The sequence below is a fragment of the Bos indicus genome, chromosome 1 (genome assembly GCF_029378745.1).
Source record: "Bos indicus isolate NIAB-ARS_2022 breed Sahiwal x Tharparkar chromosome 1, NIAB-ARS_B.indTharparkar_mat_pri_1.0, whole genome shotgun sequence".
Lineage (NCBI taxonomy): Eukaryota > Metazoa > Chordata > Mammalia > Artiodactyla > Bovidae > Bos > Bos indicus.
This window is the reverse complement of record NC_091760.1, coordinates 30,296,912-30,441,090: the sequence shown is the minus strand read 5'-3', so window position 1 is coordinate 30,441,090 and position 144,179 is coordinate 30,296,912. Positions and strand designations below refer to the sequence as shown.

Below are 144,179 nucleotides of genomic sequence, written 5' to 3'. Positions count from 1 at the left end.
CCCTAAGTCTTTCTGCAGTATTGGCTAAACTACCATCATAAAGTATTACTTCGACCATAACAAGCCTCCCAGAAAAGGCCTATTTGTTACAGTAAAAATGTTCATTTATAAAACATAAATAAAATCAATTTCTTCCAAGTATAGGTTTGCTACTGCTGCTAAGTCTCTTCAGTCGTGTCCGACTCTGTGCGACCCCATAGACGGCAGCCCACCAGGCTCCCCATCTCTGGGACTCTCCAGGCAAGAACACTGGAGTGGGTTGCCATTTCCTTCTCCAATGCATGAAAGTGAAAAGGGAAAGTGAAGTCACTCAGTCGTGTCCGCCTCTTTGCGACACCATGGACTGCAGCCCACCAGGCTCCTCTGTCCATGGGATTTTCCAGGCAAGAGTACTGGAGTCGGGTGCCATTGCCTTCTCTGAGTATATGTTTACTTAAATTTTTTTTTAAACTTCACAAGAGACATTCCACATACTTAAAAGGATCGTGACACTGCATTTATGAACAGAATGAAAGCATAATGTAGGAATTTGATTAGGTTTCATTTTTGAATTAACATCCTAATTTCTGCCAGGAGTGGCTAACTAAACTTGGCACTGTGGACACTTTCCTTACTATTCAGAATTTTCCACTGTATTTAAAACAGATCACATCCACCTCCTCTGAATCAACATACTAACTAGTCAATGGAAATCAAAATACAATCAAAATAGACACTTTATACTGCTGCCAAGAGAAGAGGTTTCAGAGCAAAAGGTTTAATTAAAAACTATGACTAAGCAGACAGTGTCACATGGAGAAACTTCTCACAAAATAGAGGGGAAAATGGAAAAAGGAAGTAAGTGCCCCCAAAACATGATATTACCATCTCTGCCTGAATCACTTGAGCTCTAGAATCTCAGCTTTCTGGTATAGGACCCAGTTGCTATAGAAACTTACAACTGGGAGCTAAATAAAGTAATTTCTATGCTAGTGTTGGTGTCTATAACTTCAGCACCTGATGCTAACCAAATTGTGCTCAATAAACAAATTTAAACTTTAAAAGCCTGCAATGCGATCACAATGCTTTCTATACAACTGATTAATCTCAATTGATCTTGGCTCAGAGCACAAGAACATACAAAATCTCAGAAACAGAGAAAGACTACTTAAGGCCAATATGCTTGCATCCTTTGTTTTTCTTATCTGATTTCCTACTTTATCCCCATACCTCTATCCTGTCTTAGTTTTAAAATAAAAAGTCAGCTAGCTCACTCTTGAACTCATCGATAATCCTGCTTTCACTGATCCCTTTTAGACAATTTATTCTATATTAAACCACTCCCTCTTGGCCTCCCCCTTTTCATTTATCCTACTCTAAACCTGAAGAACAAAGAGATCAGGCAGTCCAATAGATACTTAGTCCTTAATCCTCCTGGCTGGGTCTGTTATTGCTGCACATTTGATTATAAGATTATTCACTATCTGGCAAGAAATCAAAACCCTGAAGCAGCCCCTTGATGCCCCTGTTTGTGTGGGCATGTCAACCCCCTACTTATGTCACAAAGCAGTGTGGTTGGCTTTGGTAATGCTCTTTTATTAAGAGAAATGAGACCGCAGGGTCTCAATATATCCCTTTGCATCTTTCTCCAGCATCACTTTAGAAAGAAACAATGTTGGCAGAGACTGCATAAGCCCTTTGTTCTCCTCCAGTGGGCCCACACATTCAGGTCAATGTCACTGTGAGGATTTAAAGCATGAAAAAATTCATCTGAAAGTATGACCTTATTATAGGATATGAATGTCTTGCTATGTAGTATTTGCAACATATATTGCTACATGTATTTGTAAATTTGTTTATTCTGATCAGAGATATGTAGTGATAAGCATTTGAGGGTACACTTTTATCTGTAAATTATTGCATTTGTTTCACATTTTATAAAGGTCTTGGCTTCAGTCCCAGTGTACACTTTGGAGGCTTAAATGAGTATATGGATTTAAGATCTCAAAGCCAAGTTCAGCCCAGGGCAGAGGATTTGATACTGATAGGAAAGATATGTTGTCTAATTATGAAGAAAATAGGTCAGATGGCACAATATTCTAGAACTAATTATTTATATTTCTACCAATAATCATTATTACATGAAGAAAGAAAGGAAGGAAGGAAGGATAAAAAGAAAGAAAGAAAAAAAGTTCATCCAACTTCCCTACAATTAAGTATTTTTTAGTTCTTTAGTTTGAAATGAAGATGCAAGTTTTAGGAGGTGATATTTTCTTCTAATTATCAAGATACTCACAAACACCAGGAGAAAATTTGAAACACCAAAATAGGAACTGATAATATGCTCTCACCATGCCTTCATAAACCTCTCCCCCTGGGTTTCTCTGGATTCTAACTGCTACTTTGGCTTTTCTTCAATGAGCTTTTAAAAGCAAAGAGGAAATGCAGGGGGGTTAAAACTTCAGGATTGACCTGCTACTACAACTCAGTGTTTTGACCAAAATTCTCATTAGGAAACAACATGGAATCATCTTTAGCTGCAAAAAGTCACCCAAGAGAATAACAGAAATATATTAGGCTAACTGTCGGAAGCGCTGTGCTGCCTGTAACCAAAACAAAAACATCCTGAGAGAGATATGAGCTATGTCAGAAACAGAATCAGCTAACAACTGTCAGCTGGGATTGTTGAATAGCATTTAAATGCACCAAGCAGCATTTGGGAGCAGGTGACTTCCAAGAAGGATGGGGAGATGAAATTTTGTTAGCTGCAGGAATGAAATTTGGTAACACTTTTTTTCCTTTTTTTTTTTTATGTTTGAGAGACTTTATTTCACTTTTCCCTGCATGTGAAACCTCAGTTCTCACATATTTGCATAGATACAAATAGCAGGCTCTATCCTCACACAATAGGAAACACTTAATAGGCAATTTATGAATTTTTGTTTTACACAGAAAGGAAAGGAAGAAGGAAGCACATGAGGGAAGAAGAAAGGAATCAACCCTGAATTAACTCTCACTGGGAAAAAGAACTGGGAGCAGAAGTGAATTCAGAGGAGGCTGAGGTTAGGCATCAGAATGCTTATATATTAGCCTCAAGCTGTAAGTGGCAGCTGGCTGCATGGCCCTGGCCAGGTGGCCAGTCAGCACTGCTAGTAGAATTTGGCATTCAAGACAGGCAGCTGCAAAGCGGAAACAGCCCAGCAGCTTTGTAGAAACAGAGGTATAGCCCTTTTATGGTTCCAGGCTCTCAGCCAATCACCATAGGCAAGGGCTGGGACACCTGCCGTGCCTGTAATGGGAAGAGCAGAGCTGATAACCAGTACAGACCACCCAGCAGAAAAGATCACATTCTAGGGTTTCAACAAGTATCCCAGGTTAAAGAGAGGGGGAAAAAATCATCTGGTAAACCTGGCATGCTTTTGAGAAAAGATCAACAAGAGTGAACAGGACTTTAGAGGCAATCCTCCACCCACTGCTCCCCCAATAGTTTCATATGATGATTCACACAGTAAACTCATTACAAAGCAGGAACTGAATGATAGATCTGCTGATTCTTAGCGCAAAGTTCTTCTATAACCACTGGATAAAGACAAATAATTCTCATTTTACCACACTTTTTGTACCAGTTTTGTACCAAAACTGTCAAAATAATCTTTAATTTTCTCTCCCACTGAAATAATCTGAAGTGCTTTTCCTAAATAAACATTGAAAAATAGAAATTGCCTTGCTGTAATGACAATCTTTCCATTTTAGCATTCAAAATGTTATAACTACCGGGAACAATTCAGAAAGAATTATAACAAACTTTGTCTCTGCCTTCTGGATTAGTTTCTAAAATGAGAGATGACAATTATGGTTATGATACTGAAATGTGCTCCAAAAATTTAACCCTATAATTTCATTTGCCACCAATTTATTTCCAGTCTTTAAACACTTATTATACTTTATTTAACTATATCTAGAAGTTTGGGACAAGGATTATCCAATATGTCTTGGTAAGTCTTTTAAATTCTCATTTGGATTGCAAGTGTTCAAGGAGACTGATACACAGCATCAACAGAATGTAAACTAACAAAGGGACTAAATGAGAAGTCAAATGAATGAGCCAGGGTAAGGATTAAAAAGTAAAATCTTTATTCTCTCTTTCTTTAATTGAGATACAATTGATATACATAATATTAGTTTCAGGTGTGTGACCCAATAATTCAATATACTTACATATTGTGAAATGATCAACAGAATAGGTCTATTTAACATCCATCACCACACAGTTGCATTTTTTCTTTCTTGTGATAAGAACTTTTAAGATCCACTCTCTTAGCAAATTTTCAAATATGCACTACAGTAATATAAACTATTTGGAGAAGGAAATGACAACCCACTCCAGTGTTCCTGCCTGGAGAATCCCAGGGACGGGGGAGCCTGGTGGGCTGCCGTCTATGGGGTCGCACAGAGTCGGACACAACTAAAGTGACTTAGCATAGCATAGCATAGTATAAACTATAGTCACCATGCTGTACATTGAAGTGAAGTCACTCAGTTGTGTCCGACTCTTTGCGACCCCATGGACTCTAGCATACTACGCTCCTCCATCCATGGGATTTTCCAGGCAAGAGTACTGGAGTGGGTTGCCATTTCCTTCTCCAGAGGATCTTCCTGACCCAGGGATCGAACCCAGGTCTCCCACACTGTAGGCAGACACTTTACCATCTGAGCCACCAGGGAAGTCCATGCTGTACATTAAATCCCCGCAATTTATTTAATAACTAGAAGTTTTTACCTTTTGACCACCTTCACCCATTTTACCCACTGACCCCCACCTCTGGCAACCACCAGCCTGTTCTCTGTATCTATAAGTTCAATTTGTGTTTTGTGCCTTCATTTTAAGATTCCATATATAAGCAAGGTCAGGGCATTTGTCTTTTTCTGCCTCACTTATTTCACTAAGCATAACGCCCTCAAGGTCCATCCATGTTTTCTCAAGTGACAAGATTTTATTCTTTTTAATGACTGGATAATATTCGACTTACTCATTCATGCATCAGTGAACACTTAGGCTGTTTCCATATCTTTTGTTGTTGTTCTTGTTCAGTTGCTAAATTGTGTTCGGTTCTTTGTGACCTCATGGACTGCAGCATGCTAGACCTCCTGTCCTTCACTTTCTCCCAGAGTTTGCTCAAACTCATCTTCATTGAGTCTGTGATGCTATCTAACCACCTCATCCTCTTTTACCCCCTTCTCCTTTTGCCTTCAATCTTTCCCAGTATCAAGGTCTTTTCCAATGAGTTGGCTCATCACATCATGTGGCCAAAGTATTGGAGCTTCAGCTTCAGCATCAGTCCATCCAATGAATATTTAGGATTGATTTCCTTTAGAATTGGCTGGTTTGATCTTGCAGTTCAAGGGACTTTCAAGAGTCTTCTCTGGCACTACAATTTGAAAGCATCAGTTCTTTACCTCTCATCCTTCTTTATGGTTCATCTCTCACATCCATACATGACTACTGGAAAAGTAATAGCTTTGACTATATGGACCTTTGATTTCAAAGTGATGTCTCTGCTTTTTAATACACTATCTAGGTTTTTCATAGCTTTCCGTCCATATCTTGACTTTTGTAAATAATGCTGCAATGAACACAGAAGTACAGATATCTTTTCAGGTTAGTGGTTTCATTTCCTTTAAATGAATATCTGAAGTAGAAGTGCTGGCCTATATGGTAGTTCTATTTTTATATTTTTGATAAGCCTCCATATTTTTCCATAGTAACTGTACCGATTTGCATTCCTACCAACAGTGCAGTGTACAAAGGTTCTCTTTCCTCTGCATCCCCACCAAAACTTGTTATTGCTTGTTTTTTTGATAATAGCCATTCTAACAGATGTGAAGTGATATCTCATTGTGGTTTTAATTTGCATTTCCCTGATGATTAGTGATGTTGAGCATCTTTTGATATACCCGTTGGCCATCTGTATGTCTTCTTTGAAAAATGTTTAAAGATTCAAAAAATACCCAGTTCCTCTGTCCAATTTGTTTGGCTTTGTTCTATTGAGTTGCATAATTTCTTTATATATCTTGGATAAACTTTTGAATATGCATTTGTATATATTGTTTATCATATTCAGTCCTCCACTCTCTTCAGTGTTTTAACAAAGATTTCCACTTATTTGTGGAAGTAAACACAATTTTGAACATCATTCATGTCTGTTATAGCATGGTGAATAGGGCACTGAATTTATTATAGGTTGATTATTTTCTTATCCTTTTTTCCTCATGCATAATGAGGAATGTATATAATGAATCTGTTTGGTTTAAAACAACAATAAAATTTTACTCCTAGGGATCCACCATACAGTCTAAGAAACAGAATTTTATCAAGCTTCTTGGGTATCTTCTCCCCAATCCTTCTCTCTCTACTACAGAGGAACTTTTTAATCCATCAACTTTTTGTTTTCCTTTGCAGTTTTCTAACATATATTTGTGTTCCTAAATAATACATCTTTTTCATTTTGCCTATTTTGAATTCCATATTAAACAGAATCATATTTTTATATTTTTGGAAATTTTCATCCAACATCATGTTTTTGAGGGTTATCCATGTTGATAGCTATAGATGTATTTTATTTATATTTATTGCTTTATGGTTTTCCATTGGTTATACATATCAAAATCAGTTTATTTAAACTTCTTGCGCTTGTGTTGTTTTTCTTTATTCAAAATAATGCTACCATCTGTATTCATCCTTTTATTTCCTAGGACAAATTAAGTTTAGTTTCTTCTTGTATTAACTGAGGATAATAAGAGCTTCATTTCATTCCAGGGTTCTTCCTAATAATTCCAATATTGAGTTTCTCAATCTATAGAACAAACAATTGTCATTCTTAGCATAAGTGAGCATATGTATAAGTACATAGAACAAGGACTAGTTCATAGTAGGTGTTCTGAAAATCCTTTTTCACTCTCCACTGAGGATTAAGATATGATTTTAATCATAGATAGAAATGCTTTATAGAGAATGCCATGTGAGCTGTAGGTGCAAAAGCTTCTGATTCAATACTCAGGATGACTATTTGGCCTCTGACAAGTGCAGATAGGCATGGTTTAGTTATTACTACATGTCAAATAGACAAAGAGACTTTTAGGAGAGGTGGTGATATCACATAGCACACGGTGAGAGAGGAGCAGTTGCTTTCTGCTTTCCTGGGATTTGTCAGCATCATCTTCCTGGATAGAGTCTAGCTGATTCAAGTTGTCTGAGGCAAAGGCAAAGTGCATTCTTCTGACACAGAAAAAGCCTCCAGGTACGGAAAAGTGCAGCACTGTCTTTTGTGGGTCACCTCGAATTCATGTGCTGGCTGTATGACCCAGTTTTCTTCCTTCCAGAAATGCAACAGCTCTTTGGGCCAGAAGAAAATACTACACGTTATTTACATCATTATTGCACTGATGCTGCACACCTTAACATCCTCCCTGTAAGTAAGAAACAAGAAAGACGTGGCAGAGAAAATGGTGATTGCATACTTTCTTAAAAGTTTGAACAAAGTAATGGGAAGTAGTTCTTTCTTTTCAATCAGTCTTCTTCATTACAGATTTTACTAAGTGAAACATCTGGTCTCCAGAATTTCACCTCCTACCTGTTTTCTTTGCTAACTCACTACTCTTCTAAACTTATCTGTAAAACAGTATCTAGCATTGTATAAACTTAAGATTGATTACCAACAATTAAGCATTACATTTCCTTAGAGAAGGAGAAGAATAGGGATTTTCTGTAGGTGAAATGACTAAAAAAAATACATCAAAATTCTAAGTTTATATTTTCTATTACTAAAAGACTTCCCACCCTATTTTCAATGCTTTCTTCCCTTTATTTGCCATTCAGTCATATGTGATGGCAGGTGTAAAAGTCGGATTCCCTGAAATGTAGCTCATGAAGGGAGAAAAGAAAGCAAGAAAATAAACTGTAGGTATAGATACATTTTTTTGTATTCAGAAATCCACTTTGAAAGCATCATGAGTGTTGCACTCAGTTCAATTCCAATTCACTTTGGTTGTTTGCTTTCTTGGCCTTTCCAAAGAATTCGTGGGTAAGCATTAGAAATAGGATACAACAAATATTTCTCTTCAGAGGCTGCTTCCAAGTGTTTTATACTTGAAAAATAAATGGCAAAAGTGAATAAATATTTGATATGGATAATCTTTCAAGCTGGTGATGATTGGAAGAAATTTTCTTGTGATACACAAATCACCTCTTATCTAGTTATTTGGGGGTACTAAAAACAAAAACATGAAAATACTTCATCTCCAAATACTATAGTCAATACCAAATTCCACCATGGTGTGTGGAGGACCCTGCTTCAGTGACAATATGCAGAACAATATATATGAAAACATATATATCTTCATATATAACTTCATATATAACATCAACAATGTAAATATGAAGAAATAATGAAACAGAAGAGCCAATTAACCTCAGGGCTGGCTTGACCCAGGGAATGAAATTTGAGATTTTTGTAAAACAGCACAGTGAATGCTCATAGAAAGTTCAGACATTGCCTGTTAGCTGTTTTCTCAGCACTAATAACAGATTTTATTACACAGTAGTGTGTTATAAGTTATTAATGACCAGTGGAATTCTGTGAGGAAAGGAGGCACAAGGGAACTACACTAGAACTGGCCATGGGCACCCCTTACTTAAAACTAATAGGTCTAATGTGAAAGCCTTACATCAACCCCACTGAAGGGAAGTTTTGCCAACCTGAAGTCAGATAATGAAAACTCGAGTGAGAGGCAGGCTGACATTAACACTGTTCAGTCTCATCAAGTGGCTGATGAGGATGAGGATGCTACATTGTTCCCTGAGGATAGAAATGAACCAAATAATGACAGCATGTGGGAGAGAAATGATTGGAAGAATGCAGAGAGCATGACAATTAGATCTGTGTCTGATGAGGGGAATAGTGCAAACGAACCACTTAATATGAATAAGCCAACAGACATCAAAGTGTATTACGTACAGTGTAAGGTGGTGCTAGTGGTAGAGAACCTGCCTGACAATGCAGGAGACATAAGAGATGTGGATTCATCACTGGGTTGGGGAGATCTGGAGGAGGGCATGATCCAAGATCCCCTGAAGTGGGAAATGGCAACTCACTTCAGTATTCTTGCCTGGAGAATCCCAGAGACAGAGGAGCCTGGTGGGCTACAGTCCATGGGGTCACAAAGAGTCAAACACAACCGAAATGACTTAGCACACAGATGCCTGGTGATCAGAGTCTGGGGCCAGGGAAATCTTCCATGGCTATATATAGAATCAGCATTTACATAGCAAGCTATGAGCTAAGGTTGTTGTAGTTTAGTCACTAAGTCTGACTCTTGTGATCCCATGGACTGTAGCCTGCCAGGCTCCTCTATCCATGAGATTCTTCAGGCAAGAACACTGGAATGGGTTGCCATTTTCCTTTCCAGGGGATCTTCCTGATCCAGGGTACAAACTCATATCTCCTGAATTACCAGGTAATTAAGAATAATGGTAATTACCACTCCAGTATTCTTGCCTGGAGAATCCCAGGGACAGAGGATCCTGGTGGGCTACAGTCCACAGGGTCACAAAGAGTCGGACACTACTGAGCGACTTCACTTCACTTCACTTCTTTACCACTGAGCCACCTGGGAAGCCCATGAGCTAGGGAAAGAAGGCAAAAACGCAAGCCAAAAGACTTAGTCTTTAGGGTGTTTGACATTTAAATTTGGTACCATATCACCAGAGCACAGCCAGCAAATGGAAAACACACTAGTTAGTTCAACAGAGGGGACCTAATATAGAAATTATTTAGATCATTGGAAGAATGAACAATCAAAATGGGAACACTGAACTAACACAGAAATAGTAAGAAAAGAAAACATCAATCACCCTTAGAATGTGAGGAACAAAGGAAGAAATTGAGATTATCGAGTCCATCAAGAGGAGGTTTTGAGAAGCTGTGACTTAGATCCCCCAGAAGTGAGAAATTTGAAACACAACTGGCATCCTCAAAACTCTAAGAAAGTGCCTTGCTGATCTGGATGAGAAGGTGTCACCAGATAGTTTCTAGTTTCTGCAAAGAAATACCATGAGGCTGGATCTAAGAACAAGGAGGAAAGTAAGAAATTGGAACCCATAGGCACTTCAGAATTTAGAAGCTACTCTTGAGATGAGGCTGATGGGAGAAGTAGATACCGCAGAAGAAGCAACTGTTTTCTCCCTTCACTGCCTTTCAGCTACTTCAGTGTCTTCCATTAGCATAACTAACAGGAAAATAGCTGGCAAGGAAGAAATGTAGTTTGTAGAGCCTCCAGCATCACAGAACTGAAATACAATAGTTAATAACTGTCACCACAAACTTATAACCTTGAACCTGAGGGCCAGAGTATATCAAAAGGATTTATTAGAAGAGGCTAACAGTGCTATAATTTCAGTTTGTAGTATAATGAAAAGAGAACACTTTTTATATCCTCCTTATATGTTTATGCATCTGAAAGAACATCATAATAAGTCTAAATTTACCTATAAAATGCAATAAACTCAGCTGTTTGTCTTAATAAGGTAGAGAGTAAGATGGAGTATGCAGAGTTTAGTTAATTCAGAAGTTTCATCCTTTCCTGAAGTCTCAATTATCTCTTTCACCACACTTTTTACCAAAGATGTTAATAAAAAGCAAAATGAATCGTTAATGGACTGAGAAATATTTAAATGTAGGGAGAAGAGAGGAAATAAAAACAATGTGAATAGTCTAGAACAGGATAATTGGGCTCAGAATAATTAAGTCAATTCTATGGAAGCATTTTCCCTAGGAATCCCTATTTTTATGGCAATACATCGAGATGATAATGAAGTCACAAAGGAATCAAGTACAAAACAGATATAATTGCTTCAGTGGTTGTAAAAAATCCTAATGAAAAGAGCATTATTTTCAAGAAAAACAGAAAGAAAATATATGATGGATGTCTCTTATTCCAGTTTGTACTGTAAAAGGAGTTATAATAGTTTACTAACAGATTTTATTTTCTTGGGCTCCAAAATCACTGTGGATGGTGACTGCACCCATGAAATTAAAAGACTCACTCCTTTGAAGGAAAGCTATGACAAACTTAGAGTATTAAAAAGCAGAAACATCACTCTGCTGACAAAAGTCTGCTTATCTTCCCATTTGACCTATATATTTGACATAATCCAATTGAAATGTTAAAAGATACTAACAACATGTTAATCCTAAGATTGAGAGTTGTAAGAATTGGACCTTAAAGAAGGCTGAGCACCAAAGAATTGATGTCTTTGCACTGTGGTGTTGCAGAAGACTCTTGAGAGTCCCTTGGACAGAAAGGAGACCAAATTAGTCAATAAAGGAAATCAACCCTTTTTATTCACTGGAAGAACTGATGTTGAAGTGCCAATACTTTGGCCACCTGATGTGAAGAGCTGACTCATAGGAAATGACCCGAGTCACTGGAAAAGATCCTAATGCTGGGAAAGATTTGAGGGCAGGAGGAGAAGGGGGCAATAGAGGATGAGCTGGTTGGATAGTATCACCAACTCAATGGACATAAATTTGAGCAAACTCTGGGAGATAGTGAAGGACAGGGAAGCCTGGCACACTGCAGTCCATTGGGTCACAAAGAGTCAGATACGACTTAGCAACTGAACAATAACAACATGTCTTGCTGCTGCTGCTGCTAAGTCGCTTCAGTCATGTCTGACTCTTTGCAACCCCATGGACTGTAGCCTACCAGGCTCCTCCGTCCATGGGATTTTCCAGGCACGAGTACTGGAGTGGGTTGCCATTGCCTTCTCTGAACATGTCATGAATCAGACCAAAAATGCACACATAGGAATCATGTTAAGAAAATTGATGCAGACACACATAGATAAAATTAAGCAAAGTAGTGTAAAGCACATTAAAATGTCTTGCCTTCGTATTGGGTGTCACGCATGGTATATATACATTTTATGGACTGTGTATATGTGTTGTTTTAAGGTGGTCACAAAAGAAATAGAGTTAGTTTTGGTTTCAGGTAGCAATTGTTCAAAAATACTGCCTAAAAACTGGATATAAAATTCAGGGGCTCAAAATAAAACTGATGATTCATATGAATCTGCAGGTTGGTTAATTGAGGGTAGGCATGGTTGGTGGATCTTCTGTCCCCCGTGGCTGCTGGGGTTCATCTGTTTCCAATGGCATTTCTTTGGCTCAACTGTAATGGCTCTCTTCTACAGGCCTTCCATCCCCTCTAGCAGCAGGCTGTCTGAGCCTTGTTTTCTTTGTGCCAATGTCGAGGTGCAAAAGGATAAGTGGAAAATGCATGAGGCTTTTTATAATAGAACACAGTATAGAACACTCCCATCAATGGGCCACTGGCCAAAGCACATCCCAACTCTGAGTCCCAAGTCAAAGGTCAGGAAAATACTCTGCCTATGAAGAAACCAAGATGAAAATGTGGGTGCCAGGAGGGGTGAAAAATGGTGACCCATCTTTCCTTCTTCAGCAAGTTTGATCTCTATTTCCAAAAGAAAAGAAAAAGGCCTTATGTTCTATATGCAAGAGGAATCCTCATTCATTGAGTATTTCATCTGACAGAATTCTACAATGAAGGTTACCAGTGGACTGTGTCTTTCCTGAAGACAGAAACAAAACTTTGAAAAAAGAATCTGAAAATTGTTTTCAAAGGAAAAATACATGCTAAATGGAGGGCAAATCATCAGGATAAATAAGAAAAACCTCTGGTGCAGAAAATCAGGCCAAGTCAAAGATTATAAGAAATTATGAGTAGATATAAAGGCTATAGCTGGCCCACACTGGGTTTCTGAGTGAATTAGGAAAAGGCTTTTCCTCTGGATTAGGATAAGTCATGCATTCAGGATTTGGTGAATGGAGGCACAGATTGGATTTCAGCTCCCAGCTAACTCTTAGCCAGGTTGCATTGTTTAAGGGAAAATGCAACTCCGATGGAAGAAAAGAAAGCAAAAAGTTACTCAAGGATTTTATTAATTTTGATGCTGTGCCTCACTGTGTTGCTAATCATATATTTCTTATGGATTCACCTTAATAATTCTTTAAAATGGTAGCCATTCTTTTCTTCCTTCCTTTTGGCCTTCCTGCCTTTCTTCCATAAATATGTACTGAATGTGTCCTGTGTGTATAAAGTTCCTGGCAGGTAAGATAGAGCAGGAAAAAAAATAAACAAAATCCCTGCACTCATAAGCTTTATAATGTAGTAGGAAAGGCAGACAATGAACAGTAAACATGACAAACTAGTGAATTATACAATGATAGAGAATGATAAGAGCTGTAGAGAAAAGAGGAAAGGAGAGGTGAGGGGAGAGGAGGGGAGAGATGGAGAGGAGGAGAAGGGAGGAGAGAAGGAAGGGAAGGAGGAGGAGAGGAGGAGAAGGGAGGTGCGGAAGGAGAAGGGGAGGTGGGGATGTGGGGAGGGGAGAAAACAGGGAGGAGTGGAAGCAAAAGGAAGGAGGATAAGGGAACAGGACAAGAGCAAGATTGTTTCAAGTTGTAATAAACAGAAAAAATAGTCTTTGAAGTAATAGGTTTTTGCTACTTTTTTTTTGTATGGAATAAGATATTATTATCATACCTGTTTGAACACACTTTTACCACTGTATATCCATGGTTGATGGTACATAGAGAAAAATGACCATTACCTAATTTACTCACATCTCATTTCTGATTGTTAAAACTATTCTTCCTAAGATTTGTAAGACTAAACCTAAGAAAAAATCAAGTCAGAAGATGAATTCTGATAAAATATAAAATAAATTTATGCTCTTATATTTGGTTTATCTAGGTTCACTTTTTTAATATAATAACAACTATGGCTAAAGAAAGTGAAAAATTGGCAGAATTTTGCAGGAGATTGTTAAAACAAATGTACCTGTAATGTAAACTATATCATAGCTTATGTAGTTCATGTAATATTTTGTCATTTAAAAAATTTTATATGTTATGCTCATTGAGTAAAATAAAAGATAAATTTATTTATAACATTTTGTGTTTGCCATAGTGCTTAATAAATAGCCTTAAAGTCTAGAAAACCTATCCCTTGGCTATGAATTAATCTATTGAGCATTCAAACTGATTGAATGTGCAAGTTGGGAAAATAAGCACATTTATTACAGTAATAATCCTCTAACGAATTATGGTCTTAAGTTGTTTTTGCAAGTTTTTTATTTAAAAATGACCCTGATCAGTGGTCCAGCTTTCTGACTAAAAAAGGATTATTGAAACAAAACTTAACTACAGGTAATTACTTAATCTTTGTGTCTCTCCAAAATTAGGATAACTACATTGAAAAGTCTGGATTATAATTATGCTCCTACAATACTTATTCTTGGCTTTTTGAACTGTGAAACTTCTAAACTTTTGTTAGAAGTTCAGAGGCACTCTCAGTGTGCTAATTGTGAAATACATAGCACTATCTTCATGAGAATTCTTTGAAAAATTATTTGGAATCTGCATAATTTTAGAATCATGGAATTATAATATTGTTCTGCTTTCCCTTGATTTGGTACATAGCATGACAGCATATACAATAAGAGAATTTCCCTCCCTTAATCTTCCTTGATTGCTCTAAGTCGGTTGATAAATGAATTCTGAGAAGAGTAAAATATATATCTCACTTTAAATACCTTAGGTTGGCTTATGTGCAAATGCAATGGCCAGCTGACTATGTGTAATTGAAATGGAATGAAATGGAATTGAATCCATCTCTAGTGAGTTAATACTTCTCTCCTGTGTTGGCTTGTTGGCAACTTTCTAGGTTGCTGAAAATCCATCAATAAAAGATTGGGAGATGAGAAACTTTTGATAAGATGTATCCTTAATCTTGAATTTTAATCTCTGTATTCCAGACTTTTTAAACACTCTGCCTCATTACCTAATACAAGTTCAATAAATGTTACTTGCATGACCTCATATATATTCATGTATGCAAATCATTATATATTTTATTGTAATAAATGAGGACTAGGTTTTCTGCTTGTATCTTATAGAACAGAAGTCAGCACTTTTTTTCTTTTTAAAGTTCAGATAATAAATATTCTAGGCTTATAAGCCATACAGTCTCTATCAAAAGTAATCAACTCTGCTGCTGCTAAGTCGCTTCAGTCGTGTCTGACTCTGTGTGACCCCATAGACGGCAGCCCACCAGGCTCCGCCGTCCCTAGGATTCTCCAGGCAAGAACACTGGAGTGGGTTGCCATTTCCTTCTCCAATGCATGAAAGTGAAAAGTGAAAGTGCAGTTGCTCAGTCGTGTCCAACCCTCAGCAACCCCATTGACTGCAGCCTACCAGGCTCCTCCACCCATGGGATTTTCCAGGCAAGAGTACTGGAGTGGGTTGCCACAATACATAAAGAAAGCCTCTGTTCTACTGAAACTTTATTTACGAAAGGTGGTAGGCAGGATTTAACGCATGGGCTATAGTTCACCCTTGATACAGAGCATTTAAAATTCCACATGCAGGCTGAACTATAAATGTTCCACAAAATATAAACTCAAGGAAATTGTGTTGAATATATCATTCAAAAAGCACACCTATAGACTTTCTGAAAATCTATGAGTTATTTTTTATTCATTTAAAGAAAGTAATTGGCCAAATTTTTATATATCCAATATTTAAATAATGTAGTATTTAAAATATAAAATAAGGGAATCTTGTTTCACATTGTCCGTTTGATCCAAAACACATGAATACAACTAGACATGGAAATTTACTACTACGACTGGCAAGCAAGTTCACAAATGGAACTGATTTGAAGCTAAATCCTTGTCTCTATTTACAACTGATGTATTCATTTCATCAAGTTATTAACTGTACTAATCAGTAAAATGAGAAAGCTATCAGCTTCATTTCATTAATCTGTAAAATGGGAAGAATAAACTGGCACAAAAACCTTCAATGAAGGGAAAATATCTTTTTAAAAAATTGGTTTGGATCTCTCAAGTTAAAATTTTTAGTGTGATCTGATTGAATATTTTGATGCTTCTGTCTTAAAGGCAAGTTGATGTCAGCAAGATCTCCAACATATCAAACTATATTCAGCCTAAATGTCTGAGAAAACAGTATCAACAGAATTTACGGTGCTTCTATTGAAAGCAAATAAATGAATGAATCAAATTCTATGAATCAAAGAAAAAATTATAAAGCATTTATAAGCAAGTGAAAGTGAAGTCGCTCAGTCGTGTCCGACTCTTGGCGACCCCGTGGACTGTAGCCCACCAGCCTTCTCCGTCCATGGGATTCTCCAGGCAAGAATACTGGAGTGGGGTGCCATTTCCTTCTCCAATTTATAAGCAAAGTGCTCTCTAAATACTTAATAATATTTATGCTCATGGCTTTCCTCTCCTAGAGGTCTACCTATCATTCTATTTCTTTCCTGTATCACCAGTGTATTTTAGCTCTTCCTAGTCTCCCTCAGATGTCATTCAGTGAGTAAGAATCATTTGGCAGGCAGCCATATACTACCTATAACAAAGAGTAGTAATTTTACTTAAGTTCTATATCTTAAAGAGAATTGTCATCTCTGTGTCAGACAAAATGGTTCTGCAAAGTTTACCAGTGTAACTCTCTTAATGGATATGTTTATTTCTCATAACATGAATAATGGAGCCAACTAAATCTATGAACACAACCATGGACCGCTTCTAATAACACCATGCCCCAAACAGGTGTCTTATCTTGCTTATGCTTAATAAATCTTTGAATAGCTAATTTATGACTCATCAGTTCTATGTCCATGTTTTATTGCCTCTGGTTAAAGCCGAAAGCTTCTTTTTTCAGATGGTTAAAATGAAAAATAGACTTGCAAAAGCAAGACACACTTGGGAGTGCAAGCCAAAGTCAGATCATGGAAGAATCTCTTTGATCCTAATTCCCTGAATCACATACAGGTGTCGGACCTTCTTAAACTCTACTGATATTAACTAGGCAAGACAAGAGGTGACTTGTATGCCCAGCTTCTGCTGTTCCAGACTCTTTCCTACAGCAGTTCTTCAACCTGTCACAGTGTATAAAAAGGCTCTGAGAGCAGTAGCATAAGCACTTCTTGTGCTTAACGCACAACAGAGACAACTAGAAATGATGAGTTTATTTTACAAATTTAATTTAGGAAGTCTTTACACTGTGTGCACACATCTTTCTCTGAAAGTCACAAGCCAAGTATTAGATTTCTTTCAGTCCCAACTAAATACAGATTTTGCTGAAACCCAGTTAAGAAATGCAGATGTGTAAGAATCGAACCACAGTAAAGAGAATGCCAAAAATGAGTTCATAGTGTGTGACAATGAACTTGTGTAGAATTTAGACTTGTGTAGAATTATATGCATGAATAAAACTTTTCCAACTCCTGGGGTCTATCTTTAATGATGTTTTCTCCTGCACATAAATAGTGTTGCCAGGACATAACAAGCAAAAAAAGCCTACTTTAATGTAACATAATAGTTACAATCATCGGAATTAAAAAATATGATCTAGATTTAAACTTCTGTTCTACCACTTACTTTGTGTTCTTGATAAGCTACTTAATTATGAATGAGTTAATGTACCTTTTTTTACAGAATTATTATGGGGACTAGATAAAATATTTATATAAAACTGGTACTCCAGATCCTAGAGTCTTTGGATTAGAGCAGGAGAAATGAGTTTGTTAAAAATCATCCCCTGACCACCCATCTGGCCCAATCAAATTGTTCCCTCAGCAACTCCAAGCATTTTATTAGATAATGAAAGAAGAGATGTCTGTCCATTTGGAGCAGAATGACTACTAGTCCCCAGCTCCTAAGGTTGTTCAACAGAAGTTCTTTTCAATCTCTTATTACATATTTTGATCTAAGACCCAGTCAGAGATGGGAAGGGATGAAGTTGAGGATGGAGAAGGGTACCCATTGTTGATTCAACTTTTTTTTTTTAATTTTTTATGACTGTGTGGAATTAAAACATGACCATTTCTGTTCAAGTGGGAAAAATAAAGTATTCCAAATGCTAAATCAAAACATAGAGGATAAATTTTACTTATCCTTCTTACAGAAATAAGAAAAGGATTTTTTAAAATTCTGTAAAGTATCTCCCAGACTCACACTGATGCCTGATCTTCCTTTAAAAAATCACTTTTGTAATGCTCAATAGATATTAGAGGTTATCCACCATTAACATTTGCCTATCCTTGTAAATTTTACCAGATAATATGATACTGAGAAATTCAACTGGCCTCTTAAGTAAAGATATTAAGCTTTGCTTTGAAGGATTCATTTTATACCAACAATAGTATAGATTGAACATTTGCTTTTACTACCTTGCTTTGAGTTTGCATGAATTACAAAACTACTTTTCACTGTTACTGAAGTCTCAAAAATATGCCTATGAATCATAATTAATTTTTTAAAAATACTTATGGTTTTAGAATTACTTCTGTCTTTTTAGCTCTGTAATTTTCTCACTCAGTACTATAAGAGCAACACACTAGTGTTATTCTTAAAGAGACATGAAAAAGAGAAATAAACCAGCAATAACACAAAAAGTTTGATAACTACTTGTTAAAGAAAAAAATATTCAGTGACACTTGTTAAAACACAGTAAGGAAGAATTTATTTGAGAGGGGCCTTAGAGAAATGTGTAAGGACTCCCCTAACAATAGAATCTTACAGCGAGGGAGAGAGATTAGGCTCAACTTCAAATACAGAATGAACAAAAGGGAATTTATAATCAAGGGGCAGGATGGGGATCAGTGGATAAAAAGCACTAAAAGGAGACATCAATAGAAAGGGAATTCTGGCTAAACCAATCTGACAAGACATCACCTGGCAGATGGTGGAAGATAAGGAACCTGATTAGATAAGGAGGGTGACTTCCCTCCTAAGTTGCTCAGTTGTAACCAACTCTTAGCCACCCTGTGGACTGGACCGTAGCCTGACAGGCTACTCTATGCATGGGATTCTCCAGGCAAGAATACTGGAGTGAAAAAAAAAAAAAAAAAGAATACTGGAGTGGATTGCCATTGCAGGGTTCTTACTGAAATTGGACAGTGCAAAGACCAACATGGGAGTCCAAAAGTCAGGCTGAGTTGAGAAAAGGACTCAGTGGAACTGGAGTAGAATTTGGTTAATGAGAGACTCTTTGTCATCCAGAAGTAATTTAATATTCCCCGAGAAGCTATTATCTCAGCCTGTAAGAACAATTCTATTTCACCCAAATATTTTAGAGTTATCTTTATAAACTTTCCATTCCTTCCTCCACCTACTATATACAGAGGGCTACTATGCAGGACACTGAGATGGACTTGCCTACAGTGCATGTACTATGACTCAGTCAGAGCCACTGTCGATGGCTTAGAATACTCTCCTCTTCCTAGCTAATTCCCATTTAAAAGCAAGATTCAAGTTAGATTTAATCTTTCCCTTAAAGATATGTTAATACCTCACATCTCTCTGCTCCCCTCTAATAATCTATGCAAACCTGTAGCATAACATTTATGAAAGATTAATTATCAACTGGTCCTTGACTAGTGTCCCCAAAGAACAAAGCTTCCTGGAGAACTGAACGGAGTGGTATTCATCTTTTTATCCCTGGCCCCATGCACAATTTCTGGCACCCAACAGACACTCAAAGTTTATGAATAGTTGAATTAATAAATGAGCTAAGGATCTTCAGCCACAAACGAGATATACCAATGTGGCATAAATATAACAGAAACCAACATTCATGGGCATCACCACTTTCTTTTAGTAGCTTCTCATCTTTTCACAATTTTATTTTAAAAAGTTGCCCTAGGGCAGAAACTTTGAGCATTTTTCCACCTCATGATAATTGTAAAATCAATAACCAATATTTTCAGAAGATCCATAAAAATGAGGTTTACAAAAGAGAAAAAAAAAAAAATCACCAGTCAGAAAAGAGAAACTGGAAGAAAATGAGTTCTGCTCTGCTCGAGTTGATGGTAATATATGTCTCCTATCAATTTCTCTTTCCTCCCAAGCCAAGGCTCTCCTTTTGTCATCATGATTACTTACGCACAACAGACTGCTGGTTAACTGATGGGCCTGACACAGCAGGCACACCAGCATTGTAAATCCTTTACCCTTAAGGCCTTTACTTGTCCATGTACACAGTATACAGTTAAGTTTGGTCTCCTGGGAATACTTCTTAATTCCTTTATTTCACATTCATATTCTAAGTTAGGAGAAGCTTTTAATCCTACTGGGCATGTGTGTGCATGTGTGTGTTAGTCATTCAGTCATGCCCAACTCTTTGGGACACCATAGACTACAGCCTGCCAGGCTCCTCTGTCCTCCGTCCATTCTCCAGGCAAGAATACTGGAGTGGGTTGCCATTCCCTCTCCAGGGGATCTTCTTGAACCAGGGATTGAATCCAGGTCTCCCTCATTGCAGGCAGATTCTTTACCATCGAACCAGCAAGGAAGCCCTCCTGTTGGGCATACCCAACATGTTTCCTGTTTGTTGCTACATCTCCATTAGAAATAATACTAAATACAGATGTCCTTGACTTAGGATGGTTCAACATAAGATTTTTCAGTTTTACAAAAATTTGATCTTTTTCCACCTAGTGATATGCAGCAAGATACTCTCTCATAATGCTGGGAAACAGCAACTGAGCCACAGCTCCCAATTAGCCACATGATCATGAGGATGAACAACTGATACACTTTACAACCATTCTGTACCCATACGACCTTTCTGCTTTTCACTTTCAGTATCTTATTCAATACATTGTGTGTGCTGGCCTTAGTTGCTCAGTTGCACACAGCTCTTTGTGACCCTTTAGACTGTAGCCCACCAGTTTCCTCTGTCCATGGAATTCTCAAGCAAGAATACTGGAGAGGGCTGCTATTTTCTTCTGAAGGGGATCTTTCTGGCCCAGGTATCAAACCTGATTCTCCTACATTGCAGGCAGATTCTTTACTGTCCGAATGACCAGGGAAGCCCATGATATTCAAAGTAGGGTAGGTGTATTTTCAACTTATGATATTTTCAATTTATGATGAGTTTATCTGGACATGTCCTTTTCATTAAGTCGAGGAAGATTTTTATGAAAAACAAAATTTAAGAATCTACAGTCTTATGATTCTTGATAAAATGAATTTTCAAAAATCAAATAATGTCTCTAAAAAGTTCACCAAGCTACCTGAATGAATGTAACTATATAGATGTTATGAAAGAAAGTGAAAAGACTTCTTCCTTTCTAGCCTAAAGAACTTGCAATCTTATTTTATTGTATTCCTGTGAGTTGTGAAGTTGTAAATCAGCTGCTTTTCTGATGTCAACCCAAACTGGTTTTCAACCACCATTATAGTCTAGATAAGAACTAATGAAAGGTAGATTTTTTTTATGGAGTAACCACCTTTTCTTCATCTTGTTTTACTATCTTGTCTAATGGCTCTTGACCCACCTTGCAATTTCTGTGACAGTGCGGGCCTCCTGACCTGTGCACCTGCTCTCCAAGTGCTTCACCACATTCCCTGTTCCAGTGTGAGACATTGATAAATTCTCTCTGAGATACAAGGAACGATAGGTGATTTGAAATGTATGTATTTTCCTCTGTTCCCACTTGTTTCTGAGAAGTCTTTCATTCTGTTTCTGAGTTGAGCTGATTGATTCTGAACTAGTTGAAACTCAAGGTCCAGAGCAACAAGCTGAGAAAAAAATGATAGAAATATGTTTTAAAAGTGCCTTGGTTTTATCTTCTGATTCATTCAATAGAAAAGCTCTTTTATGGATAAAAGTCTCTTTTTATAAGCTGTAGTACTCTCAGTTACTACTGGAGTGAAGCATTACAAAAGAGGACAAAATGGTGAAATGTTGAAATTTAATACACACTAAACGTAAAAGTGAATGTTGAACAAGAAAGACTCAGGCTTAGTGATATTTCTGTTGTATTTCCTCTCTCTCTCCCTCTCTCTCTTGCTCTCTTTCTTCCTCCCTCCTCCCCTTGTTGCTTAATTAGTTTTATAAGTGAAGGATAAAGCCTTAACTGTGAGCAGTGAGTGCATAATAGATAAATATACAGAAATCTAAAAACAAATTCAACCTTGAATAAAGTTAATAAAAAGATGAATTTCTCTTCCTGTTCATGTAATCAGAGTACTTCAGTGCTACTTTTAAGTGAAATGACTACCTGGTAAAATCTTAAGAATCTCTTCAAAAGATCTCTTTATCTGACTGATGCCTTGAACCTCATCAAGAACCCCATCAAGAAACTTCCCACCTTCCCTTTGAGGCTTTAATCTTCAAATAAATAAAAATCTCCCCTATGAGGGGTAAAACGTTGAGACTTTCCAATTCAACATTCACATTTCTGAAGAGGAACTCAGGCCATGGAATGCCTTTGAGAATGGAGACTCTAATTGGAAGACAAAGATTGTCAACACATCAAATACTTATACCGCAGACTATCACATTTGCAGAAAACATGTGGTGGGAAGTTCTAGTAGTCTTCTGGCTCTTTGATACTTCTAGTTTGTATACAAAAATGATTTATTATATGTTTTTTCAAAAACACATTTTTTAGCAATAAAAGATTGACTTTTTAAGATTTAATCATTCCATAACTAATTTATTGCTACCTAACACAATGGAAAATGCCTTGATTTATGAATTTGAAGAATAGATCTATATTTTTCTCCTCCTTCTGATCACCTACACTGATATCAGATGTCATGGAACTCAAGAGCTTATAGTACAACAACTATTATTTAGGTCACCTATTGTACCTGTATATGTATTATTGTTGTTCAGTTGCGAAGTCACGTCTGACTCCTTGAGATACCATGGACTGCAGCATGTCAGGCTTCCCTGTCCTTCACTATCTATCAGAGTTTGCTCAAACTCATGATCGTTGAGTCGGAGATGCGATCCAACCATTTTGTCCTCTGTTGCCCCCTTCTCTTCTTGCCCTCAATCTTTCCCAGTATCAGGATCTTTTCCAGTGAGTCAGCCCTTCACATCAGGTAACCAAAATATTGGAGGTTCATCTTCAGCATCAGTCCTTCCAATGAATAGTCAGGGTGGATTTCCTTTGGATTGCCTGGTTTAATCTCCTTGCAGTCCAAGGGACTCTCAAGAGTCTTCTCCAGCACCATGTTTCCAAAGCATCAATTCTTCAGCGTTCAGCCTTCTTTATGGATCAACTGTCACATTCCTACATGACTACTGGAAAAAACATAGCTTTGACTATACTGACCTTTGTAGGCAAAGTAATGTCTCTGCTTTTTAATACTCTGTCTAGATTCATCATGGAGAAGGCAATGGCACCCCACTCCAGTACTCTTGCCTGGAGAATCCCATGGACAGAGGAGCCTGGTAGGCTGCAGTCCATGGAGTCGCTAAGAGTCGGACACGACTGAGCGACTTCACTTTCACTTTTCACTTTCATGCATTGGATAAGGAAATGGCAACCCACTCCAGTGTTCTTGCCTGGAGAATCCCAGGGATGGGGGAGCCTGGTGAGCTGCCATCTATGGGGTTGCACAGAGTCGGACATGACTGAAGCGACTTAGCAGCCGCAGCAGCTAGATTCATCAGAGCTTTTCTTCCAAGGAGGAAGCATCTTTTAATTTCGTGGCTGTAGTCACTATCAGCAGTGATTTTGGAGCCAAGAAAAAATAAACTCAGCCACTGTTTCCACTGTTTCCCCATCTATTTGCGAGGAAGTAAAGGGACCAGATGCTATGATCTTAGTTTGGTGGATATAGAGTTTTAAGTCAGCTTTTTCTTTCTTCTTTCACATTTATCAAGAGACTCTTTAGTTCCTTTTCACTTTCTGCCATTAGAGTAGTATCATCTGCATATCTGAGGTTGTTGATATTTCTCTCAGCAATCTTGATTCCAGCTGGTGTTTCATCCAGCCCAGCATTTCGCATGATGTATATTTTGCATAGAACTTAAATAAACAGGGTAACAGTATACAGCCTTGACGTACTCCTTTCCCAGTTTTGAACCAGTTCATTGTTTCATGTACAATTTTAACTGTTGTTTCTTGTCCTGCATACAGGTTTCTCAGTAGGTAGGTAAGGTGGTCTGGCATTCCCGTCTCTTGAAGAATTTTCCACAGTTTGTTGAGATCCACACAGTCGAAGGCTTTAGGATAGACAAAGAAGCAGATTTTTTTTTTTTTTAATTCCCTTGCTATCCAGCAAATGCTGGAAATTTGCTCTCTGGTTCCTCTGCCTTTTCTAAATCCAGCTTGTAAGTCTGGAATTTCTTAGTTCACATACTGTTGAAGACTAGCTTGAAGGATTTTGAACATAATCTGCTAGCATGTGAAATGAGTGCAATTGTGCTATAGCTTGAACAATTTTTGGCATTGCCTTTCTTTGGGATTGGGACAAAAACTGACCTTTTACAGTCCTGTGGCCAATGACGAGTTTTCCACATTTGCTGGCATATTGAGTACAGAAATTTAACAGCATCATCTTTTAGGATTTGAAATAGCTCAGCTGAAATTCCATCACATCCACTAGCTTTCTTCATAGTAATGCTTTCTAAGGCCCTCTTGACTTTGCACTCCAGGATGTCTGGCTCTAGGTGACTGATCACACCATTGTGGTTATCTGGGTCATTAAGACCTTTTTTGTATATATGTATATAGATGCGTAACTTAACCTTTTGATGTCAGTGAATCCCTGTGATTAAGATAGATTCCTACTTAACCCTTCACTTTATACACCACCCATCACTGCCAGCCCCAAATAATTCCTTCTCCTAAGACTGAAATTTCTTGCCTCTTAAAATCCATAGCAGTCAGTTTACAACAATGATTCTTGGAGATTATATAGAAAATATTGTTTCATTCATTCAACAAATAATTTTTGTTTCTACTATTTACACTGGCATTACTAAGGAGATTTTAAGAAATATTACCTGTCACAAAAAGCTTCCTACGTGGCACTAGTGGTAAAGAACCCAACTGGTGGTAAAGCCTCCCAACGCAGGAGACAAAAGAGACTTGGATTCGATCCCTGAGTCTGGAAAATTCTCTGGAGGATGGCACAGCAACCGACTCCAGTATTGTTGCCTGAAGAATCCCATGGACAGAGCAGCCTTGCAGGCTACAGTCCATTGGGTTGCAAAGAGTTGGACATGACCAAAGCAACTTAGCATGTATGCATGCATCTAACACATATTCTAATACTATACATTCTTTCCATCTAAACTGCATCATCTCCCCATTAAATCTCTATTCCCTTATTCTGTGTTATTTTTGCTCCACTGTATGTATCACCACTCAAAATTATATCATGTTTTATTCTTGCATTGTCTGTCTCCCTTCTCTAGAATATGACCTCCATGGGGATGGTGAATTTGTATCGTTCACTCCTTAATTCCCAATACCTGGAACCATGTTTAAGCCATTGTAGATACTCAGTACTTGTCAAATGACTGGCCCAATCAGTCAATTAATTAGTCTCAGTTGCAGATACTGCTCAGTTCTTCACCACACCATGTAGGGAGGCTATGTTACAAATGGAATCTTGCCGTTAGTCTTAGGTCTATTGGAAATGAATGACACTTCAGAAGCAGTGGTAGAGACCAACAGTCACCAAACACAATGGAATATTTATTTAAACTCTTCTTGGCAGTCATTAAGCTCTTGCTTCACAGAGATACAATTACTTTATTGATAATAATCCATTACTCTTTTTTTGAAAAAATTGGGGCATAGTTAAGTCACTTGCTCAGTCGTGTCCGACTCTTTGCGACCCTGTGGACTGTAGCCCACCAGGCTCCTCCAGTCATGGGATTCTCCAGGCAAGAATACTGGAGTGGGTTGCCATTTCCTTCTCCAGGGGATCTTCCAGACCCAGGGATCGAACCCAGGCCTCCCGCATTGCGGGAAGAGGCTTTAACCTCTGAGCCACCAGGGAAACCCAAATCCATTACTCTTTTTTTGAAAAAATTGGGTCTTAGGTGCTTCATAATCTTGTTAGTTTCTGCTGTACAACAAAGTGAGTCAGTTATATGTACACATACATCCTCTCCCTCTTGGACCTCTATCCCGCCCTATCCCATCCCCCGCATCTAGGTCACCACAGAGCACCAAGATGAGCTCCCTGCTCTGTAGGCAGGTTTCCACTAGCTATTTATTTTACTCTTAATTGTCACTAAGGTGTAGATGTGAAGATCTGACTCATTGGAAAAGACCCTGATGCTGGGAAAGGTTGAAGGCAGGAGGAGAAGAGGATGACAGAGGATGAGATGGTTAGATGGCATCACAGACTCAATGGACATGAGTTTGAGCAAGCTCCAGGAGATGGTGAAGGACAGCAAAGCTTGGCGTGCTGCAGTCCATGGGGTCGCAAAGAGTCAGATGTGACTTAGAGACTGAACAAAGGTGTAGCTAATAACTTAAAATAACTTGAAGGAAATTTTTCATTGCTTATTATCAAGCAACTTAGCATATTTGTATCTCTACGTGTTGACACCTAAAAACATGAGTTTTATTATAAATGATAGTTATAACTCTCAGTTCAGTTCAGTTCAGTCGCTCAGTCCTGTCCGACTCTTTACGACCCCATGAATTGCAGCACGCCAGGCCTCCCTGTCCATCACCAACTCCTGGAGTTCACTCAGACTCATGTCCATCGAGTCAGTGATGCCATCCAGCCATCTCATCCTCTGTCATCCCCTTCTCCTCTTGCCCCCAATCCCTCCCAGCATCAGAGTCTTTTTTTTTTTTTGAATTGCTGGTCACATTCCACACACAATTTATTAAAGAAGTGTGAATTTACACTAATCTCTGAGTTACATAAACAGATAAATCACCTTAAAATAGCATGTTATCCGTTTACTTCTTATATGAAAACTCAGTCTGGGTATAATAATTGCAAGGTTGTCCAAATATAAACTCAAAAATGCAAGAAAGCAAAACAAGCCTAATTAAATACTATTTTCAAGTTACATTTCCCCATTATTCAGTATTTCCTCATTTAAAAGAATTTTTTTTCCTTTTTTTTAAAATTTTATTTTATTTTTTTATTTATTTTATTTTTAAGTCAACTCTTCGCATGAGGTGGCCAAAGTACTGGAGTTTCAGCTTTAGCATCATTCCTTCCAAAGAACGCCCAGGACCGATCTCCTTCAGGATGGACTGGTTGGATCTCCTTGCAGTCCAAAGGACTCTCAAGAGTCTTCTCCAACACCACAGTTCAGAAGCATCAATTCTTCGGCGCTCAGCTTTCTTCACAGTTGAACTCCCACATTCATACATGACCACTGGAAAAACCGAAAAACCGTAGCCTAAACTAGACAGACCTTTGTTGGCAAAGTAATGTCTCTGCTTTTGAATATGCTATCTAGGTTGGTCATAACTCTCCTTCCAAGGAGTAAGCGTCTTTTAATTTCATGGCTGCAATCAACATCTGCAGTGATTTTGGAGCCCAAAAAATAAAGTCTGACACAGTTTCCACTCTTTCCCCATCTATTTCCCATGAAGTGATGGGACCAGATGCCATGATCTTAGTTTTATGAATGTTGAGCTTTAAGCCAACTTTTTCACTCTCCTCTTTCACTTTCATCAAGAGGCTTTTTAGTTCCTCTTCACTTTCTGCCATAAGGGTGGTGTCATCTGCATATCTGAGGTTATTGATATTTCTCCTGGCAATCTTGATTCCAGCTTGTGCTTCTTCCAGCCCAGTGTTTCTCATGATGTACTCTGCATAGAAGTTAAATAAGCAGGGTGACAATATACAGCCTTGACATACTCCTTTTCCTATTTGGAACCAGTCTGTTGTTCCATGTCCAGTTCTAACTGTTGCTTCCTGACTTTAGAGTCTTAAAGCAAACATCATTAAAAATATAAAGCCACACAAAGTTTTTTAGTCATCTAAAATGAAAAAATGTGTGTATATGAAGTCCTAACAAATCTGTCTCTAGAAGGATGTGCAACCAAAACTGTGGCGACAAAGACTGAAATGCTTTGGAGCATTCTTAGAATATCTCCCCGCCCTGCTCTCTGTAACAGTCCACAGCGCACAAGGAGAAAGCCGGACCACAGTAGTCAGGGGGAGGGGCTGTCCTTAAGAATCAATGGAGGGCATTATCTGCATAATTGGCAAATGTTTTCAAGGCAGCAAATGTTTAAAATGGTTCATTTTGATTATTACTGTCAGTTTTGTTGAATTTTATATGTTTTTAAAGACATGAAATAGGGATTTAAACTACAGGGGAGCAAACCACCCCCCCAACCCTTTCCCAGTTTTTCCCTGGTCTAATAATTGACAAAGTACAGGTTAACAGGAGAAAAAAATTTTCACACATATGGGAGCTCATAGAAGAGCTCAAAAAGTGACCAAAGTAGACAGCTTGTGTACCTATTAGACAAAGAAACAATAAATTTGTGAAGCATTGTTCAAGACAAAGAAATTTTGGTTTAGGGTAGTAAATTAGTGAAGTAAAAAGCCTTTTTTGTAGCAGCCCTGAATTCAGCCCTGAATTCCCTGTCTATGGTGATAAGCATGACTTCTATCCTCCTGGTACAGGGAAAGTTACCTTTCACATAGGAGATTTATTTCCTGCTTTCAAAGGGACAAATGAGGGTCAAAGTGTCCTTCTTGCATCGGCTGTTTCTTAAGTAATTTTAGTTCAAAATAATCAATGTACCAAAATGGCATATTTGGGGCTGGCCTATTCTGCTCTTCTAAAGCAAAAGATGGTTTTGTTTAAAATGCAGTAAATCTTAGAAATGTGCTTGAAAAATTGTTGTGAAAAACATGAAATCACGAAAGGACTATCATAACACATATCCTAATCCAAGTGAGTAATTATGATCACAGAGAGCTATATGAGCATCTCGAAACCTCCTCCTCATTTTTATTTCACTCACTTCCTGCCAAAACCTAACTACCAAGGGACAAGGGGAGGGGAAGTGCTAGATGCAATGGTTAAAAAAGGAACAGAGTTTTAAATTAGGGGTTGCATCAAATGGTCTTCTTAAAACATATGATGAGTAGGTGATTTCTAAGACGTGGAACATTTCTTATAGTATTATAACAAAATTTTAGTGTGGTTAATACAAACGCACATGAAATGTCCATTCTATTGTTTGTAATTCAATGAAGCAGCAACACCTAACAGGTAAGAAGCACTGAAGTGGGCATTGAGAAGCTGAATTCTAACAATGTTTGCATTTTTCTTTAAGCCATTTCACATGTTTTTGTTCTAGCATCTCTTTTTTAAAGATAGAGAAGATAAACCTTTTCTAAGAGTAACCTGAGGATATACAAAAGGGACAAAGGTTACAGCTCTGTCGAAGAGTTGACTCATTGGAAAAGACTCTGATGCTGGGAGGGATTGGGGGCAGGAGGAGAAGAGGATGACAGAGGATGAGATGGCTGGATGGCATCACTGACTCGATGGACGTGAGTCTGGGTGAACTCCGGGAGTTGGTGATGGACAGGGAGGCCTGGAGTGCTGCGATTCATGGGGTCGCAAAGAGTCGGACACGACTGAGTGACTGAACTGAACTGAACTGATCTTGATAACCAAGCATAGCCAATAAAAATTACTCTTAATAGGTGGTACAAGACAATAACAAAAAAATCTGGTAATTATAAAAATGGATCTTGGATCTTTCAGTTTAGACATGCATAAAATTTACAACAATAATATAAGCAAATTTAACAAATAGTCCAACCAGCCCAAGTCTATTTTTGGTAGTATACAGGAAAGAAAAAATATACATATTTAATTTTTAGCTAAGAATTTTCCCTCAAAGTGGAATGTGTGGTGTTTTAATTTGTAGCATGAATCAGAAGTGTTTTCCGATGAAAACACTAGAGATAGAAAGAACTATCTATTTTCTAGAGATAATTTTTTATCTGTTTTCTAGAGATAGAAAGAACTAACCTCTGGTGAGTACCAGTCACTGCTGGTATATGATTTATATATGTTAAATTGCTTTATCTTCATATTAATCTTATGAGTCAAGTGATTTTATGGATGAGAAAATAAAGGTCAAATTATATTTTTACTCAGTGGCATACAGCTAGTAAGTAGAGGAACCAGAATTTTGAACCCATATCTGTTTGCCTCTAAAGCCTTGGTTATTTCTACTACATTCTCCATAGTCTTTTCAAAGGAATTCATAAACATCAGATTTTCCCAGGAGCTTTGTTTCTGAGAACAGAACCATTTTATCTCTTCTCAGTGTCCCTTTCCTGCTCTTGGGTCCCCTCAAACATTGAGATTCACTTTTACATCCTCAGGTCCCATAATACAGTATTACACCCAGGATTGTCCTCAGCATTGTCACTTGGCTTGTTCCCAACCATATCTCATAATTTGCATCAATGAACCCTGCCATAAATCCCTTCAGGGTGGTTAATTTGTTAATTCCTAAGCAATGAATTCATATTCAATTATTTGTAAGGTCACAACTTAAAGACCACTCCTCTAGTTCTGTTTTAGTTTTCAGTATTGCTTTGGCAATTCAGGGTCTTTTGTATTTCCATACAAATTGTGAAATTTTGTTTCTAATTCTGTGAAAAATGCCATTAGTAATTTGATAGGGACTGCATTGAATCTGAAGATTACTCTGGATACTGTAGTCATTTTCACAATATTGATTCTTCCAATCCAAGAACATGATATATCTGTCCATCTGTCTGTGTCATCTTTGAGTTCTTTCATCAATGACTTACAGTTTTCTGCATACTGATCTTTTGTCTCTAGATTTATTTATTCCTAGGTATTTTATTCTTTTTGTTGCAATGGTGAATGCCTTAACTTCTCTTTCTGATTTTTTATTGTTAGTGTATAGGAATGCAAGGGATTTCTGTGTATTGATTTTATATCCTGCACCCACTGTAGAGACCAATATGGAGATTCCTTAAAAAAACAGAAATACAACTTCCATATGACTCAACAATCCCACTACTGAGCATGTATTCTGAGAAAACCATAACTGAGAGAGACACATGTACCCCAATGTTTACTGTAGCACTATTTGTAATAGCTAGGACATGGAAGCAACCTAGATGTCAATTGGCAGGCTAATGTATTGTGGTACATATACACAATGGAATATTAGGGCTTCCCAAGACCTGGGTTTGATCCCTCAGCTGGGAATATCCCCTTGAGAAGGGAATGACTATCCACTCCAGTACTCTTGCTTGGAGAATTCTTTGGACAGAGGAATCTGGCAGCCTACAAGTTAGGACATGGAAGCAACCTAGATGTCCATCAGCAGATGAATGGATAAAGATGTTCTGACACATATAAATGATGGAATATTACTCAGCCATAAAAATAATGCATTTGAGTCAGTGCTAATGAGGTAGATGAACCTAGAGCCTGCTATACAAAGTAAAGTCAGTCAGAAAGAGAAAAACAAATATATATCAACACATATATATGGAATCTAGAAAAATGGTACTGATGAGCCTATTTGCAGGGCAGCAATAGAGATGCAGGCACAGAGAAAAGACTTGTGGACACAGTGAAGGAAGGAGAGGGTGGGACAAACTGAGAGAGTAGCATGGAAACATGTACATTACAATATGTAAAATAGATAGCCAGTTAAAATTTGCTGTATGATGCAGGGAGTTCAAATCAGGTGCGCTGTGACAACCTAGAGAGGTGGGATGGGTTGGGAAGTGGGAGGGAAGTTCAAGAGGGAAGGGATTAAATATATATATATATATATATATATATATATATATATATATATACCTATGGCTGATTCATGCTGATCTATGGCAGAAACCAACACAATATTGTAAAGCAATTGTCCTCCAATTAAAAAAAATTTTAAAGGGTCTTACATTTTAAAAGGGGATTCTAGAGATTCATTAATTCTTCATGCTTTGAATAAACATGTACTGAGTACTTCCTTGATACATGCAAACACCAGCTGTGGAAAATTGAAAAATCAATACAAAACACACTCTCTGCCTTCAGAGACAACAGTCTAGTCCAGTGAAAGAGATTATGATTCTAGTAAATTGTGGTTCAGCTGGTTAAAACCTGCCTGCAGTGTGGAAGACCTGGATTCAATACCTAGGTTGGGAAGATCCCCTGGAGAAGGGGACGGCTACCCATTCCAGTATTCTGGCTTGGAGAATTTCATAGACTGTATAGTCCATGGGGTTGCAAAGAATTGAACATGACTGAGTAACTTTCACTTTCAAATTAAATATTACTATAGCTCAGCAGGTGAAAAGTGAAAGTGAAAGCCACTCAGTCATGTCTGACTCTTTGTGACCCTATGGACTGTAGCCCATCAGGCTCCTCTGTCCATGATGAGAAAGACTGAAGGCAGAAGGGAAAGGGACGACAGAGGTTGAGATGGCTGGATGGCATCCCCAATTCAATGGACATGAGTTTGAGTGAACTCTGGGAAATGGTGAAGGACAGGAAGGCCTGGCGTGCTGCAGTTCATGGGGTAGCAAAGAGTCAGACACGACTGAGTGACTGTACAACAAATGGGGTGTACCAAGTCTTAACTAAACACATGGATGCTTAAGGTGGAAATATTCAATAAATCAAACTTTTTGTTTTGTTTTCCGTAAAGAACTGCTAGCAGTTCTCTAGCCACTGTGTAGGTAGATTATTTCACTTGCTTCTTTGGAGTCAAAGTGACCATTATTTAACTCTATTTCTAATTATGATATTATTTCATTAGTATTTGATTAATGATATTTCAGGATTTTTTCATTATAAGAATCATCCCTTCTCAAGAGAGACATCTAGTTCTTCAACCACAATTACTGTGTTTGAGACTCTTCATAACTTGAAGAATTAAAATGTTTTACTTGGTCTTAAATTTTATCTGATGTCTTATTAATATATATGCGTGCATGTATGCTAAGTCACTTCAGTCTCCAGGTGAGATGACTGAGTTGCCATGCCCTCCTCCAGGGCATCTTCCCAACCCAGGGAGTGAATCCATGTCTCTAATGTCTCCTGCATTGGCAGGTGGGTTCTTTACCAGTAGCACCACCTGGGAAGCCCTATATATACCTATACATATATACTTATACATATATATATATATACACACACACACACACACACATATATATATATGCCTAGAGAATCCCTTTGGACAGAGGAGCCTGGAGGGCTACGGTCCATAGAGTCACAAAGAGTTGAACACGACTGAAGCAACCTAGCATGCACCCACACACACTTATCTATATCTGTATCTATATCTCTATCTACATGTACATATGCTGCTGCTGCTGCTAAGTCGCTTCAGTCGTGTGCAACTCTGTGCGACCCCATAGATGGCAGCCCACCAGGCTCCCCCATCCCTGGGATTCTCCAGGCAAGAAAGAACACTGGAGTGGGTTGCCATTTCTTTCTCCAATGCATGAAAGTGAAAAGTGAAAGTGAAGTCGCTCAGTCATGTCCTACTCTTAGCAACCCCATGGACTGCAGCCTCCTAGGCTCTTCCATCCATGGGATTTTCCAGGCAAGAGTACTGGAGTGGGTTGCCATTGCCTTCTCCAACATGTACACACACACACACACACACATATATATATATATACACATATATATATATATATAAACCTTATTTAAAGCTACAAGAAAGGAGTATCACAACCAGAAAATTTCTTAGATTCTTTGATGTCACTTTCTGCTTTCCATGAACTGGGGTAACAAGAGAGTCCCTCTGTGCGCCCTGCTTTTATAAGTCTGCCAAGCAATTAGCATCTCTTAACATTTCTAGGCAGCTGCCTAATGAAATGCTTGTTTCTCCAGAAAGTCATTTTGCATATAAAACTCTGTCTGATCCTCTGAAACTAACAAAGGTATTTCTAGTCCAAAAGACACTCTGATATTGCCAAAACAAATGTTCAGATATTTTAAAAATCCCTTCCAAAATTTACACTAGGCCTATCTATAGAATATCAGTTAAAACAGGGTGACCATTAAAAAACAAAGTGGTATCTACAAAGATTTTTCCTCACTTTCAAAATATCTTCATTCCACAGTTCTTTCAGTATATTATGAATTCTCAGGTACATTTCTTCATTTGCTTTCTGAAATAGTTCCTTAGAGGGAACCACGAAGAGGATGTAAATGAGGGGAAAAAGTGCTATTTAAGCTTTTTCCAGCTGTTCTTATCTCCATCTTTTTATAGCGAGTAGACCTTTGCCTCATTCTTTAGGCTTGTGGAAGATGAACAGATTTCTGCCCACTCTTAAAGAAGGTTCTTTTCTAAGTATTTAGAGTTCCATTCTCAGGACCCAAGTTCAATCCACTTATCTTTTTATTTATGCATGCCAGCCTAGAAAGGTTTGAGGCTTAACTCTGAGAAAATACAAGTCCCTGCAATAGGAAGATGCAGTATTCTGACTCTTCTACCTTGACTACACGCACAATTAAGCTAAAAGCTTCAGGCTTCACCTCTTTTCATTAGTTGCATATGTACTTGCAAATTTTTGCAGTATTTGGCAAGGATGGGACATTTCTTAGAAGTTAGGGCAGAGAGTCATTCAGTATAGTGATTGTCAGGATGTATTAAGGTTGTAGAGAGCACGCCTTGACAACTGATAACACACTAGAGTTATCGTCAAGGCCCAGAACCTGAAATAATCTGATCTTTGAAAAAGGTTAAAAAGACAGAACTATTCCTGGTGTCAGAACATGAGCAATAGGATGTTCCTAGGAACAGAGCAAAGAAATCTGCCTCATCGTCTTGCTGTAATCAGAGTATGCCACATTCAGAGTCAGATGGAACGTTTTCCCAATTCCCTACCTGTTCTCAGATACCAATCATGTCATAAACACAGGACCAAGCAAAGTGAATTGCGTTGTAACTTCTAACACAGACTTTTATAGCTGTTATATCCCAAAGGCAAAGAAACCTCAAGAGAAACCAAGAACGATAAAAGAAATAGAGGAAGAGAACAAGAGAGAGAGAGAGAAACTTATCAGGAAATGGATCAAATTTGGGTACCAATCCCAGTATTTTGAACTCTAAGATCAATGATGCTTGGGCTTGAGTTGAATAGGTTATATTTTGGTGACAGAGATAATGAATAGGAATCCTGAGTTTTAATGTACAAAAAAAAACCCTTTAGACTGACCACGGTTCTCTTGATTCAATGCATTCATAGGAAAGAAGTGACTTTTCATTTTTTTCTATCTTGGTATTTAGAGAAATGTAAAGACAAAGTTTCTCCATATAGCAACATATAAGTACATCACAACACACACACAAATGACTGACTGTCTTCATTTTGTCCTTTTCAAATGAACTGAAAGCTTCAGAACTTGTCAAACGGTCTTAATATTTTTGTTAACACACACAAAACCTGACATACAATTTGTTCAAAATGTCTCAGCTGGAAATTTATTTGAACTCTGTTGGCTCGTATTGAATGGAATATTCCCAAGTGGTCATAGTTTTGCAGTGGCTCAACCTGGAATTCTTAGGAAACAAATTTCAAGAGCAGAGAAAGTTTTGTAGTATGATGTGGTCAAGGAAGAAAGGTACCATATGCTTTAACTAAAAGTAATTATTAACTAGAAGTTAATCACATTGGTTCTTCTGTTCTAGTTTCACTAGAGTCACATTCATCTTAACACTTCAGAAAAAGTTAGTGATGGCATATTTGTGTCAAGATCTAACACAAAATGCTATGCCACACACATACAAGCCCCTCCCTCTACTTCAAAAGAGCACATTATACGAAAGCTTCAAAATAGTTGATATAAAATTCTCATATTTCAATTACTTTGCAGATCATGCAGGTTTTCTCAATACATATTTTATACAGTGGTAGAAAATATGACAATTATTAAAATTAAAATTAAATTAAAAATATAAATTTTTTTATAAAATTAAAACATTTTTAATAAAGTTAAAAAATTAAAATTAAACATAAAATTAAAAAAAATAAAGGTTTTAAAATGTCAAAAGCTGATGGATCTTTCCTATGTATTTAATTTTACAATTAGTAAGTCATACAGAAGCAATATTTCTTAGACCTAATTTTTGCCTTACCATAGCCCTAAGCAACATCCCATGTATCATATACTTAGTAATTGAAGTATACTTGCAGGTGCCAAAGCTACCAGTGAATTTGGCCAAACTCTTGACTAAACAGTCCCTGAAGTCAAATAACGAGTCATGAAGGTTGACATTGATCAGTTCATTTAGTCAAAATGGTCCATCTGGAGCATAAAAACATAGCATAAACAGAAAGAAAGAGAAGGGGGAAAAAAAGGAGGAAGAGATTATCCAGCATGGATCTAGCATTTTGTACTTTCAAATATTTTGTTAATTAGAATTTTTAGTATCATTTTCGGAGAAGGCAATGGCACCCCACTCCAGTACTCTTGCCTGGAAAATCCATGGACAGAGGAGCCTGGTAGGCTGCAGTCCATGGGGTCGCTAAGAGTCGGGAGTGACTGAGCGACTTCACTTTCACTTTTCACTTTCATGCATTGGAGAAGGAAATGGCAACCCACCCCAGTGTTCTTGCCTGGAGAATCCCAGGGACAGGGGAGCCTGGTGGGCTGCCATCCATGGGGTCGCAGAGTGGACACGACTGAAGCGACTTAGCAGCAGCAGCAGCAGCAGTATCATTTTGGAGAAAATGGACATATGACAAGCCAAGAATTTTTATTAAGAAAGATATTTACACATAAATATTTAAAGATGAGATGATAGAAAGTCTAGCACTTGCTTCAAAATAATTCAGTGCCAGGGGGCTGGGAGGGACAGTTAGTAAAGTAGATAGATAGGAAGACCATATAATTCATTGCCCAAACTGAAGCAACTTGGAGAGATTAATGCAAAATTAACATAATTAGCAATCACATATTGATTTAGATGTGAAATGTGGAGATGGAAATGTTGTCAAACTAAGTTTAGCAGAAATAAGATTTTAAAATTGAGGAACCTGGGTGAGGGGTACATAGGAAGTTTATTATGCTATTCTCTTAAATTTGCAAATGTTCTGGAATTTTCCATAATAAAGGTTCAGTAGCATAGGAAATGGCAACCCACTCCAGTGTTCTTGCCTGGAGAATCCCAGGGATGGCAGGGCCTGGTGGGCTGCCATCTATGGGGTCGCACAGAGTCAGACACAACTGAAGAGACTTAGCAGCAGCAGCAGCAGCAGCATTAAGACCATTGTATGTGTGTATGTGTGTGCGTGTGTGTGTGTGTGTATGTGTGTGTTAGTCACTCAGTCATGTCTGCGTCTTTGCAACTGCATGGACTGTAGCCCACCAGGCTCCTCTCCATGGAATGCTCCAGGCAAGAATACTGGAGTGGATTGCCATTCCCTTCTCCAGGAGATCTTTCCAACCTAGGGATTGAACCCAGGTCTCCTGCATTGCAGGTAGATTCTTTACCATCTGAGCCACAAGGGAAGCCCTAAAGAACGTTACATATCTGGTATTAAGGGATTAAAGGTTATATGACTTTGATGAGTTCCTTTTCTGTATTGATTGGTCTCCATGTGATGGAAAAAGTTCCTTTTCTGAAATACTGAAATCCAACAGTAAGGAAAGTTAAACCTGACTTGAATCAGAGTGAAAATGATGTGGAATATGAAGTGAAGAATAGAAGGGCTTATTCCATAACACCATTACTAGCAGATTTTAATGGCATCCTGAAAAATAGAAATGAGTAGTCATTAATGAGTAGTAAAAATAGAAATGAGAGTAGTTGTAGTAGTAGTACCACTAACACCACCGAGGGCTTCCCAGGTGACTCTAGTGGTAAAGAATCTGCCTGCCAATGCAGGAGACATAAGAGACATGGGTGTGATCCCTCGGTGGGAAAGATACCTTGGAGAAGGGCATGGCAACCCACTCAAGTATTCTTGCCTGGAGAATCCCATGGACAGAGGAGCCTGGTGGGCTACAGTTCATAGGATTGCAAAGAGTCAGACAAGACTGAAGGGACTTAACACACACAGTAGTTAAATTAGTATCCTGTAGAAAGGCATCATTAAGTTGAGTCCTAGAGAGAAGAAAAATAAAAGACAAAAATTAAAAGTCTCCTCTCTCTGTGGGTAAATAATAGTTCTGTGAACCCAGTAAGCATGGGGCAAGGAACACTGATGGGATGAAACATAAGCACCAGTTAAGCTGCATCTATGTACAAGAAATAACCAACAAGAGCAGTGCAGGCACAAACCTTATGGGTTTCCTTGCCCAGATATCATCATCAATATGGATCACTACTGTTCTTTCCATCCTGGAGTGATCTGTGTTGATTGTAGAGGCCAACAGCATCCAAATCCATAGGCTGAATCTATTGTGCTATGGTTCATTTTTCCCCAGCTGTGACCATGAGTCTCATTAATTAAACATGGCAGTCTTATGACTTCTTGGACTATAACTCATCCTTGTATCTATTACTCATTCATATGTATAATTGTATGAATTAACTCAGGCTTCCCAGGTGGCTCAGTGGTAAAGAATCTGCCTGTGATGCGGAAGATGCAAGAGATGCCACTGGTTCCATCCCTGGGTCAGGAAGATCCCCTGGAGGAGGGCATGGCAATCCACTCCAGTACTCTTGCCTTGGAGAATCCCATGGACAGTGGAGGCTGGCAGGCTACAGTTCATAGGGTTGCACAGAGTTGGACACAACTGAAGCAACTGAGAACCCATGCATGAATTAATTCATTGGTCATGAAGGGAATGTTAAAGAACCAGTAGTCTAAGAAAGAATACCATTGGGAAAAGCAAGTTTGCATAAGGTTTTTACCTTTAATTCCAATTCCCCCACAATGTGGAAATAGGTCACATACTCCAAATATAACAACTTAGCAGGGCTCAAGTAAATAAGTGGTCTTTCCAAGTTTATCATTTAATCCACAGCAGAAATCTATACCTATATTAGATATAAGGTATTCACTATTACCATCTTCATTTTACTGATGAGAATATGACACACAGAAATGCTAGTAACTTGTCATCTGACTGGCTAGTTGCAAAGCAAGGATTTGAACACAGGTATCCTGACACCCACGCTATGCTCTTACCCTCAAAATTCTATCTTAGAATGCAGCATTTCTAAGGGAGTAGTCAAGACATACTGTACCATAAGTGACTCAAGATTACAGAAGCTGAGTGTTGTAGTTATGTTGACCACAATTGCCTTCCAACAAATATCAAAATTCTTCCTTTGTTAAAAAGGGAGGAATATGGTGCAAGTTTAAATTGGCCATAAGTTTGGGTCAGTTACCAGCTTAAAATAGCATATATATATATATATATATATACACACACATACACACACTATATATATATAACATATATACACATATATATATATATTAGTCTAAGTCAGGGGTTAGCAAACTATGGCCCTTGGGTCAATTCTGAAACTATTTTTATGAAAATATTTCACTGGGACACAGGCACACCCATCCATTACTATCTATAAATGTTTGGGGCCATAATGAGTTCAATTCAGTCTCTCAGTCATGTCCTATTCCCTGTGACCCCATGAACCACAGCACACCAGGCCTCCTTGTCTATCATCAACTCGTGTGGTCCACCCAAAGCCATGTCCATTGAGTCAATGATGCCATCCAACCATCTCATCCTCTGTCGTCCCCTTCTCCTCCTGCCCTCAATCTTTCCGAGCATAAGGGTCTTTTCAAATGAGTCAATTCTTCACATCAGGTGGCCAAAGTATTGGAGTTTCAGCTTCAACATCAGTCCTTCCAATGAACACCCAGGACAGATTTCCTTTAGCATGGACAGGTTGGATCTCCTTGCAGTCCAAGGGACTCTCAAGAGTCTTCTCCAACACCACAGTTCAAAAGCATCAATTCTTCAGCACTCAGCTTTCTTTATAGTCCAAACACACATCCATACATGACCACTGGAAAAACCATAGCCTTGACTAGACGGACCTTTGTTGGTAAAGTAATGTCTCTCTTTTTTAATATGCTGTCCGGGTTGGTCATAACTTCCCTTCCAAGGAGTAAGCATCTTTTAATTTCATGGCTGCAATCACATCTGCAGTGATTTTGGAGCCCAGAAAAATAAAGTAAGCCACTGTTTCCACTTTTCCCCCATCTATTTGCCATGAAGTGATGGGAAAGACTAGAGATCTCTTCAAGAAAATTAGAGATACCAAGGGAACATTTCATGCAAAGATGGGCTCGATAAAGGACAGAAATGGTATGCACCTAACAGAAGCAGAAGATATTAAGAAGAGGTGGCAAGAATACACAGAAGAACTGTAGAAAAAAGATCTTCATGACCAAGATAAGATGGTGTGATCACTCACCTAGAGCCAGACATCCTGGAATGTGAAGTCAAGAGAGCCTTAGGAAGCATCACTACGAACAAAGCTAGTGAAGGTGATGGAATTCCAGTTGAGCTATTACAAATCCTGGAAGATGATGCTGTGAAAGTGCTGCATTCAATATGCCAGCAAATTTGGAAAACTCAGCAGTGGCCACAGGACTGGAAAAGGTCAGTTTTCATTCCAATCCCAAAGAAATGCAATGCCAAAAATGATCAAACTACCGCACAATTGCACTCATCTCACACACTAGTGAAGTAATGCTCAAAATGCTCCAAGCCAGGCTTCAGCAATACGTGAACCGTGAACTTCCAGATGTTCAAGCTGGTTTTAGAAAAGGCAGAGGGACCAGAGATCAAATTGCCAACATTCTCTGGATCATAGAAAAAGCAAGAGAGTTCCAGAAAAACATCTATTTCTGCCTTATTGACTATGCCAAAGCCTTTGACTGTGTGGATCACAATAAACTGTGGAAAATTCTGCAAGAGATGGAAATACCAGATCACCTGACCTGCCTCTTGAGAAACCTATATGCAGGTCTGGAAACAACCATTAGAACTGGACATGGAACAAAAGACTGGTTCCAAATAGGAAAAGGAATTACGTCAAGGCTGTATATTGTCACCCTGCTTATTTAACTTATATGCAGAGTACATCATGAGAAACACTGGGCTGGAAGAAGCACAAGCTGGAATCAAGATTGCTGGGAGAAATATCAAATAACCTCAGATATGCAGATGACACCACCCTTATGGCAGAAAGTGAAGAGGAACTAAAAAGCCTCTTGATGAAAGTGAAAGAGGAGAATGAAAAAGTTGGCTTAAAGCTCAACATTCAGAAAACTAAGATCATGGCATCTGGTCCCATCACTTCATAGGAAATAGATAAGGAAACAGTGGAAACAGTGTCAGACTTGAAATTAAAAGACACTTGCTCCTTGGAAGGAAAGTTATGACCAACCTAGATAGCATATTAAAAAGCAGAGATACTACTTTGCCAACAAAGGTCCATTTAGTCAAGGCTATGGCTTTTCCAGTAGTCATGTATAAATGTGAGAGATGGACTGTGAAGAAAGCTGAGGGCCGAAGAATTGATCTTTTGAACTGTGGTGTTGGAGAAGACTCTTGAGAGTCCCTTGGACTGCAAGGAGATCCAACCAGTCCATCCTAAAGGAGAACAGTCCTGGGTGTTCATTGGAAGGACTGATGCTGAAGCTAAAACTCCAATACTTTGGCCACCTGATGCGAAGAATTGACTTATTGGAAAAGAACCTGATGCTAGGAGGGATTAGGGGCAGGAGGAGAAGTGGGTGATAGAGGATGAGATGCCTGGATGGCATCACCGTCTCGATGGACATGACTTTGGGTAAGCTCCAGGAGTTGGTGATGGACAGGGAGGCCTGGCGTGCTGCGATTCATGGGGTCGCAAAGAGTCAGACACGACAGAGCGATTGAACTGAACTGATGGGACCAGATGCCATGATCTTAGTTTTCTGAATGTTGAGCTTTAAGCCAACTTTTTCACTCTCCTCTTTCACTTTCATCAAGAGGCTTTTTAGTTCCTCTTCTCTTTCTGTCATAAGAGTGGTGTCATCTGCATATCTGAGGTTATTTGATATTTCTCCCGGCAATCTTGATTCCAGCTTGTGCTTCCTCCAGCCCAGCGTTTCTCATGATGTACTCTGCATAGAAGTTAAATAAGCAGGGTGACCACATACAGCCTTGAGTACTCCTTTTCCTATTTGGAACCAGTCTGTTTTGAGTAGTTGCAATAAAAACTATACATCCTACAAAGTCTAAAATATTTTCTGATTATTTTTTTTTTTAATTTTTAAAATTTATTTATTTATTTTTGGTTGTGCAGGGTCTTCATTGCTGCATGTGTGTGGGCTTCTCATTGTGATGCCTTCTTTTGTTGCAAAGCACAGGCTCTAGGGTGCTCAGGCTTCAGCAATTATGGCACATGGGCTCAATAGTTGCAACTCCCGGGATCTAGAGCATACATTTAGTTGTTGTGGTGCAAGGGCTTAGTTGCTCCAAGGTATGTGGGATCTTCCTGAATCAAAGATCAAACCCATGTCTCCTGTATTGGCAGGCAGATTCTTTACCACTGAGCCACCAGGGAGGTCTTCAGAAGCCCTGTGACTCTTCATAACCGAAGTTTGCCAATCCCTAGTCTCTGTCAATCACAATATTTCCATTTCCCTTATTGTTATTGGTTTAAGCAAAGGCAAGTGATACTTGTCAATGAGATGCTTAGGCATGTCTATTATGTGTGACATAGGAGCACTTGGAAAATAATACTCTTCAAAAAGAAAATAATAGAGAAGTATTTATTCTCTCAGCTTTTGAATACTGTTGAATAAGGATATGCTGCAAGGGCTTTGTTATGGATTGAATTATGTTCCCCCCAAAATGATATCTTGAGGTCTTAGCCCACATAACTCAGAATATAACTTTATTTGGAAATAGGAATATTGCAGATGTAATTAGTTAAGATAAGGTCATCCTGAGTAGGGTGAATCCTTAATCCAATTTGACTGCTATCTTTATAAGAAGATGGCCATGTGGAGACAGAGACACAGGAATAACACCATGCAGCAATGAAGGCAGAGATTGAAATAATGCAACTGTAAGGGATGCCAAAGGATTCCAAAGACTGCCAAAAAATCACCAGAAGCTAAAGAAGACACGTGGAACAAATTTTCCTCCACATCTCTCAGAAGGACTCAAACTTGCTAAAACTTTTATTTCAAACTTCTAGCCTCCAGAACGATAAGAAATAAATTTCTGTTGTGTAAGCCCCCCAGTCTGTGATGCTTTGTTATAGAAGCTCTGGGAAATTAATATGGGGTTGCTGCAGAACATTTATATTAATGAGGGAAGCGGCTGAAGATAAGAGTCAAGACATTGAGGATGACGGGACAAAGAAGGAAAGTTGGTACAAACCTAAGTCTTTGATTTAACCCTCTGAGGTGACCAAACCTAAAATTATGTCTTGAGATTTATTAATGGGATAATAAATCCTCTTATTACTTAGGAAATTTTGCATAATGTCTTTCTTACTTGTAACCAAAAGTATAAAAAATGACATACCTCATAGCCTGCATTATCTGAAGAAATTCTGATTTCAAATATCCCATTTCGCCGTTTACACAAGTACTGTCAAACTTAGTAGCAATTACTTTCTCTTCTTTTGTTCACAAAATAAGTTGATACCACAGTACTGGGAAATAAGTAGAAATGCAAAAGGGAAGGGGAGATTTTAGAGACCAAAGCTGAGACATAGAACCACAGAAAGTAGGGCAGCCAGGCCACTGAGTAGTAAGGACAAGTACCAGCTATTACAACCCAGTCTTTAAGAGATGTGATGAAGCAAAGTAGTAAATTTTGAAAAGAAACTAAATTTGTCATCAAAACTGATTAAGAATTCCCCAATGAATAATAATTTGATTTTTTATATGCTAATTTATTTTAAAATTGGGCTTCCCTGGTGGCTAAGTGGTAAAAAATCTGCCTGTCAATGCAGGAGATGCAGGTTCGATCCCTGGGTCAGGAAGATACCCTGGAGAAGGAAATAACAGCACCCTTCCGTATTCTGCCTGGGTAATCCCATGAACAGAGGAGCCTGGTGGGCTACAATCCATGGGGTTGCAAAGGAGTTGAACATGACTTAGCAGCTAAACAGCAATAGTAATTTTAAAATTATCAATTGAAAATAACACAGGCACTTTCACTAAACAATATAAACTGGCAAGATTTTAAATGCAAACTTTAGAAGCCTAAGTAGCTCTCTGTGCATATTTCACTATACACATTTGCATGAATGCTAAAGGATAGGGTACAACAAACCTTATGCAGTCACAGAATGTGTCTGTATGTGGAAAATGTCGATAACAACTGAGGTATGTACAGGGCTTCCCAGGTGACGCTCGTGGTAAAGAACCTGCCTACTAATGCAGGAGACGTAAGAGGCGAGGTTCAAACCCTGGGTGGGAAGATTCCTGGGTCTGGAAGATCCCCTAGGGGAGGGCATGGCAACCCACTCCAGTATTCTTGCCTGGAGAATCCCATGGACAGAGGAGCCTGGCGGACTATGGTCCCTAGGGGTCACAAAGAGTTGGAATGACTGAAGTGACTTAGTATGCATACCTGCACATGTAACATACAAATGGGCCGTGGCCAGACCATATATATATAAAAATGAAACTCTGACCCACAACCTGCAGCAACATTCCCAAGAAACTAACCCCTTACCATCAGTAAACAGCCTAGGAAGCCAACTTGCTGTATGGCAGACTTTGGAGGAAGCTAGATTGCTATTTAGTGATAATGAAGGAAGCTAATATACCTCTGTAACACTCAGTCCAGTATGGCAGGATTTGATTAATAACTGATACCTTCCCTAGTTTTTATTCCCACTTCCAACTAGGACTAATCAGAGCAAGCCAAGAATTGCATCCCTAACCAATTACAGAGGATGTCCTGCTTCTAGTTATCCTATCTACAGCTTCTTCTACAACCTCCAATCAGGGCACATGTGAAGCTGGCCCTTTCTTTAAGGTTTTAAGAAACCCTAAAGCTTTCTCAGTCCTCTGCCTGCCTTTGAGTCTTGCCAAACACAAGTGATCAGACTATCTTCCTTGTTATGCTCCGAATAAATAGCCTTTGCTTTTCTCATTCAGTTGATCTGTATTTATTTCCACATAAACACACTATATGAAGATATGCCCTTCACCTCCCCACAAAATTCCATAAGTCAATGATATTTAGTATTGTAGTGTTAAGGGGAAATTCAGGATTCCAAACTAATACTTGCAGAGCTTTTGGAAATGATACAGCCCTCACTGCCATTCACCGCTCATATCAGACTCACAGAACTATATCTATGGCCAGGCCAATACTGATAGCAAGCAGAGGAGAACCATTAAGCACTATTTTTAGCTGAAGAAGGCTGAGCACTGAAGAATTGATGCTTTTGAACTGTGGTGTTGGAGAAGACTCTTGAGAGTCCCTTGGACTGCAAGGAGATCCAACCAGTCCATTCTAAAGGAGATCAGCCCTGGGATTTCTTTGGAAGGAATGATGCTAAAGCTGAAATTCCAGTACTTTGGCCACCTCATGCGAAGAGTTGACTCATTGGAAAAGACTCTGATGCTGGGAGGGATTGGAGGCAGGAGGAGAAGGGGACGACAGAGGATGAGATGGCTGGATGGTATCACTGACTCAATGGACATGAGTCTGAGTGAACTCTAGGAGTTGGTGATGGACAGGGAGGCCTGGCGTGCTGCGATTCATGGGGTCGCAGAGAGTCAGACACAACTGAGCGACTGAACTGAACTGAACTGAAAGTATCTTTCAAACTAAGTTCAAAGTCCTCTCAGAAAAAAATTATTTTCAATGGTATGGGTGATAATCTGATCTATATGTTGTTAACACTTGATTAGGATTCAGAGTGCATGATACACAGGAAAAGAATGAAGAGAAAGATTTCTTTTTATTTTCATTGAGTTGTTTCTCCAAAATTGACATTTCCTTTAATCTCACATAACTCCACAAGCATTTCTACACCCCATAACCTGCTTAAAAAGGTAGCAATATCTCTTACAGACTTGAATGCATAAGGTACTGCCCTGACAAGTCACTGAAATACTGAACTGATCAAAAAATTTATACAGACAATTAAGATCTGATGGAGAAGTTCCTCTCCATTTCTATAGACCATGCTCTTATGCCTTCAATGCTTGAATTATTCAGCTGAACATTTGGTATCCCTGACCATATTTCTATAAACAGTTACCAAACTAGTCTTCTTTAAATACCATTTTCATGCCTTCTATCATGTCCAGTGTCTCCCTATTGTCTTTCTATACCAAGTCCAAATACCTAATCCTTGATCTATTTCTCTAGTATCATATCTCAGTTCTTAATATATCATTTTACACTCCAACCATATGAAATATTCAGCTGCTCTAAATAGTATTTATATTTTTTCTGTTAACCTCTTTTCATACCATGAATAAATGTTTTCTTATTGAAATTTAGATGTACAGTTTCTCCTTCAAAACTCAGTTAAAACTCATCTGTTTCTAAAGGCCTTCTGCTATATGGCAGTCCAATTTTGATAGTTGATATTTTTTCTGCACCTAAATATGTGTATTACATTTGCCAGGATGCTTTCTGCCTTCGAATTCTTGTCAAGTTGTATATATTTGGCTTTATTCTCCATGCAAAATTGGAAACCCCTCAAGGGCAGGAATCTTGCCTTCTCTTCTTATGAGTTGTTCTCAATTCCTATCAGTGCCACACAAGACAAGAACTTATAATTGTGTGCTGACTGAACACAGGCTTTCATTCATCTGAATGTATTAAGCTCACCAGCAGCTGGTTGAGCATGCTGACTTGAAAAGCTGCTCCAATGTATATAAGTGATACATTTCATGTTTGGAGAATAACTGCTCCCACTTTAAAACTCTAAAGTCAAGCATAAAAATAGCACATGACAAGGCTGTCCATCTGGAAGTAGCGTTCTGTACATTACAAAGTGAGCAGACACTAAATCCTGAAGAGGACTCAAATTGGAGAGACCAGTGAAGTGTTTTGCCAACAGGAAAGGAAGATGATTGCTTTTCTCAAACTGTGCCATGTTGCCAAGTATAGGAATCCAGCTGTTGTGAGATTTATACTCATTTCACTTAACTATAAATGCATCATGCATCATTTTTCTTTAATTACACAGATTAGCTGGGTAGGTGTAGGTGATGCACTGAGGTCTGAGCATAATCAAAATGAGCTACTGTGATAAAATGAAAGGAAAATATTTTTGTAGTTAATGGAGGAAAAAAAAATATGTTTATGTGAAAAAAATCAGATCTTGTCACTGCAACAATCTAATTAGTTGTTAAAATCTCTTTAGTTCTCTCAGACTGAGAATCTTCCAATTATAGATTAAATGATTTTGTACAAGAAATCTATATCAGTTTTTTTTCTAACTCTTAATTGCTTTTCTATTTTGTGCACTCATATTCAGGGCATTCTGATGGGCAGCTTTATCCTCTTATATGCTTGCATATATTTTTTTCCTCAAATCTCTAAAAAGATTTTAATTTTTTTGAATTTTAACATCAGGATTCCTGGCCAGATTTTCAAATCCTCTCTCAGATTCTTCTACTCTCCATAAAACAATTCAGTTCTTATATGAGTTTCTCATCCAGTTTTCTCTGTTGAGTATTTTAAGATTTTTGTTCTCAAAATGTTTCATTTTCTCAAAGTAGCCCCTGTTCTGTCGTATTTGGAAACAATTTTTATCTCTTACTGGAAACCTTCCTTGACTTTTTTACACTCAGTTTCATATCCTAATAGTACTTGCTATAACAATGTCTTCTTACACTCATCCAAGTATTTTCACTAACAAGAGAGAAGTTACTCAGCCGTGTCCGACTCTTTGCAATCCCATGGACTGTAGCCTACCAGGCTCCTCCATCCATGGGATTTTTCAGGCAAGAATACTGGAGTGGGTTGCTATTTCCTTCTCCAGGAGATCTTCCCAACCCAGGGATCGAACCCAGGTCTACCCGCACTGCAGGCAGACAGCTTACCATCTGAGCCACCAGGGAAACACCAACAATATTTAACATCTATACACATACACATTTGTTTTTTCATCAGTAGATGATTGATAAATGTAATATAACTTTATTACTGTTAGATTTCAGTACATAACAATTGTATTGAAAATTGACAAAGGCTCTATTATATAATCCTGGTGTTGTGTAAATCCTCTTAGCACCCAGAAGAATGTCATATCCAATGTAGGTATTAATGATCATGAAGATTAAGCTAAGCTAATCAACTTCCAATGTTATCTTCCCCCCATTTTTTAGGTAACCGTTATATCCTCCTGCAAGTGCATAGCTCCTATAGAAACACCAATTTTGACTCTCCTCAGATGGTCCAGGAATATTGTTCTATCAGTCATTATTATGTAGTTCATCTGCATAAGTACAGTATTCCACAACCATATATGATTTTTATTAATCATTATAATTGCCAAATTGTACTGAAATGGTCCGACTGCTCCCTGTGGAGACTGTGGTAGCACTACAATTATCTCCATCCATCCTCCAACCTACTTTGATTCTTATGAATGCCCAAGTTTCTTAAATACATAGCCTTTTCATAATAATGTACACTCTACTGCTTGCAAATGTAATCACTTGCACCATCTTAACTTTTAAATTTTTAAACTTTTGCCTTGAGTCTCAATACAGTGTTTCTCTCAGCCAAGTCAATACATTAACTAAGATTTGTGAATAACATGGCTTTTTAAGAAAAAGAATGAGACACCAGGATAAATACTCGTATGATCTACAGAATTACCATTACTTTACATGATTATCTTTCCAGTGACTGGTCTACATGAGAGAAAAATGTTTTAAATTTTTAAAAAATTGGACTAGTTTTCAGTAATTCTCCCTTTGAAGAGACAATGACCTACATGACATCAAACTGAAGAGGATAATTTAGCTAGTTAGGCATTCAGTGAGTATTCAATTGGGTCAGAAGCAATACCTTCCCTTATGAAGAGAAGCACTTTAAATTTTTCAAGTAGGGATGGGAATATGGTTCAGGAAATGCATTATGTGTTTATTCACTCTGCTTCTAAGCTAGAGAATAAATTTCTTAAGTTCCCTGAGTTTTTTCTAAAAATATGAAACTATCACTTTCTCTCTCATGCTCTCCTTTTCTCTGTTTCTACATACAGTTACATATATTGCATATTTAGAGAGAGTCCGAGAACTAGAGGCTTCATATATATACATATACATACATTCCATTTTCCCAACTCTGGAAACACTAGTAAGTACTGAGGCATTTTGAAATATCTCTACATTGGACACAAATTTTGTAGCGGATAAAATGGTTCCACAAGCATGTGACATATTATTCTTCTTTTGATTTTACAGGAGTGTGAGTTCTCTCTCTTATTAAATGTTACTTCTTTGAGTTACCCAAAACACTAGAGAAAGTGCTAAAGAGTTTCGAGTCCCTTTCATTTAATATAAAACTGTGCAACAAAAATGATCCCATAAATAGGAATGATTTTTTTTTTTTTTTAACACTAATGTTTGGAGCTTTTAAATAGAATTCTGGAGTGTAATGTTTCAGAAGAGCCATACAAAATCCTATAGAGAGCAATATGACTTTGAGTGGGGAAAGAGTGATGTACCACATATGGCTTACAAATTGCTTCATCGGATCCTTCACGTTTGCAAAACTCAAGAACACCAATTCCGATTGGCTCCACAAGTTGAGGCAATTATCTTACAGATGCGGTAGCAGGGAAGAAAGTTCAGTTCGATTTCTGCAAGCACTAGTCCAAATAAGAACTGCAAGCAAAGCAATGAGTAGCAATTTTTTCTCCTCAGCTCTTAATGCTCTAGGCAAGGGATTCAATCCTGAAGCCTGTGCTATTGAGAACATGGAAGAATACTGAGCAATGGGTAGGGATTTCAGCAGATGCTGCTGTAGGCACTGGGGGAAAGGAAATCACACAAATCCGAAGGAAAAATAAAGGGCAACAGGGAATAATGAGATATTCCCTTGTATCAGTAAGGCTATCAGTGCATAAAGACTTTTTATAAAATGATAAATGGGGAGAAACAATTTATTCTCTTGAGACACAAAATTTTTAAAAAGAAGTCATCTGATCTTTAGAGGGTTGAAGCATTAACAATGTACTTGGGGATATTTAAGTTATTGTTGCTGGTTTGCTGATATTGCAGATTTCAGCTTCCAAATGGCCTTTGGGTAAGTAACAATCTTCCATTTAAAATCTGCCTGCCCTGCTGACACTCTCTGATCATGTTGCTTACTCAGAACAGGTGTCTCATGAAACCAGCTTTCAGTGCCAATAATGAAGCACCTGAGAGGGGCCACATCTCAGCACAGATGCATGTAGTTTTGAAGTCTGAGATCTCTGGTGTGTTCAAATTTGGAAATTTAAAGCAAAGAGCAAATAGTTTTCTTGTGTAATGTTAATATCTTTCTCTTCTTCTTTAGAAAATATGTGGGCTTCATGTGTTAGAAATGGATGTTATTTTCCCTGCATTATGGCACTGAAGGAAAGATCTGTGAGATAGAGAAGCTTTTATTCTCATTAGAGTGTATATGTGGAAGCACTAAGAAATATGAAATCCTTCACTGGTACAGACGAAAAGATTTTCATTTTGTCTGGAGGGGAAATGTGCCAAAGTGGCTGAAAATAATTCAAGTAATTGGCAAAAAGCTGTACTCTAAGGAGCCTTTTGGTGTAATGTGATTTGGTGCCTTTTAGGGCGAGCAAGTGAGATGTGATTCTACCTGCCCCTGAGGGCCAAGGGATTTTAAATATTACAGAATCCTTAAGGTAAATGAAGATGAACTACACTGTTGAAAGACAACCTGGAATTGTGAGGTCCTTAAGAAATAATAATAATAAAGATAATGCTTACTAAGTTAGAGAATGCCCCTTACCATGCATGGTTTGCACCTAGCCTTAACACAGAGAAAACAGTCTTACTCAAAATTTAGATACTCTTCTGCTTACAGTCACAGGATTACTGCTAAATTCCAGTGCTGTGTAATAAAGGCTGAAAATAACCAACTCAGCCAGAATCAACCATTTACAGACTGGCCCACGTGGCATTACAGTACAATGATCCAGCTTACCGCAAGTCCTGGATAAACTCACAGGGCGGCCAAGCTTGTTTCGGCACACTCCCACTCCAGTCAGCATCCCCTCGCACTATTGTTTCTTTGCATATTTTGCATCTCCTTCAGAGGCTTAGAGTCTATTAGTTTTCATTGTATTCCTCCTCTGTTACCAAAGAAAACACAGCCTTATTTGTTGCTCCTTCATTTTGGAAAATGCCAATTTCTTCAAAATCATTTCATTTGTAGAATTTAAAGCATAGTTTCCACAAGGATCCCTTAACAGTCCTCTTTTTCTGGAAGTTAAATGAAAGGCAGGCTCTGACTATATTAATATTTCACATGTGGAAATAAGTAGAAGATTTGGTTGTCCATCTGCTCCAAGGTTGTACAGGCAGATTGTAACTTCAGAATTGAGTATGCCGACTTTCTTCTCCCTTGTTTACCCACAAAATTAAGAACTAGAAAGAAAAGGTTGCAGGAGAAGTTTTCAGGACAAGGCCACACGAGCACAGCAGAGTGTATTAATGTCTGGGCTCTGGAGTACTCACACTCCCACCAGCAGACCATATTAAACTGCAGGTGTCTCAAGTATTGACCCCACCATAGCTCAGTAAACTTCAGCTACTTCACCATTACTGGTCGGGGTATAGACTTGGATTACCGTGATATTGAATGGTTTGCCTTGGACCTTTTAGAACTAACACCCAAAAAAGATGTCCTTTTCATTATAGGGGACTAGAATACAAAAGTAGGAAATCAAGAAATACCTGGAGTAACAGGCAAATTTGGCCTTGGAGTACAGAATGAAACAGGGCAAAGGCTAATAGAGTTTTGCCAAGAGAACACACTGGTCATAGCAAACACCCTCTTCCAACAACATAAGAGAAGACTCTACACATGGACATCACCAGATGGCCAATACCAAAATCAGATTGATTATATTCTTTGCAGCCAAAGATGGAGAAGCTCTATACAGTCAGCAAAAACAAAACCAGGAGCTGACTATGGCTCAGATTATGAACTCCTTATTGCCAAATTCAGACTGAAATTGAAGAAAGTGGGGAAAACCACTAGACCATTCAGGTATGACCTAAATCAAATCCATTATGATCATACAGTGGAAGTGAGAAATAGATTTAAGGGACTAGATCTGACAGAGTGCCAGATGAACTATGGACAGAGGTTCATGACATTGTACAGGAGACAGGAATCAAGACCATCCCCAAGAAAAAAAAATGCTAAAAGGCAAAATGACTGTCTGGGTAGGCCTTACAAATAGCTGTGAAAAGAGGAGAAGTGAAAAGCAAAGGGAAAAGGGAAAGATATACCATTTTAATGGAGAGTTCAATTGCACTCATCTCACATGCTAGTAAAGTAATGCTTAAAATTCTCCAAGCCAGGCTTCAGCAATATGTGAACCATGAACTTCCAGATGTTCAAGCTGGTTTTACAAAAGGCAGAGGAACCAGAGATCAAATTGCCAACATCCACTGGATCATTGAAAAAGCAAGAGAGTTCCAGAAAAACATCTATTTCTGCTTTATTGACTATGCCAAAGCCTTTGACTGTGTGGATCACAATAAACTGTGGAAAATTCTGAAAGAGATAAGAATACCAGACCACCTGACCTGGCTCCTGAGAAACCTGTATCCAGGTCAGGAAGCAACAGTTAGAACTGGACATGGAAAAACAGACTGGTTCCAAATAGGAAAAGGAGTACATCAAGGCTGTATATTGTCACCCTGCTTATTTAACTTCTATGCAGAGTACATAATGAGAAATGCTGGGCTAGAAGAAGCACAAGCTGGAATCAACATTGCTGGGAGAAATATGAATAACATCAGATATGCAGATGCCACCACTCTTATGGCAGAAAGCAAAGAGGAACTAAAGAACATCTTGATGAAAGTGAAAGAGGAGACTGAAAAAGTTGGCTTAAAGCTCAATATTCAGAAAACGAAGATCATGGCATCCGGTACCATCACTTCATGGCAAATAAATGGGGAAACAGTGGAAACAGTGTCAGACTTTATTTTTGGGGGGCTCCAAAATCACTGCAGATGGTGATTGCAGCCATAAAATTAAAAGACGTTTACTCCTTGGAAGGAAAGTTATGACCAACCTGGACAGCATATTAAAAAGCAGAGACATTACTTTGTCAACAAAGGTCCATCTAGTCAAGGCTATGGATTCTCCAGTAGTCATGTATGGATGTGAGAATTGTACTATAAAGAAAGCTGAGCGCCAAAGAATTGATGCTTTTGAAGTATGGTGTTGGAGAAGACTCTTGAGAGTCCCTTGGACTGCAAGGAGATCCAAACAATCCATCCTTGGGGAGATCAGTCCTGAGTGTTCATTGGAAAGACTGATGTTTAACCTGAAACTCCAATACTTTGGCCACCTGATGCGAAGAGCTGACTCATTTGAAAAGACCCTGGTCCTGGGAAAGATGAAAGGCAGAAAGAGAAGGGGATGACAGAGGATGAGATGGTTGGATGGCATCACTGACTCAATAGACATGAGTTTGGGTAAACTCCGTGAGTTGGTGATGGACAGGGAGGCCTGGAGTGCTGCGGTCCATGGGGTCACAAAGAATCAGACATGACTGAGTGATTGAACTGAACTGAACTGATAGCTCAGTAATCTTAGCCCCTTAAACATTTTATTTCCTATTCTCCCTTACTAGTTTATTTAGCATGCTCTTAGAATCACTCAAAAATGATATGTACTGTATAAGGTTCAAAAGTAAATAGCTAAGAACAACCTCTGTGTTTGCATTTTCATACAATTCTCTAGCGAAGCATTCCAATTTTTTGGATTCAATGAAAAGCATAGAACTTGAAATTGTTCAAGACTTCCAGTTCTAGATATCTCATATGATATGACATAGAAGCACTTCTCTATATTAATCCTACTCAGAAATACCTAACCTCTGGACTGTTTATATAAAATAAACATAAAGTTGTAAGCGACCCCATGGACTGCAGCCTACCAGGCTCCTCCATCCATGGGATTTTCCGGGCAACAGTACTGGAGTGGGGTGCCATTGCCTTCTCCATAAGAGGCAGAGAGAAAGGCAGACCAGTTGGGGATCTTGGGACCTAAGGAATAACATAACTGTGAAATCATGAGGCTTTCTTTTGGTCTCATGTGTCCCAGACTGGATGCTGGAGAACAGCGACACAGAAGTGCCTGTAGCTGCAGACCAAAAATTTCCCAACAAAAGGCTTCTCTCTCTAGACAACGGACTAGGTAAGGACAGCATAGCAAGAAAACTTTTAAACAATAACTTATCTACTCCAATCAAACATCATGGGAAAATATGTAAGAGGAGACATGGGGGAAATGGGGAGATGTTGGTCAAGAGGACGAATTTTCAGTTATAAGTCCTGGGTAGAGTACTGTGACTATGACTAACAATATTGTACTGTGTACTTGAACTATGCTAAGAGGTAAGCCTTATATGTTTTTGCTACACACATATAAAACAAAATGGTAACTATACGAGGTAATGGATATGTTAAATAACCTTATTATGTTAATCATTTCATAATGTATACATATATAAATCATCACATTGTACACCTTAAAATTACATAATGCTATTTGTCAATTACATCTCAGTGAAAGTGAAATTTGCTCAGTTGTGTCCGACTCTTTGCAACCCCGTGGACTATACAATCCATGGAATTCTCTAGGCCAGAATACTGGAGTGGGTAGCCTTTCTCTTCTCCAGGGGATCTTCCAAACCCAGGGATTGAACCCAGGTCTCCCACATTGCAGGCAGATTTTTTACCAGCTGAGCCACAAGGGAAGCCCAAGAATACTGGAGTGGGTAGCCTAACCCTTCCCCAGTGGATCTTCCTGACCCAGGAATCGAACTAGGGTCTTCTGCATTGCAGGCAGATTCTTTACCAACTGAGCTATCAGGAAAGCCCATATCTCACTAAAACTGGGGTAAAAAAAGAAAAAATGGTGGCTGCACTCCCACTTTGATCAACAAAGTCCAAGTAGAGGGAGAGCCTAAACTTAGATTTTTACCTGGTAGCAATGAAATGCCCATCCCTGCCAGACTGGTGCTGGAGCTAGCACTTACACACCAGCCTCCTTACTCTGTGGTGCCAGTGGAGATCACATGGGATCTGGACTCTCACTCTCAATAAGTGGTGATGAGACGATCCCTCCTTTCCCTAGTGGTATCAGAGGAGGCCTCACTGAAAGCCTGGACTTAACCTCACTTTCCAGCTATAACAAGGCCCTCTCACCACTCCACAGTGTCCATGCAGGCTATGTGGGAGCAATTACAAAGAGATCTCTTCCCATTTCTGTCCTGGTGGGATCAGCAGAAGTCTGCTAGGAACCTATCCTTAACCCCACCCAACAGTAAGCAGGTACTTCCCCTGCCCATGATCAGCAGAGGAGTACTTAGGCTTTACTCCCACTTGGCAATCGTGACTTGGCCTTTTACATTCCCTTATCATGGTCTTGCTCACCATCATAGTATCACAAGGAAGTGGACTCAAATGTAAGTTTTAAGCATGATCTAGCATCTCACATAATACACAAAATGTCCAAGATACAATTTAAAAAATCACTCATCATTTTTTATTGATAATTTGTCTTACACTTCGTTTGGAATACCAAAGACCAATGTTCTTTTAAAAGTTGCAACAAGAAGCTTTCTACCCTTTGTTCCAAATCTTACAATGATTAGCTTTCTAAGCACGGTTAAGATTGTCCTTCTGAGCCACCTCATGCCTTACAGAGCTCAGTGGAATGTTTATTATTTTGCAGCTCAAAAGATCTAAAATGATGTGAAGGGCTTTGTTTGCTTCTAATAGAGAATGTGCAGTATACTGGGAAGGTTTTAGCGTCAGTCAGAAGGATCCAATTTCAAATTCCTGTTCTTCTACTTACCAGGAATGTGATCTTAATTAAATTTATTAACCTAAGCTTTCAGTTTCTTTGCCTATAAAAGGTAGTAGTAACAATAGTAGCAGTTATTGTTGTCAGAATGGTAATAGTGGGAGCATCATAGTCATGTAACAGTTGTATTAACAGAAGTGGTAGTATGTGCTAGTTACCTTACCCATATCATTTAATACCTTGAACAACCCCATATGTGGTAGATACTGTAAATTTCATTTCAAAAGCCAAGAAACTAGGGACATTTAACCTAAGTTAAGTAATTTTATCAAGATCACACAGTTCATAAGTATCAGGGCTGGGATTCAAATCCATGACTATTAACTTCAAAGTCCAAACTTCATCAAGTATACCATGCAACCCCTCAGAGAACTAAAAGCAATATTGTAAAATCAATCTGTGAAAGAATTCGTGCAAATATAGAAGAGACTCAATTAATGTTAGTTCTTTCCCCACTACTTTAAAATCATACATATGTATATGTACGACATATACATCAGATCAGATCAGATCAGATGTATATGATCAGTCGCTCAGTTGTGTCTGACTCTTTGCAACCCCATGAATTGCAGCACTCCAGGCCTCCCTGTTCATCACCAACTCCCGGAGTTCACTGAAACTCACATCCATCGAGTCAGTGATGCCATCTAGCCATCTCATCCTCTGTCGTCCCCTTCTCCTCTTGCCCCCAATCCCTCCCAGCATCAGAGTCTGTTCCAATGAGTCAACTTTTCGCATGAGGTGGCCAAAGTACTGGAGTTTCAGCTTTAGCATCGTTCCTTCCAAAGAAATCCCAGGGCTGATCTCCTTCAGAATGGACTGGTTGGATCTCCTTGCAGTCCAAGGGACTCTCAAGAGTCTTCTCCAACACCACAGTTCAAAAGCATCAATTCTTTGGCACTCAGCCTTCTTCACAGTCCAACTCTCACATCCATACATGACCACAGGAAAAACCATAGCCTTGACTAGACGAACCTTTGTTGGCAAAGTAATGTCTCTGCTTTTGAATATGCTGTCTAGGTTGGTCATAACTTTCCTTCCGAGGAGTAAGCGTCTTTTAATTTCATGGCTGCGGTCACCATCTGTAGTGATTTTGGAGCCCAGAAAAATAAAGTCTGACACTGTTTCCACTGTTTCCCCATCTATTTCCCACATACACATGCACATATACACATATACATATATGCAGCTTCATGTCAGTGACCTCATAAAACATCTTCCAGTTTATTTGTAAAGTTTAATGCTTTTATTTCTCATACAGATAAACCCAGATATAATTTCCCAGTAATATAGAGTATTATAGAAATGTAATGTATTTACATTTCTAGACTATTACTTTCTTCAGAAACGTTACTGAGTACCTTATGAAAACAGTTGACTAGATGAATAACAATAAGAAGAAACTCAAGAGTCAGTGGGCTTCCCAGGTGGTGCAGTGGTAAAAAAATCCACCAGCCAATGCAGGAGACGCAGAAGACACAAGTTCGATCATTGGGTCAGGAAGATCCCCTAGAGTAGGAAGTGGTAACCAACTCCAGTATTCTAGCCTGGAAAATCCCATGGACAGCAGAACCTGGAAGGCAACAGTCCATACGTTTGCAAAGAATCAATATGACTAAGTACACACACACAAGGGTCAGTTACTATCCTGTGTACCTAGAGGCTTAAGATAATCTTGTTTCCAAAGCACAATGCAGTAGAATAATGCCAGCAACATTTTCAGTAAATTCACCCCAAAATAAATAAAATTCTCATTCAATTGGCTTTTTTTTGTTTTTTGGGTTTTTTTTTTTTTTTTTTTTTTTTTATGCAAAGGTAACAGATAAGAAAGACATGAAATCAAGAAACGGAGCTCCAACAACAAGAATCAAGTAAGGGGAATTTCTGGCATCACCCTTGCATAGCAAGCCTAGTAAATTAGGAGTCAACACTGGAGCAGTAAGATAAGAATCTGTTCTGGGGGGAATCTGCTGGAGGAAAAATTATATAGTGGGAAAATAATCTGATACATTTGATCATGCAGAAAACTGTACTGAAGGCTGTTGGAGGTTGTGAGAAGAACTGATACATAATAAAGTAGACAAATGAGAACAATAACAAAATTATTGACTCTAGGGAAAAATTATGCAGAAAAGGGAACAGTTATGTTCCTTGGCTCTACAGTGAATAGCATTTAATCATAAAAACTAAATATAACTTTAACTTCAAACCGGGACATGCTTGTATTGGACTAATGGAGGGAAAACAGAGAGGAAGCCAGAGAGACCTACTCCTTGTCTGCCATAATAGGAAGTCAACAGAGGAGACCAAAACTGTACATTAATACATCAAGAACTAGAAATATTATTATACTGTTTAGAATATGAATACAAACACACAGAAGAAATGGTTAAAAAGAATTGCAAGGCAGAGAATGGTGGTAGTGGTGGTGGTGGTTAGTTGTGAAGTCTTGTCTGACTCTTTACAACTCCATGGACTGTAACCTGCCTGTAAGACTCCTCTGTCCAGGGAATTCTCCAGGCAAGAATACTGGAGTGGGTAGCCATTGCCTTCTCTAGGGGATCTCTCCAACCCAGGGATTGAACCAACATCTTCTGAGTCTTCTGCATTGCAGGCAGATTCTTTACCCCTGAGCCACCTGGGAAGCCCAAGTCAGAGAATAAGAAAGGGCAAGCCAGAGAAGTCTGTTTTGTTAGAAGTAAGATTTTAATACTATTCTTGTTTATTAACTGGGTATGTATTATTGATACTTTAAGTGCTTTTTTTAAAATAAAACTACAAAATAGTATATATGGTATTAATGTTATTTATGCAAACTTTATAAAATTTAATATATGAAAGCTTTAGTATTGGGAGTGATAAAGCCAGAGGTGACTTTTTGCTCTTACCACAACATAGTGTATCAGATGAGGTAAGAAAAGGGCTGTGATCATATTTAATATTTCCCAATGCTCCAGGAAATATCTGTAACCCTCTAAACATACCTCTCATACAAACCTACCTTTGCATATTTATGGAATTAATTGTTCAGGGCTCTAATGAGTTGAAAGTCTGAGGAAAATCAACTTGCACCTTGATTTTAGGTCCTCTTTGCTTTATTTCCTATATATATATATTTTTTTCCTTTTCTTTTCCTTTTGGGTTCTGGTTTTTCCTAAAAAAAAAAAAACAAAAACAAACCCTCACTGCATTGTCTGGGCTATCTACATCAATATAGAATTCTGTTCTGTTTTGTTTTCAGACCATGCTGTATCTCTCCACCAGGGAAATCTACACTTGAAATGGTGCTATGAAGAAATGAGGACATCAGGGAGAAAATGTGCGAAGGTAGGAGAGCAGTGATCAAGGAGCACAGTTAGGAGGTGGAAATGAAGAGACAGGGAACAGCAATCACTTTACCTCAGGCTACAGTCAGTGACTAACAGAGTAATAGAAGACAGAGAGGAAAGGCACTACAGATTTATCACAAATACAACTGCTTAGAGAAACCTGGGGAGACACCAGGCATCTTTTTTTCTGTCTCTTTAAACATTTTATTTAATTAAAGAAATAAAATCTTCTCACCAGAGATTTTTAAAGATCCTTGTCTTTCAGATCCCCAATAATTTCAGGAGTTCTAAACTGTCAGAAACATACCACGATCTCAAAAACAGCTTTCCCCACCGACCTACCAAAAACAGAGGGTCTGGTAGGGAAGTAAATTTCAGCCTTTAGTTATGGCTACTCTGGCTTTTCCAGGCTTATTTCTTCTTCAGACAAATTCCATTCCCCCAGAAGCTACTCTATCAAGAGCTTCTCAACCATGCTATTAATGTGAAAATGAAAAATCTGCTTTATAGAGGCAGCATTCATGGGAAGAAGCATGCTGGCTCACTGAGCTTCTAAGACTCTTGATTACCTGGAATTCCTGAAGCCTCTGCAGTCGTTAATGTACCTCTTGCAAAATAATGAGATTTCAACCTTTTCCAAACAAAGTGGCTTTGCTTTTCCTTAGACCAACTCTTGCACACATTTTACATTTCTAACTCTAATTTCCTCTGGCCTTCTTCCCAGCAATCCCTACTTGCATTCTACCTGCCATTTGCTTTTACTCTAGAAACCAAAATAACAATAATTATTCTATCAGATAACAGGTGATGTTTCCAAATATATAGTAGAAAAGGAATGCTGTTCTTTTATTACTCTGAATCAAAATAATATGTTGGTTAGTTCAAAGTAGGAAATTATATAAGTTAACTTTTTAAATTATCAATAATTAAAAGAAATATGTGAGTCAGGAGGATCTTTGGGGCTTCCCTGGTGGCTCAGACAGTAAAGAAATGCCTGCAATGTGGGAGACCTGGGTTTTATCCCTGGGTCAGGAAGATTCCCCCGGAGAAGGGAATGGCTACCCACTCCAGTATCCTTGCCTAGAGAATCCCATGGACAGAGAAGCCTGGAGGGCTACAGTCCATGGGGTCAGCAAGGGTGGGACACGACTGAAGCTACTAACAATAGGAGGATCTTTAAGGTAGCTAAAGTTTGCCAGAGTAGCTTACCTTGATTTCAGAAAAGAGAAAGTTTTTACTGATTTCTAATATTTGTAGTCTTCATAGCATATCACAATAGGCTTAACTTTCCTTCTATATATTGGAGAAAAAAATAGCCCTGTAGATAAAAATTCGGTCTTACTATCTGAAATCTCTTTGCCAAGGCAGAGAACTTTCATTGAATTTCTATTTTGGGGACTCCTTAAAGTTTTTACATTTCTTATGGTGATTTATCAGGATGTTTGCTCTTTCTCTAGTAGAGATCATGAATCCCAGAAGCACACATTATACAAATGAAACACTTCCTCACCTTGAGCATGTAGCTAAAATAAGTTCTTAACAAAGCAGCTGAGTCTCCTAGTCTGCTGTTGTAGCATTTATAATTCTTTCAAGTTTGAAAGAATAACCAAAAGAGTGGCTTTTTTCTACCAGACACTGTCTTTACTCTTAATGCCTCCATTTTTCTGTATTGATTTCCACTGTTACTACCAATTTAAATATGGACTAGTTTTAGAACAAGAAATATATCAAACTCCTTCAACGTGTACAACAGAGTTTTTAACATAGAAAATAAATCTGAACTTATGAGAAAAAATTATCAAACCTAATTGATAACCTGAAAAATACTGGAGGAAATGGTTGATCAGTGCTGATGTCCAATCACAAAAATATCCTACTTTTTTTATTTACTGGGTTTTTGTAGAAACTGATATTTGTAAGTCCCAAGATATAGCAGGCATAAAATGCACAAGATTATTATATTAAAATCTTTAGAATGTTAAATTTTATTCTTCTGATTCTATTGTTAGGTATATAACAAAATTTGATATTTTGTACACAAATGGATGCTCTAACTCATTGGAAAAGACTCTGATGCTGGGAGGGATTGGAGGCAGGAGGAGAAGGGGACGACAGAGGATGAGATGGCTGGATGGCATTGCCGACTCAATGGACATGAGTTTGGTGATGGACAACTCTGGGAGTTGGTGATGGACAGGGAGGCCTGGCGTGCTGCAATTCATGGGGTCACAAAGAGTCGTACATGACTGAGCGACTGAACTGAACTGAACTGAACTGAACTCTCTATCATGGTGAGAGAGCACAGTTCCACATAGTTTAATTTTCTAGATAACTGAAGATTATAATACCATAACATTGTTAAATTATTTTCTTATGCATGTGTGCAGACTAAGTTGCTTCAGTCATGTCTGACTCTGTGTGACCCCATGGATCAGAGCCCACCAGACTTCTCTGTCCATGGGATGGATGCTCCAGACAAGAATACTGGAGTGGGTTGCCATGCCCTCCTCAGGGGATCTTCAAACCCAGGGATTGAACTCGCATTTCTTATATCTCCTGAATTGGCATGTGGGTTCTTTACTACTAGCGCCACCTGGGAAGCCCCAAATTATTTTCCTATAGGTCCTATAAATTTACAACTATAACACAAATACACAATAACATCTTTCTATTTTTCCTCTGTGATAACCTTATTTCCCTCTTCTCCATTTCTGAAGATCAAGGATATTTATTCTTGCAAATTCAAGAGTAGACATGATTGCTTCGAATTTAAATCTCTTTGCGACCACGGTGCGGTCAATACAGTATTTGTCACCTCCCTTTTCACCTTTCCGTCTCCATGGATGGCTGTGGCTCCAGGGAAAGTTAACATAACAGCATGGCAAAGAGGCAGAGCTGTTTGGCATGGGTCGGTGAAGTAACAGAGGAGTGCTGCAAAAAATCTGTGGTCCTCTCCATCCTCTGTGGCCTATACTGAGTGTGCCTCACCCCTATTCATCTAGTGAGGATGACTGAGGTCTTGCCATGGACTTCAGTTTTCAGGTACACTCATTCTGCATCCTTTTCACTCCAAATACATTCACTTCAATAGTCATGCTTGTTTTCCCTGCCCACTGCTGAGGCATGTAATACCAAACCATGTGACGCTGCTCTCAGGCCCACAGTCAGCGCTACTAAACCTCTCAGGCATCATGTTGAGTGTGAGGTTTCTGCAACACTTGCTGTTTTCCTGCATGCAGGAACTCAGCATACCTAACTCTAATCACATCTTCTCCAAATTTTCCTCTCAATCCTCCTGGTCAATGTCTTAACCTCCTTGGGAGCTCTTACATCATCCTGAAGTTCTCCTTGCTCTGATTTATGCTACAACCAGATCGGAGTCCTCTACACTGTGGCTCTTGATATTTTCACCACCCAAGCTTTTGGAAATAAAAGTGCCTACTTTGTATCAAAAATAACAATTAAAATTGCAGGGAGGGTGGCATTCAAGTTCATAGTCTCTGATGGAGTATTTTAAAAATCATCTTAAGATTTAAAACAGAAAAATTACTTTTTTTTTGTCCTAGACTTTACCTCTCTGTGTTGTCACTCAGTCATGTCTGACTCTTTGAGATCCCCATGGACAGTAGCCATCCAGGCTCCTCTGTCTATGGAATTCTCCAGGCAAGAGTACTGGAGTAGATTACCATTAGCTTCTCCAGGGGATATTCTCAATCCAGGGATAAAACCCGGGTCTCCTGCATTGCATGCAGATTCTTTACCATCTGAGCTACTGGGGAAGACCAGACTATATCAGTCCTCCCCCTTAAGCAATGAATATCCTTTTGTCAGTGAAGGTTGCAATGCAATTATCAACATAATGATGATGGTGACAATTATGTAAGAAACAAAAAAAAATCTGCTAAAAAAATCCAAATACTATCCCATGATAACAACCAGCTTTAAATAACAAGCTCTCTTGGTATAACTATTCTCTGCTTTTTAAGATAAAATCATTTATCCTTCTATCTACGACTTAAGATCAGTTCTAGTTACTTCCTTAAAAATGGGTTTTCTGTGATTATGATGTCTTACTTTAATTTGGAAAACTCAGAAGTGGACACAGGACTGGAAAATGTCAGTTTTCATTCCAATCCCAAAGAAAGGCAACGTCAAAGAAAGTTCAAACTACTGCACAATTGCACTTAACACACAGGCCAGCAAAGCAATGCTCAGAATTCTCCAAGCCAGGCTTCAACAGTATATGAACTATCAACTTCCAGATGCTCAAGCTGGTTTTAGAAAAGGCAGAGGAATCAGAGATCAAATACCAACATCAACTGGATCATCCAAAAAGCAAGAGAGTTCCAGAAAAACATCTACTTCTGCTTTATTGACTATGCCAAAGCCTTTGACTGTCTGGATCACCACAACTGTGGAAAATTCTTAAAGAGATGAGAATACCCGACCACCTGACTTGTCTCCTGAGAAATCTGTATGCAGGACAATAAGCAACAGTGAGAACTGGACATGGAAGAAGAGAATGGTTCAAAATCAGGAAAGGAGTATGTCAAGGCTGTATATTGTCACCCTGCTTATTTAACTTATATTCAGAGTACATCATGAGAAATGTCAGGCTGAATGAAGCACAAGCTGGAATCAAGATTGCTGGCAGAAATATCAATAACCTCAGATATGCAGATAACACCACCTTTATGGCAGAAAGCAAAGGAGAACTAAAGAGCCTTTTGATGAAAGTGAAAGAGGAGAGTGAAAAAGTTGGCCTAAAGCTCAACATTCAGAAAACTAAGATCATGGCATCTGATCCCATCACTTTATAGCAAATAGATGGGTAAACAATGGAAACAGTGAAAAACTTTATTTTCTTGGGCTCCCAAATCACTGCAGATGGTGTCTGTGCCATGAAATTAAAAGATTCTTAATCCTTGGAAGAAAAGTTATGACCAACCTATACAGCATATTAAAAAGCAGAAACATTACTTTGCCAACAAAGGTCTGTCTAGTGAAAGCTATGTTTTTTCCAGTTGTCAAGTATGGATGTGAGAGTTGGACTCTAAAGAAAGCTGTTGCTGCTGCTGCTAAGTCACTTCAGTCATGTCCAACTCTGTGCAACCCCATAGGCGGCAGCCCACCAGGCTCCCCTGTCCCTGGGATTCTCCAGGCAAGAACACTGGAGTAGGTTGCCACTTTCTTCTCCAATGCATGAAAGTGAAAAGTGAAAGTGAAGTTGCTCAGTCGTGTCTGACTCTTAGCAACCCCATAGACCAGTCTACCAGGCTCCTCTGTCCATGGGATTTTCCAGGCAAGAGTACTGGAGTCAGGTGCCATTGCCTTCTCCGAAAGAAAGCTGAGCACTGGAGAATTGATGCTTTTGAACTGTGGTGTTGGAGAAGACTCTTGAGAGTCTCTTGGACCACAAGGAGATCCAACCAGTCAATCTTAAAGGAAATCAGTCCTGAATATGCATTAGAGGACTGATGCTGAGGCTGAAACTCCAATACTTTGGCCACCTGATGTGAAGAACTGATTTATTGGAAAAGACCCTGATGTTGGGAAAGACTGAAGGTGGGAGGAGAAGGGGACGACAGTGGATGAGATGGTTGTATGACATCACCAACTTGATGGAGACGAGATTGAGTAAGCTCCAGAAGTTGGTGATAGACAGTGAAGCCTGGTGTTCTCCAGGCCATAGGGTCTCAAAGAGTCACATACGACTGAGCAACTGAACCGAACTTCAATTTCTTACTCTACCATGTATTGATTTGGCAAATAACAACTCTATAATATACAATAGTTGTCAGGAATTAGGAAAAATAGTTCAAATAAAGTGCCTAGCACAGGACCTCCACAGAAACGCTCAATAATTGTTAGCTATTTTTGTTTGGGGTTTCCAGGGTGGCTCAGTGGTAAAGAATCTACCTGCAATGCAGGAGACATAGGCAATATGGGTTTGATCCCTGGGTCGGGAAGATGCCCTGGAGGAGGACATGGCAACCCACTTCAGTATTCTTGCCTGGAGAATCCCATGGACAGAGAAGCCTGGCGGGCTACAGTCCATCGGGTCACAAAGAAATAGACATGACTGAAGCAACTTGGCACACATGCATTTTGTTTCAAAATTATTAGCTATGCAGAGGATTTTTCAGAGTGTACTGAATGTAGGTCCCTATTTTGAAGAGAGTTACATGGCTTTGCTGTTTGAGTTTTCTTCTAATCAGGATTGGCTGCTATTCTGCTTTTTTTTTTTTTTTTTCAGATTTAGAGATGAAGCAGAACAAGCAGAGACTAATTAAGTAAGAATGAACGCCTTGGATTTGAGGCTATTTGTATAAAAATAAAATAGTCTCTAAAGAGCAATTTGGATACCAGAGTAAAGATTAGGTGATGCTTTTATTTTGTTTATCATAATTTTGGGATTATTTATTTTTATTTTTTTAATTTCATTAAAACTCTATTTTGGTGGCTGATTTTTTAGTGCCATCTAAAATTTTGAGCCCAAGGTAGAATCATCTAATCACAACCTTGTTGGGTACTTCAGAAGAACCATGGGTAGAATTAGAGTAAGTAGGAAAAGAAGCTTATCTTTTCATGATACATCAGGATCAATTCAGTTCAGTCACACAAGCATGTCCAGTTCTTTGTGACCCCCATGGACTACAGCACTCCAGGCTTCCCTGGCCATTACCAACTCCCGGAGCTTTCTCAAAGTCATGTCCATTGATCAGTGATACCACCCAACCATCTCAATCTCTTTGAACCCCTTCTCCTCCTGCCTTCAATTTTTCCCAGCATCAGGGTCTTTACTAATGAGTCAGCACCTCGCATCAGGTGGCCAAAGTATTGGAGTTTCAGCTTCAGCATCAGTCCTTCCAACGAATATTCAGGACTGAGTTCCTTTAGGATTAACTGATTGGATCTCCTAGCAGTCCAAGGGACCCTCAAGAGTCTTCTCTATTTAAATTTAAAAATTTAAAAGCATCAATTCTTTGGCACTCAGCTTACTTTATGGTCCAACTTTCACATCTGACTACTTGAATAACCATAGCTTTGACTATACGGATCTTTGTTGGCAAAGTAATGACACACCAGGATAAGATTTCCAAACTCAAATATCTTCATGGCCAAAAAGGTGATATAAGTAATTCAAGTAGTTTGAGATAAGATGGCAGTGTGTAGGGCCTATGATTGAAGCAAACATTTGAAAATTTGAAGACATTCAAATTCAGATTTTTAAAGACACTGCTGCTGCTGCTGCTGCTAAGTCGCTTCAGTAGTGTCCGACTCTGTGCAACCCCATAGACAGCAGCCCACCAGGCTCCTCTATCCTTGGGATTCTCCAGACAAGAACACTGGAGTGGGTCGCCATTTCCTTCTCCAATGCATGAGAGTGAAAATGAAAGTGAAGTCACTCAGTTGTGCCCGACTTTTAGCGACCGCATGTACTGCAGCCTACCAGGATCCTCCGTCCATGGGATTTTCCAGGCAAGAGTACTGGAGTGGGGTGCCATTAGCCAGCCACTTTTTTTGAAAAAAAAGACCAAGGCCTAAAATTTTGTGACACAGACTTAAAAGATTGGTCTTACACTCACCACAAGTCAGGAAGGGCTAGGATAGATTTTCTACAGTTTGACTTTTGCAGTTGAATTTGCCACTACTGGAATAATGCTAAATCCCCCAGAGTGCTGAGGCTGGAAATAAAGATTTGCATTATTTGCATGTCACTGTGTGACTTCCATGGGCTCTTAAGAGAGGTTGCCAGATCTATATTTATCATTAGTCATTAATGTCTTCTGTCTACCCACTTGCTGTTCAGTATATCGTATTAGGAACTAAGAAAAACAAAGTTAATGAACAGTAAGATTTTTCTTTTTTAAATCAAAAATGTAGTTCTAAGTGAAGCCCTAAAATTTTCTTTTATAGGTCAAATTGAAAATATTTGCAACCAAGGACATTTTACCACTTACCTTGAGAGATATGGTGCCATATGAGAAACAGAGTGAATAGCTTTGGAGTAAGCTATATCTAGGTTTAGATCCCAACTCTGTTGCTAATTAATTATGCAAATTCCAACAGATAATTTTAGCTCCATTCCTTTATTCCCCATCTGAAAAACAAGCTTAAAAATTCCCATCTCATTGGATTATTATAAAAAAACAAATATCATAAGACAAAATGCTTTGTACATGACAGCTGTCAATAAAAGTTTTACGCATAGTAGTATATTTATTTAAAGGTATGTTTTACTTACTTTCTCTTCTCCTGGTTATATTGCAGATTAGTATGCTTGCAAAACAATAAACATTGAGAAGTTGATGGGCTGCTTTTAATATAAAGAATATAAATGAGCCACTATGTATGATTCTGTATGTAAAAGGTAGATAATTATAGGCAATACTATTTTCCATGTCCTCAAATAGGACTTTAAAAAAATTATGTAGACAGAACAAAGTAGGTTTAAAATATATTATTACTTATCAATTTTTACTTTTTCAGTATTCTTTTAGTCTTTCCTTTGAGAATAAATAAAAACTTTGTTTAATGAACGTAAATTTCCAAAGGAATTATGTATCATATGTTGATTATACACTCAGCTTATGTGTGTTAATAAGCCCTTTAAATCATAGAAAGGTTTATAAACAAATATTCACTAAAAGAATCTAGAGTTCAAAGTACATCCAATTAGAATTCAGAAAAGAGATGAGTTTTTAAATGCAATTTTAAGCTTGGAAAGGGAATCTATCAGGAGGTAATTGATTCCACCAAAGAGAAGTAATGATTGAAAATGTTCTGTCACTGGAGGATCCTCTGGAATATAAAAATGCATAGAAAAAGCAATAAGTAGGTTACACATTCGAGAACACGTTTGAAATATAAAGCTGCGTGGTGTATTCATTAGCAAACATCAGGAATCCCTAAAACAGTGTGAGATTATTCAAATTTTTTTTTTCCTTAAGCAATATTTCAAGGAGAACAGTGGTATGGCAAATCAATTAGAAGTGTCCTCAACTTCATGAGCGCACATTACTGCATGTCTTGTTGCACCAGTGACATCCCAGTTCCGTGCAAGCACATTAGCTGATTTTACAAGATACGTGGCAATATGTTCCTCTGTATGAAAAAATAAGATGGAGCACTAGGGGACTTCATAAAGGTGCTAAAACTTGTCTGTGCAATTGTAGATACCTATAGTGCAAGTCTTGTAAATTCAGAAAGAGAAAGCGTACTGACCTGATGGAAGTGTATTTGTGACTCGTTCTCTTTCCTTCTGTTTCTAAGGTCAAAATGGATGCTGTAACCAGGAAACGTTATGGACATCTGAAATAGTATTCACTAAAGAGAAAACATTTGGCTGAAAAACTGTAAATTGAAGGCTTGTAAGTTCTGGAAAATTAGGATGCCTTGACATTTCAATGGTTATTTTATGAAGGCATTTTTTGTTACCTAACTTTGTAATGATCTTCCAATTAATGGTGTTTCTCTCTGTTAGGCTGCAGTTTTGCCCTTGTTCAAATCAATCCCTAGTGTAACACTCCAGTTATACTGTAAAAAAAAAAAAAAATGTTACAAATGTTAAAATATAAAAAGGGTTCTTCCTCTCTTAACCTATAGTTCCTCCTTACCCCCACCCCTTAGCCAAACCAGTCCTCTTGCCTCATCTCCTTTGGCCTCTAAAGTCACTGTTCCCAATTCAAAAGACTTTATTAAATGTGATTTGGAATGCTATACCAATGTCTTCTTTAAAGGAAAATATACTAAAGAAGTAGATATAAATAGATGTAGAAAATCGTATTGGAGAAGCTCAGAAGTGCTGCACTCAAGAAAAGCACGGCGATTGACAAGCAATTTAAGCTGGAGTGTGAAAGGATGCAGAAATAACAAGATTTGCATGAAAAATATTGAGATCATGAGAACATCAAATTTAAACGAAAAACTCATGTGCCTCATGATTTAATCATGAGGGCTGACATTACTGTTATAACTTTCAATATCCTTGGCTTTTGAAATAGTTCTATAATGAGGGTGGAGTATATCTATACAGAAAACCAGTGTTATTTTATCCAGCCAGCTCATTACTGTGAAAAATAGGGTTACAAGAATCCAAAGTCTTAATCTGTATGTTGGGAAGCCTAAACACTAGGTGTGGCTGAGCTCTATATTTTACTCAGGTATTCAAAGCAAAAGGGAAAAAGTAAGTCAGGTTGTGAAACGATTCATTATTTAATCAATTTTGATTAGCCAACACACAAAAAAGCAGAAAGCACTTCAGATGGATGTTAATATCTCTGCTTTTATCTTATGAAAAATTTTAACAATTGGCTAGAAGCTAGGATTAAGATACTGTCTATAGAAGTCATTTAAAGGGCTCCATATTGACCTGGTAAGTTTCATTCCCACGAACCAGGCAGCTGACATAAAGTAGGTCTTATTTTCCCTTCCCTTTTATTTTTTATAGCATAATAGGTGGTCTGAAAATCTAGTTGTACTTGTTATCTCAGAGGAGAAATGCAGTTCCGACTTCTGTTTATGCTTTCATATCATACTGTATTGCTGTGAACCTGGGTGGCACTTCCAGTGGGACGCCATGTTTAGCCCATGAATGAGAAGACTGTCACAATCAAAAGTGCTTCAGGCACAAACAGATTTGAAACAATCTTCCCACTGACTGGAAGAGAAAAGGCTGGTTCTGAAGATCATTAAAGGTGCTATTGATGTGGTTTCGGGGGGCACACATTTAGATTTTCAAATGTGTTTTACATTTGGAACAGTTTTACTCACATTAAAGCTCAGTTGCTTTCCTGAGAACTCTTCTTCCTGTCATCATTTGCAGGAGCTTTCACAGAGAACTTACTGTTCCAACTGGGAAGGAGGTGGGAAAGGTGGGGAACGCAAAGCAGGCGATTGAACTAGCTCTCTTGACTCAGAGATGCCAGGATCACCTGCTCAGGCAACATTCTGCAGAGTGAGAAGCACAGAGATGAAAGAGGCCACCTGCAGTGGCCCAGGAAGAAAAGGGAAAAAAATCTTTTTGGCATTTAAATGTGCTAGCACTCTCTGATTTAAAAAGTTAAAAGGCTTTCTATCAATTTAAATTAGATTGAAAGTAATTAGGCAGCCAAGTAGCCAAGTCATTTCTTGGTGTGTGTTTATGTGTATGTGTATTTTCCTTTGTCATGGTGACATTTCATCGACCATGCCATCATAAGGGCATCTTGTTATGCAACATTTCATTGTAGGACCATTTCTCCATGCAGCATCTTATCACTGACATTTTGCCATCAAGTTGCCAGGGACATTTCTTAATGCAGTATTTCACCATTGACATTTCATCAAAACAGCGGGCTATTGTGGTAATAGCTCAGTGCTGACAGTTAGTATACTAAAGCCCCTTAATTACATTATTACACATACAATTAAGTTTTCCAGTTCCTGATGTAAAACTCCCTTGTTAAAGGAACGAAGACATTTTTTAACATCTCCCTGCCCTGAATTTTTAAACCAATTATGAGAGCTATGTTAAATGAAAATATTGTATGTAAATGTGTATGTCCTTAAAATATCTTCTCAGTTCAGTTCAGTTCAGTCTCTCAGTCGTGTCCGACTCTTTGTGACCCCATGAATCCCAGCATGCCAGGCCTCCCTGTCCATCACCAACTCCCGGAGTTCACTCAGACTCACGTCCATTGAGTCAGTGATGCCATCCAGCCATCTCATCCTCTGTCGTCCCCTTCTCCTCCTGCCCCCAATCCCTCTCAGCATTAGAGTCTTTTCCAATGAGTCAACTCTTCGCATGAGGTGGCCAAAGTACTGGAGTTTCAGCTTTAGCATCAGTCCTTCCAAAGAACACCCAGGGCTGATCTCCTTCAGAATGGACTGGTTGGATCTCCTTGCAGTCCAAGGGACTCTCAAGAGTCTTCTCCAACACCACAGTTCAAAAGCATCAATTCTTCGGTGCTCAGCCTTCTTCACAGTCCAACTCTCACATCCATACATGACCACAGGAAAAACAATAGCCTTGACTAGACGGACCTTTGTTAGCAACGTAATGTCTCTGCTTTTGAATATGCTATCTAGGTTGGTCATAACTTTCCTTCCAAGGAGAAAGTGTCTTTTAATTTCATGGCTGCAATCACTATCTGCAGTGATTTTGGAGCCCCAAAAAAATGAAGTCTGACACTGTTTCCATTGTTTCCCCATCTATTTCCCATGAAGTGGTGGGACCGGATGCCATGATCTTCGTTTTCTGAATGTTGAGCTTTAAGCCAACTTTTTCAGTCTCCTCTTTCACTTTCATCATGAGGCTTTTTAGTTCCTCTTCACTTTCTGCCACAAGGGTGGTGTCTTCTAAGGCCATTTAAAAAGAATCTTGATAGTGAGGGTGGGAAAACCAGTGGCCATTGACCAAATCCACTCTGCCACTTATTTTTGTTAAAAGAAAAGTTTTATTGGCACACTACCATGCCCATTTTACATATTGTCTATAACTGCTTTTGTAGAATTAAGGAATTGCAATACAGACTTTCTAACATAAAAAGCCTAAAATATTTACTATCTGGTCCTTTACAGAAAAAGTACCAATCACTGCCCTGGAAGATGCTTATTTTAAATGTGGGTCATGGGGCTGGCTACCATGGTTTGAACACTTGGGGCACACTTGTGAAGTGTCGTGGGTTCCTGATATGTAGGAAGAAGTGAAAGACTTAGGGAGCCCAAGCTTGCACAGGTGGGTGGCCCAATGATCCATTGACTACCCTGAGCATAGGTCGGGCTTGAGGCTGAGGGGCTGGGATGCTACTGCCTGCCTGGGGACTGTAGTGCACATGGGTGGAGGGGCAGGAAATGTGATTCCTGTTTATTTCTGAGAACATTCTCAATTTGGGGTCCTGACATCAGGATGTCCTCCTTTTATGTTTTCTCTCTGTGGCTGCTCATCCACAGCACTGTTTGCCAGCCCAGACTCTTCCTCTTGGATGTTAAAATTTGAAGTGCATCACAGCTCAGCTATGAGCCCTTTTCTTTTATCTCTGTGTTTTAATAATAATAATAGCCTCTGGGCAATCTAATCCATTTCTAAGACTTAAGTGAACAACTTTATGCTTATAAACCCCCAGATTTTACCTCCATCCAGAATATATACAACTGCCTGATTGATTAGACACCTCCAGTACAAAACATATTAAAATGACTAATGTTAAAAGACATAATACACATTTTAAAAATAAAAATAAATATAACCCTTGCTACAGGATCAGAATATCTGTAACTGCAGGTATTGGGGACTTCCCTGATGGTACAGTGGATAGGAATCCACCTGCCAATACAAAGGACATGGGTTCGATTTCTCATCTGGGAAGATTCCACATGCCTTAGAGCAACTACTGAAGTTGTTGAACTAAGTACTCATGCACCACAACTGCTGAAGCCCTTGCTCCTAGAGCCTATGCTCAGCAACAGCAGAAGCCAGCGTGATGAACAAGCAGTAGTTGCACACTATTCTGCACACCACAAGGAATAGTAACCCCTGCTCACCACAACTAGAGAAAGCCCATATGTAGCAACAAAGACCCCGTGGGAGTCAAAAATAAATAAATGAATATTTTAAAAAAATAATATCTGTTACTAGAATTTTGCAATCTTCATTTTAACAACTATTGGATTTCTAACAGAACAGATACAGTTACAAACGGGGAGGAGCTAGAGCTGGAAAAGATGAAAACACAAAATTCTTCAAATTCTCTATGCATTGTCTTCACAAAAGAAATAAACAATTTGAAGAATTTACATAGCTCATTTGATTTAGTTTCATGCTCAACTGTCTTCTATCTCTTTCACAGAAGAAAGTAGGAGAAAGGAATATATTCATTCATTACTTGACCAATTAATTGGTCCTATAGCATTAATAAAATTCCATCTCAACAATATGTAAATAACAATTTAGCCCATTTTTAGTTTTGAGAAAATCTTTATTAATCTATGAATTTGAAAATTATGACATATTCTTATGAAACAAAACTGATGAAAATAATTGCTGAAAATCTTCCTTTGCCCATGTTTCCATTTCCATTTTCTAGTGGTTCTAGTTCTTCAGTGTTCATTCTTTCAGAATCCTTTGTTTTTTTAAACTCTAAGAACTTTTATGAATATTTTATAGGGAAATGTCTTCCTACATTTTCCTATTTACATTTTCCCCAAATGCTAGATGAATAGCATATCAAGACTTATTCAGTTGACCTTTATTCAATGCTGACCAAGAGCTAACTTCTGATGCTACATGACTGGTGGCCCAGGAAGGAACAGCTATGACCTGGCAGAAAATCAGAAAAATTGTGATACATGTAGTTTTTCCCACAATTTCTCATTTTGCTTCTTCCTGTTGGTTTCATATTCTTTTATCCTCCTGGCATTTATTCAATTAATTATTTTCTGCTTCCCCAGGTACATTTGTGTTCTTGTCTTCTCTTTTCAACTTATCTGCATTCTCTTCTTTTGATTTGATTGGTTTTGTGTCTACAGCTGACCCATATGTTTCCCCCACCACTGTCATCCCACCTAAAGGTCTTTTTCCATGACTCTTTCAGTAAATCGACATTACTGTGTGCTTCCTTTTCTGTGAACTTTTTCTGGAAAGGTGTTTGACTGCTGCCATAGACATTTATGGTAACTTGGTAACTTATCACAAAGTAAAACACATGCTATCATTGTTTTGCCTACTTTTCATTTCATTCTGTTTCTGGATATAAAGGATATTCATATAGTCATCCTTTCCATCTATGTTAAATTTAACAAATCACAGACTGATTTCTATAATTTGGTGGTATAATATTACATTTTTCTTTCAGGGCCTGTGCCTTTCTTTTCCATGTTACCAGCTACTTTACTTTGCCCTTCTCCATTTGTTAAATAATTACTTTTACACTTTCCCACCAGGTAATGAAGCTTTTAAATATAAAATTGAGTACAACTACTTTTTAAATACAAAATATTTACCTGTGAAATAAATCTGCACTGGTGAAACCCAGCTCTTTGTCAGTTGACAAATATTAGCTTTCTACTGTCAACTCACCTCCTGGAGTTAGAAATTTTATAAAGTGGATGTAAAGAACAGAGTTTTGCCAAGAGAATGCACTGGTCATAGCAAACACTGTCTTCCAAACACACAAGAGAAGATTCTACACATGCACATCACCAGATGGTCAATACCAAAATCATATTGATTATATTCTTAGCATAAGATGGAGAAGCTCTATACAGTCAGCAAAAACAAGACCAGGAGCTGACTGTGGCTCAGATCATGAACTCCTTTTTGCCAAATTCAGACTTAAATTGAAAAAAGTAGGGAAAACCACAAGACCATTCAGGTATGATCTAAATTAAATCTTTTACAATTATACAGTGGAAGTGACAAATAGATTCAAGAGATTAGCTCTGATAGACAGAGTGCATGAAGAACTATGGATGGAGGTTCATGATATTGTACAAGAGGCAGTGATCAAGACCTTCCGCAAGAAAAGAAATGTAAAAAGGCAAAATGGTTGTCTGAGAAGCCCCTACAAATAGCTGAGAAAAGAAGAGAAGTGAAAGGCAAAAGAGAAAAGGAAAGCTATACCTACCCATTTGAATGCAGAGTTCCAAAAAATAGCAAGGAGAGATAAGAAAGCCTTCCTCAGCCATGAATGCAAAGAAATAGAGGAAAAAATAGAATGGGAAAGACTAGAGATCTCTTCAAGAAAATCAGAGATACCAAATAAATATTTCATGCAAAGATGGGAACAATAAAGGATAGAAATGGTACAGACCTAACAGAAGCAGAAGATATTAAGAAGAGGCAGCAAGAATACACAGAAGAACCGTACAAAAAAAGATTTTCATGACCCAGATAACCACAATGGTGTGATCACTCACCTAGAGCCAGACATCCTGGAATGCAAAGTCAAGTGGGCCTTAGGAAGCATCACTACGAACAAAGCTAGAGGAGGTAATGGAAATCCAGTTGAGCTATTTCAAATCCTAAAAGATGATGCTCTGAAAGTGCTGCACTCAATATGCCAGCAAATTTGGAAAACTCAGCAGTGGCCAAAGGACTGGAAAATGTCAGTCAGTTTTCGTTCCAATCCCAAAGAAAGGCAATGCCAAAGAATGTTCAAACTACTGCACAATTGCACTCATCTCACACACTAGCAAAGTAATACTCAAAATTCTCCAAGCCAGGCTTTAACAGTACATGAACTGTTAAATTCCACGTGTTCAAGTGGATTTAGAAAACGTAGAGGAACCAGAGATCAAATTGCCAACATCCGCTGGATCATCGAAAAAGCAAGAGAGTTCCAGAGAAACATCTACTTCTGCTTTATTGACTATGCCAAAGCCTTTGACTGTCTGGATCACCACAAGCTGTGGAAAATTCTGAAAGAGATAGGAATATCAGACCACCTGATTTGCCTCCTGAGAAATCTGTATGCAGGCCAAGAAGCAAAAGTTAGAACTGGACATGGAAAAACAGACTGGTTCCAAATTGGGAAAGGAGTACATCAAGGCTCTATATTGCCACTCTGCTTATTTAACTTATGTGCAGAGTACATCATGTGAAATGCCAGGCTAGATGAAGGAGAAGCTGGAATAAAGATTGATGGGAGAAATATCAATAACCTCAGATATGCAGATGACACCACCCTTATGGCAGAAAGTGAAGAGGAACTAAAGAGCCTCTCGATTAAAGTGAAAGAGGAGAGTGAAAAAGCTGGCTTAAAACTCAACATTCAGAAAACTAAGATCATGGCATCTGATCCCATCACTTTATGGCAATAGATGGGGAAACAATGGAAACAGTGAGAGACTTTATTTTCTTGGGCTCCAAAATCACTGCAGATGGTGACTACAGACGTGAAATTAAAAGACACTTGCTTTTTGGAAGAAAATCTATGACCTGCCTACACAGCATATTAAAAAGCAGAGACATTACTTTGCCAACAAAGGTATGTCTAGCCAAAGCTACGGTTTTTCCAGTAGCCATGTATGGATGTGAGAGTTGGACTATAAAAAAAGCTGAGTGCTGAAGAACTGATGCTTTTGAACTGTAGTCTTAGAGAAGACTTTTGAGAGTCCTTTGGACAGCAAGGAGATTCAACCAGTCAATCTCAAAGGAAATCAGTCCTGAATATTCATTGGAAGGACTGATGCTAAAACTGAAACTCCAATACTGTGGCCACCTGATGTGAAAAGCTGACTCATTTGAAAAGACCCTGATGCTAGGAAAGATTGAAGGCAGGAGGAGAAGGGGATGACAGAGGATGAGATGGTTGGATCGCATCACTGACCTAATGGACATGAGTTTAAGTAAGCTCCGGGAGTTAGTGATGGACAGGGAAGCCTGGTGTGCTGCCGTCCATGGGGGTCACAAAGAGTCAGTTAGGAGTGAGCGACTGAACTGAACTGAAAGAGAATTATGCATCAGAAACTGCTTAAATTGTTTTTTCTCTGCTCTCAAAACTTCTCTGTTCATATCTTTTCTTTCTTCCCCTTTCCTCCTATAACAGACCAAAAATTGCCATCAATTTCTCTTGCTATATATAAATGGTTACTTCTGCCTGTTTTTTCCAAATCCTGTGACCTGAAATCCCAGAGTATTTTTTAAACGGACATTCTTCTATCCTTTGTTAAAAACTGACAGAAGGATGGGAGGTAAGAGGGAAAAATAAGAATAAAATAAGGAGCAGGAGGGTAGTCCAAGGGAAATAATGTGTAAAACCAAGGACATTATAATATCATTAGTTTTTTTGATGAGACAAGGGATAGAGAGGCTTACTGATAAACTGAATGAATGTTATAGTGTAAGCTTGCCAAGACTCACTGTATGTGATTGCTACAGTCAATCAAAAGTTGAAAATATGGTCATTGTTACATTTATTTCCTTGATAAAACTGCACTTTGATTACCATAAGAAATCTTCATAGCTCTCTAGCATATATCCTGTGCATGAGAATTATAATGAAATTTGTTTCTTGTAACCTATATGTGTAAGATAAGGAAAAGGACAGCAGGGCTTCCTCTCTGCTTTGTCATTTGCTTTCTCTCATCTCCCCAACTTTAGTGGAAGTGATCCATTGTGCCTTAGCTCTACTTGGAACCCTTCTCAATTATATGACTTCTTTGGCTTCATTGTAACTATTTCTGTACTTGTCTGTCACTCCTACCAGACTGGGAGTCTGATCCAGAATTGATGCTAATTTTTCATTCCTCTAGCACTAGCTTTATTTCATCAAGAAATGCTTAATATACGAATGGGTGTAGGGATGAATGAAAGAGTGAGAGCACATAACCAAGATGATTTTCTCTTGCTGTTGTTATTTTATGAAATAAATCATCAGGATGTAATTAATGTATCAAATTCCGCCATTTTTGTGCTACTTATTCTGGATTTGTGTGCATCACCAAACCACGGAAACTGCTCAAAAGGAGAATAGATAACAGAACAGGGCTCCTTAACCCATTTAGATTTTATAAAAAGAGAGTAACTAACAGAACTAGAGCTCCAGTTCACTAAAATAGTAACAACAACACACTAACAACAAGAATAGCAAACAGATAAAATGTATTGAATGTTTATCCTATGCCACATGCCAGTCTAAGCCACCTATGAAACTGGTGATATTTTTCCCATTTTACCAAAAGGGAAACTGAAGCAACAAGGTATTAGGTAATTTCCTAAGAACACAAGTATTCAATAAAGTTACTAAATGATGAGCCAGCACTGCTATTATCAGATGAGATTAGAATATTTGCATGACACTGTGTTTCTAGACATTTATCACACTTTGAAATTATACATTTAGTTTCTGGATATGGGTGCCTTTCTTACTACACTCTACACTTGATCAAAGTGGACCTGTGTATGATTTTGTTCATCCAACACATGATAGGCACTCAATATTTCTTGAGTGAATGATAAGGCAAGCTGCTACTCAGAACCCAGCATTCCATCAATGTAGTACAAGAAAATAGTAAATTGTTCTGAAATTTTGCCTCTCTAAATACTCACTGAATACAAGGAATCCTAGAACTATTACTAGGGGGAGGTTTGAAACTCAGAAGACATACACCAGACTACCAGTCTGCATGTTATCAACAGCATGGAGAGCCTCAGACATGAGCATGTTGGCCTAACTGAGACACACCACTTTCCTTAAATTGTGTAGAAGGATACCACAGTTTCCTCAGTCATTTTTTTTCTTATATTATTTGAAAAATCATCTTTTCACACTAAACTGTTTTCCCCTAAAGCCCCAGTGAATCTCATCTCCTTCTCTCCTTCAGCAGGAGACATCCCTGAACATATTTAGAAACTGAAAGCTTCTCAGCGCCAGTGCCCAGCCAGTTAAAATTACTATCTTGCCTACACAGCTAATGTGTCTTTGTACAGAAAATGTTAGCATCCTCAAGTCATCTACTTGAATTTTTGCTTGCCTTTTATAAACCCTTGGTGGATCCTGGAATCATTAACTGGCTATCTCCCGACTGGTTGGATTCTTCTCTACTCATCCCACTTTCCCTCATTTCTGCATGTGCTATTGCATTCTTGTAAACCCTTTGCCCCACTTAAGCTGCATTTTACTCTCCCCGGAACTATCAACATCACAGCACATGTCAATCAAGTGACTTTATCTTCCTACTCCAACTTTTCCATTCTTTAGGAGAATTCAGTCCAAAAATACATGTGTTGAATATTTATCTGCATAGGTAAGCACTTTGTGGAATTCAGAGATGAATAATACTCTTAAATTCCACCTTAGGGAGTTCAACAGTCTTTTGGGAGACTCAAACTATAATAAATGAATGAATCCTACTCTACAATGGACATAAAAATAAAGTGTTATGAAAGATAAAGCCATAAAATGTCTTAACAGAAGAGGTGGCTGAGTTACGATTTTAAAGATACATAGGATTTTGACAGAAAGAAATGAAAAGGGAGAAAGAACAATACAGACAGAGGGAACACCACCACCTAAAGCAGGGTGGGTACCAAATCATGACACATTCGGAGACCAGTGGGTGGACGAAGGTAGCAGTAGAACTGGGATCATGAATCAGGGGTTGGAATGACTGTCTAGGGCCTTAATTGTCTTAGTAAGAAGTCTGGACTTTGTAGACGATGAGGAGGCCTCAAAACTTTTTGAGGAGAGGTATGTCATGAGAAAGAACCCTCATTTAGGAAAATCATTCACTAGGAACAGCAAATGTATTGAAGATGTTTTAAATGGAGACCAGAATTTTTTAAAGTAATATATTGTCATCTAAGTGAGAAAGAAACCTAACAAGGGCAATAGCAGCAGGAAGGAAAGTGAGGATGAATGAGATGCCCTTAGCAAGCAGAATGGACGAGTCTGGAAAATTAAGAAAGAAAGAACGTAAAAGGTGACACTATGCTATGGGCTGGCCTTCACAGCAGAATCCCTACAGAATTCCTCTGACAGTCTCAACAATGTTTTCTATACTATTTTTCCAAGGAACTTTATATTGCACTCCTTGTCAACAGAAGTTCTAACAATTTACTACTAAAGGCAAATAGCTGCAGAACATGTTCATAATGAAAAGAGTGAAGTTGAATCTCTTAGAGCTGGAATGACTCTAAAAACCTTGTTTAACCTTAGAGAGTCTAATATACCTCTCTTAGTGTGTGCTTAATAAAACCAAGGCACATAAAATTAATGTGAGTCAGGACTGGAAACATGCGACAGCTGTCTTCTGCTCCAATACTCTTTCCATTCACTGTCCCCGTTTCTAATAACCTAAAAGTCAGCTTCTTAGAAGAAATTAGTTGATAGGCAATATGAGCAAAATCGAGACACAGAATAAAGGATCTGGGGAAAACACCTAAGTGTGGGGACACTCAAAGATGGACAAGGGCAAGGGAAATTAGGCAGACAAATATAACTCTATCTAACGTGTCACACTGGGACACTTAAGAATCTGCCTATTAAAAACTGGGTGCCACAGTTTTCCCTAATGTCTCTTAGAAAGTCTTTTTTTTTAAACTTGACTCTGACTCAGGTAATGTAAGACCATCTTTCTATTAATATGGAGAATAATTACTTAATAACTTCCTTAATTTAACCTTTCAAATACAATATTGATTATCCTCATATTCAAGATGATGTCATTGTCATTAATTTGCCCTAATAAGACAAAAACTTGGTCTTCTCTATTTCCTCCTTTATTTTTCAACTTATTTGATCAAGTGGAGAGACTAGTCTGGGAGACATAGCTATAATAGAGTCTCATAGATACTGAGAAGAGATGGTTTACTTCTTGATTCCTCTTTGTCCTACTAAAAGTAATGCAACATTCTAGAAAATTTTTCTTATATACTGAGTTATCAATGTGTTCTTAAACTTTTATCCAATAAGTCTTTTTTTCTTTTGACTATGTTTATGCCTTGATAATCATACCCTGTTCTGTGTAACTTTTATTTCCCCTCATCTTTTGCCTTATCTTTTAATTTTGCATTTACTATCAATTATTACCCATCCCACAGTGAAAATAATTATGTAACATGAAACCTCGTGTTGGAGTCCTCTGCCGACCATCAACCATCACATCTCCCAAACACAAATTGGGCTGCAATTCACCTACTTTTTACTCTCTTTAACAGGAAAAAAGGAAGGGGAGGAGGGGGACACTGACACATTCAAAACATGAAATTTTCCACATATTTATAATAAGAACTCTCATGCAGTCAAGCCAAGATTACACTTACACAGAATGGCTTCATCATTATGAGAACTAAATGAGAGAGCTACAGTTCCTGGTTTCCTCTCTACCTCTGCTGTGTTAGGTGCTTTCATCAAGACACAGTACATAATTATGACCTCTAATCAGATAGTTCCCAAATTTCTACCTTCAGCCTTTACCCCCTCCCTAATTCCCAACTGTATAACCAATTTCCTTCTCACCATTCCTATTAAGATGCTTCATAGGCATCAAAACTAACCTTAAATTTCCATTTAGCTATATAATCCTGGTGAGTTTCCTAAACATCCTGAGTTTTGATTTTCTTATCTACAAATTGGGGAGAATGCAATCTACTTCAAAGGGTTGATATTAGTATGAAATAAATTCATAATCATAAAGTAGCTAGTATTGTGTAGAAGACTTAACAGATACTCATAATAGGCACATAATAGATACTCAATGGTTTTTCTTTTGAGTTTGATAATTTTACATTTTAATATCAAGTTTACAAAAGTGAAAGTGGAGAATGAAAAGGTTGGCTTAAAGCTCAACATTCAGAAAACGAAGATCATGGCATCCAGTCCCATCACTTCATGGGAAATAGATGGGGAAACAGTGGAAACAGTGTCAGACTATTTTTCTGGGCTCCAAAATCACTACAGATGGTGACTGCAGCCATGAAAGTAAAAGATGCTTACTCCTTGGAAGGAAAGTTATGACCAACCTAGATAGCATATTCAAAAGCAGAGACATTACTTTGCCAACAAAGGTTCGTCTAGTCAAGGCTATGGTTTTTCCTGTGGTCATGTATGGATGTGAGAGTTGGACTATGAAGAAGGCTGAGCACCAAAGAATTGATGCTTTTGAACTGTGGTGTTGGAGAAGACTCTTGAGAGTCCCTTGGACTGCAAGGAGATCCAACCAGTCCATTCTGAAGGAGATCAGCCCTGGGATTTCTTTGGAAGGACTGATGCTAAAGCTGAAACTCCAGTACTTTGGCCACCTCATGCGAAGAACTGACTCATTGGAAAAGACTCTGATGCTGGGAGGGACTGAGGGCAAGAGGAGAAGGGGATGACAGAGGATGAGATGGCTGGATGGCATCACTGACTCAATGGACGTGAGTCTGAGTGAACTCCGGGAGTTGGTGATGGACAGGGAGGCCTGGCATGCTGCAATTCATGGGGTCGCAAAGAGTCGGACACGACTGAGTGACTGATCTGATCTGATCTTACAAAGAGGTCATTTACATCATAAAATGCATCTATTTTAAGTTTATATATTTCTATGAGCTTTACAAATTACATACAGTGTTTTACCAACACTTAAAATACAAACCATTTCCAGTTTTTCTTGTGTCCATCCCTCTGTGTCCAGCCCGAGGCAGTCATCATTCCCTGTTTCCAGCCCCAGGAAATAACTCACCTGTTTTCTATCACTGCAGTTTACAGCTGTATTTTCCAGAATTTTATATAAATGAAACATGGGATAATGCTCTTGGTTTTTTAGGGCTGAATATTCAGTGACTCATAATGTCTTTTTTCCTTCTTATTCTCTCTTTCCTTCCGTTCACACCCAGATCATTGTTTCTCTTGCAGCTACCTTATTTCCTAGGTCCCTGTTTCTTCATTCACAAGGAGCTGTATAGCCACCTCAGTGTCTCAGGTAACAATGATGTCACCCATCCTCCTACTTCCTCACTCATCAAATCCCACCAGCAGCTGTGTACAAAATAAGCAAACAAAGTAGATAAATAGCAATTTTTTTAAAGAGCTGTTTTTCCTATTATATTTGTCATTGCTTTTGTATTCTTTTGAATATAAATCTATTTCACTATATATATAAAACACTGATGGTTATAACTACGCTTGAAATTTCAGCACTTTCTAGTTATAGCTAAACAAAACTGCAGAACATTAAGTTTCTACTTTGAAAGCTGCATATGTTAATTACTGTAACTGCCTAATCTACATATTCCAGTACATTACTTGGCTAACCCATGATAGGTTTTTCTACATTACTCAGAAATTAAGAGTTGGCTATTCTTAAGTAAATGTCAAAACTATATTTGAATAAATACAATTATTTATCCTAAACATAAACACATCCTTGCCAAACACAGAGATAATGAGCACTAATGATAAACTCTAGCATTATAACAAAGCAGCTTAAAACCCCTTTAGAATTTCTTTTCAAAAGAAAACACTACTCTCTTACTAAAAAGTGAGGAAAGTTTTACCAACAAAAAATACTCTTTAGACAAGTGGAAATGTTGTATGCAGCTATGCTTGCCAAGTAAAGAAAAGATAATGCCCAAGATGTGCATATCCAAGCTTGTTGGGTAAAGAATAGATTTCAAATGTGCTTCCAAAAACATTCATTACAAAACAGTCAGATTTACTTTTTTGAATTGTTAGTTCCTAAGTTATATAAAAAGTTCATATTCTGAAGATTTTCCAGGTTGCTCTGAGCAAAATACTGTGTGTCAATTCACATTTGACACACTAAAATACTTTTAAAAATATTCTGAATTGGCCTTTTAAAAACAATTCAGGCATTCAACTTTATGTATTCACCTCTGTTCCTACTTAAATATGAACATGGGGAAAAGAGGTTCACCAGGGGATAGATAATATGCAGCAATCTGAAGCAAGGAAACATGACTTGACATCTTGTCTGGTTGACAGAAAACCAAATAATAGACAGCTCACAATAGCAAAAACTGATGCTAGAACTGTTTCAGAGGATTATGTCTTGAAAGCATAAGTAACCCTTTGAATCAATTTCTGAGACTAGATGCAGCAACTTAAGCTTGTGCTTCACATCCATCAGAGACTAGAAGGAAAAATCATCATTTTTATACTCTTTCATGAGCCATAACCTCCATAATGGATATATGGGAGTACTGGCCTCCAAGAGGTAAAACATCCTCTAGACTTGCTTTAAGCATTGTACTGTCTTTAGCCCCCAGGTTGCCTCACTAAGAATGAGGTATCTGCAGTGGTCTTTCATGAGTAGTCTGCATGTATTTATTTCCTAGCCAGCTGGATGCTTTATCCTGCCTACCCACATAAGGTAATACAACTAGAAACCGGTTTGAGGGGAATCTCACAATTAGCATGCATATATTCTAACAGTACAAAAATTTTAACTCAGAGAATACGTGAACATAGTAGAATTCATTCACTCATTACATAGATCCTATTAAGGAGCATCTATGTCCCGGGTCTTGAATCTTTAGAATTAAAGACTCCCTTTCTTTTCCTGCAGCAAAGATTTATACAGTGGCAGTGTTATCTGAAAAGATGGCTCAGCACATTCCTTGTTAGATGGTTTACTCTCAGAAAATATATCTTTATCATTTAGCAGTAATGTGGTAATCTCCCCAACTTGTAGTAATCTTCCTCCTATTATTTTTATCTGAGGAGACAATAAGATTCGACTTGAAACTCTCAAGAATTTGAAAATTACTACTGTGTCATGACTATACATTTTGAAATTTTGGTTCTGTCTTTTATTTTAAGGCTGAACCTCCCCAGTTTGTAGTGATAACTTTGGTTTTGAAATGCTTTGCAGACACTTTACTACCCTGATTGCACCTCTGGATTCTTCTGATTTATCAGCATCCTTCTTTAGGGTTATTCAGAAATAAAAGCAGTGTTCCGGATGTGCCCCAGTCCAACCATAGAGCCATTGTCCTGAATTTAGTTTCCACAGTTACTGTTTTAATGTGACATAATAGAACATTAGCTTTTTGAATGGTTTTATGGTATTTGGACTCCCACTGTGGCAATGACTAATGAAAATTCTTGCAAACAAGAACATGGTTAAATCTCTTGTTGAGAATATCAGCATAATGGCAGCAAAGGAATTTTAGTGTTCATCTGCCCCCAGTAACATCAAATTTGAGCAACTATTTGTGCGCAAAAGTGAACTAAAAAATATTGTCAAAAGAGCTAGAATTCCAGGTGACAGATTACAGCACCTAAGTGCAGCATGGAAATAAATAAGATGGCTTGAGACCAGCCTCAAGACCAGCTTCCAAGGATTCAGTTCCCTGGCCTGCCCCAGAGCCAGACCAGCCCCCATAGACACAAACTCCAGGCTGACCTCTGAGTTTATAGGCTGAAGCCCTAGGTTATAGGCTGAGTTTCATAGTCCCAGGATCCAGGTTCACCCTAGCAACAGATTGACCTCTGTGGTCTTCAGGACAGCTCCTATGAAACCAGACTCCTGGCCCATCCTAGTACTAGACTGGCTCTCACGGAACCAGACACTAGTCCTATCCCAGATCCCTGGCACCTATTTGGCCCATATGGACTCAAGATTCAGGCTGTACATGCAAACCCGTTTCTCAGGCCTATCACTACAGATTCAATCACCAGACTAGCCCCAGTGAATCTAGGCTCCAGGCCCACTTCTGCAGACTTAGGCATCAGGCTGGTGGCTATGTACCTAACTACCAGCCCCCCTATTTGCTGATCCAAGCAGCAAATCTGCTTATCCAAGGATGCCAGCAGCAAGCCCACCTGTGAACATTAACCAGAATCTCTACGTAGGTTGATTGGTGAAGGGTTTTGCCTTCCAAAGACAGTCTGTAAAGACTAGAAGAGGTACCTAATTTATTAAATGTGCAGATGCAAATATAAACCCATTGGATCATGAATAATCAAGGAAACATAACATCACCAAAGGAAACTAATAAAACTTCAATGACTAGCCCTAAAGAAATGGAGATCAATGAATAGTCTGGCAAAGAACTCAGGATAATCCTTTTAAACAAAATCAGTGAACTATAGAAAAAAAGGAGACAACTATATGACATTAGGAAAACAATGCATGAACATAATGAGAGGTTCAAGAAAAAGAATAGAAATTTATTTAAAAAACAAAACAAAAGTCCTAGAGTTGAAGAATATAATGATTGAACTGCATATTTAAAGTAACTTCAATAGCAGACTCAATCAAGCAGAAGTAAGAACTTGTAAATTTGTAGACAGGTCATTTGATATTATCCAGTCAGAGGAGCAAAAAATAAATAAATAAAGAGCAAAAAAGAATGGATAAAGCCTATGTGAATTATGAGATGCTCATTAAAACAAAACAATTTGTTATTAGAGTCTCAGAAGAAAAGAAACAATGGCTGAGAATGTCCCAAGTCTGGGGAGAGATTTGGACATCCAATATCATGAAGACAATACGTCACTTCCAAATAATCTTCTCCAAAACACATTATACTACAACTGTTTGAAACCAAAGACTAAGAGAGAATTTTTAAAGCAGCAAGAGAAAAAAAGAAAATTCTACACATATAAGGAATTTTTTCCATCTCAGCAGATACACAAAAGATAAAGAGAAGGAAGTCAAATGTGTTGTTGTTCAGTCATCAAGTCTTGGTGACCCCATGGACTGCAGGATGCCAGGCCTCCCTGTTCCTCCCCATCCCTCGGAGTTTGCCCAAGTTCATGTTCATTGAATCAGTGATGCCATCCAATCATCTCATACTCTGTCACCTCTTCTCCTTCTGCCTTCAATCTTTCCCAGCATCAGGGTCTTTTCCAATGAGTCAGCTGTTTGCATCAGGAGGCCAAAGTATTGGAGCTTCAGCTTGGAGTCAAATATACCACTGTGGAAAATTATCAGTTCACAAAGAAAGACAGCAAAAGAACTAAAAAACAAGAGAACCACAAAACAGTAATGAATTAATAAGATGTCATATGTAAGTCCATATGTATCAATAATTACTTTAAATATAAATGGATTAAGTTATTCAATCAAAGAGTATGCTGCTGCTACTGCTGCTAAGTCGCTTCAGTCGTGTCCGACTCTCTGCGGCCCCATAGACAGCAGCTCACCAGGCTCCCCTGTCCCTGGGATTCTCCAGGCAAGAACACTGGAATGGGTTGCCATTTCCTTCTCCAATGCATGAAAGTGAAAACTGAAAGTGAAGTCGCTCAGTCATGGCCGACTCTTCGCGAACCCATGGACTGCAGCCTACCAGGCTCCTCCATCCATGGGATTTTCCAGGCAAGAGTACTGGAGAGGGTTGCCATCGCCTTATCCGATACAATCAAAGAGTATAGAGTAGCTAAATAGATTAAGAAATAGAATCAGACTCTTTGCTGCCTACAAGGGATTCACTTTAAGGACACTCATAGGCTCAAGAAAAGAGACAGAAAATGTATTCTGTGCAATTTAAAACTATAAGAGAGCAGGGTTAGCTATACTTATATCAGACAAATAGACTTTAAATATGGTTAAGTAGAGGCAAAGAAAATTGTTATATAATGATAAAGGATCAATTCATCAAAAATATAACAATTGTAAATATATATGCACCCAACATTAAGGTACTTAAATATTAACAGGAAATATTAACAGATCTAAAGAGAGAAATAGAAAACAAAACTGTAAAAGTAGGAGAGAACAATATCCGATAAATCATATAGATAATAAATCAACAAGGAAACACTGGATAAGAACTGCACCTTAGACTAAATGTACCTGACAGACATGTGAAAAACATTTCACTCAACAGCTGCAAAATATATATTCTTCTCAATACACATGAAATGTTCTCCAGGATAGATCATATGTTATATCACAAAAATAGCCTTAGTAAATGTAAGAAGATTAAATTTGTACCAACTATCTTTTCCAAAAACAACAGCATGAAACTAGAAATCAATAACAGAAAGAAAACTGGAAAATTAACAAATGTGTGGAGATTAAACAATACACTTCTGAACAACCAGTATGTCAAGAAGAATTCAAAACGGAAATAAAAAAATATCTTGGAACAACTGAAAATGGAAACAAGGCATACCAAAACTTATAGAATACTGGAAAACAGTTCTAAAAGAGAAATAAATACCTACATTAAGAAAAAGAAGGGATTCCCTGGTGGCTCAGCTGGTAAAGAATCTGCCTGGAATGCGGGAGACCTGGGTTCGATCCCTGGGTTGGGAAGATTCCCTGGAGAGGGGAAAGGCTACCCACTCCAGTATTCTGGCCTGGAGAATTCCATGGACAAGGAGTCAGACACGACTGAGTGACTTTCATATTCATATTCATATTAAGAAAAAAAGATCATAAATAATAACCTAAATTTACACCTCAAAAAACTATTAAAAAAAGAACAAATTAAGGCCAAAGATAGCAGAAGGAAGGAAATAACAAAGATCAGAGTGCAAATAAATGAGAGACCATAAAAAACAAGAGAAAAAATCAATGAAACAGAGCTTGCTTTTTGAAAAGTGATAAATCTTTAGCTAGATTAAGAAAAAAGAGAAAAGACTCAAATAATATCAAAAATGAAAGAAGCAACATTAACATGATACCACAGAAATACAAAGCGTCATAAGAGACTACTATAAATAATTACATGCCAACCTGATAAGATGGAAGAATATGGAAAACTTCTAGAAGCATACAACCTACCAAGACTAAATCATAAGAAATAGAAAATCTGAAAAGATCTATAACAACTTAGCAAGTAGACTGAATTCGTATCCAAAACCCTCCAAGCAAAAAATCTCACCAGGACCTAATGGTTTTGATGGAAATTTCTACCAAACATTTATTGAAGAATTAGTTCCAATCCTCTTCAATCTCTTCCAAAAAAAAGGGGGGAATATTTTCAAACTTATGTCATGAGATCATATTACTCTGATATCAAAGTTAGATAAAAACATTATAAGAAAAGAAACTTACAAGCCAATATTTTGATGAATATAGATGCAAAAATTTACAACAAAATACTAGCAAACCAGATTCAGCAGTGCATTATAAGAATCATATACTATGATCAAATGGAATTTATCCCTGGGGTGCAAGAATGGTTCAACAAAAACAAATCAATAAATGTAACACACCACATTAATAAGATGAAAGATAAGAAGTCATATAGTCATCTTGAAAGACATAGAAAAAAACATTTCACAACATCCATTCATTACAAAAACCTTTAATATACTGGAAATAAAGGGAATATAACCTTGACATAATGGAGGTTATAAATGACATACCCATAGCTAATATACTCAAATGGTTAAAGTTTAAAAACTTTCCCTCTAAGATCAGATAGCAAGCAAGGATGCTCACTCTTACCACTACTATTTAAAATAGTGTTAGAAGTTCTAATCACAGTATACGTTAAACAAACTAGGCTTTTTCCTCATATAATCAAATAGCTCCAGTAGATTCCTTGGGACATCATGGACTCCAATAGATCCTTCTTCTCTGTCATATTTAGATCATCTGCTTTCCTCCTTAAGGTTGTCACCTCAAAATCACAATATGCCTATTGCACCTCCATTATCACATCCTCATTACAGGTAGGAAGAAGGAAGAGCCATGGGTCATGCCAGTCTAGTCTATTTATTTTTATCAGGAAAGCAAAACTAACAAAACAGAATTCCACTTACATTTCACTAATGAGAACTGTGTCACAAGGCCAAACCTAGCTAGCCAGAAGGTAGCCAAGGGAAGGGTGTTGTGTGTCTACCCTAATCATGTACGTAATATTAAAATTATGCCAACTATTGTGGCCTACCCATATACTCTAATAAGAACTTTAAAACAAATTTCCTTGGTATCATGAAATAAACAAAATGGCAGCTTCTATCATCTGGCTTTTCCTGATCTTCATTTTACATTTTATTCTATTTTATAGGTAGAAAATGAGATGGTTAGATAGCATCAACGACTCAATGGACATGAACTTGTGCAAACTCCAGGAGATAGTGAAGGACAGGCAAGCCTGACGTGCTCCAGTCCATGTGGTCACAGAGAATCAGACAGCTTAGCAACTGAACAGCAACACAGGTACCTCTGTACAACTGGCTGAGTTCATGAAAAGTATGAAGAACTACTTAGTAAAGCAAAGATAATATGTTGGCCTTGAATGAGCTTATTGTTTTATAGGAAACATAAGAAGCAAGTGTTTAAAAAGTACTATATTTTCCCTCTCATGTGTATGCTTAAACAGAATTGTATTGCTACATCTAGACACAATACATTCCCTGAGGTGTCTTATTGGTTGCATACAATAAGTAAATTTTCTTTCTCTTATATAAATAAGATGTCTTTTTTATCTTGACCTGCTTTAATAATATCTCTTCTCAAGATACCTAATAATATTATTTGGGAGTTCCCCAGTATTTTTGTTTTTGTTTTCTCTGGGCTTTAGAAAGCCTTCTGTGCACATCCAGAGCTCTCCTCCACATTATTAGGAATAGTGCCAGGGTTTCTGTTATAGATTCAGTTACATCTGCTCCTTCTACACATTTGGGATACCAGGAACACAGATGTTCTTGGCTCCCAGCCATTCGCAGCCTTGTTTCCTCTGCAAGTAAATTTTTCATTACACATTTATCAAGCATGTTATTTTCTGGTTGGTGCTCATCCTTAGTGCTAGATCTGACTATGGTAGCAGTTGCTCTTTTAGTTAGAGTTTTCCTCTTTTCTTCTAGGCCATCACAAATAACCAAACACCTAATTTTCACTGCATGAAGACCATAGCTGACTACAGACAATGTCAGTTCTACCATGAAAGAATTCAATAGAAATGACAAGAGCAGTTTCATGAAATCTGAGGCCTGAAACTACTAGAAAGGAATATGAATAACAAGTGCTAATATTCATTTTGGAATGTCAAGTGATGTAACTGTCATTAATTTTTCTAAGTATAGGAGATATGCTTCCCAGGTGGCACTAGTGGTAAAGAACCCACCTGCCAATGCAGGAGACGTAAGAGATGCGGGTTCGATCCCTGGGTTGGGAAGATCCCCTGGAGAAGGGCATGGCAACCCACTCCAGTATTCTTGCTTGGAGGATCCATGGACAGAAGAGTCTTGTTGCAGTGAAGAGGGAAAAAAGGGGGTGGGGAATGAGTTTTTTTTCTTTCCTTTCCTAAGAACAAAGAAGATAAAGAGAAAAGTGAGCAGGTCTGGACATTCCTAGTTTGTTTGTTTGTTTGTTTTTTACTTTAATTGCTCCTAACCTGGGTGGCTAGACAGTAAAGAATCCACCTGCAATACAGGAGACCCAGGTTCGATCCTTGGGTCAGGAAGACTCCCTGGAGAAGAGAATGCTAACCACTCCAGTATTCTTGCCTGGCGAATTCCATGGACAGAGGAGCCTGGTGGGCTACAGTCCATGCGTCACAGAGTCGGACACGACTGAGAGACAAACACTTCACAATTGTGTAATTGAGTTTGTTTATCTTCCCACTAACTCTGCAGGACCTACACTTCGCACCTGTTTTCCGTTGACTCTATAATACATCCTGCATCTGGTGTTTTCCCTTACAACACTCTTCCCTTTATAGTTCTTCTTTTTACATATCAGAAAGAAGATCACAGAGCCACCAAACTGTCAGACTCAATTATTGGGTTACTGACGCCAGCCTGTGACTGTCTTTGAAACAATGCAAAGGAGAAGAAATCAGGATCCTAATATCTTTGTTCTCATCGCTGACTCCTAACGACAAGCTCTGAGCTTATATTAGCCCCTAGATTCCTCATGAAGCAGGGGCACAGTTCTTAAGGCATAAGCCTACACTGTTACCCTGTCCATCAGCTGAGACTTAAAGCCACCTTTCTGTTACCTCCAAACTCTGTCTCCATATTTTTTATTCAGCTTCAGTAGGCAGGGAAGGTCAAGATTTTGGCCAGCAACAGCCTGGCGAGCTACAGTCTATAGGGTTGCAAAAAGTCAGATATAATGGAACAACTTAGCACACACACATGGGCGATGATTTAATACTTCCTAAACTTTGACTGTGTGGATCACAATAAACTGGAAAGTTCTGAAAGAGATGGGAATACCAGACCACTCTTGAGAAACCTATATGCAGGTCTGGAAGCATCAGTTAGAACTGGACATGGAACAACAGACTGGTTCCAAATAGGAAAAGGAGTTCGTCAAGGCTGTATATTGTCACCCTGCTTATTTAACTTATATGCAGAGTACATCATGAGAAACGCTGGGCTGGAAGAAACACAAGCTGAAATCAAGATTTCCAGGAGAAATATCAATAACCTCAGATATGCAGATGACACCACCCTTATGGCAGAAAGTGAAGAAGAACTAAAGAGCCTTTTGATGAAAGTGAAAGTGGAGAGTGAAAAAGTTGGCTTAAAGCTCAACATTCAGAAAACGAAGATCATGGCATCCGGTCCCATCATTTCATGGGAAATAGATGGGGAAACAGTGAAAACAGTGTCAGAGTTTATTTTTTGGGGGCTCCAAAATCACTGCAGATGGTGACTGCAGCCATGAAATTAAAAGATGCTTACTCCTTGAAAGGAAAGTTATGACCAACCTAGATAGCATATTCAAAAGCAGAGACATTACTTTGCCAACAAAGGTCTGTCTAGTCAAGGCTGAGTCCATACAGTCCAATGGTCATGTATGGATGCGAGAGTTGGACTGTGAAGAAGGCTGAGCACCGAAGAACTGATGCTTTTGAACTGTGGTGTTGGAGAAGACTCCTGAGAGTCCCTTGGACTGCAAGGAGATCCAACCAGTCCATTCTAAAGGAGATCAGCCCTGGGATTCCTTTGGAAGGACTGATGCGAAAGCTGAAACTCCAGTACTTTGGCCACCTCATGCGAAGAGTTGACTCATTGGAAAAGACCCTGATGCTGGGAGGGATCGGTGGCAGGAGGAGAAGGGGATGACAGAGGATGAGATGGCTGGATGGCATCACTGACTCAAAGGACAAGAGTTTGGGTGAACTCCGGGAGTTGGTGATGGACAGGGAGGCCTGGCGTGCTCCAATTCATGGGGTCACAAAGAGTTGGACACGACTGAGTGACTGAACTGAACTGAAACTCAAGATGGTGCTAGTATTAAAGAACCCACCTGCCAATGCAGGAGACATAAGAGACTGGGTTCAATCCTTGGGTCAGGAAGATCGCCTGGAGTGGGGCATGGCAACCCACTCCAGTATTCTTGCCTGGAGAATCCCATGGACAGAGGAGCCTGGCAGGCTATAGTCCATAGGGTCGCAAAGAATCAGACATGACTGAAGTGACTTAACATGGCACAGCACAAACTTAAACCACCTTTAAGACATTACTTAAAATAGTAATTCCAAGCATCATCCTAGACTTACTAAATTCAAATTTCAAGGAACAAACTGGAAATCTGTATTTTCAAATAATCTTTATGATCAGAATTTTGAGAAACAGTGGTATTTAAATGTTCATTGATAGCACAGGGGAAAAAAACTCAATTTTTACTCTTAAGATAGTTACGATGATGATCTCATGAAGCACAGAGAAAATACAGATAGTGTAAACAAAGAAGAATAGCCACTTTAAGTGGAGAGTTTTTCCCTTGCAGATAAGCCTTAAGATTTTGTGTGTGTGTGCATAATATCAAATGAAAGATTGGAAGCACAATAAGAGGGGTGAAAAAATTCTTCATAAGAGTTTTCTCAGGAAGGAAATGAAAACCCAAGGGAAAGACTCAGAATGTCCTCACACTTGAGTAAGCAAACCCTGCTGATCAATAAGCTTGTTGCACAGAAGAATAAAACTTCCCACCACAGGATGCCGCCCTGCAGGAGCAGGTACACGGGGCCAAACACAATGGGTGGAGTTTCTATGAAAGGACCAGAGGTGGGATATGCGGGGAGTCAAACCTGGAGGAGGAAAATCTGCTCCTTTAATCCTTTTCAAAATACTTTTCAATTGAAAGAAAACCAAAATCACAATATTCTGATTCTCTTCTCTCTCTTGAAATTAATAATATTATTTATTATGGCCAATATGAGAACATCAGTCAGCCTCTTAAATTATTTAGATGAAACTATTCCACTTGATTTGGTGCTAATGCTCAAATGGTTTTAAGAAGTAATAATAGCTATTGGGGGGGATTTTAAATGCAGAGTTAGAAAATCTCTGCTGGTACCCTACTTTCTATTAAACAGAGTTATAGAAGCCTGCTGTCCCCATTATAACTATAACTCACTATGAGGCACAGAGCCAGTAATATCAGCTCTGCTCTCTGTGGAAATCTGTAGAAAGGGAAAAAAATTCAAATATCTTTTATATGACTTTGGTCAATAGATATACACAGATCTTTCTGGACTCAGAGATATAGATGATAGATAAATATAGATAGAGACTGGTCAATAGATAATACATTTTACTTGTTAGTTTGACATTTGACAGCCCCTTGTAAAGTATGCCTCTTAACCTGTAAACTCTCCAAATCTACTCTCAGCATCTCACAAAGAACAATAATTGCTTATTGATCTACGTGTTAACAATCTATCGATGAGGTCTAGAAATAAGACACATGGACAACTCCTCAAGACAGTGATCTTAAGGTACTTTCCATTATCCATAATATGAACCTTAAATATACATTTATTTATACTATATGTACCGAAGTACATATACCATATGTGTGTTCTCAGTTGCTCTCTCATGTCCAATTCTTTTCAGTCCTATGGACCGTAGCCTACTAGGCTCCTCTGCCCATGGAATTTTCCAGACAAGAATACTGGAGTGGACTGCTATTTCCTTCTCCAGGAATCTTCCCAACCTAGAGATGGAATCCTTATTTCTTGCATCTCCTGCATTGGCAGGTGGATTCTTTACCACTATGCCACCTAGGAAGCCATATATATATACATACACACACACACACTTTGTAAATAAGAAATGCATTTGTTATAACCACTGTTTAAAAACACAGTAAAGCTTAGTATGAATAATCATAAACACACAACCCCTTCTTGCTTTATTTTTTAAAACAGAATAAATACATTTGTTTGAGAATTCTTAAGACAAAAGACAAAATACCACTATGAAAATGAAAAGTGCTCTTATTATTTATGATAAAAAAGTAAACAGTAGCACCTGATATCATTTCTTCTATCTATAGTAGGTATTAGATAAATGTTTTGTGTATTTGGGTGAAGATGATAAAAACTAGTTCAATTTTTCCATACCTGTGCCACAGGATATAAACACCAAATAGTACACCTTAAAGGAAAACAGTCAGATAACATCATATGTTCTCAGTGTGAAAAGACTTTAAAAGAAAAAAATAAAATGTCCCTTCTGGTATATTGATTGTTTCATTTGCTATATAAGTATTAACATACAGAGATCTATATTTTAGTAACTATGGCTTTCCCAAAGATTGAGGGCAGGAGGAGAAGGGAACGACAGAGGTCGAGATGTTTGGATGGCATCACCGACTCATGGACATGAGTTTGAACAAGCTCCAGGAGATGGCAAAGGACAGGGCAGACTGGCGTGCTCCAGTCTATGGGTTGCAGAGTTGGACACGAATGAGCAACTGGACAACAAACAACTATATGGCTTTCCCAACATGCCTTCTTATAACCCTAATTCTGGTAGCAGCACCAGCCTTCCGTTGCTGAGCTGCCCTTGCCCCATCCAGTACAGCTGGACAAGCAATCACAGGTTTGGGCCACTGCATGTCAGCAGAGATGAGTATTTGATCCCAGCTTCCAATCCCTATCCACAAAGACCAAGTCAAGAGGTAGTCATGAAAGTCTTTTAGAATCAATTGAAAAAACTTCCCCAGAAGACATTCTATAAATGCTGGAAGAAAAGCTTTTCTTTTCTTTTAGACCAGGGCTGCCAGGAGTCACCCTTGCCAGTACAGAGAGAGAGCTAATCTTTGGCAGGAGAGAGTAAGGACAACACCTGGAAGACACAGAGGTAAGCAAGATAGGAAAAAAGAGGCAGAGGTGGAAGGAGACTGCAAAGACAATCAGCTATTGACTAGGGTTCCTGAGTCCAGTAATCCTTAAAGAAAAGTCCTGGTTTCATCCAGCTTGAGTTCAGTTTCTTTCACTTGTAAGTGAAGAAGTTTTGACTAATACACACACATAGCAATCTTCAGCCACAGATCTGTAGACAAATCTACCTGGATAAAAATATTGGAAATGCAAGTTTTCATCTTCTCAAGACAGAAATTCTCCATTGACCGTGTCTTTGAGACCCCTCCCCATTTCTCTCCTCGTCTAAAGAAGATCTCTAGGTATGTCTGCTGCTAAGTCACTTCAGTCGTGTCCGACTCTGTGCAACCCCATAGACAGCAGCCCACCAGGCTCCTCTGTCCCTGGGATTCTCCAGGCAAGAACACTGGAGTGGGTTGCCATTTCCTTCTCCAATGCATGAAAGTGAAAAGGGAAAGTGAAGTCGCTCAGTCATGTCCGACTCTTCGCGACCCCATGGACTGCAGCCTACCAGGCTCCTCCGTCCATGGGATTTTCCAGGCAAGAGTACTGGAGCGGGGTGCCATTGCCTTCACTGTCTCCCTAAGTTTCAATTGATAAAGTAAAAAGCAGACTCAAAAATACTTTGAAACAAAGGGCAACACACTAACCTTTCAGAGGGTGGTTCCTCAAGCTCTGCAATTGCTCCACAAGGGCCAAAGGAGAAAAATGAGTATGCCACTGCCTTAGAAATAAAAAAGAAAAGGAAAAGTCAAAAGAATAGGAGGGCACTGAGAAAGAGACGACTCTCAGCCAAGAAAATGTCTCACTGAAGATGCCCCTGAACTTCTTTTTTTTTTTTTTTTCCTTTAATTATTTCTCAACAGATCAGGGGGACAGAAAGAACCCAAGCAGTGAACCAAAAACCCAAGCAAAGGAAGAGGTGAAGCTAATAGGATAATTAAGTTCCTAAAGTCCTAAGACATTCCATGATTACATCAAAACTACAGTCAAAGTCATATGAAACACCCTTAAGATCTATGTCATAATCCCACTCGGGTGCCTGACAAACTTTGAGAAGCCAGAGTGACAATTACTGATTTACCTTTCTGAGCTGAAAATGGAAGTTGAAAGTTAAGTGGCAACATAAAGCTAAGCACCTCTGAGACTGAGTTTCAAGTCTGGACTAGACAGAAATGACAGAAAATCATTAAGAACAGAAGGCATTAAAAGGTCAGAAATAAATTGTTATCAAGCCCTGTTTGACCATTTTATCAGTCAGAATTTTCTCTTTGCTCTCAAGAATGGAGTAGCATTTTCTTATCTCTAGAGATGAATATGATATTATCAGGGTAGTACACACACACTGATATTCAGATTCTGAGAATGTTTTGTGCAAAAAGGACTGCTTGCAACAAAAAAAAAAGAGAGAGAGAGAAAGAGATAGAGACTCTCAAATAGGTTTTTAAAAATACATAACTGTCCTGTCTCGTCTGCCTTTCTGTAATGTTACTTAGTGTATGGATGCTATGAAGTTTATCCTTGGTGGAGGAGACAGCCAGCAATGTCTTCCCATGTTTAGGTTTTGGTGATTTTCTTGGTGAGATGGACAATTTACTCCCCAAAGAAACCCAGAATAAGCAAATCTCCCTCTTTTCCTCCCCTGCCTTCCTTCCTCCTTTGCCTTATCCTCTCTTTCCATCCTTTGGCCAAGAATGCCAGTTTGCCTTTTCAATTGCAAGCGATTAGGGAAAACTGATGTAAATGTCTCAAAAACGAAATTTGAAATCCAGCTAAATGAGCATGTTAGTGAATCAAAATTTGGATAATCTGCCTTTAAATTGTGAAAGTGGAAAATGATGGGTTAAGGGATTGAATATAGGAGAGGAAAGAGCTTTAATCATTTTAGCAATTAGTATGTAATGTCCTAAAATGATTCACTAATCACTCTGCAGCTGGTACAGGGAGAAAACAGAGGGTACAAAAGCATTCCTCAAATGTCATAGTCCCACAGAATCCACATTTTGAAGAGTATGCAGAAAACACAGGGGAAAAGGAGAACCTGAAGATTTGCCCTCTGAAATATGCAGAAGTTTGACTGACTGACTAAACTAAGCAACCTAGGCTTCATTCATCTTGAATGATATTGTAACATTTTAATGAAAAAGATTTGAGAGTTTCACCATCTTTAAATAGGATAATATATTTGCCAAGAGGAGAGCTTATATTAAATCTTCAAGAGCCTTTTCAAGGGTCTTTTTAGTTCACAATCATAGAAGCACAGGGTTATTTTTCTGCTCCTACCAAATCAAAATCCATGTATGCTACTTAAATATTTTAAAAGTCCCATCTACAGGGTTTGTTTTTTTTTTATAGTTACAGGCCTTAGTACTTAAGATATCCTGTCTGCCAGTCACAAATAAAAGAAAAAATGAAATAGCAGCAAAGAGGAAAGGAGAGAGAGAGAAAAGAAAGGAAAGACCTGAAAATAACATTCAAGAATTACACTGGTATTTGCTTCATATAACACAAAACATAATGTGCTGCTCAAAAGACAAGAGCTTTTCTTTCAGTAGAAGCTATTAATAGCAATTTGAACCCACCCACGGGTAGTTAATGATAATGGTGACTTAAAAAGCTACATATCTCTTATTATCCTATGTTTGACTCTAAAAATGCCCAAATGAGGATACTTTTTGCTTTTATACATATTTGTATGCTAACCTCAGTGCTAGCTTCAACACATTCCTACACCTGCCTGTCTCTCTGAGGTCTTACTACAGTGTAATCATAAAGAAAAATGTTGGTTGGGCAATAACTATTTGGCTCTGATGCTGCCTTCCTTAAATTTAGTAAGAAGGTCTTGAGCCATTTTAGTCTGCTTCATTATCAGAACTGGTATCCATTTACCTATGATTTGTTCTTGACAGCGATCAAATTCAGATAGTGCACTGGATGTACGGTAAGCTGACAATTGTCAAGGCTTTCCTGTGGCCATAAGTGACTCCTTTTTTACTACCTGACTGTGGATTGTAAAAACCAATTCAAATTATCCGGAAGCCCTAAGGTTATAACGATGTTCATTTATGAAGAGTCTTTATTCAACAATTCAAACTGCTGCATGGGAAATCATCATAACGAAAGCTTCCTTTTCAAATTATGAAGAATCGTATATATGTATAGTTAAATTCAGGCAGAAAACCTATAAGTAATTAACCCATGAGCAGAAATACAGAATTATGTTAATTATACCTTGTCTATTAACCCATTGCAGACTATTGTTTTCTTAAGTCAGGTTTATTTCCCGAAACTGATTAACATATGTGTGTTTATCCACACAGTTTGCCACGCACAGCTAAGAACAATTCATAGATTAACATACTCATAAAATGCAATTAACCCAAAACGCATGTACAAGAGTTAACAGATTCCTATAAATCTTCAGATAATTCATCCATCCTGTCATGTGAATAAATATTGCGAGTCACTTCTGGAAAAAGGCAGTGCTTTCTCCTTTCTTTCTCTATTTTGCCTGGGGTTGTGCTGCAGTGCCTGTGTGCCCCTGTCACTGAAGAGAAAAGAGATATTTGGTCCTTTATAAATAAGAACACAGACTCTTTCTTTTTATATTAGATTTATTTTCCAGCTAAATGGATTATTTTGGCCAGGCTAAGTTTAGTAAGAACCAGAATAGCACTAAGTTCATTGATCTTCTTTCCTTTAAAGAAGGAAGGAATGGAAATTCAGAAATGAAGGAGGCAATTCTCCATTCCATGCATAGAGATTGCAAGAATTGGAGGTGAAGAGGACGCAGCTGCATTTCTTAACTTTTGAATGAAAAGCAATTATGCCAAGAGCCTTCATTTCAGATTGTCAGCATGGGCCTATGTCATACCCATCCTGACACTCCCAAACTGAAGATTTTAAAGGCTTCCTGCCTTTGTCATTGAGACACCTGTCACCAACTACACTGAATCAGCATCTCTAGATGCTGGGAAATACATATTCAACATGAATCTATGTAAGAAGCAACAGTAGGGAGGCTGGAATTCTTCAGAATCCTTAAAGAAAAAAATGAAAGCAAAATTTAAGCCTAAAAAAGAAACTGAAGTTGTGAGGAAATGTTTCACCCCAGAAAATATACTTCTGATTCCATTTTCACTTGTTTGCAATGGAAATAACCCCAATGTCAAGTTAGCAAAGCAAATTCCTACAAAAAAATTTTAAATGTATTAACCACAAATATTACTGGAAGAAAGTCTTAGAGAAAAATATGGTTTCCTACATGGAATCTGTAAAATGAACAGCCATTTGGGCATATTATTACAATAAGAAATATTTCTAAAGACTTTATATTTATTGTAGGATAGAATAACGATGACATAATCTATCAGTCACATAGTCTATTCTTTAAGAAGCATGGTAAAGTAAAAAAAGAAACTGATTCTTTAAAATACTGGAAAATTTTTGGTACTCTCTACATGTTAAATCTCATTTTCAAATACATTTATTATTCATTCTTACCCTCTTCATCCTTGCCCTCCTGCTTAGGATCACATCTATGAGTCAGTTGCAAAAGCAGTGCTCATTTCCCACTTACTCAAGTATATCAAGATATTCAATGTATGATTTCTGAATTCAAAAAAGCGACATCCCCCAGAACTCCAAGTGACACTCAGAAGAACTCAAAATGTTATAGTTCATCAGCTTAGATATCTTTCTGAAGAAAGGCTAATGATTTTTTTATACCTTATTAGCTATTTGATGACACATTTTACACGAATGTCTTCAACGTTAAAAAAATTGATGATTTTATATAACCAATGGGGTAACAAAATCAAACTTTCATTTAATACTAACCTTTTCAAGGAGCACTAAATCAAGTCTCCAAAAACATAATTGTATGCGTTATTAAAATTAGAAATAAGACATATAGTTTCTCTGATTGTAATATATTTTATCTCCATCAGCTACAATATGAAAATAATAAACTTCTAGATTTAAAGGAAATTTAAGACAGCCAACTAAGGGTACATATTTCCAAATAAATTCTGATAACTTTATATCAAATGATAATAAAATTATAGTATTAGGTCAGGATTTTCAGATAAACTCCAATAGAATGCAGAGGACATGGAATCCATTTATTTCCATAGCAAAATCAAGAGGAGAAAAATTAGGTGTAAAAGAATTTTTAACAGCAAGTACTTTCCAATCTGTCTTAAGGTTAAGACTAATAATATTTTATCATGTTGAAGTCAATTTTCATCCATTTTCTTTTAGACGGCAGCCTAGTAGGCTCCTCTGTCCCTGGAATTCTCCAGGCAAGAATGCTGAAGTGGGCTGCCATTTCCTTCTCCAACTGGATATAACAATAGTCTATTAATTAACTGACTAAAACATCTTTTGGCTCTCACTGGTTCTATTTTTCAACAAGTCTATTTAATTGAAGACATTAATTTTATTAATGTCCAGTCACCAACCAGTGAGATCACAGACCTAGTACTCTCTGATATTAAGCATTTACCTTTGCGCTTCTTTCTGATGAAAACTCTGAAGACTGAACCTTCCAACAAGTAGTGGAATTAGTCAAGTGGAATATTATTTTTCCCTTGTCTGTCTTATTCTAGTAGATAGAGTTGCCACACAGTAGAACATCTGTGCATCCTTTTTCCTAGGGCCACATCAAGGACATTCTAAATGCTATCCTGAGCTGCATTTAATGATCAACCCAAGTACTTACCAAACAGTATACTGACTAAGCTCTCCCTGAGTAGGTAGTTAATGAACTTGAATTCAAGAAATGATCATGCTAGATGTTGATACAAAAAAAACACCACCACACTGGCTTTCCAAAGCATCTCATGGGATAGCATTTTAAGCTCATTGTGTAAGTAATGAAATTGAAAATAAGAAAATCTTCAGTAATACCTAGCACTGCTGCTGCTGCTAAGTCGCTTCAGTCATGTCCGACTCTGTGCGACCCCATAGACGGAAGCCCACCAGGCTGCCCCGTCCCTGGGATTCTCCAGGCAAGAACACTGGAGTGGGTTGCCATTTCCTTCTCCAATGCATGAAAGTGAAAAGTGGAAGTGAAGTCTCTCAGTCGTGTCCGACTCTGTGTGACCCCATGGACTGCAGCCCACCAGGCTCCTCCATCCATGGGATTTTCCAGGCAAGAGTACTGGAATGGGGTGCCATTGCCTTCTACGATATCTAGCACTACCATGATTAAAACCCAGTCAGTCAAACACCCAGTTTTTCCACCACACAAATTACAGTATTTGCTCAATTTTTAATTTTATTGTTTTTGATATCAAAATAATATTCTGGTCTTTTATACCTTGAAAATATTATCACAAAATAAAATTATAGTTTAAAATAATTTAAAATTTTACTTTTAGCATGTGGTAAGCAAAATATTGGTTCCCTCAAAGATATCTACATCCTAATCCTCAAAACCTGTGAATTATTACACTGTGTGCCAAAAGGACCTTTGTATTTGCAGATGTAAATTGAGGCCCTTGAGAGGGGAAGATTATCCTGGAATATCCAGGTGGGCCTAGTGTAATTGTAAGAGTCCTAGCTAGAGGGAAACAGAAATGTCAAAACAGGAGAAAGATTCAGAGATGCTATGCTGCTGACTTTGAAGATAGAGGAATGGGATCATGAGCCAAAGAATGTAGCCAGCCTCTAGAAACTGGAAAAAGCAAGGAAATGTTCTCTTCCTTACAGCCTCCAGAAGAGACTCTGCTGATAGTTTGATTTTAGTACATTAAGACCCATTTTTGGTTTCTGATCTCCAGAATTGTCAAACAACTTAATTTTTGATCCCCTTTTCCAGGAGCAATTGGAAATGCGAGTGGTATACAGCTACTTGGAAGGCCATTTTCCTGTGGTCGTGGCAGTGATGAAACCACCAGAAGCTTAGATGAGAACTAAGTCTCTTCAGTCATGTCTGACTCTTTGTGATCCCATGGACTGTAGCCGCCAGGCTCCTCTGTCCGTGGGATTCTCCAGGCAAAAATACTGGAGTGATTTGCCATGCCCTCCTCCAGAAGCTTATAAACATCATAATTGGCATCAACACTCTCACAGGATATGGGGAGAACCTGAGTTATTAGACAGCATTTATTTGACTCTCCTCTCCACTTTAGGCCATGGAGATCATTTTGTGCTTTATTATTATACCATGCCCAGATCATATTACAAATTGGAATTAACAGTCTGTCAATTATTTAACAAAAGCTTCACCTCTCTGTATCCACTTAGATACAATTAATGAGCCAAAAGAGACCAATCATATCAGTTTTAACTGCTTGACCTTCAGATTGGAGCAGGTTTCTGCTTTGCTTTGGAAAGGTCATCATAATTCTATTTTAAAATCCTAAAGATCACAAAACATTTAAAATGCTTCCTTGAAAATTCTGAAAGCTCCCCAAACCCAGTCAGGTCAATAAAGAATTATCATTTAACATTTGTTAAGCACCCACAGTCTGGAAAATATCATACCAGACAAAGAAAAAAGAGATAAAACACACTAAAAAATTATGAGCACTTCTTTTAAAGAAACTAACCCTCACCTGTAGGTCAGAGGAGGTGATAATTCTGATTGATCAGAAATAATGACCCAGCAACTTGATTACACCCAACAAGCCATGATGAAAAAGCCACAGTAATCTCTATTCCTGGTTAAAATGTTGAGGTCTATGATTAGACTATAGGAGTCAAAGATCTGAACTATTCTCCGATCATTTTGAGAGAAAGGTCAGTGTATTATGCACTTCAGTAATAGCCTTGCAAATTTTGTGAAAATAGTTTCCTCATCCTCTGTAATTCTACCTAATCTCTGAATTACTTTGAACAAAGCACTGCTATGTGTTATAGAAGATACTAATAATTATTAAGATACTTCTTTCAAGGATATCACCCCCTAGTGGAAGAGAGAAAAATGCATGTGTATAAATGTGTTTCTACTGCCTCACGGTGCTTAGCAGAATATTGCCTTATTAAAGAAGATCCTTAATACATGAGTAATTATGTGATTGCAATTCAAGGTAGAATGTGGTAAAGATTAAGTTAGAGGTACAAACAAAATGTGATATGCTAAAAAAAACTTTCCAATATCTGAAGGACTACTAGCTTGTATACTTTGTTGCTCTTGTTTAGTCACCAGGTCCTGTCTGACTCTGCAACTCCATGGACTGCATCAAGACAGGCTTCCCTGTCCTTCACTATCTCCCAGTTTGCCCAAGTTCATGTCCACTGAACCGGCGATGCCATCCAACCATCTCATCCTCTGTTACCCCCTTCTCTTCTTGCCCTCAATCTTCCAGTATCAGGGTCTTTCCCAAGGAGGTGGCTATTTGCATCAGTTGGCCAAAGTATTGAAGATTCAGCTATAGCACCAGTCCTTCCAATGAGTATTCAGGGTTGATTTCCTTTAGGGTTCACTGATTTGATCTCTTCTTAGTCCAGTTCAGTTCAGTCATTCAGTCATGTCTGACTTTTTGCGACTCCGTGGATTGTAGCACACCAGGCCTCCCTGTCCATCACCAACTCCCAGAGCTTATTCAAACTCATGTCCATTGCGTCGGTGATGCCATCCAACCATCTCATCCTCTGTCATCCCCTTCTCCACCCACCTTCAATCTTTCCCAGCATCAGAGTCTTTGCAAATGAGTCGGCTCTTAGCATCAGGTAGCCAAAGTATTAGAGTTTCAGCTTCAACATCAGTCCTTCCAATCAATATTCAGGACTGATTTCCTTTAGGATGGACTGGTTGGATCTCCCTGCAGTCCAAGGGACTCTCAAGAGTCTTCTCTAACACCACAGTTCAAAAGCATCAATTCTTCGGTGCTCAGCTTTCCTTATACTCCAACTCTCACATCCATACATGACTATTGGAAAAACCATAGCCTTGACTAGACGGACCTTTGTTGGCAAAGTAATGTCTCTGCTTTTTAATATGCTATATAGGTTGGTCATAACTTTCCTTCCAAGGAGTAGGTGTCTTTTAATTTCATGGCTGCAGTCACTATTTGCAGTGATTTTGGAGCCCCCCAAAATAAAGTCTGCCACTGTTTCCACTGTTTCCCCATCTATTTGCCATGAAGTGATGAGACTGGATGCCATGATCTTTGTTTTCTGAACGTTGAGCTTTAAGCCAACTTTTTCACTCTCCCCTTTCACCCTTACCACAAGGCTCTTTAGTTCTTCTTCACTTCCGGCCATAAGGGTGGTGTCACCCGCATATCTGAGGTTATGGATATTTCTCCTGGCAATCTTAATTCCAGCTTGTGCTTCATCCAGCCCAACGTTTCTCATTATGTACTCTGAATAAGCAGGATGACAATATACAGCCTTGATGTACTCCTTTTCCTATTTGTAGTCCAGGGAACTCACAGGAGACTTCTCCAACACCACAGTTTGAAAGTATCAAAGCTTTCGTGCTCTACGTTCTTTATGGTCCGACTCTCACATTTGTACATGACTACTGGAAAGACCATAGAGGAATATATTAAAAAGGGAAGGCCAACATTATAGAATTATGCTGAGGTCATGATCAGAAATAGAAGTGAACACTGGATTTAGCCACTGGTAACTATGACAAGAGTAACTGAGTATAAAAGATGGAAGAAAGCTTGGGAGGTTAAAAAAAATTAAGTTTGGAAACATATCTAGACATTTATTTTGAGAAATTATGAAATGAAATGGAACAGAGAAATTGTATAGTCACAAGCATAGAAGGTGGAGTCAAAACAGACTGAGTTTTTGGTAAAGGGAAAGATAATGTATTATAGTATATATATAGGTTGAGAAGAACTGCCTTGTAAAGAGGGAGAAATCCATGATATGGGAGATAGATGACATATTTGTAGAGTAAAAGCCATTAAGGCAATAGTCTTTGGAGTACTAATTTTTTTTTTCTGGAAAACCACACCCTTTACCACATGTTTAGTTGAAAATGAATTACATGAGTTACCTATCTGAAAATCATGATTCCTGAAATATTTGATCTTTTAAATAAATTTCTGTATTTAAGTTGAAATTGAATAGCTTGTTTTCCTCTTACCCTGTAACTGATAGAAGGACTGAAAGCTAATATTCTAAACTGAATCACAAATAACTGGGGCCCAGACATCTTGATTGTAGCCAAACCTACTTTGCTACCCACACCATTAACTTCCATTGTGCTATTCCTTTCCCCCAAATAAAGAAAATTCTAATGGGAAAAAGAGAGGAGAATCACTCTAGTTTTGAGACTTTATCCCAGGAAGAGAGCACTGTGGTTTACTCGACTCACAAGGGGGAGCCCTACCAACAGAATATTCTTGGTTAATACAACTCTAGAATGCATAGGAAATTCGTAGTTTATGTCTCTAACCTCTTGTATTCTCAAAAATGACCTGGTTTGGACAATGTAATATATGTTTACCCCACCTAAAAGCCAAGTTAGGAGTAACTTTTGCAGGAAGGGAGCGTGGCATCGCATTTCCTGAATGAAAGTCAGGCTACGCCATGAATTTACTAATCTTCAGGGGCCTACATGAACAGGCAAAAAGGAAATTGTCCAGAAAAGACCATGTGAAAAGACAGGAACAATGGAGCAGTCTGCATTTCCATGGTCTGAGCGGGTGAGAATGTAGCAGACTTCTGTGAGTTAAGCAGACATTAGAGAAGGCGCCAAGGTTTGAGTCACATTCCTGGTCCCCAGTAAAGGCTGACTACAAAGAGCAGAGAGACTGAGAAAAGAGCTGGAACTTTTGACGGTGGAGAGAAGAAAGAAAAGGTGAATAAAAGAATCAGAGCCAGTGAATCTCCCACCTCTGGGATTGTGAGATGGAAAGCAGCACCTCAGGGCTCCCAAAGACTCGCATTTGTGTCTGGAAGAGCAGCATTTGATGTCTGCCAGGCAGAGTGCATCCACATCTGACCATTCTTATGTCCATAAATATGTACCAGTGAGTTTAAAAGATTATTGCCTGTTTATGCAATGCCTCCTCCCACCACTATCAATAGTGTAATCAAATTCACAGTGAACAGTAGAAGGGTGAAGTCCTGGAAATGCAATGCTGCTTGGCCATCACTGGGAGAAGAGACAATGATGAAATTCAAGTTTTAAATTGGATAAGACTAGACTGCACTTTTTAATAACAGAAAATGATGAGGAAATCTTGGGATCTCCCTAGATGTTATTTATGGGTCAGAATAAAAGGATAATCACTAAAACATGGTTGAAGACAATGATTGGGATTGCATATAACCAAGTTTAGATCATCTAATAAGCTTATTTGATTAAAATCTTATCTGCTCTTCCACCCCACTCCCTCTGCTCAATCATTTTATTATTGCAAGTTATGTTTGGGGTTTTAAATTAGGTGTTAAGTGTAATTTGTTTCATAAGAGTTTTTTTTTTAATGGTGGTTTATTTTACTCATGAGACTAAAGAGTAGTTGGTGATTAATTCTGAACTCAAATACTTAACTTCCCTTTCTAGAATACAATATTTTCAAGCACTCAAAGCAATAATATCTAACCCAGAAGGTAGAAACATAAAAGGCTGAACATTAGGAACCTGCATTTCCATCTTGCCTGCAGTGCACTAAGTAAATGCAGAGGCTTCAACTGTTATCCGTTTTAATTCTCAGATACAGACGGCAAGTCAAGTAGGTAACTAGCTTCTATAGATCTCTCTAAGAAAAACTGAAATGATCAACTTCAAGCAGCTAATCTAGCACTGGATCAAAACCCCTCAGGGAAATATTTATGTTTTACTAGTTTACTCAGAGAAACAGCTCTAGGGATCTGCAGATATCCTCTGTGATTTTGACTGAAGGAAACACTGATGCCAGAGCTGAAGCTTGTGATTTAATCATAGAAGCAATTCAGCCTTTAGCAATCCTATCTGCTCAGAAATCAATAACTACACTTTCAGTTCTATTACAGGATTTTTTAAACTTCTCCACCTGACCAAGATATTAATTTGTATATGTTCCATGGTCTGCCTTTCTGGTTGATATCTTGAAATGTTGAAAGACTAATTCAAAGATTCAGTTTGAAATACTTTCCCCCTCAAATTTTCTCTGTCATCATCATCATCATTATTTTAATTATTTTCTGAGTCATATACCATTTTTCAAACACTGGAGTGCTTTAAAGCATTCTATACAACTTCCAAAGATAACATTTCATAGAAGTCTCCCAAACATAGTCTTCCAGTCAGTGAAAGGTAGCATAAAATAACCTTCAGAAACAGAGATTGTGAAAAACTCTCTGGTCAGAAATAGATTACCATTAAATTTTTTTAAATGGACAAACAAAATTTCAGTTAAAGAGTCAGAGAAATTAGGACAACTCAAGGAAAATCGTGGTCTGTCATAATGCTAAGGGCTCATGAAATCTCGGATCATCTACATTGAAGTTCTCAAAATTTTCACATGATGGAGCCCTTCATAACATATGAATTATACAGAGGATCTGGTTTTTCTGTCAATTAAGAAAAACATGGCTTCCTGCTCTGATTTGCATGAATGACCGTTACTTAGATTAAAACATTTCATTCTACCTTATAATAATTGATAAATTAATTTAACATTTGGATAGATAGAGATTTCTTTAAATTATTCGGTATAATAAGCAACAAGGATATACTAAAACAAGCATTAAATGGGGAGCTAGGAATCATAGATTCTCATCTAAGAACTCACTGTCCCATGATATGTCCTTGTTTAGTCCTAAAAGCTCTACATCTCACTCTCTGATTTAAAAATATAAAGTTCTGCTGTACGACACAGGGAGACCAAACCCAGTTTGCTGTGACTACCTAGAGATGGGATGGGAGGTGGGAGAGAAGTTCAAAAGGGAGGGGACAAACGTATCCCTATGACTGATTCATGTTGATGTATGGCAGAAACCAACACAGTATTGTAAAGCAATTATTATCTAATTCAAAATAAATAAATATTAAAAATAAAAAAGTAAGGTCCCAGAAATAATGACTTTCTAAACTTAGAGAAGGTAATCAAGAGAATGTGACCACTGATTAACCAATGAGTTGAACTTTGCCTCATCTCCTGTCCTTGGAAGGTACACTCTACCTACCTTTCACACACTAGGATCTATTCCAAGGACAGAGCCTTGAGAGAGCAAGGTGTTGTTGAGACCATCTGGACTGTGTTTGTGACTGTACTCAGTTAAGGCTCTTAAGATTCTAGAGAGTGGGTGCAGAAATCTTCTTATCTTAGAAGTCTTCTAAGTTCCCCTGCTTATTAAAATTGCCACCTACCAATCTGGAGTAGTTTGCCTTTTTCTTCAGTGTCCACTTGCCCTCCATGTAGGAGAGACAGTTTTCAAACAAATAAAACTAAAATTTTCAACTCTAAAATGTTACGGTAATTGGATATCCATAAATCTTATATATTGCCGTTAAAGCTAAGCATTCTTTTTGCCATGGAAGCTACACGGGCAGCTCATTAAACACTTGATTTCTTATTTGTCAAGAATATTTATAATTACATCTTTTAGAAAATATGTTTTTTTATGTTACAATTAATGTTCAAACTGATTCATTATAGGAAATAGGCCAATGTTCATATCAATTTGGCCTCTGGACTTTGGGGATAGACAACACAGTCTTACAGAGTTTTGTGGTTAGTTTTTCTTTATTAAATACTAGACTGAGAAGAGAATGAGGATATTTCTAATTTTAGCAGAAACAATGTTTAGTTTAACTAATGTGTATTAGGGTGACCTAGTCCTCTAGATATCATCAGCTGCTAAACAAGGACCATGTCTTCTATTTCTATTTATAATCCACCCTGGTAATACAGAAATGTGCCATCATCCACAAATATTTATTTAGTTCCTACTCAAAACCAGTGTGTCAGCCACTGTTTGAATTACTGGGGATATAGTAGTGGAAAAATATACCAGTGAAATTCTTGTTCAAATGAGAACATATACATAGTGAGAGAGAAAGAGAGAGCCTAGAGAAGTTGTGTGTGCTTACACTAAAAGTCTCCATAGAAATACAATTTCCATCTCTTTGGTCAAATTTGCTCTCAGTTTACTTAAGAATAAAAGGAACACATATATTTAAAATTCAAAGTAATGAGAACAAACATGTAAATAGAATTACCTGTGTCTATCTGCTGAATTCTTGATACAGCACACCTTTAAGGGTACTCAATGACATGGGTACAAATGTATCCTTGATAGCCTCAATAACTGCTGACGTCATTATGTTTGTTTTATGCTAAAAGTCAAGTGAAATAAATAAAGAAATACATTCTCATTTTCCAAACATTTAATTTCTGATGACTGTTCCCCTCATTTATTCTAAATGATCTTTCATTTAAGTGCAAGTCTGCAAAATGTTTATATCACAAATTTTCTCCTCATATTATTTGAATTGTACAATTTTATCCTTGGTGGCTCAGTGGTAAAGAATCCACCTGCAATGCAGGAGACATGTGCAGAGACATGGATTCGATCCCTGGGCTGGGAAGATCCCCTGGAGAAAGAAATGGCAACCCACTCCTATATTCTTGCCTGGAAAATCCCATGGACAGAAAGCCTGGTGGGCTACAGTCCATGTGGTCACAAAAGGGTCGGACCCAACTTGGCAACTCAACAGCAACAATCAATCTGCAACTTAATTCTCTGTTCTTAGATATTTTTACTGCTAATTTAGTCTTCCATTAAGAAGCAATAACAAATCATGGAGACGCTTTGAAGCTAAAGAAAGAAGTAAGCATTTTCTAATTTCAAGATTTTAGCCTTCTTGTTCCTAATGCTAAGAATATAAAAAATGTTATACCTTTACAAATGTTTTTTAAACTATGACTGCTAGTGTCAGGCACTGAGCTCATTTTTGGGAACATGATGGCTGAAATATGGCCCTTTCCCTTGCTTCAGTTCAGTTCAGTTGAGTTCAGTCGCTCAGTCATGTCCAACTCTTTGCGACCCCAAGAATCACAGCACGCCAGGCCTCCCTGTCCATCACCAACTCCCGGAGTTCACTCAAACTCACGTCCATTGAGTCGGTGATGCCATCCAACCATCTTATCCTCTGTCGTCCCCTTTTCCTCCTGCCCCCAATCTCTCCCAGCATCAGAGTCTTTTCCAATGAGTCAACTCTTCGCATGAGGTGGCCAAAGTACTGGAGTTTCAGCTTTAGCGTCAGTCCTTCCAAAGAAAACCCAGGGCTGATCTCCTTCAGAATGGACTGGTTGGATCTCCTTGCAGTCCAAGGGACTCTCAGGAGTCTTCTCCAACACCACAGTTCAAAAGCATCAATTCTTCGGCGCTCAGCCTTCTTCACAGTCCAACTCTCACACCCATACATGACCACTGGGAAAACCAAAGCTATGGCTAGACAGACCTTTGTTGGCAAAGTAATGTCTCTGCTTTTCAATATGCTATCTAGGTTGGTCATAACTTTCCTTCCAAGGAGTAAGCGTCTTTTAATTTCATGGCTGCAATCACCATCTGCAGTGATTTTGGAGCCCCCAAAAATAAAGTCTGACACTGTTTCCACTGGATTAGACCACATTTAACATGAAGAAACAAAACACATAAACCAAAAATGTAAGATGTAAAGTGACTAAGCTCTACTCAAAATTGCAAAGGCTCATAGCAAGGAAAAGGATTGTTTCTGATAAAGGGTACAAAAACCTTCACAGAGAAGACATTTTCTTTGCCTCTTTAAGGATGAATAGAAGATCACCAGAAAAAGAACAATCAGAGGTTAATATAAGCTCATTTATAAAGATTTTTAAATGGTTAGAGACTAAGCTTTAAGTGAACACTAAATATAATAATTTTCATAAGCAATTTTTTTTTTTTCATAAGCAATTTTTTTAATAGCCACATTACCTGATGACTAATTATTCTATGTATCACCTCTTTTTTAATTTATTTTTTATTGAAGGATAATTGTTTACAGAATTTTGTTGTTTTCTGTCAAACCTCAACCTGAATCAGCCATAAGTATACATATATCCTCTCCCTTTTGAACTTCCCTCCCACCTCCCCTCCCCATCCCACTCCTGTAGGTTGATACAGAGCCCCTGTTTGAGTTTCTTAGCCATAGGGCAAGTTCCCTTCCTGTTGGCTATATATTTTACATATGGTAATATAAGTTTCCATGTTGTCTTTTCCATATATCTCACCCTCTCCTCCCCTCACCTTTTTAAGACCTTAGTCTTTTACAAAAATCTTGATTAGTTGACGATTTTTAGAAGATACTAGACTCTATAATGTTACCAGAACATCTAATCAAAATCTAATGTAACTACTCTGTTTTCTTTTTATTATGACTCCTTTCTTCTACAACTTTGGATCCTCTGCCTAAAAAATTATCTCTGTGGTCGCTACTAATATTTAAAAAGTACATGCCTCTATGTCAAAATTGTCAATCTTTTTCCTGTGAAAGTTGTTCTTATATTCAAAATTTAGAAAAAGAGCCATTTAGGCCAAGATAGTTTACTAATATATTTGGCAGTGAACACTGGTATTTAGTTTTATTGACCCAATTCAGGTATATTTTTTTGTTATCCAACAAAAAAATTCTTATGTTAATTAATTTTTTTAAGTGCTTTGGTATTTTCTACCACTCATTTTAGGGAAGGAAAAAGAAAGGAGAAGGGAACAAAAGGAAGTGAATGAAAATAGGTTTTTATGATGGAAAAGAAGAGGTTTTATTTCTATGTTTAATAGATCTCTAAAGCTTCCCGAAAGTTCCCACAATCTATCTCCTCAGACAGATCAAGGAGGCATTATAAGAAACCCACAGCAGAAAGAAAATGTCAAGGAAACATCACAGATATAAAATAGATTTTTTCCATGAACAAATCGTTTCTAGGACATATTTTCTATAAATGTCCAGCACTCTCCTTGCGCAGGTGCTCTTGACAAATAATTCAGGCACAGAAATTCTAGAATGTAAAAATCTGAGTTTTTATATGTGTCTTTTCCACACAAGTGAATTCTAAATTCAAGTTAAAATGCTAATACAGTATATATCCTTAATTTTTGCTTCTGTCATTTGAAAATGGAGAATTTAAATGTCAACACAAAGGATTTTTATAAGTATGCAATGCTTTAGAAATCACAAATTCTAAAGTTTTTAATGCAAACAAAGAGATGTCAGCGTTCAAAGATTCTAAAATACATCATTTACTCTTATTTCTTTTATATGGTTTTATAATACCCATTTTAAGTAGCTAGAGACAGTTACTCTAAATTGAGTTTCTCAGAAAGAGACTTTTTTAAGCATAATAACAACAAAGTTATTACAAAAGAGAAAGGATTTATTCCCCAAGTTTCTTTGCAAAAGTCAATCATGCCTGCAGAGGAACTTGATTAATGGTGCATAATCTACAGATGTTATGGAAGCATTGTAAGTGAGAATGTTAATTATCTAACTTTTTAGCAGAAAGATAAGAGTTTAACCTTTAGAAAAAGAAAGACAGGACTAAATAACTCATGGGAATTAGTAATGGGATAGTGAGCTTTTTATATTCACAATGGCAACTGAAATCCATCCCAGGTGACAACTGACAGAAACACATGAACATCAGTTTTTACCAAGGCTGACACATGAAGCGTTGGCAGGCTCTTCAGCTTCATCCTAAATAAGAGTCTATATCTCTAAAGTACTCAAGAATACCAGCATGCACACCAGAGGAAATTTATTACTATGGGTTACTTGAAGACAATTGAAACTTTAACAAAGATGCAAGAATTATCAAGATACTAAGCTCTATTATTTTAGGTCACTCTCTAATACAACTGTCTATGATGACCCATAAAGTGAAAGTGAAAGTGAAGTCACTCAGTCGTGTCCGACTCTTTGGGACCCTGTGGACTGTAGCCCACCAGGCTCCTCCATCCATGGGATTCTCCAGGCAAGAATACTGGAGTGGGTTGCCATTTCCTTCTCCAGGGAATCTTCCTGACCCAGGGATCAAACCCAGGTCTCCCACATTGCAGGTAGATGCTTTAACCTCTGAGCCACCAGGGAAGCCCAATAGCTGCCTATAATCTAATACGTGCAATCTGAAGTCTATATTTTCTGTGTGTTTGTTCCTTGTTGTGGAAGTAGGGTGGGGATGAGAGTAGTAAACCCTGATTTAAATTTTAAAAAACCTCATTGAAGTGTTCATGTGTACCAACATTCAAATTTCCCTTTCTACCTGAAGTCAAACTTAATATAAAACAGAGAACTGCAGGAGTCACTTAACTTAATTATGTAAACAATAAAAGGCAAGAAAGACATTTCATTTTAGCAACATATAGTATTTCTCATGAAACCTAGACACATTAGATAATGGCTCTTTTGAACCGAAATGCAAGGTCATTAGCATTAGACTTTCAGACTTAGGCTACACTTTCAAAAGGAGACTTCTCAAAAAACACTTCCTCACTTAGTCTTTAAGGGACCATCTTCTTCCATCTATTTGAGTCTTTGTATTTTTCAGACATTTTTGCTGTTAACATTTTTATCTCTTATTCCACATTGTTGAAGTAATCTGATTCTTGCTAGACCTTCAATTACTACAGATATATTGATAACTTCCAAGTCAATACGTCCAGATAAGTTTTATCAATTGCATCCCAAAAGAGCACATCCAGTTGTTTACTGTATATAGCAGGTATGGAATCTAGTCTACAAATTCACCACCTTCAATAAATGAATTGTCTTTATTTTTTAATAATTGAACTTAATTTCTCTTATGAGAACTCATTTTACCTGATAATGAAAACTTAACTTCAATCAGTTAAAGAAGAAATTTGCTTTCTCCCTGGCCTTGCTTTTAGATTCTGGGGATACAGTAGGGTTTTAAGACAATCTGTTTATATACCGACAATGTCATTTGCTGAGATGTCTCTGTCCCCAGTTTCTACTTGGCTCAGCAATCCACAAAAATCAGCTCTTCAACCCCCTCTCCTTTGACCTAAGTTCAGCTCACTGTCAGCCATGTACCAGCCATTCTAGGATTCACTGGAAATATTCTCTTGATCCCAAACTACTCAAGACTGTGGGAAAATTTGCGGTGTCCTCTCTGACAAGTCAGCCTTAACATACCAGGAAAAAAATTTCTTCTGCTCTTACTCTTGCTTGTTGTAAGGAAACACTGTAATTTGCCATATCTCCAGAGTCTGGAGGTCATTAAAGGATGTCCCTTTCTGGAGACCATAATACTCATCTTTAGTCTAGAGAGAGGAAGAAATTTGCAAAAAATAAAAATTTTTATGATTTTTCATGATGAGATTTTTTTTTTCAAAATCTTTTCTCTATGGTAAAGCCTAAGCTTATGGAAATCAAACCCAAGAATTAACTCTTTTGATCTGTTCTATATTGATCATCTCTTCTCTTGTGGCAGTACAGGTGGAATACCCTAACTTTCTAGGCTAGGGAATGACCAACTAATTCCAAGAAAAGGAATTAAAACATAATTTACATCTCAAATTGTTTTCTTACCTCATCATCCTCTTCACACATATCTTCCACAAATAATACATACTCAATAGATCTAAAACTCATCATCTTCCACCCAAGTCTATCTTCTTCCTGTTGGATATCTCAGTGAATGGCATGGTTGTCCATCTAGTAACTCCGAACAAAAGCATCTATGCTACCCAAGACTGCACTGCATCCCTCACTCTTCTGGGTAGTAACACTCTCCTATTAATTCCAATGTTATGCTAGCTCTCAAGTCAGTTCCTTGATTTCTGGGCAGCGTGTTAGTTTAATCCCTCATCATTTTCTGCCTAGACTACTGCATTAGCTCCACACTGATCTAACTCCCTCCAGATTTATCCCAATAGCACTGGAAAATATTTCCTCTAAAATATATACCTAGCAATTCTGTAAATATTGACTCTCTTGTCTGAAACTTCACTTTCCATTATTCCATCTAGTTAATTACTATCTGTCTTATAAAGATCATCAGGTCTATGACCTAGGGAAGTTTTTCCTGATTTACCATCACCCCTACCACTATACTCATCTTCAAATACATTGTGATATAATTTTGATTATTTGTCCCTCTGACAACACTAGAATATGATGGGTGAAGCCTAGACAGCACTGAAAATGAATGTGCTTATGTTCTAAGGTTATAACACAGTGCAGAGAATATAGTACATTAGATTAAATGATCCAAAGTGACGTCTTGCCTCCCTAATCAATATGACTTGCCTGGTAATTCCAATTCTGAACTCTCTTGCTCTATCATCAAATTCAGTTTTTCCCCAGAGCCTTAGTCCTGTGAATGTGGGTGTTCTGATTTTACACCCATATGGCCCATCATTTTATTCCTCTGGTTAAAGGCATATAAAGACAATCAAGTTTTAAAAGGAAAGTCTTTATCAATGCCATGAAAAACAAAAATGCATTCAGGAAAAATAAGTATCCTATATGGCTTAGCAATAAATACAATTTACCTAATCAAATAATGTAAACATGATACATTAATCATCCAAATGACTGACAGTAAAACTACCAGGGATAGAAAAAATATGTAGGGGAGTAAAAAGATACTGCCCAAATGGGAGAAGTCAGAAAAGAGAATATAAAATACATTATTTGGAAATATAGGAGACAGGGCTGTGGAGGAAGAGAGGAAGGGCATGAAACAATCTGGAGGGAACCTAGAGATTCTGATGGTTTTTAAACAGAAATCCAATGATTCTTCTTCACCCAACTTCACCTCCACTTCTACAGGTCTCTAGTGCTAACCAACTCCTGAGCCTTTTTGTAATTCTTTAATTAAATTGAATTGACTGCCAGCCCTCCTACTGTGGAGGATTCAGCTTTCTTGTTTCTGCTTTACCTGTTACCCGTTGTCCTGCTGGTTTTCAGCCTCCAAAACTTTCACTGCTGGGTCTGCTATAATTGCCTCCTCTCCAATTTCCTTTGTGCCACTGGGTATATACACACACACACACACACACACACACACACACATGTATACACTGAGCCCACTGGGTTTATACTGAACTTGTATATATGTATATATATATGTGTGTATATACACATATATATACTGAACTTATATATATATATATGTTTCAGATAGAGAAGAAATAACTATTTATATTCAAACTGCTTTTTTCACAATGGTTTTTCTCATCACTCTCAAAAGTTCTCCTGTTAGTCTTATTCACAAAACATTTTCATTTGGGTAATTAAGTTATTCGGTGTATGTAATAGTAAAACTCAGAAATTTAAATGTGAAGCTGTCCTCTGGCTCAGCACTAGCATGCTTTATGCTGAACCTAACGTTAAGACAGTGAGGTTGACTTTCTCACTATTTCTCCATCTTGTGCCCTTCTTGTCTTTCCCACTATCCAACACTCAGTTTCTGTTGGACCTGGGAAGAGGAAGAAGGAGAGACAGGAAAAAAGCAGGGAAGTCTAATTTTACTGGTTTACTGGTACTTCAGAAATCAGGATTGGTGCTCTCATCTTGGTGTATGTTCAAAGATGAATCTTTCTTTTGGGGATATTCTTTGTAGAAATTTTGATAGATATCATCCCACTACATAGCCACACACCCTGAAAACATCCAAATTTTGCTCACTTGACATGGCAATGACTCTTATTGTTGTGCTGCATAATCTCTTCTCAACTGCTAGCAATCCACTCTGTTCAGGCTCTCTATCCAGGTTTCACAATCTTTCCAGTTAAAACTTCTAGCAAGAAGCTATCTCTCAAGCCTGCTTTCAGTTCATAGATCCTCTGATTTCTCAAACACTTGAAAAGCAGGTGACTTTCAGTTCAGGATTTGGAATGACTGGGACACTTTTTCACTGGTGGGATTATAAATTGGTGCAATCACTTTGGGAAAGAGTTTGGAATTATCATGTGAACCTGAACATTTATATGGTCTATAGCCCTGCAGTTTCATCCACAGGCATATGTACTAGAGAAACTCTTGCACATATGTACCAGGAATCACATATCAAAATGTTCATGGTAGCATGTTCATACAAGTAAAAACTGGAAACAGACAAAAGTGTATCACAGAGAAAGGATATGTTATGCTATTTCATACAGTAGAATATTATGCTTTACAGAAACTTAATGAACTGCTGCACATATAATATTCATGAATCTCAAAAATGTTGAAAAAAAGCAAGTCATATGAGAACATACTGTGTGATTCCATTTACATAAAGTGCAAAACTGACAAAAGTAAAAATTATAACGTTTAAGGATACAAAAGCGGTAAAATCAGTAAAGAAAATCATGAGAATGCTACAATTAAAAATCAAGACAGTGGTTACTTCTGAGGTTGATGGAGAGGTATGATCAAGGAGGAAAATGCAGAGTTCATTTTTTGAGGTCTATTAATGAGAATCTAATAACTGACATCACTTTAAGTACTTGCGTTACAGAAAATTTAATTTAAAAATTACTGACATGTGTAATAGAAGAGCTGAGAAACCAAATCTCCTGCTGTAGTTCAGACTGACCTAACACAGGTGAAAGGGAACTAGGGTAAAGATGCCTATAAGGGCTATTTCTCCTAATTAAGATACTGCGCTATGACTCTGGGCCAATAGGCTCAGGACAGGCATGGTAGGTTCTTTTCCTTAAGGGGATAGAGAGTACAAATGTGTTCATTTTATTATTTTTAAACTAAATATATCCATGTTTATTTTATATACAACATACTTTGCAATTTTTTTTTAATCCTTCAAGCATAGGGAGAAATGTTTGCTTAGTAGATTCTATCAGTAATTTTAATACGTTGCAGAGACACATGAAATTTCCAGATTGAATACTTTTTTTACTGTAAGATCTTTAAAAATGCTAATCAATTTTCACAAAAGTAAAATGCACGTGATAATCCCTAATTTGCAGTTATTTCCAGTTCTAAGGGTGAAAGTGTGCATGAGAAGCCCAACACTGTGCCTGGCGTAAGGGAGAACCTCAGCAAAGGTGAAAGGCCAAGCTTTTTCATAGGAGAGCTGTGAGAAAGCTAGTGAGGGTTTTTCTGACTTCAAGTCTTGATCAGAAAAGAATAAATAATCCTAAATTCTCCTCCATATGCTTAAGGAAGCTAATTAACATGCTTCCTTGAATTGTCAGCATTGTATTCATGCCTTGCTACTAGCATATTCAAAAGCAGAAGCCAATACTAAGAATTAGCACAAAAAAAGATGCCACTGTTAAAGTACCCATTGTTCCAAGGAATTCAAAGAGAAAATATGCTAAGAACAGGAGGAAGAATGGTCACCATTTCCAAAAGAAAAGATTTTAAATAAAGCAATACTGACTTCAAATCACTTAAAATCATAAACAATAGCAGAAACGTGTGGTTTATCAAGGACTGAAATAACCCCACAGCAGTGCAGTGAATTTTCATTGATATATAAGTGGTCGCCTATTATTTGCAACAATGAAGAGGACTAATTTAACACAAGAATGTAGCAGGAGAGGCAATGCTGGCTTAATAATAGGTTCATTCTCGGCAGGAATTCATATGAGTGAGTAGGGGAAATAAGGATAGTTGCAGGGTGGGAAGGAGAAGGCAGAATGAGATGACTGCAAACCGCATGGCATCTTTGCTTAGAAGTCTATTACATGAATGTGCCAAGCAGCTGTTTCAGTGCCCTACTGTGTGAGTCAAGAAATGTGACTCCAACTTGACAAAGTACAAAAGGTAAAGACTAGGGAAAGCTGACAGACCTCAGGGATCTCCGTTACTGGCTGTTACCTTCAGAGTGTTGCTGGCAGAGGATGAAAGCGGCCCCCCCCACACAGAACTGCAGGTGTACAACCCGGACTTGGGCACAGAGCAGCAGGAGAAGGAAAGGTGTGCCCTTCACTAGAATCCAATTTGTTAAAGGAAACTGTACATTCTGTGAAACTATTTACCCTGATTTGGAAGTTAGTGGTTGCCTTAGCAACACTCGAATCCCATGAGACTCACACACACACACACACACACACACACACACACACACACACACACACACAGAGTGCTAATTTCAATTCATGGACACCTTCACGGGTGAGGAGTGCAAACAATAACTTGAGCATCCCATTTGGCATGGCTCTCACAGGAAATAAGATTTCCCTTGGTCTATGAAAATAACCCCCATTTTTCAGTACCTTTTGTTCACCAGCTTTATGTTGCCACCTTTACATTCAATCTTGTAGCCACTGCAAGCCTGCAAGGACAGCAATAATATTCCCATTTTACGGATGAAAAATATGCTGTAGAGCGGCTCCATTGCTTTCTCAAGGTCACTCAGTGGTGGTTTGATGATTTTAACTCAGATTTGACTGACTCCAAAATTTCATTCCATTCTTTTAGCACTTTTAGCTTTGTCAAAAATAATACAAATTTGTAAAGCTTCAAAGTACCTTAGGAATTATTCTGCACTTGTCCTCAAGTAAAACATAAAGAACTAGAGACATAAGAAGCCCAAGAGATTTACTCATGGTTACAAGGCCAATAATGGCAAAGTTGAGAATAGAATTCAGTTTTTAGTTTGAGCCATTGAGGGCTTCCCAGGTGGCTCAGTGAGTAAAGGACCTACCTGCAATGCTGGAGATGCAGGTTCAATCCCTGGGTTAAGATTACCTGGAGGAGGACAGGGCAACTCACTCCAGGATTCTTGCCTGGAGAATCTCATGGACAGAGGAGCTTACAAGGCTAAAGTCCATGGGGTTGCAAAGAGTCAGACATGACTGAAGTGACTGAGCACACACGCTTTTGATGCATCATTTACGGAGGCCACCTCTGAGCCTCCAAACTGGGATGTTCTCAGTGTTGAACTGTATCTCATTCATTTTTGCGTGTCTTTTTTGATATATAACTAAAACCAAAGTAGAAATAAAAACTGAGAGGGTTTCTGTGTTATGTTGAGATACAGTAAGAGTTCAATATTTTATACCCCAAACACTAAAGGTGACCGATTCACAAAGGCCCTTCCAAGCTGTGCTCATGTACAGCTGCTCATGTTATAAAGTACCCTTGCAGTTTTCTTTCTATCATGCAATGATTCACATTTGTGAGGTGTCCCATCTGTGTCTGAAGCAGTCACCCTGAAGGTGACAGGAATATGAGTCCAATGGCAGGCTCATTTTGCACCTGGGTTTTCACAGGAGGTAAGGACTAGTCCAAAACAAAACTGAACAGTGAGGGTTACCTATGGTGCTACTTACTAAAGTTTTTTCTGTGCCACTGCTTCTCTTTCATGGGCTGATTCTGCCTTCCTCATTCACCAGGCTCCCTGTGCCACCACACCGTCAATCTTGCCATACTGTCATCTAGCTATCCAAAGTCCCCTGCTTTAAAATCCCATTAAGACCTGGCCTCCTCCACAGTAACCTTATGCTCCTAAATTACCTCTCATTCTTCCTCATCCTATTCTTACCACAATTGCCATCTTCTTAATGATTAAGTCAAGTTGGTGAAAAAATATATTTCTGATTAATTTTGAAACAAAACAATAGAGGCAATCCATACATAAAACTCCTTGTGTATTATGTAGCAAATGTCTTGTTTTCCTGATCCAGCAACCTCCTATGAAGACTTTGTCCTTGCTGTATATGTAAATTTGCCTTGATTTTTTGCAAATGTTTTAATCCAGTGCTGGTTTGAGGCTCACAGGACCTCATTAGATGGTTGACCAATACATGAGAACTACAGTTCCCTCCCTCCACAAAAAGGAATGTGTCTGAAGGCAGAAAACTCGGGAAGGATGTCTTTGAACTGATAGAAACTGGTTATTGTTCACTAAGTCGTTGAAATAGTCAACTCATCTATCAAACATTTGTTAAGTGCTTCCTGCTCATGCTCATGTGCCAAACACTGGACAAGGTATAGGGAGTTTAGAAGAAAACAATAAATAAGGAATAGCATTGCCCTTCAAGAAATCGATAATGTAGGTCAGAAGACAAGGCAAATGTTCATTATAAGTCTTTGCAATAGTTTTGATGAGAGGGCAATTTGGTGAAAAGATGGGCTTAAATATAGATCAATCTGAACTTAAACATTGCCTCTGCTGCTTATTAGCTATGAGGACCCCAGGAAGTCACTTAACTTCCCTGGACTTCAGTTTTTTTTTAGCATAAAAATTCAGAAAATATATATGTGTGTGTATACACATATATATACACACATTGCAGGATTGTTTAGAAAAAGCATATTTAAGCACCTATTCTGGGATCAGTGTGCCTGGAATAAAATACATTATATAGTTAGCAACTATATCATTATTTTTATCATTAAAATGATAAAGATAAGCTGGTGTCATATGACATACACATAGACACACAAATGAGTCAGAATTCATGAATCCAGAGAGATTTTAAGAACTCAGCAATGGCTTAAAGTGACAGATATAAATTCAGTGAAAGAATGAAGAGAGTGAGAGTTGTAATGGCTGCATTCAAAGGCACAGAGAAACATGATAGTTTAGGAACTGCTAGTGAATCTGGGTGGCTGCAGTCAGGACAAGAACTAAGAAATTAACTGGTGAGGTTGGAAGCCAGACCACAGAAAGACTTTATAACCATGGTAACCAAAAATCCCTGTTTGCGTGAGTTGTGCCTGTTGTCCCAGAGTAATTATTAATAAGGCAAACTTACCATTCTTAAGCTTAGATGATAAATCACATGGTCACCCTCTTTACATTCCATAGAAGCTAACTTGAGGAATGAAATAATTGATTCTAGTTTTAAATAACACATTCTGGCAATTCTGCTAGCTATATTGGAGGATGGTTCAGAGAGGGCAGTCTGGAGGCAAGTGAAATGAGGAAGCTAAGTCAGCACAAGTTGCACTTTCAGTTACTTTGTTTGAAATATAGTCATAGCTAACATATCTCTTCCATCTACTTATCACTGGAGCAAATACTTTTCTAAATGTTCATATATGTTATCTCAATTAAACCTCACTGCACCATCAGGTCTCCCCTGGTAGCTCAGCTGGTAAGGAATTCACCTGCAATGCAGGAGACCCTGGTTCAATTCCTGGGTCAGGAAGATCCACTGGAAAAGGGATAGGCTACCTATTCCAGTATTCTTGGGCTTCCCTATGGCTCAGCTGGTAAAGAATTCGCCTGCAATGCAGCAGACCTAGGTTCGATCCCTGGGTTGGGAAGATCCTCTGGAGAAGGGAAAGGCTACCCACTCCAGTATTCTGGCCTAGAGAATTCCTTGGACTGAATAGTCCATGGGGTAGCAAAAAGTCGGGCACAACTGAGAGACTTCCACTTTCAGGGCTTCCCTAGTGATTCAGATGACAAAGAATCTGCCTGCAAAGCGGGAGACCTGGATTCAATCCTTAGGTTGGGAAGATCCCCTGGAGAAGGGAATGGCCTGGAGAATTTCATGGATTGTACAGTCCATGGTGTCACAAAAGAGTCAGACAGGACTGAGCGACTTTCACTTTCATATCATCACAAGATGAATATTATCATTATTTTTTCCTCCTCACTTTTGAGCAAACTGAGACCTAGAGAAGTTAAATTATTTGCTATCAAGAGTATTCTAATTCAAGATCAAGGGTATCCTAATTCATACCCATAGAATCTATCAGCAGATCTCATGTTTATAACCACAGAATTATACTGCAATTTCAGAAGACTCAGGGTGTCCCAGGTGGTACTAGTGGTAAAGAACCTGCCTGCCAATGTAGGAGACATAAGAGACATGGGTATGGCAACCCACCCCAGGATTCTTGCCTGGAGAATTCCACGGACAGAGAAGCCTGGCAGGCTACAGTCCACAGGGTTGCACAGAGTCAGACATGACTGAAGCGACTTAGCACACACAGAGGACTCAACCAATGATGACTGAGGTCAGGATTCACAGTCACTACTTGCCTAGGTAAACATGAAGTACATCTTCCTTCAAGTTCTCCATCCTTTTTTGTGCCCTAGAATCACCTAAATTCACATTTTTTTCCCTCACCCATCAGTCTGGCACTAAGATAATTCCCCTCGACCTACAATAGATCAGAGATGTTGCCCTGGATTAAGGCTACTCTCTTCTGCTTTTGCTATGCTGTCAAGACGACGACAGAAAAGTCAAGGTCAAGGTCCCATTCCTGACTTAGAGGTATCATTTTAATAGGATAAGTTTACTTCAGGAAAGTAAGTTTGACAACTTTTCCACATCTAAAAAGGAGATGAAATTGTCCACCACGACCACTCTGATTCAAAAGGAAACACTCTTTCCTTAGACAATTGTCTCAGTTCCTGTTCTGTGTTGCTGTTGTTTAGTCATTCAGTCATGTCTGACTCTGTGCAACCCTATGGACTCTAACCTGCCAGGCTCCTCTGTCCATGGGATTTTCCAGGCAAGAATATTGCAGTGCATTGCCATCTCCTTCTCCAGGGGATCTCCCTGACCCAGGGATCGAACCCAAGTCTCCTGTTGGGCAGGCAGATTCTTTTCCATTGAGCCACATGAATACCTCTTTCCTATTCTTGAAGTGAAGTGAAGTCGTTCAGTCATGTCTGACTCTTTGCGACCCCATGGACTGTAGCCTATCAGGCTCCTCTGTCCATGGGATTTTCCAGGCAAGAGTTCTGGAGTGGATTGCCATTTCCTTCTCCAGGGGCTCTTCCCAACCCAGGAATTGAACCTGGGTCTCCCTCATTGCAGGCAGACGCTTTACCGTCTGAGCCACCAGGGAAGCCCTTTCCTATTCTTACTATTCCATAATAAATCTCCCTAAGATAGTTAAAAGTTATAATATTTATCTCCTTTGTGAAAATGCATTCTTACAATCATAAAACAGGTTAAAATTGGTATATTTCCCAAAGTCTAGATTATATAGTCCTATTCATGGTCACTTGAATACATAAGGAAAGAATACTGCTGCTGGCATTTGAAATAGAATGACTAATCTGTGATATTTAGGAAACAGAATTAAGAAGAATAAGAACTTGATTGCATGTGAGAGGTCAGTGAAAGGAAAAAATCAAGAATGATTCTCAAGTATTTGTCTCAAGTGAATGAGTAAGTGAGTGGCTAGTGATTTTATGAAATTAACTAGGGAACTTAGTCAGAGGAACTACTTAAAGGGTTGGACAGGTGATAATAAGTTCAGTAAATATTTGTTCATATGAATGAATGGGATGAATGAGTATAGAAATTAAAGATAACATCACTGAAATGAAAAGATTATGGAGAAGTTAATTTTAAATGGAACTGGTTCAAGCAATTCTGTCAAGGTTACCTGATAAATTTAAAGCAAAATGACTTAGGTGTCTTCCATTAGCTGGGCTTTAGGTAGGGCAAATAGGAAGTGTAGACTTCTGTGCATATCAATGTTGAAATGTACACATAATCCTAAAAATGTTTGAAAATATTTAGAACATCTACATGATTCTGTTTCATGTAATAATCTATTATTGTAATTTTAATCAATTAAAAATATTGGATATTGAGCTTTAAAAAAAAAAATACCCTGCCTGATATGGCATTCAAAAAAACATTCTAGTCCCTCCATAAGCTTGAGCTATACTCGCTTTGGCTCAAGTGCACAAAGTGTGGTTTGTTCATTAACTGTTGAAGACTATTCAAATTCTTGGCTCAAATTGTCCTAAAATTTTTCATATTTTAATTGGATTGTCCCTGTATTCCATAAGATAAGAAGATACTTGGTTTGGATGACAAAGATAATTTGCCAGGTCTCTTCCAAAATATCTCCTAATTTTTATTTCCCTCCATATTTTTCTGCAGCCAATGGTAATATTCTTGTTGACATACTTGTATTGTCTATCTCCATCCCAAAGGTGATGAGGAGATCTGACAGATAGAGACACATCAGCAGCCATGCCAACTGGCTGCCAACTTGGACATATGTACAGAGCAGAGAGTGTGCTAAAGTTCCTTATGCAGAGAGCCAAGAGCCCACTGACATTCACCAGTGACTGAAGAACGTGTCAGGATCGCTACAGCATAGTCAAGTTTGGAGTGAGCCATGTTAAAGGTTCTGGAAAGGGGAAGATGACCACCTGGGTAGGGCACCATTCTGCTACGTATATGTGCCTCATTTGGCATCCACTTTGCATGTCTGCTGCTGGGCTTCCATCTGCTGAATCTCAATGTAATGTCACAAGATAAAAACTGAAGACTCCATGGCTTCAAAATGCATTTTTCTGCTGGCTGCCTGATGGCTGTCTGGGGACATAAAATTTAGAAAGCAATCCTTGCTGACTGACCTTATATGATATGTCTGTTTTAATTTTAACTCTGCAGAATGTCTATTTAATAATCAAAATAGGCAGTATATAACTTCAAAAGAGCTTTACAAATATAAAGATACAAAAGTGGGAGGACATAGTCCACCACCTTATCATAGAATCAGCTCGCATATACCTTGGAGTTAAACTTTGAATTATTTTTCCTTTTATCTATTGAATGTGTACCTGGAAAAATACAGTGTTAACTAAAATATAATTTCAGTTCTAGTATATGTTTATAACTGGATCACAGTACCTAATATTTTTCAGAATAAATAAATCCAGTAATTGAAAAAATACTCAATTGTATTTAATAAAAATTTCCCAAATTTATCTATAATATTAGTGTCTTTGATATTTTCTTAGCCATATTTAGTTATATCTCTCATTGAAAGAATTAGTAAATTAAATGTTTATCAATTATTCTGGTTAATTAATATGTCTTTCTTTTCATTCATATAATTTAAAAATATCTTCATGTTTCTTTCCCATATAATTATAAGCATTTTACTTTAATTCAGGTGTACTATAGAGTGTTTAAATGTATCTTTTTTGTGTATAAGATGTGGTAATAAATTCAATCATAGCTTGAAAAAAATTTTAAACCAAAGGACTTTTGAAGAATGGCAGTGTTTGTACTACTTAATCTTCTACAGGTAAATACAACATTATATCTCTGTCTTCAGAACTTGATTGTTACAGAGTTACAGGCTCTGTAATGCTATAATTATTTTCTAATTGAACAGCTGATCTGCTTCCCTAGTTGAGTGTGTGTATGTGTGTGTGTGCACGCTTATCAATGCTGATCATGCTTTCTCATTACTAGAAGAAAAAAAGAGAGAGAGATGCTTTTTGCTATAGTGGTCAACTTGCCCTAGGGTAACCCCCAATTAGTTCTGTCCTTGGGCAATTAACTCCCCTTGAGAGTAGGTCAAAACTGTGAATGTATCTAACCAATAGAATTTGGAAAGGCAAGGGAACGTTACTTCCACGAATTGTTGTTCAGTCACTAAGTCCTGTCCGACTCTTTGCAACCCAGCGAATTGCAGCATAACAGGCTTCTCTGTCCATCACTATCTCCTTGAGTTTCCTCAAACTCATGTCCACTGAGTTACTGATGCCATTTAAACATCTGATCCTCTGTCACCCCCTTCACCTCTTGCCCTCAATTTGTCCCAGCAAGTTGGGACAGCATCTTTTCCAATAAGTCAACTCTTCACATCAGGTGGCCAAAGTACTGGAGCTTTAGCTTCAGTATCCATCCTTCTAATGAATATTTAGGGTTGATTTCCTTTAGAATTTGACTGATTTGATCTCCTTGCTGTCCAAGAGACTCTCAAGAATCTTCTCCAGCACCATAGTTCAAAAGCGTCAATTCTTAGGCACTCAGCCTTCTTTATGGTTCAACTCTCACTCCCATGATTACCTTAAATTATAGAAGACTCTGTCTTCGTAGACTGACCTGAAAGAGATTCTCCTGCAAGAACTGAACAATAACAGTCTTGTTGTGAATTGATTGTGGAGGACAGCACCTAGCAAGGAGCATAAGACAGACTTTAGGGACTGAGAATAGCCCACATACAACAACTAGCCAAAAAAAAAAAGACTTCAGTCATACAGGCACAAGGAAAATATTTCTGTAAACAACTTCAGTGAGCTTGGCATTAGATTCTTCCCTAGTTAAGCCTTCAGATGAGAACATAGCCTGGCTGATACCTTGATTGCAGCCTTGTGAGAACATATGAAGAGGCTTCACCCACCTGTGCCTAGACCCTTGATCACATACACTCTCAGATAGCAAATTTGCATAGTTTTAAGTTACTGTGCTGTGTTTAGTTCAGTCATGTCCAACTCTTTGCGACCCCATGGACTGCCAGGCTCCTCTGTCCACGAGATTCTCCAGGCAAGAATACTGGAGTGGGTTGTCATGCCTTCCTCCAGGGGATCTTCCCAGACGGGGATTGAACCCAGGTCTCCCCCCTTGCAGGTGGATTCTTCACCAACTAAGCCACCAAGAAGGCCCAAATTGTGGCAATTTATTTCTGAGCAATAGAAGCCTAATACAGATTTATACACAATTCCCCAGAACTTGTATTTCAGTAAATAGCATGGTTTGTATAAGTTGACTGGAGCTACTGTAACAAACTACCACAAACCAGGTGGCTTAAACAGTGGAATTTATTGTCTCATAGTTCTAGAGGCTGAAAATCTGAGAGCAAGGTGGCTATGAGGGACAATCTGTTACATATGTCTCTCCAGTCATCTGGTGGGGTTTTTTTTAAGCAATCTTTGGCATCCTTGGTTTTTAGAAGCATCACCCCAGTCTCTGCCTTCATATTCATATGGTGTTTTCCCTGTATGCATGTCTGTGTTCAAACCTCCTTTTAATAAGAACCTTGTTCATATTGGATGGGGACTCATTTGACTCAGTGTAACATCATACTAATTATATCTCCAATGATCATATTTCTAAATAAGGTCACATTCTGTGGTACTAGGAGTTAGGACTTCAACATATAAATTTGGAGGGGACAAAATTCAACCCATAAGAGGTATTTAGCTTTTACTATAAAAGGAATTTATAAGAAAGGAAGAGAGCACTGCCATTTTAATTTAAGGTGTCATTTCTTCAAAATAATGAGCTCTTCTTTCATCCCTCACTTCATCTGTCATGGCTAGAAGAGAGTGGGGACCAAAAGCATTCACATATCCATTTCTTTTTAAATGTATTTCTTTGAACACAGTATTCACAGTGACAGGAGCCATGAAAATACACTACAGTAAGAAGTTATGATATCAGTTTCACTCATTAAAATACAGAACAAGTACTTGTATTGGCTTATATAATTTGGTGTCCCAAAATACACAGACTTTGAAGATTTGAAAATTTTATGAACTACCAATATTTCCTTAGCAGTAACTTATTTTCTATTATATTTTTAGGGCAGAAAGTATGAAAATGTATTTGATATCACCTAAGTTTGAAGACATCATCCACTTCCAAATGATTAAGATTTTAAATAGTTAGTGAAGAGAATCTTGTGGGCTATAGAAATAGTTGTTAGCCAACTCACCTGTCAGGTGTTCCTGTAAGCACTCTACATATATCACTTAATTATCTTTAAAGCAACCATAGGAAGAAGATATTAACATCTCCTTTTCCTAAGTGAGGGAACGGAGGAAAATTCTTAGAGGCCAGTATTACCTGCCATTACTTCATCACACAGGTAAATACCCATTATCAACAAACATGTCATGTCATTAAGAAATTTCTGGAGATGGCACTATTGAACTCACGGAGAAAACAGGAGCTGACAGGAGAACAGTGCTGGCCTTATCGTCTTCTTCATCTTTCCTCGGCCAGCATTCCAGAAACTCAAATTATCTTTCTGAAGTAGAACTGGGTAAATATTGGACCCAAAAAAGTTTTTAAGTGGTCAGCGTGAAACTAAAATGAAAGTCAGAAGCCTGCAATTGTATTTATAGGATCCTGACTCATATACTTTAAGAACATCTACACTGATATTCTGTTTTTCAATTTCACACTATTAGCTCCTTCTGTATTATTTTCTGTGTATCAAAAACTGTTGCTTGATCTGAGACTTGCACAGTTTTGGTTCTGTTTGAGGCCCTTGCCTTGAAACAAACTATGAGTTATAAGAGAGATTCATTTATGCTTCCAACCTGCAGAAATATCCACACATTATCAGAACTTAGTTACTTGGAAAGTGCTCCCACAATTCTGAACCTATAAGCCCATAATCAAATGATCAGATCTGTTTCCTTCATTGTCGCAGCATGACCTGATGAGTAGCAATCTTTGCCTCTCTATTTCCCAGCTTAGGCTGTGATTAATTTGATGGGTTTCAAAACCTGTTTTTTCTTTCCTCTGTGCCCTGACTGAATATTGGCACAATATGATTTCAGTAGGTTGCATTATTTCCATTTTATTTTACATACTTGAACTTCAGGCCATTTAGTCCCAACATGTAAATTTCTAGAGTATTAAATGTGTGTCCAAGTCTTTGCAACCCCATGGACAATAGCCGACCAGGAGCCTCTCTCCATGGAATTCTCCATGCAAGAATACTGGGGTGGGTTGTCTCTTCTTTCTTCAGGGAATCTTCTTGACCTGGGGATCAAACCCAGGTCTCCTGCATTGCAGGTGGATTCTTTACCATCAGAGCCACCAGGGGAGCCCCATATTAAATGTAAGTGAGCATTTTAAGCCAGAGCCCTAGCATTCTTTTTTGTAAGACTATATGCTGCTGCTGCTGCTAAGTCGCTTCAGTCGTGTCCAACTCTGTGCGACCCAGTGGATGGCAGCCCACCAGGTTCCCCTGTCCCTGGGATTCTCCAGGCAAGAACACTGGAGTGGGTTGCCATTTCCTTCTCTAATGCACGAAAGTGAAAAGTGAAAGTGAAGTCGCTCAGTCGTGTCCGACTCTTCGCGACCCCATGGACTGCAGCCCACCAGGCTCCTCCGTCTATGGGATTTTCCAGGCAAGAGTACTGGAGTGGGGTGCCATTGCCTTCTCCAGTAAGACTATATAAGTGTTTGTAAATTACCAAGAGGCATGTTAACACAAAGATAATACAAATAACAACATCAAATGGCATCAAAGGAAACTGAAGTAAGTCTTGGGTAATAAATAGTCCTTGCATTTGAATCTACCATATATCATATCATGTTAATTGTAATATCAATTTTGACCTCCAATCAGCAGAGATAAAAATGGGGTGATTTTCTATGTTTACATTTAAACTTAAAAGTTACATAAATTTTAATTGCCATTTATCCTGTATATCTTTTTGCCACTATATAAAGATTATTGATACTTTTGCAGTATCTATAGTCTATGAACAAAACCAATCTAGACCCGGTTTGCACTAGATAACATCTAACTGCTGTGTTCTCACAGCTTTAAAATTCATAGACCTTTAGGAGAAAACCCACTCCTTCCAGAATAGAATGGCTAAAATTGTAATGCCAGGAGTGAGTGAACGGAAAGGCTCATAATTCAGAATATTTCTATCAATGAAAGAAAATAATTTTGAATTCCTATTCCATAAACCATGTGTGATTTCAGTTCAGTAGCACTTAAGAGTATTCTTCTGAGAGCTAGGCACTAGATACACTCTTGCTTTAACATTTTTAAGGAAGTTCTGGTGATGACAGACACAGATTTGAAAGTAAAGCTATCTTGTCACCTTTTCCTTCTGCTTGCTCTCCCACTGCAATTTTTCCCTCTTGGAAAAAATTAAGCACTTAATCAGGTGTGTGTCTGTGTGTGTGTGTGAAATAATTAAAAGTCTTCAAAATATACAAATTATATATCTTTGTTTTTCTCATATATACCATTTTAAATACATTCTCTTTCTTGATTTGAGTCTTATTTAATACTTATCTTTTTGTATTTTCCTATATTTGTTAAGTATGTGAGCATTATTTTCTATTCTTTCTCTCTGTAATTTCTTTAAACATTTATATTTTATATAATTAGCAATATGGAAGAATCATAATGAGTGAAAATTTGTGATTTCAAAGATAAATGCTACCTAGTGATTTACTTTTTTTAAATGTATAGTAACTTAACAAACAGATGAGTTTATATATAATGTGATAAATTCACTTCAATTTTCATAACTTTAGATATCTCACTCAGATTGTACACTTGTTGCAAAGTAAGATGTTTCTATTTTGAATGTTTATTTTTGTGACCTTTTTGTAGCTGCAAAATTGTCATTTGAGTCTATTGCAGACAGCTGTAGTAAGCAGAAATGATACAATAACATTAAATGCAGATGCTCACATATTACAAAATGAGTGAATGACAATTGATGATGGAACAGTGAACATGATTAACTTAGTACAGAGACTGAAATACAAAGAATAATGGTGTTATCCTTCCATGTCACTCAAAACTGCACAATATATTGACTTCGATCATCCCACTACTAGCCATGTAAGCATTACAGTGTTTTTCCTACAGAATACACACAATATGATGCAATCAGCTCTTATGTTCTCAGAGACAATAGCTACACAGTCCCCATATTATGTTTTGTGTTGACAAAGAGCTATTCTTGTCTCTATCTTGAAATTTAAAATATTTCCCTTCTTCCTCAGACATTTTTAACTGTAAAAAAGGGTATGAAGAATACAGTAGCAAATATTAAAATGATTTACCTTTAGCATTAAAAACTGGCCCAAAGATATTCCTTTACTTTTTACATTGTCATTTAAATTCTTAATTATGTTTCTTATATCACAAGTGGAACTAGCAATTTGGAAGCATTATAAGTGTCAACAACAAGGCAATAACTTTTACAAGGAATATTGGGGTGTTTTATCTTTTTTCCATTAGAAAAAATAAGAAACTTAAAGTTTAAGGCTGTTTTTTAAGGATTGATACTTAGTGGGCCTATGACAATTATAACTATAAGCACCCTATCTTAAATTATTTACTTTTTTTTAGCAAGAAGATAGACCTTTTTAAGAAAAAGTCCGAAGAAATGGTCCTAAAGCCCACTAAAAAGTAATGTGTGACTTCCCCCTGCTGGCTTAGCAGAATAATAAAGACAAGAAAACCCATATGAGAATTTCTTAAATTCTTAAATAGTCAAGTTCTATTAATTTCAAGAATTTAGGAGACTTATCTTTTGGAAGTTATAAAGCATCTACCAGGGAGAGCAGCATTCATTTATGTATGGATGCACAAACTCAACAGCATTTATGCACATTTCCAGCTACTCACATTCACTTCCAATTAGATCCCAAAACACATTAACCCTTAATCCAAGACCATATACAACATGCACCCAGGCACATAACACACACGTGCATAGAATCTAGTCCAAATCCCTCTTTCCCCTAGTTTGGGTCTTGCTTTCAAAACCCTCTTTGGAATTCTACAGTCCTCTCATCCTCGCCAACATGGGCTGGTTTTCAGGTCCCATCTATTGCCTGCTGTCTGTTGGACCTTGTAACTGAGCATGTCCCTGGAACCTCATGTGCAGCCTGGCAATCATCGCCACTGAGAAACTAGTTTAGTATTAAATTTTATATTTCAAATTGCTTAATTATTGTTGCATCTTATTAAAATAAAAAATAACCCAATCTGATGAACCAAAAATAATAGATGCATATTTTATATTACTTTGAATAAAATTTGCATGTTAATCAACTAATTGCTAAATGCCAAGAAATAACTTTTCCTATAGCCTCTTTTCCCTCTTCCTTGCAGTAGGTATAAAATAAAAATGCCCCAGATTAGAAGTAGAAGATTTTGCATTATACCTAAGAAGAAACAGCCCTGAATACACCGCAGTTATTTGGGCCTAATTCTTTCTTAGTTCCTAAGCCAATTACTAAGAGGCTTTTTGAGCCCATAGCCATTAGCAAGACCCTGGTCTTTTTCTCCAGGACACTTCAGCAAGTGGATGATGGACAAGTGGACCATCCATTGCAATTGGTCATAAAACTGTCTTCAACATGTGTTATGTGAACATGTAGGAGGAGCCTTAACATAGTCTTGGGGAGTGAAAGCAACATTCCCAGAAAATATGACATCTCAGCTAAGATCTGAAGAAAAACCTAAGTAAGTTAAGAAATATTAGGGGCAAGATAGAAATGGAAGTGTGCTGCCTTCCTTTTCATTACATGTTTTGAGTTAATCAGATAGTTCCCGATAACAAGATGTGATCTCTCTTGTAGAATTCCTCAGAATAACATATTCATCAAATGACTGATCCTTTTCACTTTAAAACATTTCCTGAAATTGAAACTCTAACTTCACTGTTACTTAAATTAACACTCCCTCACTACTATTTTGCCATTTCCAAGGTTTTCTTTGAAAATGCTTTCAAATTATTTTCACCTTTAAAATGTCCCAAACACCAGAGACACTTGGTCTATAATATAAACAAATTGTCTAAAAATACTCAAATGTGTTTAATGAATAAAGAAAGCATTTTCCTTTATAGTCCAAAGTGCAAGAGAGCATTTGAAATCAGCGTAGCTCATAGAGCAATTCAGATGAAAAATATTCTGAATCTTACAGGTTACATAAGCAGAGTATTCAGGATATACTAGTTACTATGGTAACCTCACTTTTTAATTAGTAGAGTAAATAGTCTTACAAATCTTGAGGTAATGTATTGACAAGTTAAGGTTAACCATAGTAGAAGTAAATTACAATATAAATATTTCATTTTAACACAAATAAAAGAGAAAATTAGTGACCAGAATTTTTCAGAAGAAAGGTGCAAGCACTTGCATGAATATTTAACTGCCTCATTTAGAGTACAGATTTTTGAATCCATGATATTATAAATTTCACATATAAAGTAATATATCATTGAAAATTGCTTACAGGCATAAATTGAGACTCTTCCCATTTTTGGTCATCCAGATGCATACCTGTCCATGTTATCTTTCCATTTCAAAACTAAGTAAGTAAAAGAATTATAATGGGATTGATCCAGAACCCAAATTCAAAAAAATTCTATATGACAGTATAGCTTTTGATCCAATGATTGTTATTTTTCAACTTAAATGTCATGACTATATACTAGACTCTGTACTTAAAATTATACATCCCACCAGAACACTTACTAGAGTCATATGTAAACATACATGACTCTGAGAGATCAATCATTTGTCCTACATGCATGGGAACTAGTAAACCAAAAACTGAATATTTAGGTCAACAGTTGAATTGTTGGGTTTTTTTTCCCCCTCCAGCACTATGACATGCTTCTTTAGGACCTTTGTGTGTATATGTAAGTATGAATTTGAAATGTCTCCTGCACTCATATTTTCAAGAAAATCCTCTGTAATCAATAGTCCCCTCTTGCTGAATTGTTTTTCCTTCTACCTATCCACCTTCAAATAAGTTTTAGTTCCCATTTTTTCTCAGAAGTTTTCAAACATTTCCAGGATTTTATTTAATGTACTTGCAGTATCTTCTGGAGCAAAGGAAACAAGGCTGTGTTTAATACCCTTCTACAATAGCTCACCTTCTTCAAGCTTATGACAATTTCAGCGGAAATGCTAAATACAATAGACTATAGGGCCATTTACTGGCATTACTGCTTTTTACAATTACTATATGTAAAACGCACAATTATTCTAAAGGAAGTTAGGGAGGAGTACGTTCAGCAACCTCTTAAGGATGTCACACTCACACACACACACACACACATACACACACAAAGGTTTTTGGTCACTGAACTAGAAAAGAAAGATTCCAGGAATAAACGAATGGATCTAATTTAAGACCTCAGGAATCCTTACATTCTCTCAGCATATGAATTCTTCCTGGTGGACACAAGCTCTTGCTTTTTGACTCTGGATCTCTAACGGAGAATAAACAGAAAAGAAATGAAGCTTGGCTCGAAACAGATGTGTATTTAAGTCCAAGGTCCAAATCTAACCCATTTATTATCAGTTCTTTGCATGAACAAATCTATTAGCTGAACATTTAAATAATATTTAAACAGGTGAAAATAAAAGCCTAAGTCAGCAATACATTTATGTAACCAAAAGAAAAAGTAGAAAATGTTAGTGACCATTATATAACCACTACATATCCAACAGCATGCATAAGAGGTATTTCCAATTCCATTCAGAAAAATAACTATTTAAGGATTCAGGAGGTTAAATATTTTTGTCCAGTTTTGAATATTAGCTTTTGATAATTGTCTAAGATATAAGAACTCATGCAACTCCTGAGTACCTACTATATATTCTCATAACTGTCTTCCCTAGATCTTTAAAGATGGATTCATTTAGGCTTCCACTTACAGGGTTGGTTTCTGACTCATTACTCTTTCTGAAATACTTACTCCTTAGTATAAGCTACTATTTACTGAACGTTAGGTCTGTGCCAGGTGGTTTACATAAAGCTTCCCATTATTTGTCAGAGCAGCAAACAGCACTGCCATTTTTTATATCTGGGAAAATTGAGACCTAGAAATTTTCAGGTATTTGATTTACTGGGCCTAGCTATTAAATGTTGAAAGCTAGTTACAGATTAGGTCTTCTTGAGCTCAAATCCAAGGTCTACAGTCCTTAACCAAAAGTTCTTACGTTTTAGCATGCTTTGGAAGTCTTGTTAAAATGCATATTGATGAGGCCCACCCCTAAAGTCTCTAATTCAAAGCTTTTGCATTTCTAACAAGTTCTCAGATGAAATTGATGCTGTTGATCCTGGACTACACATTAAAAGCATTACAGTACACTAAATTCTCCTGAAATCCCTCTTACACACGGACACATGCACACACACACACCATTGTAGAACAGTTGTTCTCAATACCAACTATACTTTGAATCACCTGGAGAAGATTACCAAAACAAGAACAAATACCCATACTTGGATACCATACCAGACATATAAGCTATTTTTTATAGCTTATAGACATAAGCTATTTTTATTTAGGAGATTCTAATGGACATCTCCTATTCGTGGATCACAACCTTGTGGCAAAGGGACTTGTGTAACTCAGTGAAGCTATGAATGATGGTGCAGGGCCAGTCAAGATGGAAAGGTCAAAGTGAAATTTTGACAAAATGTGGTCCACTGGAGGAGGAAATGGCAAACCATTCCAGTATTCTTGCCTGAAAGCCCTGGAGAGCTCCAGTATTCTTGCTTGGAGAAAAGGAAAAATATACTCAACTGAATGCAGAGTTCTGGAGAATAGCAACGAGAGATAAGAAGGCTTTCTTAAATGAGTAATGCAAAGAAATAAAGGAAAACAAAATGAAATGGGAAAGACTCAAGATCTCTTCAAGAAAATTGGAGACATGTATACCTGTGGTGGATTCATTTTGATGTTTGGCAAAACTAATACAATTATATAAAGTTTAAAAATAAAATAAAAAAAGAAAGAAAATTGGAGATATCAAGCGAACATTTCAAGCAAGGATGGGTGAAATAAAGGACAGAAACTTCAAGAAGCTAACAGAAGCAGAAGAGATTAATAAGAGGTGGCAAGACTACACAGAAGAACTATACAAAAAAGGTCTTAATGACCCAGACAACCACAATGGTGTGATCACTCACCTAGAGCCAGACATCCTGGAGTCTGAAGTCAAGTAGGCTTTAGGAAGCATTACTACAAACAACAAAGTGGAGGTGATGGAATTCCAGTTGAGCTATTTCAAATCCTAAAAGATGACGCTGTGAAAGTGCTGCGCTCAATACACCAGCAAATTTGGAAAACTCAGCAGCAGCCACAGGACTGAAAAAGACCAATTTTCATTCCAATCCCAAAGAAGAGCAATGCCAAAGAATGTTCAAACTACCATTTAGCATTCTAGCAAGGTTATGCTCAAAATTCTTCAAGCGAGGTTTAGTAGTATGTCAACCAGGAACTTTCAGATGTACCCATATCCAGTTTGGCTTTGAGGAGGCAGGGGAATGGAAGGAACCAGGGAACAAATTGCAAACACCTTTTGGGTCATGGAGAAAGGGAGGAAATTCCAGAAAAACATATACTTCTGCTTCATTGACTATGCTAAAGCCTTTGACTGTATAGTGAAGTGAAGTCATTCAGTCATGTCCAACTCTTTGCGACCCCATGGACTGTAGCCTACCACGCTTATCTGTCCACGGGATTCTCCAGGCAAGAATATTGGAGTGGGTTACCATTTCCTTCTCCAGGGATCTTCCCGACCCAGGAATCGAACCCCGGTCTCCGGCATTGCAGGCAGATGCTTTAACCTCTGAGCCACCAGGGAAGCCCTTTGACTGTATAGATAATAGCAAAATTGAAAAATTCTTAAGAGATGGGAGTACCAGACCAACTCACCTATCTCCTGAGAAACCTGGATGCTAGTCAAGAAGCAATAATTAGAAACAGACATGGAGAAGTGGACTGGCTCAAAATTGGGAAAGCTGTATATAGTAAGCTGTATATTGTTACCCTGCTTTTAGAACTTCTATGCAGAGTAATCCTGATTCCAGCTTGTGCTTCCTCCAGCCCAGCATTTCTCATGATGCAGTCTGCATATAAGTTAAATAAGCAGGGTGACAATGTACAGCCTTGAAGTACTCCTTTTCCTATTTGGAACCAGTCTGTTGTTCCATGTCCAGTTCTCACTGTTGCTTCCTGACCTGCATACAGGTTTCTCAAAAGGCAGGTCAGGTGGTCTGGTTTTCCCATCTCTTGAACAATTTTCCACAGTTTATTGTGATCCACACAGTCAAAGGCTTTGGCATAGTCAATAAAGCAGAAATAGATGTTTTTCTGGAACTCTCTTGCTTTTCCATGATCCAGAGAATGTTGGCAATTTGATCTCTGATTCCTCTGCCTTTTCTAAAACCAGCTTGAATATCTGGAAGTTCATGGTTCATGTATTGCTGAAGCCTGGCTTGAAGAATTTTGAGCATTACTTAGCTAGTGTGTGAGATGAGTGCAATTGTGCAGTAGTTTGAGCATTTTTTGGCACTGTCTTTCTTTGGGATTGGAATGGAAACTGACCTTTTCCAGTCCTGTGGCCACTGCTGAGTTTTCAAAATTTGCTGGCATATTGAGTGCAGCATTTTCACAGCATCATCTTTCAGGATTTGAAAGAGCTCAACTGGAATTCCATCACCTCCACTAGCTTTGTTCGTAGTGATGTTTTCTAAGTCCCACTTGACTTCACATTCCAGGATGTCTGGCTCTAGGTCAGTGATCACACCATCATGATTATCTGGGTCATGAAGACCTTTTTTGTACAGTTCTTCTGTGTATTCTTGTCACCTCTTCCTAATGTCTTCTGCTGCTGTTAGGTCCCTACCATTTCTGTCCTTTATTGAGCCCATCTTTGCATGAAATATTCCCTTGGTATCTCTAATTTTCTTGAAGAGATCTCTAGTCTTTCCCATTCTATTGTTTTCCTCTATTTCTTTGCATTGGTCGCTGAAGAAGGCTTTCTTATCTCTCCTTGCTATTCTCTGGAACTCTGCATTCAAATGGACATATCTTTCCTTTTCTCCTTTGTTTCGCTTCCCTTCTTTTCACGGCTATTTGTAAGGCCTCCTCAGATAGCCATTTTGCTTTTTTGCATTTCTTTTTCTTGAGGATGGTCTTGATACCTGTCTCCTGTACGATGTCACGAACCTTCGTCCATAGTTCGTCAGGCACTCTATCAGATCTAGTCCCTGAAATCTCTTTCTCACACCCACTGTATTGTCATAAGAGATTTGATTTAGGTTATACCTGAATGGTCTAGTGGTTTTCTCCACTTTGTTCAATTTCAATCTGAATTTGGCAATAAGGAGTTAACAATCTGAGCCAGTCAGCTCCCAGTCTTGTTTTTGCTGACTGTATAGAGCTTCTCCATCTTTGGCTGCAAAGATGGAGTCACTGGTAAGGCAGTTAAAACCTTACAGGACACTAAATTCTACACCTCCCCCTGCCCAAAACATAGAGTCCCTCTCTTGACTAGTGTTCTACCTCCCCACATCGACCACTAGTATCAACAGCTCTGGGAATTAAAACTTGGAATATTGCACTCACTGGAATCTGTGTCCGGAGAGTCAATGCCAGCCCCCTGGGTCTGCTTAAGCTAGTTATGCTAGCCTCTGCTACACTATAAGTACAAAGAGTTGTCTAAATTCTGACTCATTTTTCTTCATCACTCCTGGGTTTCCAGCATCTTAGCTAATGATAGTAATTGTCCTTTTCCTCATTAAATAGTGGATTGACAATTCTCTAGGCTGGAATTACGTAGAATGCCTGCGTGCGTGCTAAGTCGTTTCAGTCTTGTTGGACTCTTTGTGACCCTCTTGACTATAGCCTGTCAGGCTCCTCTATCTGTGGGATTCTCCAGGCAAGAATGCTGGAGTGGGTTGCCATGCCCTCCTCAAGGGGATCTTCCAATCCAAGGACCAAACCAAGTTCTCTTATATCTCCTGCATTGACAGGTGGGTTCTTTACCATTAGCACTATCTGGAAAGCCCCTACATATCATGCTGGCAGACAGAACCAAGTTTTTCAGGTATTTAAATAAGTAAAATGTTCCAAACCCTAAATAAACTAAGTCATTTAAGCATCATTCATCAAATGCCTGCTATATGCCAAATATTCTTCCAGTCTGTGTGTTGAAGGGAGAAAAATTAAGAAAACAGACAAAAAGAAAATTCTTTCTCCCATAGAGCTTAAACTTTAGCAGAGGAATACAGATGATTTATATCTAAAATATGTAAAATTTACAGACTATAGTAAGTACTATACTGAGAAAAAAAATAAAGATAGGGAGAACAAGAAAGAAGGCATGATTGCTAATTTTTTTTTTTTTTTTCCCTACAGGATTTTCAAGGAAGTTCTCACTGATAAATTAACACTTGAGTTAAGATCAGAAAGAAATGCAGAACAAGCCACAAGGCTTTTGGAGCTGGAGAACATTCCAAGTAAAGCAAAGAGCATGTTTGGCCTAAAGGAGAAGCAAGTTTGGCAATGAGACCAGCTTTTATTGAACAAGAGGAGGTGTAGTAAAAAACAGTGTAATAAAGTGAGAGAGAAGGTTCAGTTTCAGATTGCAGAGCCTTCTAGAAGCAATTTTAACCATGTTGGCTTTTAGTCTGACATGGGAGAACTCAGTCAGAAAGACGATGTGATCTGAACATCGTTAACAGAATCATGCTTACCATTGTACGGAGAATAGTTTACAGGAAGTCAAGCAGGGAAGCTGGGAGGTCAGTTAGGAAGTCTTATCAATAATCCAAACAAGAGGTTACACTGATTTAGACAGTAGTAATGAAATTGATTTTTTTTTTAAGTGCTCAACTTTTGAATATATGTTGAAGCTGGAGACAACAGAATTTTCTCCTAAATTAAACATGTGGTTTATAGGGCAAGGAGTAAACGATGACTCCAAGATTTGGGGCCTGAGCACCTGGAAAGATGGAACTGCCATTTATTAAAATGGGAAAGACTTGCAGAAAAACAGGTTTAAGGGAGAAAAATCAGGCTTTGAAGTTGGATCGATTAAACAAAGATGCCAGTTAGGTTACAAAGTAAAAGCTATTGGCTAAATGAGATGGTGTTCAAGGAGCAGGTCCCAAGGAATATATGTAAATGTGGATGTCTCTTTGTAGGATGCTAGATGAGATCATCTAGAGAGCGGTGATGGAAAAAGGACTGAGCCCTGAGTCACTCCAACAGTTGAGAAAGGAAGAAGAATAAAGGTTTATGTTGTCCTAGACGCCAAGAAATGTTTTCAGGAGGAGGAAGTAGTGGATGGCATCGAACGCTACTGATCTATAGAGTGTTGATCACTGGACTTGGCATCCCGGGTCACTGGAGTCCCTGACAAGTAGTCATGTCAGAGAAATGGAGGCAAAAACCCAAGTTGTAGTGGATTTACACATTTTATATAAGGTGAATGTGTGCTTGTGCATCTTTGCAACTCCATGGACTGTAGCCGATCAGGCAACAAAACTGGAGTGGCTTGTCATTTACTCCAGAAGATTTTCTTGACCCAGGGGTCGAACCTGCACATGTATCGAACCTGTGTCTCTTGCATCCCCTGCATTGGCAGGTGGGGGAAGCCCCATAAGGTGCATAAACATTCCCAATTTTCTTTTAAACTGAACATTTTCTAAGTAGGTCAGACATTGTTAGGCATTGATATTACACAGATAAACAAAATCCCTCAAAGAGATCATAATCTAGAGAAAAGCATTTATAAGTAAACAGTTTTAAACCTCTTCATTAAATATGAAAATGGGGGGAGGGTAATACAGTGTTATAGGAATGATGACAAGTGAACACTCAGCTCTTTGCTTTCTACTTTTCATCTTCATGAAAAGGATTTTTCTTTAAAAGTGCCATTTCTGTAGGTGACATAAGGATAGCGTAAGCCACTAAGAAGCAGTAAGCACGGCATATAGTAATCAAATTCAGAATGGCTTCCGATTCAACACAAAGTGTATATCCTCTTCTTATCAACAAATTAAGGTTATAGAGCTTAGGAAATGTTTGCATATTACATCTCACCAGTGTTGAGCTCAAAATAAAACATAATCTTCTTGGTTATATCTAGTGCCAAACCTAAACCCACTGACAGAAAATAGATCTGACTCTGGGCAGACTTTGTCAACCAACCCCCTCCTCTTGATTGTTTGTTTTCCTCTCAGCAAACAGAGCTCTCCCTTTCAGCCCTTAAGAGGTTTTGATACTTAAGTGGAATCAGTGACTGGGATTTTCTTTCAAGTAAGTATCGCCTCCAGCAAGGGCATCCCTCAGAATGGCTCAGATCCTCCCTCTGTAGGAATTCCTCACTTTTCAACTCTCTAGTTGTCTTTCCTGATAGGGGGCCAAGGGGAGGTTAATTGGTAATTTCTCTTTGAATATGAAGCCTATTTAGCTAATTACTTGGTTTTTTTGATGTTATTTTTAGAAGACTGGTTTTGAGAAATTTTCTTAGAAGTTCTTTTCTTTCCATCTATTTTCAGATGTATTTTTAAGCTTAAAGGCAAATAAAATAAATGTGATTTGATTTCAAATATTATAATTAAGTGGATAAGCCCATAAGTGGGTAAAAATTAGACCCTCATTTTATAGAGGGAAGTTAAATAACTCTTTATAAATTTTATTAAAAGGTTTGTGACTGAGAAATAGGAAACAGATTATAAAAATCAGATGTAAAAATTCTAAACTGTGTACCAAACAGAAGTTGAAGTGAACTGAATTAAATGTCACTTTCTCACAGTCATCTTCCCTGATCACACCTTCCACAATATGTCACCTCCTGTTATTCTATAGTGAGCATACTGATTCTTTTCCACATAACCTAGATTATAACATGAAATTATTGGGGGCTTGCTGAACTTGTTCATTATTTATTTCCCCCAATAGAATGCAAGCTTGAGCATACTGATTCTTTTCCACATAACCTAGGTTATAACATGAAATTATTGGGGGCTTGCTGAACTTGTTCATTATTTATTTCCCCCAATAGAATGCAAGCTCCATGAAATCAGGAATGATGTCTTTCTTATGCTTGTAACTTAAACACTTTCCCCTATATACTTGAACGATGTTAAGAATTTAATAAATATATGTTGAGCAAATGAAAGAATAAATGAATCAATCAATCAACCAAACAAATGTACAACTCTCAGGTTAGAATTGTACAACCTCCTAAAACAGTGGCTTTCATTTTACTGACATGACACACCATAAGATATAAATTTTACATTGTTATAATTTATTACTTTGTTTCAATTATTCTCATAAACTATTTTTAATTGGGATTTGGGAAGACTTTTTTAGTATTTCCTCAATTTTTCTTTCTATAGAAGAGTTGAATTTGTTTAAATGATTTGTTAAAATTTGTAACAAATGTTACATTCATTATATAATGATTTATATATTTTTACTTTTTAATTTTAGTTCATGTTTATCATTTATTTTACATCACTGTTGCTTATTTTTGCCGATTTGATCAAGTTGCTACATATTATTTCTTTTCCTCTTGGGAATGTGGAATTTCTAGAATACTTTTCCTTCCATAAAGCCCTAGTGGTTCAGCTGGTATAGAACCCACCTGCCAATGCAGGAGACATAAGAGATGTGGGTTCAATCCTGGAGAAGGAAATGGAAACCTGGTCCAATATTCTTGCCTGGAAAATCCCAGGGACAGAGGAGCTTGGTGGGCAACAGTCCATGGGGTCACAAAGAGTCAGACCCATCTGAGGGCACATGCATGCATGAATGGCTCACATCATTCCTTCTGCTGTCACAGCCAGATATCATTTCTTCTGATATTTAAAAATAGAAAAAATGATTTTCCTCACCAAGATGCACTGTATTCTTTTCCAAAACATCCCATTTTCATTTCCTACATTCACAGTACTTTTCATGTGAAAGTTTTATGATACTACGCTTCTCCCATTTTCTCCTTCACCCCTAGATGAGAGACACTTGAAATAATGTACCAGCCTTCCGCTGCTGCTACTCCTGCTGCTAAGTCACTTCAGTTGTGTCTGACTCTGTGTGACCCCATGGACTGCAGCCCACCAGGCTCCTCCATCCATGGGATTTTCCAGGCAAGAGTACTGGAGTGGGGTGCCATTGCCTTCTCCCCCTACCTTACACCAACTCTTAGCTGAGATATTCTAAAACTTAAAGTACCAAGTATTACCAGAATTCCCTGTGTTATATGTCTCTCCTATCTTAATTATACTAAATTAGCAGTGCATCACACATAGACTGTGATTAAGTTCATCTATTTAAGCAACAATTACCCTACAGCATTTTTTACCAATTCTATTCAATTTCATTTACTCTAAATTCTGGCCAA

At 38.1% G+C, this 144,179-nt stretch overlaps 1 long non-coding RNA gene and 1 other non-coding gene across 3 annotated transcripts; both read right to left on the bottom strand.

Moving 5' to 3' along the window:
- Positions 1–39,848: 39,848 nt before the first annotated feature.
- LOC109563864 (uncharacterized) lies at positions 39,849–135,280 on the bottom strand. 2 transcript variants are annotated; one of them, XR_011565885.1, is made up of 8 exons: positions 135,177–135,280; positions 128,953–129,040; positions 127,341–127,410; positions 96,323–96,396; positions 90,675–90,853; positions 67,183–86,609; positions 58,891–59,043; positions 39,849–57,462 (listed from the first exon to the last, which is right to left on the bottom strand). It is a non-coding gene; the product is annotated as an uncharacterized lncRNA (long non-coding RNA). The 2 variants fall into 2 exon arrangements; XR_011565883.1 differs by having other exon boundaries at positions 127,341–129,040.
- Positions 54,824–54,896, bottom strand: TRNAC-GCA (transfer RNA cysteine (anticodon GCA)). The gene has a single exon. It is a non-coding gene; the product is annotated as a tRNA-Cys (tRNA).
- Positions 135,281–144,179: the final 8,899 nt, after the last annotated feature.